General features: G+C 33.8%; 9 protein-coding genes, 3 long non-coding RNA genes, 1 other non-coding gene and 5 pseudogenes across 16 annotated transcripts; 4 read left to right on the top strand and 14 right to left on the bottom strand.

The window, feature by feature from the left end:
* Positions 1–13,126: 13,126 nt before the first annotated feature.
* LOC148760229 (putative 7-methylxanthine methyltransferase 5) lies at positions 13,127–14,776 on the bottom strand. The gene is made up of 4 exons (XM_088802728.1): positions 14,664–14,776; positions 14,145–14,543; positions 13,790–14,059; positions 13,127–13,696 (listed from the first exon to the last, which is right to left on the bottom strand). Exons 1-4 carry the CDS (start codon positions 14,739–14,741, stop codon positions 13,349–13,351), a joined length of 1,095 nt encoding a protein of 364 aa, XP_088658854.1. The 5' UTR covers positions 14,742–14,776; the 3' UTR covers positions 13,127–13,348.
* A 3,175-nt stretch (positions 14,777–17,951) lies between these two features.
* On the bottom strand, positions 17,952–19,013 carry LOC148760230 (7-methylxanthine methyltransferase 1 pseudogene; annotated as a pseudogene).
* A 924-nt stretch (positions 19,014–19,937) lies between these two features.
* Positions 19,938–22,310, bottom strand: LOC148760231 (uncharacterized). Its single transcript, XR_016023161.1, has 3 exons — positions 21,678–22,310; positions 21,324–21,602; positions 19,938–20,149 (listed from the first exon to the last, which is right to left on the bottom strand). It is a non-coding gene; the product is annotated as an uncharacterized LOC148760231 (long non-coding RNA).
* Positions 22,311–25,303: 2,993 nt separating this feature from the next.
* LOC18585928 (7-methylxanthine methyltransferase 1-like) lies at positions 25,304–27,404 on the bottom strand (annotated as a pseudogene).
* A 1,297-nt stretch (positions 27,405–28,701) lies between these two features.
* LOC108663908 (putative 7-methylxanthine methyltransferase 4) lies at positions 28,702–30,546 on the bottom strand. Its single transcript, XM_018129798.2, has 4 exons — positions 30,384–30,546; positions 29,899–30,294; positions 29,544–29,813; positions 28,702–29,148 (listed from the first exon to the last, which is right to left on the bottom strand). The coding sequence occupies exons 1-4, from the start codon at positions 30,456–30,458 to the stop codon at positions 28,792–28,794; spliced, it is 1,098 nt and encodes a 365-aa protein (XP_017985287.2). The 5' UTR covers positions 30,459–30,546; the 3' UTR covers positions 28,702–28,791.
* Positions 30,547–40,634: 10,088 nt separating this feature from the next.
* LOC148760232 (U2 spliceosomal RNA) lies at positions 40,635–40,835 on the top strand. The gene has a single exon (XR_016023284.1). It is a non-coding gene; the product is annotated as a U2 spliceosomal RNA (small nuclear RNA).
* A 4,966-nt stretch (positions 40,836–45,801) lies between these two features.
* On the bottom strand, positions 45,802–47,463 carry LOC148760233 (putative 7-methylxanthine methyltransferase 5). The gene is made up of 4 exons (XM_088810610.1): positions 47,327–47,463; positions 46,802–47,200; positions 46,447–46,716; positions 45,802–46,354 (listed from the first exon to the last, which is right to left on the bottom strand). Exons 1-4 carry the CDS (start codon positions 47,402–47,404, stop codon positions 46,007–46,009), a joined length of 1,095 nt encoding a protein of 364 aa, XP_088666736.1. The 5' UTR covers positions 47,405–47,463; the 3' UTR covers positions 45,802–46,006.
* A 2,192-nt stretch (positions 47,464–49,655) lies between these two features.
* LOC148760234 (putative 7-methylxanthine methyltransferase 2) lies at positions 49,656–51,332 on the bottom strand (annotated as a pseudogene). Its single transcript, XR_016023131.1, has 4 exons — positions 51,258–51,332; positions 50,771–51,164; positions 50,416–50,685; positions 49,656–50,020 (listed from the first exon to the last, which is right to left on the bottom strand). The product of XR_016023131.1 is annotated as a putative 7-methylxanthine methyltransferase 2 (transcript).
* Positions 51,333–56,214: 4,882 nt separating this feature from the next.
* On the bottom strand, positions 56,215–57,021 carry LOC148760235 (7-methylxanthine methyltransferase 1 pseudogene; annotated as a pseudogene).
* A 1,239-nt stretch (positions 57,022–58,260) lies between these two features.
* Positions 58,261–60,583, bottom strand: LOC148760236 (uncharacterized). Of its 2 annotated transcripts, XR_016023169.1 has the most exons (4): positions 60,439–60,583; positions 59,929–60,319; positions 59,575–59,853; positions 58,261–58,412 (listed from the first exon to the last, which is right to left on the bottom strand). It is a non-coding gene; the product is annotated as an uncharacterized LOC148760236 (long non-coding RNA). The 2 variants fall into 2 exon arrangements; XR_016023168.1 differs by having other exon boundaries at positions 58,263–58,412; positions 59,929–60,581.
* A 2,830-nt stretch (positions 60,584–63,413) lies between these two features.
* LOC148760237 (7-methylxanthine methyltransferase 1-like) lies at positions 63,414–65,769 on the bottom strand (annotated as a pseudogene). Its single transcript, XR_016023192.1, has 4 exons — positions 65,226–65,769; positions 64,743–65,145; positions 63,993–64,262; positions 63,414–63,827 (listed from the first exon to the last, which is right to left on the bottom strand). The product of XR_016023192.1 is annotated as a 7-methylxanthine methyltransferase 1-like (transcript).
* A 1,175-nt stretch (positions 65,770–66,944) lies between these two features.
* LOC18585932 (putative 7-methylxanthine methyltransferase 5) lies at positions 66,945–68,690 on the bottom strand. Its single transcript, XM_007009008.3, has 4 exons — positions 68,490–68,690; positions 67,963–68,361; positions 67,608–67,877; positions 66,945–67,514 (listed from the first exon to the last, which is right to left on the bottom strand). The coding sequence occupies exons 1-4, from the start codon at positions 68,565–68,567 to the stop codon at positions 67,167–67,169; spliced, it is 1,095 nt and encodes a 364-aa protein (XP_007009070.3). The 5' UTR covers positions 68,568–68,690; the 3' UTR covers positions 66,945–67,166.
* A 5,340-nt stretch (positions 68,691–74,030) lies between these two features.
* LOC18585933 (uncharacterized) lies at positions 74,031–75,554 on the bottom strand. Its single transcript, XR_001929704.2, has 3 exons — positions 75,413–75,554; positions 75,272–75,340; positions 74,031–74,326 (listed from the first exon to the last, which is right to left on the bottom strand). It is a non-coding gene; the product is annotated as an uncharacterized LOC18585933 (long non-coding RNA).
* A 569-nt stretch (positions 75,555–76,123) lies between these two features.
* On the top strand, positions 76,124–78,814 carry EIF2 (eukaryotic translation initiation factor 2). The gene is made up of 6 exons (XM_007009018.3): positions 76,124–76,439; positions 76,889–76,968; positions 77,224–77,453; positions 77,901–78,022; positions 78,096–78,209; positions 78,458–78,814. The coding sequence occupies exons 1-6, from the start codon at positions 76,215–76,217 to the stop codon at positions 78,545–78,547; spliced, it is 861 nt and encodes a 286-aa protein (XP_007009080.3). The 5' UTR covers positions 76,124–76,214; the 3' UTR covers positions 78,548–78,814.
* A 3,404-nt stretch (positions 78,815–82,218) lies between these two features.
* Positions 82,219–83,329, top strand: LOC18585935 (WUSCHEL-related homeobox 5). The gene is made up of 2 exons (XM_007009020.3): positions 82,219–82,846; positions 82,935–83,329. Exons 1-2 carry the CDS (start codon positions 82,492–82,494, stop codon positions 83,171–83,173), a joined length of 594 nt encoding a protein of 197 aa, XP_007009082.1. The 5' UTR covers positions 82,219–82,491; the 3' UTR covers positions 83,174–83,329.
* Positions 83,330–84,898: 1,569 nt separating this feature from the next.
* LOC18585936 (26S proteasome non-ATPase regulatory subunit 7 homolog A) lies at positions 84,899–87,978 on the top strand. Its single transcript, XM_007009021.3, has 9 exons — positions 84,899–85,163; positions 85,960–86,052; positions 86,136–86,217; positions 86,303–86,399; positions 86,505–86,580; positions 86,706–86,887; positions 87,064–87,121; positions 87,240–87,325; positions 87,625–87,978. Exons 1-9 carry the CDS (start codon positions 84,977–84,979, stop codon positions 87,694–87,696), a joined length of 933 nt encoding a protein of 310 aa, XP_007009083.3. The 5' UTR covers positions 84,899–84,976; the 3' UTR covers positions 87,697–87,978.
* A 688-nt stretch (positions 87,979–88,666) lies between these two features.
* On the bottom strand, positions 88,667–90,402 carry LOC18585937 (putative acetyltransferase At3g50280). The gene has a single exon (XM_007009022.3). The coding sequence runs from the start codon at positions 90,350–90,352 to the stop codon at positions 88,913–88,915; it is 1,440 nt and encodes a 479-aa protein (XP_007009084.3). The 5' UTR covers positions 90,353–90,402; the 3' UTR covers positions 88,667–88,912.
* Positions 90,403–98,033: 7,631 nt separating this feature from the next.
* On the bottom strand, positions 98,034–99,930 carry LOC18585938 (putative acetyltransferase At3g50280). Its single transcript, XM_018129391.2, has one exon. It carries the CDS (start codon positions 99,692–99,694, stop codon positions 98,234–98,236), a length of 1,461 nt encoding a protein of 486 aa, XP_017984880.2. The 5' UTR covers positions 99,695–99,930; the 3' UTR covers positions 98,034–98,233.
* Positions 99,931–105,578: the final 5,648 nt, after the last annotated feature.

Genomic DNA, 105,578 nt, shown 5'->3' on the forward strand with positions numbered 1-105,578 from the left:
AACATACTTTATTTTGTTTCTGTCTGCAAATCTAAATTGATTGTGTAATATCCTGACATTTCTCAATAGACTTCCTTGGTGAAGACATTTGTCAAAAAGGAAAGATGATGTTAAGCCCAGGTTGTGGAATTGTTTTGCATGATGAGCTGGGAGGATTGAAAAAAATACAATTAAAAATCATGATTGAAACCAACACCATTTCTAAAGAGAAAAACCATGATTGAAAGATGGAAGGATGAAAAAAAAATAAGTTTTTAATTTTATTATTATTATTTATTAATAGTATTTAATTTATTCTTTATTTAATTACAGGATATGTACAGGTTTATACTTATGAAACTCATGCTTTTTAAAAAATAAATTACAAGATAACATGTTTTACACTATAGGCATTAATTAGACAATTAAAATTCATATGTAAGACAGGGAACGAGGGGAAAGATTTTTGTCCTATAATAAAATTCATATATAATTAAAATTCCTATATAAGTATTTCCTTCACGGCCTCCGATGTTTTTCTCTGTATTGATGGTGTGAAAGACCAACACCGGCACGCCTTTTGATATGGCCGTCCTTGCTGCAGACGTCTTTCAATGCTTCCAGCTCATCAAGCAAAATAATTTCACCACGTGGGCTTAACGTCATCTGTCCTTTTTTTGTACGGCTTGTCCCATCGTTTTCTTTGGGAAACTTTATCTCCTGACATCATCGTACTGGTATGAGTAGAATTTGGACAAAGGTTGAATTAATCTATAAATTCGGTTAATTTTGTTATATGTTAATTTGGTTAAGTCAATTAAATCGAACAAAAGGTTCGATTAAGTGGGTTTTATCAATTCATGGGATTAAGAGTTTTTTTAATTTTAATTTTTTACATAATAGTATTTAATTTAATTTTTATTTGATTATAAGGATAACATATTTTATGTTACAAACATCAAATGGGCAACTGACAAAAATTTATATATATGGATACATCTAATTTGTTTCTTAGCAAGAATATCCATGTCATCTTAGCAAAAATTTTTGTCAACTTAAAAATTATTATACTACAAACATCAAATGGGCAACTGACAAAAAGTTATATATATGGGTTTTTGGTGTATCATGATTGTTCCTGTCTTATTATGGGTTAATTGGTTTTTTAGATTTTTAGCGTGTCTTGGCTGTTCTTGGCGTGTTATCTATTAACTAAATTTTTGAGTTTTTGGCGTGTTACGGTTGTACCTGGCGTGTTGTGGGTTAATTGATTTTTTGGGTTTGTAGCGTGTCACAACTGTTCCTGACGTGTAGTTGATTAACTGGATTTTTTGATTTTTGGCGTGTCACGGCTATTCCTGGTGTGTTGTGGGTTAACTGATTTTTTAGGTTTTTAGCGTGTCACGGCTATTCCTGGAGTGTTGTGGGTTAACTGGATTTTTGGATTTTTAGCGTGTCACAACTGTTCCTAGCGTGTTGTGAGTTAACTGATTTTTTATGGTTTTATCGTGTCAAGGCTGTTAGTGTAACGAGTCAGTAATTACAGTGATTGACGTGTCACGACACTAATATGCATGGCGTGTCACAACATTTGACTTGATATGTTTGGCGTGTTACAATATTTTACTTGATATGCATGGTGTGTAACAACTTTTATTTCTTTCTTCAGTATACCTTGTTTCCACATTATGGGTTAACTCACTCGTGCATGTGTGCCATGTTTTACAGGTGCAGCCCAGTCAGTATGAGGATCTTGATAGTTTGCTTCTTGTGCCGAGGGAAAAGTGGGCATTCAATGTCGCTATCAACACCCACTGTAAGTGGTCGCAACTGCATTACATCAACAAGACACTTTAAGAGAAAGGAGAGTACGATGCAGTGAAGCGTACATGTTTCGAAAAATTGCTGGACGTATATCTACAAGGCTACTTCAACGCTAGTCTCTGGCATAACATCATGATTCATCGAATCAATGAGACAGAGGCAATGGAGCATGAGCTATGGTTTGCCATTGGCAAGAGTAAGGGGCGGATATCAAAGCAGGAGTTTTGCCTTATCACAAGACTGAAGTTTGGTCTAATGCTCGATGTGTTCAGACAACCATACGAGATTGTTACGGATTGAATTCATGCCAGATACTGGAATGGGTAGTAGAGCATTAAGTTGCAGGCGTTGCCTGATACTTTTAGCGGAGGCAACTTTCAGCGACCAGGCGACTCAACCAAGATGGCATTTGTCTTGGTCGCGAATAACATTTTATTTGGTCAAGACTACTGTAGACGGGTGATGCCTTGGCTATTGTCATTGGTGGAGGACATCGACGCTTGGAATGCCTTCCCATGGAGTCACTATGTTTGGAGGCTGATCGAGGACTACCTTTTGAAGGGGTTCGAAGTGCCTGCCTCAAACTCGCAGAAGGCTACTCGTTTACGGTACAACATTTACAAATTCGCGTGGGTGATACAAGTAGTGTCACTAAACATTTATCCTTTTCGTTTTGACATAAAAATTTATGGTTACACTCGTTTATCATGTACGGTCTGATAAGGTTACATTTGACTTGCAGTTTTGGACAATTGAGGTAATTTTGGCCTTTCAAAAAATAGTTGCCCCTGTGTTCCGAAGGACGTCTACCCACGTATGTGCAGACGACAATGCATTTAGAAGCCGAATGACTTCTACAAAACAGTAGAAAAGTTGGAGTCATCTGAGCAGGTGAGTGAACAGCTACTAATTTCTGTTGTGCATTTGTATAATAATTTTGCCTAAAATTTAATCACAATCCCTATTTTGCAGTTATGAGCAGTCGAGACCTTGGAGCCCACCCCAAATGAGGCCAGTCAGGAGTATTTTGTGGACATTGATGTCCCGTTTTCTGAGGGCCACCAGTATGTGCCAATAGGGTACTTGGAGGATCGACCAGACTAGGGCTTAGAAGCTTTGGAAAATAGGAGAAATTTAAAAGAAAATAGAGCCACTAGTGGCATGAAGTGGAAGCGCACCGTCGTTGCTTTAGTGGATGAGCTGTCGGGCCCTGAGTTAATGGAAGAAGGGGACGACCATGGCAATGGCCGTGAACAGCCGATAAGAACGGTTGTAACAATTTGTGTTCAACATTTCTGTATATGTTTATCGAGTAACACATTAATTTTTATCATTGACGATATTTTGTAATCAAAAAATATCATAGTTAAGCAGACTATGATTGCAAATATGAGTCGTAATACGCTCTAAAATTTTTTTCCAACAGTTGTGAGAGCGAACCCTGAACATATCGACCTTGTATGTACATAATTTTTTTTGTATATCTAATTAATTTTATTAATTTTAATATTCGTACATTTTATACATTACTTTCCCATTATTTCTTCTTTATCAATTCAAACACAGTGCCTATAAATATTAGAAGCAAATGTAAATTTAAAAATTAATACTGCAACCACGTGGCGTGTCACCCTAGTGGGCATGGCGTGTCACCTCACAAGACTGTAATAAGTCAGCGTGTCACACCAGAAGTCTGCATGCACTCAGCATGTCACCACAATTGGCCTTTGCCGTGTCACCCCACAAGACTGCAACAAGTTAGTGTGTCACGCCATAAGTTTGCATTCACTCAGCGTGTCACCACAATTGGTCGTGCCGTGTCACCCCACAAGACTGCAACAAGTCAGCGTGTCATGCCAGAAGTCTGCAAGCACTCAGCGTGCCACCCCAATTTGCCCATGCCGTGTCACCCCACAAGACTGCAACAAGTCAGCGTGTCACGCCATAAGTTTCCATTCAGTTAGTGTGTCACCACAATTGGCCCGTGCCGTGTCACCCAAGACTACTACAAGTCAGCATGTCATGCCATAAGTCTGCATGCACTTAGTGTGTCACCACAAGCATCTGCTCCCACTCAGCGTGTCACCACAAGATGTCATTCACATCTACCAATTACAGCCTAATCTCAACCCCCACACCAGATTATCAAAACTACCACGTGGCATTTTTTTTATTAGCTTAGAATAATTTAGATGAATTAATTTAATTTTATATCTCTTAGGAGATTTGAGTGTAAGAACATAAAAGGTTAAATCAAATGAAATAGAAAGGAATTAAATCAAATCATTAATTGTTTAATACAAGTGCTAATAAAATATGAGAAATGGGGTAACAGTATAGGGACTTTGCAAGTCTGTTCAATGTTCAAAACTACGAACAAAATGAAATGAATACTTAAATAATATATCTACAAAATTAATTAAAAAAAATAAAGACTCATCTACAAGAGGAAACTAACAAACACTAAAAAATATGAATGAATGTAAGATACTATAAGAGAAAATTGTGAGAAAGGTATTGCACATGGGTTACACATTTAGTTAGGCAGACAAGTTGTCTTCATCCACAACACACCCTACATTTTCAAACATTGTCTTTCGTATTTGATAGTTATTGCATGTGTGATCGGTTTGTTTACAACTTGAACATGTTTTGGGTTGGCACACTCGTGGAGGCACTGATTGACTTGGAGATGGTGCCGAATTTGTGGATAGGACTGCAAATAGGGATGGGTAATTTTGTTTATTATGCCCATACATATTGAATTACGAATATCTTCGTGCTCGACTGCCTTCACCAGCAGATGGAATCCTTCTCCTCCTAGGTCTTCCAGCTTGGCCTCACCAAGGTGGTGGCAAGACGACAATTTGTTTCACATGATGGGGGATGTCCCACTCACTAGGATGCCCTACCGGGTGAACGGATCCCGAATAACCCTCTACCAAAACGGTTGTCTTGTAGTAGTCAGCGTAGAATTTAATGGCTTCACGTTTGCATTTACTGAAAAATACAATAAACTCAATCTTCAGGCACAATATAAATGCTATGTTAATTAGGGTTCAAATAAGAAATAAAGATTTTCTGACCTTATTGCTGCAATGGCATGGCTGCATGGCAGTAAATCTGTTTGAAACTCACAACATGAACACGTTTTTTTGGACAAGTTTACAAGTTTGTCCATCTTCCCGTCTTTAACTTCGAACTCTACTCAATTGATAGGCTTAACTACAAAGCGATGTGCATAATTGAACCGTTTGCTCAACTACCTGGCAACCCAAAGGCTAAGGGCGTGGTCACCTTTACGACCTCCTCGTACCAGTCATGGAATCAACGCTGGAACATGTCTCTGATGAACTCGATCAAAATAGTGATTGGCATTTGTCTTGCATGCTTCAAGCATGAGTTAACACATTCTGCAATGTTAAATGTCATCATTTGGTATCGCCTTGCCGGTGAACACGCACGTGCCCATCTCTCAGGCCCTATTCTTATAAAGTCAGCATGGGCTCCCACGTGAATCTGCTTGAGCTGGTTCATATGTCTGTTGAAATCGAAAACCTTATAGTAATCTCGAGTAAGGTGAAAAACATAGAAAGGTCATCGTGCTTGAACTTGTTTTTAAAGTTTTTTTTCAAGTGGTAACCACATAAACCATGGTGCGCTTCTGGGTAAGCATTTTGGATTGTTTTCTTAATGTCGAGATGCTGATCAGAAATGAACATAGTGTTTTCAGGACAACCAACCGCATCACATAGCTTGCTAAGAAACCACGTCCACGAGTCTTCGTCCTCAACATGGCCGATGCTAAATGCAACTAGATATACGTACTCGTTCGTATCTTTGCATACAACGATAAACAAAAGTACCTTTGAATTTGCCTTTTAGATGTGTCGCATCAATTACAATCGTAGGACGCATTACATCCCTAAACCCTCAAATATAAGCCCCGTATGACCAGAAATAATATTTGAATCTTTCTTCCTCATTAGTAGCCACTGTAGTCACTGTGCTAGGATTTTCTTGTTCCAACATATAAAAATATGAGGGCAGTAGTTGAAATGACTCCTCCGGGGGACCGAAAACAAGCCTCTCCGCATACTCTTTCGCTTGCCAAGCCTTACCATATAAGCATTCCAATCCCCACTGAACTCTCATCTCACAAATTATGTCCTTAGGTCTCAATGCTACTTTATTAACCCGAAGCTTGTGTGACATAAGTTCACAAATTATCTTCGCACTCGTAGTTGGAAATCGCCCTTGCAAACCATCAACAGTACAGGTGTGTACTTTGTGGAATGTCTGAACTTGCCAATATTCTCCTCTGTCAGGTAACTTCGTTGCACGCACACTGAACTTGTATGCCTTGTCCTTGCAACCAACCTCATAACAACTTTTAAATGACCTTTTTACTCTTATCGCAAACTTTTCTTTTAGAACCAACATGCTCAAAGTTCGTTTCAACTCGACCTTCGACGAAAACATTCTTCCTTTGTATAAGCGATTATCGGCACATGTCGACTCCTCAATGGTAATTGTTTGGAAGGAGAACCTTTCTACACCTGTAGTTAGCCATGTACGAGATATCCCTGCATTTCTCCTTTCCTGATAATTGTCATCGAGCAATGTATCAAGGGAACGAATCTCGCTCTCACCAGTGATGGGGTTATTATATATGGGGTCATCACACTAAACATCTCCTACATCACCATCTCCAACAAGTTCCGTTTCACTTTCAACATTATTGCAAATTGGAATGCCACTGTCATAAAGCCAGTTATCGTCTGAACTGTCATCATGCCATTGTTCAAGCACATCATCTGAATTGTCATCAAATCTATTTTCACCGACAGCGAACAAATCCTCATTTCCCTCATTAGATGCAATATTATCCTCCAGTGTCACAGTGTCACCCTCCAACCTCATAGTGTTGTCCTCAAGTATCGTATTCTCATTTGACAATGGCATTACACACTTTACAGTTTTACCCGATCGTTGCATTTGTTGAACAAAAGCAAGTAATTGGTTTGATGCACATCCTGATCGGAATTGTGCAGCCAACTGTTCTATAAATGTCGTCTATTTACCAGACTGCACAAATTCTTGTGCATACCTCAATTTCCACTGTTGTGGGTTACGGATCAAATGTTGTGGTATATGTGAAGCATTGTAAATCTCATTTTGATTGACCTAATTATCATGTTGTTAAACTTCTTCATGTGACATAACATTTGTTTGACGTCCTTTAATGCTGACATAGACAGCCGAAACATTTATCTGTTTTAGAAGAATTAATGCAACATCCTCATCGTCCTTGATAATTGGTCGTGATAGCTCTCCGGGTGTACTGATCAATGCATGTAACTCAATCTCGTCAATTTCTGAGTTTACCCCAACAACATCTTCAACCAGCTTCATCAAGCCCGCAAACGACAAATCACTCATAACCCCCAGCATTCGTGACTTACCACCCTTGTAAATGTCATCCACCTACTAACCACCCTGTCTTATTACAAGTCGCACAACTGGAACCTAACTGAAATTTTGAAAAAAAAAATTGTCAATCATTTTACACAATAGATGCTGTGTTCAAAAATTTGTCAGTTATGTTGTTACACGCCATGCATATAATATAAAATGTTATAACACACCATGCATATAACGTAAAATGTGGTAACACGCCATGCATATAACGTAAAGTGTTGTAACACGTCAGCGTTGACACCTAAAATAACCAATGTCATGACATGCTAAAATAACGCTAACACATGTTATAGATGCATGGCGTGTAATAACTCTGGGCAATGTTTCTAATCCATGTTCTAATTTACACCAAATGTTTCAGAAATTTAAGTGTGTTGCCGGAATAAATCCAATATCAGGTACCTTGATGTCATCTCTCCTATAGGGTCTGTTAATCTACGATAATATGGTCAAATGCCGAGAGATAGACTCCAGCTCGATGACGATAGTGCTCAACAGAGAGTTGACAAAGCTGATACAATTCAGAGATTTGAGAGAGCGGACGACAATGATGCTTAACAGAGAGTTAGCAGAGTTGAGACAGTTCAGAGAGTTGAAAGAGAAAGATGACCGAGCTCAAACAGTTGAACACTTATTTATTTCTATTTTCTCTCTGGCGAGAGGGAGATATCGAGACTCTAATTTGAAACTATGTTTTTAAGAGTATTTTGGTCTACTCATGTTTCTTTTTGACTAAAAACAGATAATTTTATATAGGTGATTATTTTTTAAATCACTTTATCATGAGGTCTTTTTTTCATAATTTTTTAAAAATAAAATCAAGTATCTAATCACGAAATTTTAAATTTCAAATACTAAATTGAAAATTTGATCATTGTTCGGATACCGAATGTGTAGTTAATTCTAATCAAAACATTTCATCCCCTTTTGATACTTAATTATATATATATCTGTAATTATAATGAAAGAACTTAATTAGCCATAGATTATGTAAAAATTTTAATATTTCACCTCTGAAACCAAGTAGGATAAGGCCTCAGCTAGAAGATCCCAAAGGCAGCAACACTGGCATGCCTTTTAATATGGCCTTCCTTGCTTGAGACATCTTTCAATCCTCCCAGCTCATCATGCAAAACAATTCCACCACGTGGGCTTAACGTCATCTGTCCTTTTTTTGTACGGCTTGTCCCATCATTTTCTTTGGGACACGTTTCTGATGAGCTAGGATATGTAACCGAGTTGTACCACATCCTTCTGATTCGTTCACATGCAAGTTAGCCCCTTTAGCACAAACCAACTGGCCATTGCTTTATTTTCTCTGGGTTAATTATCTGACATCCTGACACTGGCAGGTGTTTCAATAAAGCCTTCCTTTATTAGACATTTTTCAATCGTGATAGCTCATCATGAAAAACGACACAAACAATTACAACATCTGGACTTAATATCGTCCCTACTTTTATAGTATCATTTGTTCCATCCTTTTCTTTGGAGACCTTATCTGCATACATCGATCGTACTGGTGTGAGCAGAATTTGGACAAAGGTCCAATTAATTTATAAATTCGATTAATTCAGTTATATGCTAATTTGGTTAATTCAGTTAAATCGAACAGAAAGTTCAATTAAGTGAGTTTTTTCAATTCATGGAATTAAGAGTTTTTTTAATTTTTTTAAATAATAATATTTAATTTAATTTTTATTTGATTATAAAAATAATATATTTTACACTACAAGCATCAAATGAGCAATTGATAAAAATTTATATATATGGATACATCTTATTTGTTTCTTAGCAAGAATATCCATGTCATCTTAGTAAAAAATTTTGTCATCTTAAAAATTATTATACTTAAAAATAAACCCAGAAATTTGGACAAAGGTCGAATTAATCTATAAATTCGGTTAATTCTGTTATATGCTAATTTGGTTAAGTTAATTAAATCGAACAAAAGGTTCGATTAAGTGGGTTTTATCAATTCATGGGATTAAGAGTTTTTTTAATTTTATTTTTTTACGTAATAGTATTTAATTTAATTTTTATTTGATGATAAGGATAACATATTTTATGCTACAAATATCAAATGGGCAACTGACAAAAATTTATATATATGGATACATCTGATTTGTTTCTTAGCAAGAATATCCATGTCATCTTAGCAAAAATTTTTGTCAACTTAAAAATTATTATACTTAAAAATAAAGCAACAGGCCATTTCTTTATGAGATTAAAAATTTCTATCATCTTAAAAACAAAATATTTTGAATCGTCGTTTTCTATGAGATTTGATAAAAACAAAACGTTTTGAATCATCATTTTCTATTAGATTTGATGAAAACAAAACATTTTGAGTTGTCATTTTCTGTTAGATTTGATAAAAACAAAACATTTTGAGTCATCGTTTTCTATGAGATTTGATAGCCCCCTTTAGCCATATATGACGACACTAGTCTGGGAGGATCCATGTGATGTTTCCCACCAAATTAACAAAAACTTATACATGGTGCAAAAGATTTTTGTCCCAAGTTAGTGCGGTCCACCATTCAATTGATGGTTTCTATTTGTTTTTCTGTGACTGCATATCTAAATTGATTGTGCAATATCTTTAAAAGATTTACATTTGTCGATATCTTATGTGTTCATAGTTTAAAGGCGTTTTTTATAATAAAATTTTAAACGAGTTAAAGATCAATATATATTAAAAAGATTGATCAAAGAAATGAAGATTAGAGTTATGATAAATTATTTTGTATCTATTAGATTAAATGATCCTAGATGTAAGTACTCAATACAAAATTTTACTTAGATAGTATTCTAATTTAGCATCAAGAGCTACAATGAGTGAGCAATCATTTAATATGATTATAAGTGATGGAGAAAAGACATTAAGCAAAGTTGAGATAGTTTTGAAACAATTATCAATTGAAGAGTCTCAAAACTCTATGGATGGAAAACAAGCTTCTCAATTTGACGAAGTGGGCATGGTGATAAAGAAAACAAAAAAATAAAGAAAATCAAATGTAAACTTAAAAGTAAAGGAGATAAATGATATTGTCAACCAAAAAATGCTTTGAAAATAGCTAAAAGAAAGAGGAGATGCCAAATTGACAAATTGGTAAAGACTCCACTAGTTCAAGAGATAAGGGTAATAAATTTTTAGTATCGTTATATATTATGTTTAGATTTTATTTTATAATTATAATTTCCTTCTAATCTATATAACTATGTATTTATTCTAATAATTTCATAGGAATCAAGCCAAATTGCTTATACTTTGTATCATAGTGCTGCTAGTAGATTCAATCAACATACTCAACCATTTCAATTTGTCTAGGTAATTAAAAATATTATAATAATAAAATTAAATTTTATATTTTATATATCACTTACATAATTGAATATTTGACAGCAAACTCATGTTGACATCCATCAGTCTACTATCACAAGCATGGTGGATTTATTACAAGTAAATTTTATATATTTTATAAACAAATGTATTTTTTATTTTAGATTATAATACTTAATCAATTTTTTATTTATATATATATAAGCTCAAATGCCACAAATTCCTATTTTACAAAGAGAACCTTTGACAAGAAATGAGATGAAAGATATGACTTCAGTTGCATGTCTTAAACATTATTGATAATGTTTAATTATTGAAAAATTAAAATTAAAATTACAAATCATGATTGAAACTGACACCATTTCCAAAAGAGGAAAACCATTATTGAAAGATGGAAGAATGAAAAAATAAGTGATGCGATGAAGTGTTTTTAATTTTATTAATTTTTTATTAATTGTATTTAATTTACTCTTTATTTAATTGCAGGGATAACATATTTTACGCTGCAAGCATCAAGTAAAGAGCTAGTTAAAAAATATATACGAGGATAAGAAAAGAGGGGGCGGCAAATTTTTGTTAGGGATGTCAACGGGTCGGGTACCCTATAATTTTGAGATACCCGAACTCTAACCCTATAAAAAATCAACTACCCTAACCCTATTAACTACTCGAATAATTTTAAAATTACTATCTTAACCCTAATCCTATTACATTTTTATTACCCCATAATTACCCTAACTCATTTAAAAACTCAATTAAATTAAAAAATTATTAAAATCTTCTTCCTAGGTAATCTAACAATTTTTTTATTTATATATATTAATGTCATCACATTAATAATTTAACTAACTATATTTTTAATATATTTGTTAACATTTAACAAAAGAAATTGTTGGTCAAGATGATATATACTTTGGTTATCTTTTTTCCTTACCTGGGTTCAAATCCAATCAGCATCAATTTTATTCAATTATTTAAATAATAACAAAATATAAACGGGTAGTTGTAAACGGGTTTGGGGTGGGTACCCACCAAACCCGAATATAACATAATCGGGTTAGGGTAACGGGTACCCTAAGAGTGATACCCGAACCCCACTCGAACCTATTTATTGGATACCCTAATCCGATTTAATCAGGTCGGGTACCCAAGGGTACCCTATAATAGGGTACCTGTTGACATCCCTAACCTTTGCCCTGCTTCGTACTCCTTCCAATAGCTCATTCTCTTTGAATAGCACAAGCTGCAACGGTCCACACCCTTCAACACTTGCTCCATTTAAGCTTGCAGTCCATGATAATAACCATTAACATAATAACATCATAGGTCAATACATGTACTTTGCCTGATCAAAATATGTAAGTCAAGTCAAGCTCAATTGGCATTTTCATTTTATTTCTTAGCATAATAAAACTACTACTTCCATGAATGACACATAAATTTCAAGGTCATATGTCTTTTTTTTTCATCATAGCAACAACACTAACATTCATGGTTGTTTGTTTCCCTAGCTTGTAAGCCTCGACAAGAACCTATGCCACCTTATCATATAACTTGTCCATTACTTCTTAAATCAACCAATAATAAGCATATCTTAAATGTATAAATTCGCTTGTGAAATTAAAAAATAGTACTCTCGATGTATAAAATAATAATTAAAAAATAGGTAAAATTTGATAAGATTTCACCTTTGAAATCATGTAAAATATGGCCTTGAATAGAACTTCAAAGTGGTGGATGTTTTCCTTGCCTGTTGGATCCCCAAGTTTCCTTCCATTAATTATGAAGAGGATATGCCCGTTAGGTACCACCTTTGGAGATTGACATTTCAAGAACAAAAGGAAGTCCTCTTGAAACTAAGAAAGGTATGCCTTTGTGATTGGTTGGTTTCTGACACGCGAAAAATACTTATTTATTGATTCACGTAAATACTAATATTTTTATGATGATTTATATTTATTAATATTGAATTTTATTATATTTGATAAATATTATCATGTTTATAATTTTTTTTGTTGTAAATTTAAATAATAGAACTATAATTTACTTGTAAATATTTTAATTTAATCATATCAATCGTATCAATTGTGTACACAAGTTATAAATTATATATATTTTAATCATATTAATTGTGTCTTATAAAATTTAACTCAGCACACCTAATAAACGTGTTAGTCGTGTCGTATCGTATTACATATTTATCAAACATATCCGTGTATATCTTTAAGATCTTGATACAATTAATTAATCATATCATGTTTATCTTTACTCGTATAATTGTTAATATCTCATGTTTACACAACACAATTAAGAAACAAAAATACGAATTATCAGGTCTAGTTCTATAATGTCATGAGATAAATCTCTACCAAACCTAATTTTCTCAATAAGCCACTTTCAATTTATTTATAGAAAGTAGATATATAATTATATATGTAGATTAAAAAATGTAACTTGACATCTTAATACCGAGAAAAAGAAAGTTTCACAAGATCATACCATTATTTTTTTTTCTCAATCAAAGATAAAGATTTTATTATCAAGAATTTGATACAAAATCTTGGCATAACCAAGAAACAGCGAAGACTTAGTACAAATCGTCTAACCAGCACACTGCATAAATCCAAATAAACACCATAATTCATACCATTATTTATGCCATTGATTCTGATTCTTTGGTCAAATTCTTTCCTGAATGACCCAGAAATCAGCTCCAGGTCAGAGTTTTTTCTTTTTCAGCACAACAGCAATGCCAATGTTCTTGGTTGCTTCTTTTCCATGCTTGTAATCCTCCACCAGAATCTGTGTGGCCTTGTCGTATAGCTTGTCCATCAGCCGTTCCCCGAACTGGTGTGACAAAAGGGGCTCCGTAAAGCATCTGTGGCCTCTAATTCTTGATTCTGGGCTCGACCAATATCCATTTGGACCCCCAATCTCCAGTTCAATTGTGTCTATGAACTCGATTGTCAAAGAACCTTCCTTGTCTACCAAGTACTTAATTTCTTCTTGGGAGGGATTGTAGTAGGGTACGTTGAAGGAATCTAATTTTCCTTCATCAACCAGTCCCTACAAAATGGACCAACAATGAGAACAACCAAGCGTAGCTGAGTGAACAATCAAAAGTCAGATTAAAAAAGAGTTGAAAATTTGGCATTTTGCCTGTGAAACCAGGTAGGATAAGGCCTCAGCAAGAAGATCCCATGTGTAGCAGGTATCTTTGTTAGTGGGATCTGCAGTTTGACGTCCATTGAAAATCAAGACCACACGGCCATTAGGTGCCAGCTCTTGAGACCGGAATTTCAAGAGAGAAGAGAAGTCTTCTTGGAACTGAGAAAGATATGCCTTTGTCACCGCAGGAGGGCTGGTTTTAGACATGTAGATCTTCCCCTTGTTTAATGGTAACCCTGCTTCGTTTGTGATTTTTGGTGCCTTGAAAATTCGTCCAAAGTCGTTAATCATATAGGTTGATGTATTTTGCGAGAAGTAGTAATAAATTAAAGAAAAAGTGGCACACCTCAGAGAGCCAGTGTACGCTATAACAGGAATATACAAGATGCATGGAGTTCCGAGGGAAAAGCCGGCCATGGAAGGAACCAGGAGCACCCATAGCAAACCATGAAACCTTCTTATATTTTTCTTGAACCACGGACAACCCTTTGAACAGTGTGTTGAAATCGTTTCCGACTAAATCATTCAAGAAAAACTGGATTTCTGGCATTTCGCGTCCCATTTCCCCGCATTTTTTCAAGATGCTCTCTATCACTGTTGACATGAATTCAAGAGGTTGGGGACCTACAGCACACCCCAGGTCAGCTACGTTAACAACTTGAAGTGGGATTGAATGATCAGTTTCTGTGAAGAGAGATTGAACAGCCTTTGGAACTATCGGCTTGGTTATGGCCATCACTTTTATCTGCAATAAAAGAAAAATCTGTAAAATGATTAGAAACTCAAGGTTTCCATAACCAAAACAAACAAGTAAAAAGATATATATAGAGAGAGAGAGAGAGAGGGCATAAGATCATATCGAGACCGTCAGTGCTTCAGCCTTAACATAGCTATTTTCGCCTACTCCGTTGTTCATGCAGAGTACGTCCTTCACGGCCTCCATCGTTTTTCTCTGTATTGATCGTGTGATATCATAACACTGGCACGCTTTCAAATATAGCCTTCCTTGCTTGAGACATTATTATTATTTTTAATTTTATTATTATTATTTTTTAATAGTATTTAATTTATTCTTTATTTAATTGCAGGATATGTACATGTTTATACTTATGAAATTCATGCTTTTTAAAGAATAAATTACAAGATAACATGTTTACACTATAGGCATTAATTAGACAATTAAAATTCATATATAAAACAGGAAACGAGGGGAAAGATTTTTGTCCTGTAATAAAATTCATATATAATTAAAATTCCTATATAAGTATTTCCTTCACGGCCTCCAATGTTTTTCTCTGTATTGATGGTGTGAAAGACCAACACCGGCACGCCTTTTGATAGGGCCTTCCTTGCTTCAGACATCTTTCAATGCATCCAGCTCATCGTGCAAAACAATTTCACCACGTGGGCTTAACGTCATCTGTTTTTTTTTTGTACGGCTTGTCCCATCGTTTTCTTTGGAAAACTTCGTCTCCCGACATCATCGTACTGGTGTGAGCAAAATTTGGACAAAGGTTGAATTAATCTATAAATTCGGTTAATTCTCTTATATGTTAATTTCATTAAGTCAATTAAATCGAACAAAAGGTTTGATTAAGTGGGTTTTATCAATTCATGGAATTAAGAGTTTTTTTAATTTTATTTTTTGAAGTAATAGTATTTAATTTAATTTTTATTTGATTATAAAGGTAACATATTTTATACTACAAACATCAAATGGGCAATTGACAAAAATTTATATACATGGATACATCTGTTTTGTTTCTTAAGAAGAATATCCATGTCATCTTAGCAAAACTTTTTGTCATCTTAAAAATTATTATACTTAAAAATAAAGCAACTAGCCATTTCTCCACGAGATTAAAAATTTTTGTCATCTTAAAAACAAAATATTTTGAGTAGTCATTTTCTATAAAATTTCATAAAACCAAAATATTTTGAATGTCATTTTTTATTAGATTTAATGAAAACAAAACATTTTGAATTGTCATTTTCTATTAGATTTGATAAAAACAAAACATTTTGAGTCATCGTTTTTTATAAGATTTTGTCATCTTAAAAATTATTATACTTAAAAATAAAACCTCTTGGCATCTTAGTATCAAGAAAAAGTAAGTCTCAAGATACATTCATGTCATACTATTATTTATGCCATTGGTTCTGATTCTTTGGCCAAATTCTTTCCTGAATGACCCAGATATTAAGTTCAGATCAGAGTTCTTTCTTTTTCAGCACAATAGCAATGCTAATGTTCTTGGTTGCTTCTTTTCCACGCTTGTAATCCTCCACCAGAATCTGTGTGGCCCTGTCGTATAGCTTGTCCATCAGCTGTTTCCCGAACTGGTGTGACAAAAGGGGCTCCGTAAAGCATCTGTGGCCTTTAATTCTTGAGTCTGGGCTCGACCAATATCCAGTGCAATTGTGTCAATGGACTCGGTTGTCAAATAACCTTCCTTGTCTACCAAGCACTGAACTTCGTTTTGGGAGGGATTGTAGTAGGGTACATTGAAGGAATCTAATTTTCCTTCATCAATCAGTCCCTACAAAATGGACCAACAATGAGAACAAACAAGCTGAATTGAGTAAACAACGATAAGCTTAATGGATCATATGGCATGAGTTTAATGAGATAGACACACTTCGAGTTGCTCTTGGAGGAGTGATTTTTTAGCATTCTCTACGGGAAAAGATTTCTTTTGCAGACATGCTAGCTAATAATGGTGTGGAGTGTGAGACTACGTTCTTAGCTTCGTGGTAGCTTTGTCATTAGTTCTCTTTTTCATATATGTTTCGTTGTTCTATTATAGCTTAGCCTATTAAATGTGATTTCATGCCCATACTTATAATATATTGTTTTGCGACCCCCCTTGACAGTGTGATGGACATGTATATAGCTAATCTGTCACCATCTCTCGCTATGTCACTCCCATGGGCAAAAGCAACTTTCGAAGTCCTGGCCAAATGGTTGCTAGTGCGACAAGCCAAATGAAGCAAAGTTTGTAAAATGATTAATAAACAAGTAAAGAGAGAGTGAGAGAGAGAGATAGAGAGGGGTAGGATCATGTGGAGACCGACCGTCAATCCTGCACTCTTGACATAGCTGTTTTCTCCATCTCCTTTGTTCATGAACACTATATCCTTCACCTTCATTGCCATTTTTTTTTCTCTGTTGGAATCTGAAGTAACTGTATTTCTTTGGAATTCTCCCAAGCACTTGAAAACTATCTTGCTTTGTGTGGTTTATATAATTACTAGCACAAAGCAACTCGCCATTGCTTTTGCTGGTCTCTGTATTGATTATATATGTGATATCCTGACTCTGGCACGCTTTTTAATATTGCTAGATACGTTTCTCTTTTTCAATCGTCCTATAGCTTATCATCATGTAAAACAATTCCACCACGTGGGCTTAATATCATCATGCCAAATAATTGAACGGTGGACGGCACTAATCTGCAACACGAATCTTCATCCCATCACGTATTCAGCCTTATTTAGTTACAGGGATAACATACTTTATTTTGTTCCTCTGTCTGCAAATCTAAATTGATTGTGTAATATCCTGACATCTTGCAATAGGTGAAGGCATTTTTTTCAATCCTCCCAGCTCATCCGAAACGGTTCCCAAAGAAAAAGATGGGACAACGCATTCCAAAACAGGAAAGATGATATTAAGCCCACGATCTGGAATTGTTTTGCATGATGAGCTGGGAGGATTGAAGAAAATAACATTAAAAATCATGATTGAAACCGACACCATTTACAAAGAGAAAGATGGAAGCATGAAAAAAATGAGTGATGGGCTGAAGAGTTTTTAATTTTATTATTATTTTATTATTAATATTGTTTAATTTACTTTTTATTTAGTTACAGAATAACATATTTTACTCTACAGGCATCAAGTAAACACTTGGTTAACATTTATATATGGGACAATAAAGGAGGGGGCAGGAGATTTTTGTCCTGCTTTGTACTCCTACCAGTAGCTCCTTCACTTCGAATAGCACAGGCTACAACTGTCCACACCCTTCAACACTTGCTCCATTTAAGCTTGCAGTCCATGATAATAACCACTAACATAACAACATCATAGGTTAGTACATGTGTTTTGCCTGATCAAAATATGTAACCAAGCCAGGCTCAACTTGGCAGTTTCACCTTATTCCTTAGCAAACTAAAACTACTATCTAATTCCCTGAATGACACAAGTTTCAGGGTCGAATGTCTTTCTCTTTTAGCACAGCAACAATACTTACATTCATGGTTGCTTGTTTTCCCAGCTTGTAATCCTCGACTAGAATCTTTGTCACCTTATCATGTAACTCGTCCATTACTTTTTCTCCAAATTGGTATGAGATCGATGGCTCAGAAAATGCTCTCACGTTTTTAGCTCTCACTTCTAGACTAGCCCATGCACCTCCAAGCTCCAATTCGATTGTGTCTATGAACTCAACTGTGAAAGAACCCTCTTTCTCCACTAAATCCTAATCTTCTTCTTGGGATGGAGTGATGGTTGGCATTGAAGGAATCTAATTTCTCCCCATCAATCAGTCCTTACTGATTCTATTCACTAGGATTTAGTTTATGTCAAATTAAGTAACTCGATCAATAAATAAGCATATCTTAGTTGTATAAATCCATTTGTGAAATTAAAAAATTCAAGTCTCGATGTATAGAATAATAATTAAAAGAAAAGATAAAATTTAGTAAGATTTCACCTTTGAAATCAGGTAAGGTATGTTCTTGGATAGGACTTCAAAGTGGTAGATGCTTTCTTTGCCTATGGGATCCCAAGTTTCCTTCCATTAATTATGAAGAGGATGCATCCGTTAGGTACCATCTCTGCAGATCAACATTTCAAGAACAAAAGGAAGTCCACTTGAAACTGGGAAAGGTATGCCTTAGAGACTGCACGAGGGTTGATTTCTGATATGTGGTTAATACTTATTTATTGATTCATATAAATATTAATATTTTTATGATGATTTATATTTATTGATATTGAAATTTATTATATTTAATAAATATTATGATATTTATAATTTTTAATTGTAAATATTATGATATTTATGATATTATAATTTTTTTATGTAAATCAAGATTTCTTCACATTGATATGCCTTTTTCTCTCAAAGGGATGGAAAAGGGGTGAAATCACATTTACAATATTGTCAAAAGCTGTCTTTGTTGGCTCTAAGTAAATAATGGCATTCATTATTATTTGATTTTGAAAGGGTTTGGTTATGGAATGGCATTTTTTAAAGTTAATTATATTATTATTTATAATAATAATTTTTTTCTCAACAATTCAATAAATTTTATTGATAATGAGATAATTACAAAAAGAACTGCAGCCCAAAGGGAGGGAGCTGGGACAAAAGACTTAAGACCTCCTGACTATTAACAATTCCACATAAAGATCATAAGAACAAGAAGTGAGAACTTAACAAAGAAAACGAAGATCTCACAACAGTGATTTTAATCTTCAGTGGAAAATTTATAATAATATTATTATATCAATTATATTGATTCACAATTATATATTTTAATACGTTGACAAAATATATTACGTAATATAAAATTTTTTAAAATATTCGTGAACAATAACTCATATATATATATATATATATATATACTATTTACCTTACCTTTTCACATTTACAAATCTCTATCAAATAGTGACATTCATTAATTATCAATATTGAAAGGTAAAAAGTATAAAATAGGAAAGATAATTGCTTGGATTGGTGGATTCCAAATTCCATGAAAGGTTCTTTTTGCATAAAGTTTATTCATTTTTTAAAAGTCAATAAGGCCATAGAAAGGCTAACCTAAAGCATCTAATTACGGGTGGTTTGCCCAATTAAGCATCAAATACCACAAAATTAATGGAACCAATAAAAAGAACTCACGTTTAGCCCAATTCATTTTGGTGCAGGCCAATTTACAGCAAGCATATGCCAAAATTAAATAGTTTTAGGTTCTGCTATATCACAATACAAATTTCTACAAAACCCAATTTCCCCAACTAATCATTTTCAATTTATTTATAAAAAATTGATGATTATAATTATATATATATATATATATTAAAAATGCCACTTGGCATCTTAGTATCAAGAAAAACAAAGTTTCAAGATTCTTTCATGTCATAGCTCTACTTAATCTAAAGACTTATACATGGTCAATTGACATTTCTCCTTATTCCTTACAGCAAATTCATACTATTATTTATGCCATTGGTTCTGATTCTTTGCCAGCTTCAAGTCAGAGTTCTTTCTTTTTCAGCACAACAGCAATGCTAATAGTCTTGGTTGCTTCTTTTCCATGCGAGAAATCCTCCACAAGAATCTATGTGGTTAGAGACAGAGTTAGCCAACTTTTATTGGGAGGTTAAAAATGAGAAAGGTTTAAGGATTAAAAATTTTTAAAACTAATATGTTGAACTTAAAAAATAATCAAAAGATTCATAATAAATAATAATTTTATATAACATATAAATCAAAGAAATAAGAAAAGAAAAACTTACAGCAGTTTTACAAGTATCAAATTTTACTTGAAAAGCATCTATTTCTTCAAGATTGAACCTAAGACACTTTGATTCATATTACTCTTTTTCATAATTTGAAGTATTGAGGCTTGATGACTCAAGTGTAGGAAAATTATTTAGAACTTACTCGTACTTTAATCAAATCTTTTTTTTTTTGTGAAAAGTGTTTTTATTGAATCTCTTATTGACCAAAGACTCCTAAACTACTCGAAAACTTATACAATTACATGAAAAAAACACTCGAAAAACTTGATAGCGGCTCAAAGAGAACAAAAACACCCAACGACCAAAAGAAGTGCAAGACATGAGACCACTAACATCAAAAAACCTAAGATCAGATACTAATCAATGTATAGCCAACATCCAATATTCTAATTTTATTTCTATCTAAATTTAGAATACTAAATATAAAACTATAATGTATAAAATATAAATAGTTAAATACGATATATAAGATTTTACACAATGGTTAAATATATAAATAATTAAATAATATAAGTAAAAAAAGAGATAAAAGAAAATTTTACCACTTCTTAATTTCACACAATGATGGTGAGTGGTTTCCATCATTCTTTATCTACACTCAGAAGCTCATAAATTTCTTTTGAATAATGAAATGTGTTTTAATGGTGAGTTACAGAGAATAGATTAAAATAAAAATAAAATGACAAAAGAGAAAAAGAAAGAGGGAAAAAGAGGTGTGAAGAAACTTAAATTAGGGTAAAGTTAAGTAAGGTTTATGAGGTCATTTTATTATTTTTTATTTATATTAATAATAAAATAAAATATTATTTTGAGAGAACCATTAAAAATATATAGTAAATAAATAATTCCATAAGTTTTTGAAGGGACCATTAAAACATATATATAAATAAATAATTCTAAAAATTTTTGGAGAAGCCATTTATATATATATATATATATAATAATAATAATAATTTTTAAAATATTTGGGGAGCCTTTTTGTTGCATTACCCTCCGCCCTTGTGTGTGGCCTTGTCGTATAGCTTGTCCATCACCTCCTCCCCGAACTGATGTGACAAAATGGGCTCCGAAAAGCATCTGTGGCCTTTGATTCTTGATTCTAGGCTCGACCATCCATTTTGACACCCAATCCCCAGTGCAATTGTGTCAATGAACTCGGTTGTCAAAGAACCTTCCTTGCCTGCCAAGTACTCAACTTCTTCTTGGGAGGGATTGTAGTAGGGTATATTGAAGGAACCCTAATTTTTCTTCATCAATCAATCCCTACAACTACAAATGGCCAGGTAATTGAGTAAACAATCAAACGTTATTGACTGAAAAAGAAGTGAAAATTTGGCATTTTACCTGTGAAACCAGGGAGGATAAGGCCTCGGCATGGAAGAAGATCCCATTTGTAGCAGCTATCTTTGTTTGCGGGATCGGCAGTTTGCCGTCCATTAAACATCAAGACCATACGGCCACTAGGAGCGAGCTCTTGACATAGCTATTTAAAGAAATAAACAAAAAATATATATTTTAAGTATAATTTAACAGAATCCCATCTCATTTTGGATTGCAAACAGAGAAAAAAAAGAATATCAATTTAGGTGAAGGAAATACTCTGAACAAAGGAGAGGAGAAAATTGCTATGTTAAGAATGCAGGATTGACGGTCTCGACATGATCCTACCCTCTCTCTTTTGGACATGTTTACAAGTAATTTACTTGTTTGTTTTGGTTATGGCTGCCACTTTTAGCTGCAATTTAAAGATAAATTTGTGAACTGAGTAGAATCTCAAGCTTTCCATAGCAAAAGTAAACAAGTAAATTACTTGTAAACATATCCAAAAGAGAGAGGGTAAGATCATGTCGAGACCATCAATCCTGCACGATCTTGACATAGCTGTTTTTCTCCATCTCCTTTGTTCATGAAGACCATATCCTTCACCTCCATTGATAATTTCTTTTTTCTCTCATTTGGAATCTAAAGTAACTGTATTTCTTGGAATGCTCCCAAGTACTTAAAAACCATCTTGCTTCGTGTGGTTTATATAATAACTAGCACAAAGCAACTCGCCATTGCTTTGCTTTTCTCTCTAGTGATTATGTGATATCCTGACACTGGCACGATTTTTAATATTGGTGGAAACATTTTTCAATTCTCCCAACTTATCATGCAAAACGACACAAACAATTTCACTACGTGGGGCTTAATATCATCTCTCCTTTTGTTGTATGGCTTGTGCCATCCTTTTCTTTGGGGACATGCTTCATACTCCTTATTTTACTTGATATTTATAATTTTTTATTATAAATTTAAATAATAGAATTATATTTTACTTGTACATATTTTAATTTAATCATTTTAATTGTGTTAATCGAATCAATTGTATAAATAAATTATAAATTATATAAATTTTAATTATATTAATCGTGTTGTACCGTATAATATTTAACTTGACATATTTAATAAACGTGTTAATTGTATCGTGTCATACTATACGTTTATTAAACATATTCGTATATGTGTTTAAGATCTTGATACGATTAATTAATTATGTCATCTTCGTATTTACTCGTATAATTATTCATATATCATATTTACACAAAACAGTTTAAGATACCAAAACACGAATTATCAAATTTAATTCTGTCATATGAAGACAAATCTCTACCAAACCCAATTTTCTCAATAAGTCACTTTCAATTTATTTGTAGCAAATATATATATAAATTAAAAAATATCACTTGACATCTTAGTTCCGAGAAAACAAAGTTTCACAAGATACTTTCGTGTCATTGCTCCACCTCTCACATATTGGCAGAGCCCAGAAATGATGTGTATGCTGATGATAATATTGATGAAGTACCTATCAGAGGTACACTATCCATTCAGGAAATATATCATAGGTTCTTGACTGCTGTAGCTGAACCTGCTTCATATAGTGAAGCTGCTAAGCATCCAGAATGGATATTTGTAATGAAGGAAGAGCTTCAAATGATTAAAAAGAGTGGAACCTGGTCATTGGTTGATTGACCACTTGATCAAAACATAATTGGAGTTAAGTATATCTTTAAAAAGAAGCTTAATCTAAATGGGAGCCTCAACAAATACAAAGCTCCACTGGTTGTGAAGGGATACAATCAGCTTCCTAGTGTTGATTACTTGGAGACCCATGCTCTAGTGGCTAGATATGATACATTACGTCTGTTGCTTGCACTTTCAGCTGCTATGGGTTGGAATGTATGTCATCTGGACATTAAATCTGCATTTCTCAAAGGAATGCTTGAGGAAGAGATCTATGTTCAACCACCTGAAGGTTTTGAATTAGCTTCTGATCAGAATAAAGTTTACAAACTGCATAAGGCCTTATATGGCTTGAAGCAAGCCCCCGGATCATGGTACAACAAGATCGACACTTATTTGACACAGTAAGGCTTTGTTAAGAGTTGTAATGAAGCTACACTCTATGTAGTAAGTCTTGAAGGTAAATCTCCTTTGATTATCTCACTTTATGTGGATGACTTGTTGGTTACAGGAGGAGATGTTGCTGTCATGAATGAGTTTAAGCAGAAAATGTTTAAGGAATTTGACATGACTGACATAGGGGCTATAAATTACTTCTTGGAACTCAAAATTAAGCAGAATGTTGATGGTATAATATTATCATAAAAGAGTTACATCATGGAAGTCTTGAAAAGATTTCACATGGATCAATGTAAGCCATCTGCAACTCCACTTGCTGTTAATGAGAGGTTCTCTGCTAAGAGTGGTAGCAGACTTAATGATCTTTCTCATCTCGTCCTGACATCATGTTTCTAATCAGCTTGTTATTGAGGTTTATGAAGGAGCCTACCAATTTTCACCTTGCTGCAGCAAACCAAATCCTGTTTTTCATGGTAAGACAAAGCATATCCAAGTTAAGCACCATGCAATTAGGGATGCTGAACAACAGGGAAATGTCAATGTGCGGTACTGTCCATCTAAAGACCAGTTAGTAGATATAATGACAAAGATACTGCCTAAGCGAAGACTTGAATTCCTCATAAGCAATCTGAATGTGCTAGATACAAGTCTTAAAGAGGAGTGTTATGAAGTTAAGACTTGTATGTATTCAGCACGTGGACAGCATTTTAATTAAGTTTGCTTTTGTATATTATATCCGTTTGCTTCATTGTACTGGTCATGAAAAATGCTTGTGTTACCCCTGTTCCTTACGTGTTCAGGTGCATGTAATTAGGCTAAACACTTGTTTTGCTGTTTTACAAGTGTCCTTCATGCATGTTTTGTATATAAGCTTTATGTTTATCATTAATGAATCAAATCAGTATACAACCTTGTTATCATACTCGACTTTCTCTTGCTCTTTGTTAGCTTCTATTTTTCATGTACTTAACAGAACTTTTAGCCTAAGTTCATCTCAAGAAACCATAACAGTATTTCCTTCACCTCCATTGTTTTTCTCTGTATTGATTGTGTGATATCTTGACACTAGCGGGCTTTTTAACATAGCCTTCCTTCGTCAGACATTTTTCAACCCTCCCAGCTCATCATGCAAAACGACACAAACAATTTCACCTTGTGGGCTTAATATCATCTCTCCTTTTCTAGTATTATATGTCCCATCCAGTTTGATTAATTTAATTGATTTAGTTAAATTCGTTAAAAGGTTTGATTAAGTCGATCTTATCTATTTACTTTGGTTAAAAAATTTTTAAATTGGTTAACTAACTTAATTGACTTTGAAATTAGTATATTTTTAAGGGTTTATATTACATATATGCACTCACATAATTTTTTTATACATATATATAAATGAAGGGTTAGATTTAATCATCAAAAGGGATTTCCTTATCTATATTCACTCTCACATTTATTCTATACTTCTATTTGAATAAATTATTTCTATTTAATCATCAAGCATCAAAGAATAAAAAAATAAAATTCACTTTATTTAAACATTAATATTATTGATATAAATATAATAAAATTCAATTGGTATTTTCACCTTATTCCTTGGCAAATCAATATACTATCAAATACCCTGAATGACACAAGTTTCAGGGTCAGATGTCTTTCTTTTTCAGCACAGCAACAATATTGACAACCATGGTTGTTTGTTTTCCCAACTTGTAATCTTCAACCACAATTTGTGTCACCTTCTCATATAACTTGTCCATTATTTCCTCTCCAAACTGGTGTGAGATCCATGGTTCAGAAAATGCTCTCACGTTTTTGGCTCTCGATTCTGCACTCGCCCATGCTTCCCCAACCTCCACTTTGATTGTGTCTATGAACTCAACGGTGAAAGAACCCTCTTTCTCCACTAAATCCTCAACTTCTTCTTGGGATGGAGTGAAGGTTGGTGCATTGAAGGAATCTAATTTGTCTTTATCAATCAATCCCTGTTTGATTATATTCACTTGGAATTATATTATGTCAAGTTAAGTAACTCGATCAATGAATAAACACATCTTAAATGTATAAATTTACTTGTGAAATTAAAAAGTTCTACTTTCAATGTATAGAATAATAATTAAAAAAAAGGATAAAATTTGATAATATTTCACCTTCGAAACCATGTAAGATATGGCCCTGGATAGGAGTTCAAAGTGGTACAGACTTTCTTTGCCTATGGGATCCCCAGATTTCCTTCCATTAATTGTGAAGAGGATGCGTCCGTTAGGTACCATCTCTGGTGATCGACATTTCAAGAACAAAAGGAAATCTTCTTGAAATTGAGAAAGGTATGCCTTTCTTACTTTAAGAGGGCTGGTTTCTGATATGTGGATACTCCCCTTGTTTAGTGGTAACCCTCTTTCACATGTGATTTTTGGTGCCTTTATCATGGGTTCCAAATGATTAGTCAAAATGCATTCCATGAATTATACCCAAATTTCTATTTGTATTAAGTTAAAAGTATATATTTAGGGTAATTCATGAATATATAATGCTGTAAATAACCTTTTTAACAAACAAATTAAGTTGATAATTGTAAAATTCAACATATATATGATAGTTATAAGTATAGAAGTCTGACCCTTAAATATATAAAATAAATTAGATAATCGTATGGTGATACTCATTCTGAATCAAATTAGTTTAAAATAATAACTATGTTGTTAGTGATTTTTTTTATCTTTTGAAATACTTATATTTATATGTAAATAATAGTTATAAGTATGAATTTTCTGATCCCTCTAAATATAGAAAGAATTCAAACAAAAATATTCGTGTTAAAAATATGAATGTATCCGACGCTCATCAAATCTCATTAAACCTAAAGATGCTTTTATCAGAAAAACTATAAAAAATCTCACCTTAGAGAGCCAATGTATCCCATAAGACGAATGCACAAGATGCATGGAGTTCCGAGGGAAAAGCCTGTCATAAAAGGAACCAGGAGCACCCATGGCAAACCGTGGAACATCCTTATATTTTTTCTTGAATGACAGACAACCCTTTGAACAGTGTGTTAAAATCATTCCCCACCAAATCATTCAGGTAAAACTGGATTTCCGACATCTGGCATTCCGATCCACCGCAATTCTTCGCCACGCTCTCTAACACCGTCGACATCACCGTGAAAGTGTTGGGACCCGAAGAACAACCCAAGTCAGCCACGTTGAAAAGTACTTCGCCGGGGCTCGAACAGAACTTTTCTTTCAACACAGACTCGACTACCTTGTAAACCATCGGCTGTGCCACGGCTGCCAGCTTGTCCTGCATTTAACAAATATAAAACTTGAAAACATATAAAAAAGAAGAAAAAGAAGAAGAAGAAGAAGGAAAGGGAAAAGACCGTCAATCCTGCACTCTGGACATAGCTGTTTTCTCCATCTCCTTTGTTCATGAACACCATATCCTTCACCTCCATTGTTAATTTTTTTTTTCCTCTCTGTTGGAATCTAAAGAACTGTATTTCTCTGGAATTCTCTCAAGTGCTTGAAAACTATCTTGCTTTGTGTGGTTACATAATTACTAGCACAAAGCAACTCGCCATTGCTTTGCTTGTCTCTGTATTGATTACGTGATATCCTGACACTGGTACGCTTTTTAATATTGCTTGTCTCTGTATTGTTAAGCCCAGGTTGTGGAATTGTTTTGCATGATGAGCTGGGAGGATTGAAAAAAATAAAATTAAAAATCATGATTGAAACCAACACCATTTCTAAAGAGAAATTTATTATTATTATTATTATTATTTATACATAGTATTTAATTTATTCTTTATTTAATTGCAGGATATGTACACGTTTATACTTATGAAATTCATGCTTTTTAAAGAATAAATTACAAGATAACATGTTTACACTATAGGCATTAATTAGACAATTAAAATTCATATGTAAGACAGGAACGAGGGGAAAGATTTTTGTCCTGTAAAAAAATTCATATATAATTAAAATTCCTATATAAGTATTTCCTTCATGGCATTGGATGTTTTTCTCTGTATTGATGGTGTGGAAGACCAACACCGGCACGCCTTTTGATATGGCCGTCCTTGCTTCAGACATCTTTCAATGCTTCCAGCTGATCATGCAAAACAATTTCACCACGTGGGCTTAACGTCATCTGTCCTTTTTTTTGTACGGCTTGTCCCGTCGTTTTCTTTGGGAAACTTTATCTGCCGACATCATCGTACTGGTGTGAGCAGAATTTGGACAAAGGTCGAATTAATCTAAAAATTCGGTTAATTCTGTTATATGCTAATTTGGTTAAGTCAATTAAATCGAACAAAAGGTTCGATTAAGTGAGTATTTTTAAGGATTCAAGCCCAACCACTGACCCAGCATTTATTTGACTTAAACCACATGACTCTCAAAAATTTAAGCTCAAATTGTTAGTAATGGTGGGCTTAGATTGTTATATAAGTTTTAACAATCACATTCACATTAGATGTGTGATGTTAGGTATCATAATTTTATCAATTCATGAGATTAAGAGTTTTTCTAATTTTATTTTTTTAAGTAATAGTATTTAATTTAATTTTTATTTGATTATATAGATAACATATTTTATACTATAAACATCAAATGGGCAATTGACAAAAATTTATATATATGGATACATTTGATTTTTTTTAGCAAGAATATCCATGTTATCTTAGCAAAAATTTTTGTCATCTTAAAAATTATTATACTTGAAAATAAAGCAATTGGCCATTTTTCTATGAAATTAAAAATTTTTGTCATCTTAAAAACAAAATATTTTGAGTCATCGTTTTCTATAAAATTTGATGAAAACAAAACATTTTGAGTTGTTATTTTCTATTAGATTTAATAAAAATAAAACATTTTGAGCCATCGATTTTTATGAGATTTTTGTCATCTTAAAAATTATTATACTTAAAAATAAAGCCTCTTGGCATCTTAGTATGAAGAAAAACTAAGTCTCAAGATACATTCATGTCATACTATTATTTCTCCCATTACTTTTTATTCTTTTCTGCAATGTAATTTGCTGAATGACCCAGAAATTAAGTCCAAGTCTGATTTGTTTTCTTTTTCAGCACAACAACAATGCTAATGTTCTTGGTTGCTTCTTTTCCCTGCTTGTAATCTTCAGCTAGAATCTCTTCGGCCTTATCAAATAGCTTATCCATCACTTCTTCTCCGAACTGGTGAGACAAAACGGGCTCTGAAAAGCATCTGTAGCCTTTAATTCTTAATCCTGGGTCGGACCATGCATTCTTACCTCCAATCTCCAGCACAACCGTGTCACTAAACTCAGTTGTGAAGGAACCTTCCTTGTCTATCACACGCTCAACTTCTTCTTGAGAGGGATTGTAGTAGGGTACATTGAAGGAGTCTAATTTCTCTTCATCAATCAATCCCTATATGTATGGACCAAAACTGAAATCAAAATTAAGTAAATATAATAATCATGAAGGTTAATTACATTTTTGCTATCCGAATTACATTTCGTTAAGTAGATTATATATTGGACGTGTTCTTATTAACTAGTATTTTTTTATCACAATATTTATTTAACTAACAAGATTAATTTTAATTAAAAATTATTTAACGAAAATAAAATCAAGCATCTAATCACGAAATTTTAAATTTCAAATACTAAATTAAATATTTGATCATTGTTCGGATATCAAATGTGTAGTTAATCCTAATCAAAACATTTGACCCTCTTTTGATACTTAATTATATATATCTCTGCAATTATAATGAAAGAACTTAATTAGCCATAGATTAGGTGAAAATTTTGGTATTTCACCTCTGAAACCAAGTAGGATAAGGCCTCAGCTAGAAGATCCCAAAGGTAGCAGATGTCTTTCTCTGTGGGATCTGCAGATTGCCGTCCATTCAGAATCAAGACCATACGGCCGTCAGGTGCCAGCTCTGGAGATCGAAATCTCAAGACTGAAGAGAAGTCTTCTTCAAACTGGGAAAGATATGCCTCTTTTACAGCAGGAGGGCTGGTTTTAGACATGTAGATCTTCCCCTTGTTCAATGGTAACCCTTCTTCGCTTGTGATTTTTGGTGCCTTGGAAATTCGTCCGAAGTCAATCATACAAGGTTGATGTATTATGCGAAAAGTATACTAATAAATTAAAGAAAAAATGGCACACCTTGGAGAGCCAGTGTACGCTGTAACAGGAATGCACAAGATGCATGGAGTTTCGAGGGAAAAGCCGGCCATGGAAGGAACCAGGAGCACCCATAGCAAACCATGAAACATTCTTATATTTCTCTTGAACGACGGATAACCCTTTGAACAGTGTGTTGAAATCGTTGCCGGCTAAATCATTCAAGTGAAACTGGATTTCTGGCATTTCGCATCCCAATTCACCGCATTTTTCCACGATGCTCTCTATCACTATTGACATGGATTCAAGAGGTTGGGGACCTAAAGCACACCCCAGGTCAGCCACGTTAACAACTTGAAGTGGGGCTGAATGAGTTCCTTTGAAGAGAGATTGAACTGCCTTTTGCACCATCAGCTGGGTTTTGGCTATCACTTTTAGCTGCATTGAAGCAAAGTTCGTAAAATGATTAATAAACAAGTAAAGAGAGAGTGAGAGAGAGATAGAGAGGGGTAGGATCATGTGGAGACCGTCAATCCTGCACTCTTGACATAGCTGTTTTCTCCATCTCCTTTGTTCATGAATACTATATCCTTCACCTCCATTGCTATTTTTTTTTTCTCTGTTGGAATCTAAAGTAACTTTATTTCTTTGGAATTCTCCCAAGCACTTGAAAACTATCTTGCTTTGTGTGGTTTATATAACTAAATAAAAGTATGTTATCACTGTAACTAAATAAAAGTTGTGATTAATTTTTTTTTTGTTTAAGTGTGATTGACAATTTAATTAAATTCATATTTTCTAATATAATTTTAAACTTGACTTAGTTTCTTTCAATAGGATGAATTATAATTTACGAAAACAAATTAAGGTTTAAAAATACACTTATGTGTAAAAGAGGTGAAGGGAATATTCTTTGCAAAAATAATTAACATTAGGACAGTGTTGGATGAGTACAGCCAGTGTTTGGGCTGCCTTGCAGAGGGGTGGCAAGAGAGATCCTATGTGTTGCATCGATATGATCCGAGAAGAAATTGGAGCAGACTAATGGCTTCAATAGATTCGTCATATGTTGTGGTACTTTATACTGTGTTGATGTGTGGTTATCTCTATCTGTGGATAGGTGTTGTTAAGGTATATGTAAGACTTACATTAATGGGCATATGTAATGCTTACAACATGGGCAGATTTAGGTTGATTGATTGTGTAATAGCCTGTCACTTACTTTTATTTAGTAACAGGGATAACATACTTTATTTTGTTTCTGTCTGCAAATCTAAATTGATTGTGTAATATCCTGACATTTCTCAATAGACTTCCTTGGTGAAGACATTTGTCAAAAAGGAAAGATGATGTTAAGCCCAGGTTGTGGAATTGTTTTGCATGATGAGCTGGGAGGATTGAAAAAAATACAATTAAAAATCATGATTGAAACCAACACCATTTCTAAAGAGAAAAACCATGATTGAAAGATGGAACGATGAAAAAAAAAATAAGTTTTTAATTTTATTATTATTATTTATTAATAGTATTTAATTTATTCTTTATTTAATTGCAGGATATGTACATGTTTATACTTATGAAATTCATGCTTTTTAAAAAATAAATTACAAGATAACATGTTTTACACTATAGGCATTAATTAGACAATTAAAATTCATATGTAAGACAGGAACGAGGGGAAAGATTTTTGTCCTATAATAAAATTCATATATAATTAAAATTCCTATATAAGTATTTCCTTCGCGGCCTCCGATGTTTTTCTCTGTATTGATGGTGTGAAAGACCAACACCGGCACGCCTTTTGATATGGCCGTCCTTGCTTCAGACATCTTTCAATGCTTCCAGCTCATCATGCAAAACAATTTCACCACGTGGGCTTAACGTCATCTGTTCTTTTTTTGTACGGCTTGTCCCATCGTTTTCTTTGGGAAACTTTATCTCCAGACATCATCGTACCGGTATGAGAAAAATTTGGACAAAAGTTGAATTACTCTATAAATTCGGTTAATTCTGTTATATGTTAATTTGATTAAGTCAATTAAATTGAACAAAAAATTTGATTAAGTGGGTTTTATCAATTCATGGGATTAAGAGTTTTTTTAATTTTATTTTTTATGTAATAGTATTTAATTTAATTTTATTTGATTATAAGGATAACATATTTTACACTACAAACATCAAATGGGCAATTGACAAAAATTTATATATATAGATACATTTGATTTGTTTCTTACCAAGAATATCCATATCATCTTAGCAAAAATTTTTGTTAACTTAAAAATTATTATACTACAAACATCAAATGGGCAACTGACAAAAATTTATATATATATACATATATATATATATATATGGGTTTTTGATGTGTCATGACTGTTCCTGTCTTATTATGGGTTAACTGGTTTTTTGAATTTTTAGCGTGTCACGGCTGTTCCTAGCGTGTCACGGCTGTTCCTGGTGTGTTGTCAGTTAACTAAATTTTTGGGTTTTTTGCGTGTCACGGCTGTACCTGGCGTGTTGTGGGTTAATTGATTTTTTGGGTTTTTAGCGTGTCACAACTGTTCCTGACGTGTAGTTAATTAACTGGATTTTTTGGTTTTTGGCGTGTCACGGCTATTCCTGGTGTGTTGTGGGTTAACTGGTTTTTTAGGTTTTTAGCGTGTCACGGCTATTCTTGGAGTGTTGTGGGTTAACTGGATTTTTGGATTTTTAGCGTGTCACGGCTGTTCTTGGCGTGTTGTGAGTTAACTGATTTTTTATGGTTTTACCGTGTCACGGCTATTAGTGTAACGAGTCAGTAATTACAGTGATTGACGTGTCACAACATTTGACTTGATATGTTTGACGTGTTATGACATTTTACTTGATATGCATGGTGTGTAACAACATTTATTTCTTTCTTCAGTATACCTTGTTTCCACATTATGTGTTAACTCACTCGTGCATGTGTGCCATATTTTACAAGTGCAGCCCAGTCAATATGAGGATCTTGATAGTTTGCTTCTTGTGTCGAGGGAAAAGTGGGCATTCAATGTCGCTATCAACACCCACTGTAAGTGGTCGCAACTGCATTACATCAACAAGACTCTCTAAGAGAAAGGGGAGTACGATGCAGTGAAGCGTACATGTTTCGAAAAGATGCTGGACGTATATCTACAAGGCTACTTCAGCGCTAGTCTCTGGCATAACATCATGATTCGTCGAATCAATGAGACAGAGGCAATGGAGCATGAGCTATGGTTTGCCATTGGCAAGAGCAAGGGGTGGATATCAAAGCAAGAGTTCTGCCTTATCACCGGATTGAAGTTTGGTCCAATGCTCGATGTGTTCAGATGACCATACGAGATTGTTGCGGATTGAATTCATGCCAGATACTGGAATGGGTAGCAGAGCATTAAGTTGCAGGCGTTGCTTGATACTTTTAACGAAGGCAACTTTCTGCGACCAAGCGACTCAACCAAGATGGCACTTGTCTTGGTCGCGAATAACATTTTATTTGGTCAAGACTACCGTAGACGGGGTGACGCCTTGGCTATTGTCATTGGTGGAGGACATCGACGCTTGGATTGCCTTTCCATGGGGTCACTATGTTTGGAGGCTGATCGAGGACTACCTTTTGAAGGGGTTCGAAGTGCCTACCTCAAACTCGCAGAAGGCTACTCGTTTACGGTACAACATTTACAAATTCGCGTGGGTGATATAAGTAGTGTCACTAAACATTTATCCTTTTCGTTTTGACATAAAAATTTGTGGTTGCACTCGTTTATCATTTACGATGTGATAATGTTACATTTGACTTGCAGTTTTGGGCAATGGAGGTAATTTCGGCATTTCAAAAAATAGTTGCCCCCTCTGTTCCGAAGGACGTCTACCAACGTATGTGCAGACGACAATGCATTCGGAAGCCGAAAGACTTCTACAAAACAGTAGAGAAGTTGAAGTCATCTGAGCAGGTGAGTGAACAGCTACTAATTTCTGTTATGCATTTGTATAATAATTATGCCTAAAATTTAATCACAATCCCTATTTTGCAGTTATGGGCAGTTGAGACTTTTGAGCCCACCCCAGATGAGGCCAGTCGGGAGTATTTTGTGGACACTGATGTCCCGTTTTCTGAGGGCCACGAGTACATGCCAATAGGGTACTTGGAGGATCGACCAGACTAGGGCTTAGAAGCTTGGGAAAATAGGAAAAATTTAAAAGAAAATAGAGACACTAGTGGCATGAAGTGGAGGCGCACCGTCGTTGCTTTAATGGATGAGCTGTCGGGCCCTGAGTTGATAGAAGAAGGGGACGACCATGGCAATGGCCGTGAACGGCCAATAAGAACGGTTGTAACGATTTGTGTTCAACATTTATGTATATGTTTATTGAGTAACACTTTAATTTCTATCATTGACGATATTTTGTAATCAAAAAATATCATAGTTAAGCAGACTATGATTGCAAATATGCGTCGCAATACGCTCTAGAAATTTTTTTCAACAGTTGTGAGAGCGAACCCTAAACATATCGGCCTTGTATGTACATAATTTTTTTGTATATCTAATTAATTTTATTCATTTTAATATTCGTACATTTTATACATTACTTTCCCATTACTTCTTCTTTATCAATTCAAACACAGTGCCTATAAATATCAGAAGCAAATGTAAATTTTAAAATTAATACTGCAACCACGTGGCGTGTCACCCTAGTGGGGCATGGCGTGTCACCCCACAAGACTGTAATAAGTCAGCGTGTCACACCAGAAGTTTGCATGCACTCAGCATGTCACCACAATTGGCCCGTGCTGTGTCACCCCACAAGACTGCAACAAGTTAGTGTGTCACGCCATAAGTTTGCATTCACTCAGCGTGTCACCACAATTGGCCGTGCCGTGTCACCCCACAAGACTGCAACAAGTCAGCGTGTCACGCCATAAGTTTGCATGCACTCAGCATGTCACCCCAATTTGCCCATGCCGTGTCACCCCACAAGACTGCAACAAGTCAGTGTGTCACACCATAAGTTTCCATTCAGTCAGTGTGTCACCACAATTGGCCCGTGCCGTGTCACCCAAGACTACTACAAGTCAGCATGTCATGCCATAAGTCTGCATGCACTTAGTGTGTCACCACAAGCATCTGCTCTCACTCAGCGTGTCACCACAAGATGTCATTCACATCTACCAATTACAGCCTAATCTCAACCCCCACACCAGATGATCAAAACTGCCACGTGGCATTTTTTTATTAGCTTAAAATAATTTAGATGAATTAATTTAATTTTATATCTCTTAGGAGATTTGAGTGTAAGAACATAAAAGGTTAAATCAAATGAAATAGAAAGGAATTAAATCAAATCATTAATTGTTTAATACAAGTGCTAATAAAATATGAGAAATGGGGTAACAGTATAGGGACTTTGCAAGTCTGTTCAATGTTCAAAACTACGAACAAAATGAAATGAATACTTAAATAATATATCTATAAAATTAATTAAAAAAAATAAAGACTCATCTACAAGAGGAAACTAACAAACACTAAAAAATATGAATGAATGTAAGATACTACAAGAGAAAATTATGAGAAAGGTATTGCACATGGGTTACACATTTAGTTAGGAAGACAAGCTGTCTTCATCCACAACGCACCCTACATTTTCAAACATTGTCTTTCGTATTTGATAGTTATTGTGTGTGTGATCTGTTTGTCTGCAACTTGAACATGTTTTGGGTCGGCGCACTCGTGGAGGCACCGATTGACTTGGAGATGGTGCCGAATTTGTGGATGGAACTGCAAATAGGGATGGGCAATTTTGTTTATTATGCCCATACATATTGAATTGCGAATATCTTCGTGCTCGACTGCCTTCACCAACCGATGGAATCCTTCTCCTCCTAGGTCTTTCAGCTTGGCCTCACCAAGGTGGTGGCAAGACGATAATTTGTTTCACATGAGGGGGGATGTCCCACTCACTAGGATGCCCTATCGGGTGAATGGATCCTGAATAACCCTCTACCAAAATGGTTGTCTTGTAGTAGTCAACGTAGAATTCAATGGCTTCACGTTTGCATTTACTGAAAAATACAATAAACTCAATCTTCAGGCACAATATAAATGTTATGTCAATTAGGGTTCAAATAAGAAATAAAGATCTTCTAACCTTATTGCTACAATGGCATGGCTGCATGGCAGTAAATCTGTTTGAAACTCACAACATGAACACGTTTTTTTGGACAAGTTTACAAGTTTGTCCATCTTCCCGTCTTTAACTTCGAACTCCACTCGATTGATAGGCTTAACTACAAAGCGATGTGCATAATTGAACCGTTTGCTCAACTACCTGGCAACCCAAAGGCTAAGGGCGTGGTCACCTTTACGACCTCCTCGTACCAGTCATGGAACCAACGCTGGAACATGTCTCTGATGAACTCGATCAAAATAATGATTGGCATTTGTCTTGCATGCTTCAAGCATGAGTTAATACATTCTGCAATGTTGAATGTCATCATTTGGTATCGCCTTACCGGTGAACATGCACGTGCCCATCTCTCAGACCCTATTCTTATAAGGTCAGCATGGGCTCCCACGTGAATCTGCTTGAGCTGGTTCATATGTCTGTTGAAATCGAAAACCTTATAGCAATCTCGAGCAAGGTGAAAAGCATAGAAAGGTCATCGCGCTTGAACTTGTTTTTAAAGTTTTTTTTCAAGTGGTAACCACATAAACCGTGGTGCGCTTCTGGGTAAGCATTTTGGATTGCTTTTTTAATGTCGAGATGCTGATCAGAAATGAACATAGTATTTTCAAGACAACCAACCGCATCACGTAGCTTGCTAAGAAACCACGTCCATGAGTCTTCGTCCTCAACATGGCCGATGCTAAGTGCAACTAGATATACGTACTCGTTCGTATCTTTGCATACAACGACAAACAAAGCACCTTTGAATCTGCCTTTCAGATGTGTTGCATCAATTACAATCGTAGGACGCATTATATCCCTAAACCCCCAAATACAAGCCCCGTATGACCATAAATAATATTTGAATCTTTTTTTCTCATTAGTAGCCACTGTAGTCATTGTGCTAGGATTTTCTTGTTCCAACATATAAAAATATGAGGGTAGTAGTTGAAATGACTCATCCGAGGGACCGAAAACAAGCCTTTCCGCATACTCTTTCGCTTGCCAAGCCTTACCATATAAGCATTCCAATCCCCACTGAACTCTCATCTCACAAATTATATCCTTAGATCTCAATGCTACTCTATGAGCCCGAAGCTTGTGTGACATAAGTTCACAAATTATCTTCACACTCGTAGTTAGAAATCGCCCTTGCAAGCCATCAACAGTACATGTGTGTACTTTGTGGAATGTCTGAACTTGTCAATATTCTCCTCTGTCAAGTAACTTCGTTGCACGCACACTGAACTTGCATGCCTTGTCCTTGCAACAAACCTCATAACAACCTTTATATGACCTTTTTACTCTTATCGTAAATTTTTCTTTTAGAACCAACATGCTCAAAGCTCGTTTCAACTCGACCTTCGACGAAAACATTCTTCATTTGTACAAGCGATTATCAGCACATGTCGACTCCTCAGTGGTAATTGTTTGGAAGGAGAACCTTTCTACACCTGCAGTTAGTCATGTACGAGATATCCCTGCATTTCTCCTTTCCTGATAACTGTCATCGAGTAATGTATCAAGGGAACGAATCTCGTTCTCACCAGTGATGGGGTTATTGTATATGGGGTTATCACACTAAACATCTCCTACATCACCATCTCCAACAGGTTCCGTTTCACCTTCAACATTATTGCAAATTGGAATGCCACTGTCATAAAGCCATTTATCGTCTGAACTGTCATCATACCATTGTTCAAGCACATCATCTGAATTGTCATAAAATCTATTTTCACTGACAGCGAACAAATCCTCATTTCCCTCATTAAATGCAGTATTATCCTCCAGTGTCACAGTGTCACCCTCCAATCTCATAGTGTTGTCCTCAAGTATCGTATTCTCATTTGACAATGGCATTACACACTCTACAGTTTTACCCAATCGTTGCATTTGTTGAACAAAAGCAAGTAATTGGTTTGATGCACATCCTGATCGGAATTGTGCAGCCAACTGTTCTATAAATGTCGTCTGTTTATCAGACTGCACAAACTCTTGTGCATACCTCAATTTCCACTGTTGTGGGTTACGGATCAAATGCTGTGGTATATGTGAAGTATTGTAAATCTCATTTTGATTGACCTGATTATCATGTTGTTAAGCTTCTTCATGTGACATAACATTTGTTTGACGTCCCTTAATGCTGACATACACAGCCGAAACATTTCTCTGTTCTAGAAGAATTAATGCAACATCCTCATCGTCCTTGATAATTGGCCGTGATAGCTCTCCGGGTGTACTGATCAATGCATGTAACTCAATCTCGTCAATTTTTGAGTTTACCCCAACAACATCTTCAACCAGCTTCATCAAGCCTGCAAACGACAAATCACTCCTAACCCCCAGCATTCGTGACTCACCACCCTTGTAAATGTCATCCACCTACTGACCACCGTGTCTTATCACAAGTCGCACAACTGGAACCTAACTGAAATTTTGAAAAAAAAATTTGTCAATCATTTTACACAATAGATGTCGTGTTCAAAAATTTGTCAGTTATGTTGTTACACGCCATGCATATAATATAAAATGTTATAACACACCATGCATATAACGTAAAATATGGTAACACGTCATGCATATAACGTAAAATGTTGTAACACGCCATGCATATAACGTAAAGTGTTGTAACACGCCAGCGTTGACAGCTAAAATAACCAATGTCATGACATGCTAAAATAATGTTAACACATGTTATAGATGCATGGCGTGTAACAACTTTGGGCAATGTTTCTAATTCATGTTCTAATTTACACCAAATATTTTAGAAATTTAAGTGTGTTGCAGCAATAAATCCAATAACAGGTACCTTGATGTCATCTCTCCTATAGGGTCTGTTAATCTACGACAATATGGTCAAATGCCGAGAAATAAACTCCAGCTCGATGACGATAGTGCTCAACAGAGAGTTGACAAAGCTCATACAATTCAGAGATTTGAGAGAGCGGACGATGATGATGCTTAACAGAGAGTTAGCAGAGTTGAGACAGTTCAGAGAGTTGAGAGAGAAAGATGACCGAGCTCAAACAGTTGAACACTTATTTATTTCTATTTTCTCTCTGACGGGAGGGAGATATCGGGACTCTAATTTGAAACTATGTTTTTAAGAGTATTTTGGTCTACTCATGTTTCTTTTTAACTAAAAACAGATAATTTTATATAGGTGATTATTTTTAAAATCACTTTATCATGAGGTCTTTTTTTCATAATTTTTTAAAAATAAAATCAAATATCTAATTACGAAATTTTAAATTTCAAATACTAAATTGAAAATTTGATCATTGTTCGGATACCGAATATGTAGTTAATTCTAATCAAAACATTTTATCCCCTTTTGATACTTAATTATATATATCTTTGTAATTATAATGAAAGAACTTAATTAACCATAGATTAGGTGAAAATTTTGATATTTCCCCTCTGAAACCAAGTAGGATAAGGCCTCAGCTATAAGATCCCAAATGGAGCAACACTGGCACGCCTTTTAATATGGCCTTCCTTGCTTGAGACATCTTTCAATCCTCCCAGCGCATCATGCAAAACAATTCCACCACGTGGGCTTAACGTCATCTGTCCTTTTTTTGTACGGCTTGTCCCATCATTTTCTTTGGGACACACGTTTCTGATGAGCTAGGATATGTGACCGAGTTGTACCACATCCTTCTGATTCGTTCACATGCAAGTTAGCCCCTTTAGCACAAACCAACTGGCCATTGCTTTATTTTTCTCTGGGTTAGTTATCTGACATCCTGTCACTGGCAGGTGTTTCAATAAACCCTTCCTTTATTAGACATTTTTCAATCGTGACAGCTCATCATGCAAAACGACACAAACAATTACAGCATCTGGACTTAATATCGTCCCTACTTTTATAGTATCATTTGTCCCATCCTTTTCTTTGGAGACCTTATCTGCATACATCGATCGTACTGGTGTGAGCAGAATTTGGACAAAGGTCAAATTAATTTATAAATTCGATTAATTCAGTTATATATGCTAATTTGGTTAATTCAGTTAAATCGAACAGAAAGTTCAATTAAGTGAGTTTTTTCAATTCATGAAATTAAGAGTTTTTTTAATTTTTTTTAAATAATAATATTTAATTTAATTTTTATTTGATTATAAAAATAATATATTTTACACTACAAGCATCAAATGAGCAATTGATAAAAATTTATATATATGGATACATCTTATTTGTTTCTTAGCAAGAATATCCATGTCATCTTAGTAAAAACTTTTGTCATCTTAAAAATTATTATACTTAAAAATAAAGCCTCTTGGCATCTTAGTATCAAGAAAAACTAAGTCTCAAGGTACATTCATGTCATACTATTATTTATCCCATTACTTTTGATTCTTTTCTGCAATGTAATTTGCTGAATGACCCAGAAATTAAGTCCAAGTCTGATTTGTTTTCTTTTTCAGCACAACAACAATGCTAATGTTCTTGGTTGCTTCTTTTCCCTGCTTGTAATCTTCAGCTAGAATCTATTCGGCCTTATCAAATAGCTTATCCATCACTTCTTCTCCGAACTGGTGAGACAAAACGGGCTCTGAAAAGCATCTGCAGCCTTTAATTCTTAATCCTGGGTTGGACCATGCATTCTTACCTCCAATCTCCAGCACAACCGTTAAGCTAAGACCAAGTGTAGTATCTGTTCTTATCAGTTTAATATCTGATACGTGGGCCATTGATCCACATGATATTAAATTAATTTTTTAAGGTGGAGAGCCCATGCAAGTAGCTTGCTGCTGGGGTTCTCGCGCGTCGCCCAAGCGTTGCACTGCAGCTTAGGCCTGGCGCACCCACCTTGAAAGAAGAAAAAAAAAAAAAATATATATATATATATATAATAATCATGAAAGTTAATTACATTTTTGCTATCCGAATTATATTTCGTTAAGTAGATTATATATTGGACGTGTTCTTATTAATTAGTATTTTTTTAATCACAATATTTATTTAACTAATAAGATTAATTTTAATTAAAAATTATTTAACGAAAATAAAATCAAGTATCTAATTACGAAATTTTAAATTTCAAATACTGAATTGAATATTTGATCATTGTTCGGATGCCAAATGTGTAGTTAATCTTAATCACAACATTTCACCCCCTTTTGATACTTAATTATATATATCTCTGCAATTATAATGAAAGAACTTAATTAGCCATAGATTCGATGAAAATTTTGGTATTTCACCTCTGAAACCAAGTAGGATAAGGCCTCAACTAGAAGATCCAAAAGGTAGCAGATGTCTTTCTCTGTGGGATCTGCAGATTGCCGCCCATTAAGAATCAAGATCATACTAAATTTTTAAATGACATTTTTATTAATAATATTTAATTTATTTTTTATTTAATTGCAGGATATGTACATGTTTATACTTATGAAATTCATGCTTTTTAAAGAATAAATTACAAGATAACATGTTTTACACTATAGGCATTAATTAGACAATTAAAATTCATATGTAAGACAGGAACGAGGGGAAAGATTTTTGTCCTGCAATAAAATTCATATATAATTAAAATTCCTATAGAAGTATTTCCTTCACGGCCTCTAATGTTTTTCTCTGTATTGATGTGTGAAAGACCAACACCGGCACGCCTCTTGATATGGCCGTCCTTGCTTGAGACAGCTTTCAATGCTTCCGGCTCATCATGCAAAATAATTTCACCACGTGGGCTTAAGGGCATCTGTCCTTTTTCTGTACGGCTTGTCCCGTCGTTTTCTTTGGGAAACTTTATCTGCCGACATCATCGTACTGGTGTGAGCAGAATTTGGACAAAGGTCGAATTAATCTATAAATTCGGTTTAATTCTGTTATATGCTAATTTGGTTAAGTTAATTAAATCGAACAAAAGGTTCGATTAAGTGGGTTTTATCAATTCATGGGATTAAGAGTTTTTTTAATTTTTTTTTTTTACGTAATAGTATTTAATTTAATTTTTATTTGATTATAAAGATAACATATTTTACGCTACAAATATCAAATGGGCAACTGACAAAAATTTATATATATGGATACATCTGATTTGTTTCTTAGCAAGAATATCCATGTCATCTTAGCAAAAATTTTTGTCAACTTAAAAATTATTATACTTAAAAATAAAGCAACAGCCATTTCTTTATGAGATTAAAAATTTCTGTCATCTTAAAAACAAAATATTTTGAATCGTCGTTTTCTATGAGATTTGATAAAAACAAAACGTTTTGAATCATCATTTTCTATTAGATTTGATGAAAACAAAACATTTTGAGTTGTCATTTTCTGTTAGATTTGATAAAAACAAAACATTTTGAGTCATCGTTTTCTATGAGATTTGATAGCCCCCTTTAGCCATATATGACGACACTAGTCTGGGAGGATCCATGTGATGTTTCCCACCAAATTAACAAAAACTTATACATGGTGCAAAAGATTTTTGTCCCAAGTTAGTGCGGTCCACCATTCAATTGATGGTTTCTATTTGTTTTTCTGTGACTGCATATCTAAATTGATTGTGTAATATCTTTAAAAGATTTATATTTGTCGATATCTTATGTGTTCATAGTTTAAAGGTGTTTTTTATAATAAAATTTTAAACGAGTTAAAGATCAATATATATTAAAAAGATTGATCAAAGAAATGAAGATTAGAGTTATGATAAATTATTTTGTATCTATTAGATTAAATGATCCTAGATGTAAGTACTCAATACAAAGTTTTACTTAGATAGTATTCTAATTTAGCATCAAGAGCTACAATGAGTGAGCAATCATTTAATATGATTATAAGTGATGGAGAAAAGACATTAAGCAAAGTTGAGATAGTTTTGAAACAATTATCAATTGAAGAGTCTCAAAACTCTATGGATGGAAAACAAGCTTCTCAATTTGATGAAGTGGGCATGGTGATAAAGAAAACAAAAAAATAAAGAAAATCAAATGTAAACTTAAAAGTAAAGGAGATAAATGATATTGTCAACCAAAAAATGCTTTGAAAATAGCTAAAAGAAAGAGGAGATGCCAAATTGACAAATTGGTAAAGACTCCACTAGTTCAAGAGATAAGGGTAATAAATTTTTAGTATCGTTATATATTATGTTTAGATTTTATTTTATAATTATAATTTCCTTCTAATCTATATAACTATGTATTTATTCTAATAATTTCATAGGAATCAAGCCAAATTGCTTATACTTGGTATCATAGTGCTGCTAGTAGATTCAATCAACATACTCAACCATTTCAATTTGTCTAGGTAATTAAAAATATTATAATAATAAAATTAAATTTTATATTTTATATATCACTTACATAATTGAATATTTGACAGCAAACTCATGTTGACATCCATCAGTCTACTATCACAAGCATGGTGGATTTATTACAAGTAAATTTTATATATTTTATAAACAAATGTATTTTTTATTTTAGATTATAATACTTAATCAATTTTTTATTTGTATATATATAAGCTCAAATGCCACAAATTCCTATTTTACAAAGAGAACCTTTGACAAGAAATGAGATGAAAGATATGACTTCAGTTGCATGTCTTAAACATTATTGATAATGTTTAATTATTGAAAAATTAAAATTAAAATTACAAATCATGATTGAAACTGACACCATTTCCAAAAGAGGAAAACCATTATTGAAAGATGGAAGAATGAAAAAATAAGTGATGCGATGAAGTGTTTTTAATTTTATTAATTTTTTATTAATTGTATTTAATTTACTCTTTATTTAATTACAGGGATAACATATTTTACGCTGCAAGCATCAAGTAAAGAGCTAGTTAAAAAATATATACGAGGATAAGAAAAGAGGGGGCGGCAAATTTTTGTTAGGGATGTCAACGGGTCGGGTACCCTATAATTTTGAGGTACCCGAACTCTAACCCTATAAAAAATCAACTACCCTAACCCTATTAACTACTCGAATAATTTTAAAATTACTACCTTAACCCTAATCCTATTACATTTTTATTACCCCATAATTACCCTAACTCATTTAAAAACTCAATTAAATTAAAAAATTATTAAAATCTTCTTCTTAGGTAATCTAACAATTTTTTTATTTATATATATTAATGTCATCACATTAATAATTTAACTAACTATATTTTTAATATATTTGTTAACATTTAACAAAAGAAATTGTTGGTCAAGATGGTATATACTTTGGTTATCTTTTTTCCTTACCTGGGTTCAAATCCAATCAGCATCAATTTTATTCAATTATTTAAATAATAAAAAAATATAAACGGGTAGTTGTAAACGGGTTTGGGGTGGGTACCCACCAAACCCGAATATAACATAATCGGGTTCGAGTAACGGGTACCCTAAGAGTGATACCCGAACCCTACTCGAACCTGTTTATTGGATACCCTAATCCGATTTAATCAGGTCGGGTACCCGAGGGTACCCTATAATAGGGTACCTATTGACATCCCTAACCTTTGCCCTGCTTCGTACTCCTTCCAATAGCTCATTCTCTTTGAATAGCACAAGCTGCAACAGTCCACACCCTTCAACACTTGCTCCATTTAAGCTTGCAGTCCATGATAATAACCATTAACATAATAACATCATAGGTCAATACATGTACTTTGCCTGATCAAAATATGTAAGTCAAGTCAAGCTCAATTGGCACTTTCATTTTATTTCTTAGCATAATAAAACTACTACTTCCATGAATGACACATAAATTTCAAGGTCATATGTCTTTTTTTTTCATCATAGCAACAACACTAACATTCATGGTTGTTTGTTTCCCTAGCTTGTAAGCCTCGACAAGAACCTATGCCACCTTATCATATAACTTGTCCATTACTTCTTAAATCAACCAATAATAAGCATATCTTAAATGTATAAATTCGCTTGTGAAATTAAAAAATAGTACTCTCGATGTATAAAATAATAATTAAAAAATAGGTAAAATTTGATAAGATTTCACCTTTGAAATCATGTAAAATATGGCCTTGAATAGAACTTCAAAGTGGTGGATGTTTTCCTTGCCTGTTGGATCCCCAAGTTTCCTTCCATTAATTATGAAGAGGATATGCCCGTTAGGTACCACCTTTGGAGATTGACATTTCAAGAACAAAAGGAAGTCCTCTTGAAACTAAGAAAGGTATGCCTTTGTGATTGGTTTGTTTCTGACACGCGAAAAATACTTATTTATTGATTCACGTAAATACTAATATTTTTATGATGATTTATATTTATTAATATTGAATTTTATTATATTTGATAAATATTATCATGTTTATAATTTTTTTTTGTTGTAAATTTAAATAATAGAACTATAATTTACTTGTAAATATTTTAATTTAATCATATCAATCGTATCAATTGTGTAAACAAGTTATAAATTGCATAAATTTTAATCATATTAATTGTGTCGTATAAATTTTAACTTGACACACTTAATAAATGTGTTAGTCGTGTCATATGGTATTACATATTTATTAAACATATCCGTGTATATCTTTAAGATATTGATACAATTAATTAATCATATTGTGTTTATCTTTACTCATATAATTGTTAAAATCATATGTTAACACAACACAGTTAAAAAACAAAAATACGAATTATCAGATCTAGTTTTGTAATATCATTAGACAAATCTCTACCAAACCCAATTTTCTCAATAAGTCACTTTCAATTTATTTATAGAAAATAGATATATAATTATATATATATAGATTAAAAATGTCACTTGACATCTTAATACCAAGAAAAAGAAAGTTTCACAAGATTATACCATTATTTTTTTTTTTTCAATCAAAGATAAAGATTTTATTATCAAGAATTTGATACAAAATCTTGGCATAACCAAGAAACAGCGAAGACTTAGTACAAATCGTCTAACCAGCACACTGCATAAATCCAAATAAACACCATAATTCATACCATTATTTATGACATTGATTCTGATTCTTTGGTCAAATTCTTTCCTGAATGACCCAGAAATCAGCTCCAGGTCAGAGTTTTTTCTTTTTCAGCACAACAGCAATGCCAATGTTCTTGGTTGCTTCTTTTCCATGCTTGTAATCCTCCACCAGAATCTGTGTGGCCTTGTCGTATAGCTTGTCCATCAGCCGTTCCCCGAACTGGTGTGACAAAAGGGGCTCCGTAAAGCATCTGTGGCCTTTAATTCTTGATTCTGGGCTCGACCAATATCCATTTGGACCCCCAATCTCCAGTTCAATTGTGTCTATGAACTCGATTGTCAAAGAACCTTCCTTGTCTACCAAGTACTTAATTTCTTCTTGGGAGGGATTGTAGTAGGGTACGTTGAAGGAATCTAATTTTCCTTCATCGACCAGTCCCTACAAAAAGGACCAACAATTAGAACAACCAGCCCAGTTGAGTAAACAATCAAAAGTCAGATTAAAAAAGAGTTGAAAATTTGGCATTTTGCCTGTGAAACCAGGTAGGATAAGGCCTCAGCAAGAAGATCCCATGTGTAGCAGGTATCTTTGTTAGTGGGATCTGCAGTTTGACGTCCATTGAAAATCAAGACCACACGGCCATTAGGTGCCAGCTCTTGAGACCGGAATTTCAAGAGAGAAGAGAAGTCTTCTTGGAACTGAGAAAGATATGCCTTCGTCACCGCAGGAGGGCTGGTTTTAGACATGTAGATCTTCCCCTTGTTTAATGGTAACCCTGCTTCGTTTGTGATTTTTGGTGCCTTGAAAATTCGTCCAAAGTCGTTAATCATATAGGTTGATGTATTTTGCGAGAAGTAGTAATAAATTAAAGAAAAAGTGGCACACCTCAGAGAGCCAGTGTACGCTATAACAGGAATATACAAGATGCATGGAGTTCCGAGGGAAAAGCCGGCCATGGAAGGAACCAGGAGCACCCATAGCAAACCATGAAACCTTCTTATATTTTTCTTGAACCACAGACAACCCTTTGAACAGTGTGTTGAAATCGTTTCCGACTAAATCATTCAAGAAAAACTGGATTTCTGGCATTTCGCGTCCCATTTCCCCGCATTTTTTCAAGATGCTCTCTATCACTGTTGACATGAATTCAAGAGGTTGGGGACCTACAGCACACCCCAGGTCAGCTACGTTAACAACTTGAAGTGGGATTGAATGATCAGTTTCTGTGAAGAGAGATTGAACAGCCTTTGGAACTATCGGCTTGGTTATGGCCATCACTTTTATCTGCAATAAAAGAAAAATCTGTAAAATGATTAGAAACTCAAGGTTTCCATAACCAAAACAAACAAGTAAAAAGATATATATATAGAGAGAGAGAGAGAGAGAGAGGGCATAAGATCATATCGAGACCGTCAGTGCTTCAGCCTTAACATAGCTATTTTCGCCTACTCCGTTGTTCATGCAGAGTACGTCCTTCACGGCCTCCATCGTTTTTCTCTGTATTGATCGTGTAATATCATAACACTGGCACGCTTTCAAATATAGCCTTCCTTGCTTGAGACATTATTATTATTTTTAATTTTATTATTATTATTTATTAATAGTATTTAATTTATTCTTTATTTAATTGCAGGATATGTACATGTTTATACTTATGAAATTCATGCTTTTTAAAGAATAAATTACAAATTTTTATTTAATTTATTCCTTCACGGCCTCCAATGTTTTTCTCTGTATTGATGGTGTGAAAGACCAACACCGGCACGCCTTTTGATATGGCCTTCCTTGCTTCAGACATCTTTCAATGCATCCAGCTCATCGTGCAAAACAATTTCACCACGTGGGCTTAACGTCATCTGTCCTTTTTTTGTACGGCTTGTCCCATCGTTTTCTTTGGAAAACTTCGTCTCCCGACATCATCGTACTGGTGTGAGCAAAATTTGGACAAAGGTTGAATTAATCTATAAATTCGGTTAATTCTCTTATATGTTAATTTTATTAAGTCAATTAAATCGAACAAAAGGTTCGATTAAGTGGGTTTTATCAATTCATGAGATTAAGAGTTTTTTTAATTTTATTTTTTGAAGTAATAGTATTTAATTTAATTTTTATTTGATTATAAAGGTAACATATTTTATACTACAAATATCAAATGGGCAATTGACAAAAATTTATATACATGGATATATCTGTTTTGTTTCTTAAGAAGAATATCCATATCATCTTAGCAAAACTTTTTGTCATCTTCAAAATTATTATACTTAAAAATAAAGCAACTAGCCATTTCTCTACGAGATTAAAAATTTTTGTCATTTTAAAAACAAAATATTTTGAGTAGTCATTTTCTATAAAATTTCATAAAACCAAAATATTTTGAATGTCATTTTTTATTAGATTTAATGAAAACAAAACATTTTGAATTGTCATTTTTTATTAGATTTGATAAAAACAAAACATTTTGAGTCATCGTTTTTTTATAAGATTTTATCATCTTAAAAATTATTATACTTAAAAATAAAACCTCTTGGCATCTTAGTATCAAGAAAAAGTAAGTCTCAAGATACATTCATGTCATACTATTATTTATGCCATTGGTTCTGATTCTTTGGCCAAATTCTTTCCTGAATGACCCAGATATTAAGTTCAGATCAGAGTTCTTTCTTTTTCAGCACAATAGCAATGCTAATGTTCTTGGTTGCTTCTTTTCCACGCTTGTAATCCTCCACCAGAATCTGTGTGGCCCTGTCGTATAGCTTGTCCATCAGCTGTTCCCCGAACTGGTGTGACAAAAGGGGCTCCGTAAAGCATCTGTGGCCTTTAATTCTTGAGTCTGGGCTCGACCAATATCCAGTGCAATTGTGTCAATGGACTCGGTTGTCAAATAACCTTCCTTGTCTACCAAGCACTGAACTTCGTTTTGGGAGGGATTGTAGTAGGGTACATTGAAGGAATCTAATTTTCCTTCATCAATCAGTCCCTACAAAATGGACCAACAATGAGAACAAACAAGCTGAATTGAGTAAACAACGATAAGCTTAATGGATCATATGGCATGAGTTTAATGAGATAGACACACTTCGAGTTGCTCTTGGAGGAGGTATTTTTTAGCATTCTCTACGGGAAAAGATTTCTTTTGCAGACATGCTAGCTAATAATGGTGTGGAGTGTGAGACTACGTTCTTAGCTTCGTGGTAGCTTTGTCATTAGTTCTCTTTTTCAATATGTTTCGTTGTTCTATTATAGCTTAGCCTATTAAATGTGATTTCATGCCCATACTTATAATATATTGTTTTGCGACCCCCCTTGACAGTGTGATGGACATGTATATAGCTAATCTGTCACCATCTCTCGCTATGTCACTCCCATGGGCAAAAGCAACTTTCGAAGTCCTGGCCAAATGGTTGCTAGTGCGACAAGCCAATCCTTTCTAATTTCAGCAATCTCTGAACCAATCTCTGACTGAACTCGTCACACAGATTGTACAATATTTCTTCTCCAGGATAATGTGAGCTCATGTACGTACTCTTTTCAAGCACCTGATACTCCTGATAGCCATATCTCCTCCTGTGACCCTCCAGATCCTTCTCTCCAATCTCTATAATTACAAACAGATGGCCAAAAGAGGAAAAGAAAGAAAACCCCATGAAAAAGTTCTTTTACTGTCACTGAATATCAGGTGTAGGTTATGGTTACATCATTGTACTTTTTATTCTTTTCTGCAATGTAATTTCCTGGATGACCCAGAAATTAAGTCCAAGTCTGATTTGTTTTCTCTTTCAGCACAACAACAATGCTGATGTTCTTGGTTGCTTCTTTTCCCTGATTGTAATCTTCAGCTAGAATCTCTTCGGCCTTATCAAATAGCTTATCCATCACTTCTTCTCCGAACTGGTGAGACAAAATGGGCTCTGAAAAGCATCTGTAGCCTTTAATTCTTAATCCTGGGTCGGACCATGCATTCTTACCTCCAATCTCCAGCACAACCGTGTCACTAAACTCAGTTGTGAAGGAACCTTCCTTGTCTATCACACGCTCAACTTCTTCTTGGGAGGGATTGTAGTAAGGTACATTGAAGGAGTCTAATTTCTCTTCATCAATCAATCCCTATATGTATGGACCAAAACTGAGATCAAAATTAAGTAAATATAATAATCATGAAGGTTAATTACATTTTTGCTATCCGAATTACATTTCGTTAAGTAGATTATATATTGGACATGTTCTTATTAATTAATATTTTTTTATCACAATATTTATTTAAATAATAAGATTAATTTTAATTAAAAATTATATAACGAAAATAAAATCAAGTATCTAATCACGAAATTTTAAATTTCAAATACTGAATTGAATATTTGATCATTGTTCGGATACCAAATGTGTAGTTAATCCTAATCACAACATTTCACCCCCTTTTGAGACTTAATTATATATATCTCTGCAATTATAATGAAAGAACTTAATTAGGCATAGATTAGGTGAAAATTTTGGTATTTCACCTCTGAAACCAAGTAGGATAAGGCCTCAGCTAGAAGATCCCAAAGGTAGCAGATGTCTTTCTCTGTGGGATCTGCAGATTGCCGCCCATTAAGAATCAAGACCATACGGCCGTCAGGTGCCAGCTCTGGAGATCGGAATCTCAAGACTGAAGAGAAGTCTTCTTCAAACTGGGAAAGATATGCCTCTCTCACAGCAGGAGGGCTGGTTTTAGACATGTAGATCTTCCCCTTGTTCAATGGTGACCCTGCTTCGCTTGTGATTTTTGGTGCCTTGGAAATTCGTCCGAAGTCAATCATACAAGGTTGATGTATTATGCGAAAAGTATACTAATAAATTAAAGAAAAAATGGCACACCTTGGAGAGCCAGTGTATGCTGTAACAGGAATACGCAAGATGCATGGAGTTTCGAGTGAAAAGCCGGCCATGGAAGGAACCAGGAGCACCCATAGCAAACCATGAAACATTCTTATATTTCTCTTGAACGACGGATAACCCTTTGAACAGTGTGTTGAAATCGTTGCCGGCTAAACCATTCAAGTGAAACTGGATTTCTGGCATTTCGCATCCCAATTCACCGCATTTTTCCACGATGCTCTCTCACTATTGACATGGATTCAAGAGGTTGGGGACCTAAAGCACACCCCAGGTCAGCCACGTTAACAACTTGAAGTGGGGTTGAATGAGTTCCTGTGAAGAGAGATTGAACTACTTTTTGCTCTATCGGCTGGGTTTTGGCTATCACTTTTAGCTGCATTGAAGCAAAGTTTGTAAAATGATTAATAAACAAGTAAAGAGAGAGTGAGAGAGAGATAGAGAGGGGTAGGATCATGTGGAGACCGACCGTCAATCCTGCACTCTTGACATAGCTGTTTTCTCCATCTCCTTTGTTCATGAACACTATATCCTTCACCTCCATTGCTATTGTTAGGATAATCTTGAATTGTGATTTAATTAGGATTGTTTAATTCTAATTAAATTAGTATACCTTACAAAATAGTCTTTAAATCTAGTTAGATTAGAATAAGAATTCCTAATTCTATTAGGATAAGATTCTAAATTATATTAGGATAAGGTTATTGTATTTGATACTATAAAAGGACCCTATGGGTTAAAGAATAATTATCACCTAGATTTAAAGAGAGTGATTTAGGTGTACGTGAGATAAGGGTTATAAGTTTGAGACTGTTCTTGTAATCTCCTGATTTTTCTCTTAGTGAATTTTTCTCTGTTGCTGTGCCCGTGGACGTAGGTCATCAAAAGACCGAACCACGTAAATTCTTGTGTTCTTGTGGGTGTGTTTGATTTCTTTCTTTCTTTATTCTATTGATTGGGTTAGATCTTGGGCAATTCTTTAGAGACAATTTCGTAATTTCCCAACAAATTGGTATCAGAGCTTCAAGGTCTTGGGTCAATCTGAATCTCGCTATGACAGAATCTCGCTATGACAACTTCGTCGACCAAGTATGAGATTGAAAAGTTTAATGGAAAAAACGATTTCAGCCTGTGGCGTGTTAAGATGCGCGCATTGCTAGTGCAACAAGGACTGTTGAAGGCACTAAAGGGAAAAGAGCATCTTCCCTCGAATTTATCTGATAGTGAGAAAGATGACCTTATGGAAAAAGCACATAGTGCTATTCTCCTTGCTTTGTCTGATGAGGTGCTAAGAGAAGTCACAGATGAAGAATCTGCTGCTGCAGTGTGGTTTAAACTCGAAATTATTTATATGACCAAGTCCTTGACGAATCGGCTTTATATGAAGCAACGATTGTATACTCTCAAAATGAGTGAAGGTACGTCCGTTAATACCCACATTGATGAATTTAATAGAGTTATTCTTGATTTAAAGAATATCGATGTTAAAATTGAGGATGAAGACTTAGCCTTAATTCTTTTATGTTCTTTGCCTCCATCGTATGAAAACTTCGTGGATACTATGCTATACGGCCGAGACACTCTCACTTTCGAGGATGTAAGGGCATCTTTAAATTCCAAGGAATTAAAGAAGAAAGTTGGTGGTATTCGGAATGAAAATCAAGCAGAAGGTTTGGTTGTAAATAGAGGTAGAGGTAAAGATAAAGGCTTAGACAGAAAAGGTAAATCTAGAGCAAAAGGGAAAACTTGCTGGAATTGTGGTCAGAAAGGGCATTTTCGTCAAGACTGTACCAAATTCAAGGATGATGAAAAATTCAATAAGTCTGAGAATACTGCAAACGTGGTTGGAGATGACTTTGATACTTTTGAGAAAACTGATAATGTTCTTGCAATTACTAATTGTAACTTGATGGATACATGGATCTTGGATTCGGCTTGTTGCTTTCATATATGTCCTAGGCGTGATTGGTTTACTACTTATCAATCTGTTAATATGGGCACTGTACAATTAGGAGATGATTTCTCTCTCTCAGTTGTTGGAATTGGCACAATTCGAATCAGGATGTTTGATGGTATGGTAAGAACACTTGAGGTAAAACATGTCCCTGACATGAAAAAGAATTTAATATCCTTGAGTTTGTTAGATAAGAAGGGCTACAAATATAGTGGCCATGATGGTATCTTGAATGTATCTAAAGGAGCCTTAACTATCATGAAGGGCAAGTTATCCGGTGACCTTTATTGTCTAGTGGGAAACACGGTCATTGAAACTGTTTCTGTGGTCTCATCTAATGATCCTGAAGATGATGTAACACGTTTATGGAATATGAGATTTGGTCATATGAGCGAGAGAGGGATTAGAAAACTAAGTAAGCGTAGTTTGCTGTGTGGTCAAAAGAGTGAAAAGCTAGATTTTTGTGAGCAACATAGAGTGAAATTTAGCACTAAAACTCATCAAACCAGGAGTACAGTAAACTACATCTATTTAGATTTGTGGGATCCTTATCCTGTGGCATCAAAAGGTGGATCATTATACATGTGGATTTTTGTTGATGATTTTTCAAGAAAGGTGTGGACGTATCTTCTAAAGGCTATGAGTGAAGTGTTAACCACCTTTTTGCATTGGAAGGTATTGATCGAGAAACAGACTAAGAAAAAGATCGAGAGCTTTCGAACAAACAAAGGTTTGGAATTTTGCAAAGGTGAGTTTGGTCTATTCTACAATAATGAAAAAATCATTAAACATTACACTGTCGTCAAAACACCACATCAAAACGGTATTGTAGAATGGATGAAGAAAACACTTCTGGAGAGAGCAAAATACGTGTTCTCTAATGTTGGCCTAACCAAAGTATTATGGACAAAAGCTATCAACAAGGCTTGTTACTTGGTAAATCGGTCTCCATCAACTGCAATTGAATTTAAGACTCCCAAGGAAGGTTGGTCTGGTAAGCCCGCTGATTACTCTATATTGAGAGTGTTTGGTTGTCCTGTTCATGCTCATGTGAGTGATGGTAAACTTGAGTTGAGGGCGACGGAGTGTATATTCCTAGGCTATGCATATGGGGTGAAGGGTTATCGATTGTGGTGTACTGATTGTAAGTTCCCCAAGTTTATGGTGAGTCGGGATGTTACCTTTGACAAGTCTGCATTATTTTGTGGGATAAAATCTAGAATTGCAAACACATTAAACCAAGAAGTTGGCAAGCAGGTGGAGCTTGAAATCAATGCTCTTGTGACAGTGCGAGATGATAGTGAAATCCAGAAAGAATTGCAAGAGGTACAAGAATTGGTATCTCAACGAAGAATTACTTGTATTGATGGTGATTTTGATTCTTATGTTTTATTTGTGGAAGTAGAGATTGATGAGCCTTACTTTTATCATGAGAAAATTATATATGTCGAGTCTTCTAAGAAGATTGAGTCTCTACACTGGGATCAAACATGGGAGCTTGTGAAAACACCTAAAGTTACTATTGAAGTTGGCTTAGTGTGTGAAGGAGGTGCAAACATTAGTCGTAATGTGGTTGGCTTCTCCAAATCAGATTTTGCTGGTGATCTAGATAGTAAAAGATCTCGAATGGGGTATGTGTTCACTCTCTCAAGGTCTGCGATCAGTTGGAAAGTAGTAGCTGCTTTGTTTACAACTGAAGTTAAATATATGACTATGACCGAGACTGTGAAGGAGGCCTTATGGCTTCGAGACTTGGTTAGTGATCTTTGTTTCGGACAAGAATCTAGATGTGAGATTGTAGTAAAGAAAATAGCTACAGATGAAAATCCGACAGATATGCTAACTAAGTCAGTTTCTGGGATAAAGTTCAAGCATTGCTTGAACTTAATCGATGTTCGTAGTGCTTGAGGCCCTTTGGGGCAGTGGCGGTGTCGACAGAGATTGGTTCGTAAGGTGGAGCTTGGTGAATTCAAGCCTAAGGTGGAGATTTGTTAGGATAATCTTGAATTGTGATTTAATTAGGATTGTTTAATTCTAATTAAATTAGTATACCTTACAAAATAGTCTTTAAATCTAGTTAGATTAGAATAACAATTCCTAATTCTATTAGGATAAGATTCCTAATTATATTAGGATAAGATTCCTAATTATATTAGGATAAGGTTATTGTATTTGATACTATAAAAGGACCCTATGGGTTAAAGAATAATTATCACCTAGATTTAAAGAGAGTGACTTAGGTGTACGTGGGATAAGGGTTATGAGTTTGAGACTGTTCTTGTAATCTCTTGATTTTTCTCTTAGTGAATTTTTCTCTGTTGCTGTGCCCGTGGACGTAGGTCATCAAAAGACCGAACCACGTAAATTCTTGTGTTCTTATGGGTGTGCTTGATTTCTTTCTTTCTTTATTCTATTGATTGGGTTAGATCTTGAGCAATTCTTTAGAGACAATTCCGCAATTTCTCAACAGCTATTTTTTTTTTTTGTCTGTTTGAATCTAAAGTAACTGTATTTCTTTGGAATTCTCACAAGCACTTGAAAACTATCTTGCTTTGTGTGGTTTATATAATTACTAGCACAGAGCAACTCGCCATTGCTTTTGCAGGTCTCTGTATTGATTATATATGTGATATCCTGACTCTGGCACGCTTTTTAATATTGCTAGATACGTTTCTCTTTTTCAATCGTCCTAGCTTATCATCATGTATAACAATTCCACCACGTGGGCTTAATATCATCATGCCAAATAATTGAACGGTGGACGGCACTAATCTGCAACACGAATCTTCATCCCATCACGTATTCAGCCTTATTTAGTTACAGGGATAACATACTTTATTTTGTTCCTCTGTCTGCAAATCTAAATTGATTGTGTAATATCCTGACATCTTGCAATAGGTGAAGACATTTTTTTCAATCCTCCCAGCTCATCCGAAACGGTTCCCAAAGAAAAAGATGGGACAACGCATTCCAAAACAGGAAAGATGATATTAAGCCCACGATCTGGAATTATTTTGCATGATGAGCTGGGAGGATTGAAAAAAATAACATTAAAAATCATGATTGAAACCGACACCATTTACAAAGAGAAAGATGGAAGCGTGAAAAAAATGAGTGATGGGCTGAAGAGTTTTTAATTTTATTATTATTTTATTATTAATATTGTTTAATTTACTTTTTATTTAGTTACAGAATAACATATTTTACTCTACAGGCATCAAGTAAACACTTGGTTAACATTTATATATGGGACAATAAAGGAGGGGGCAGGAGATTTTTGTCCTGCTTTGTACTCCTACCAGTAGCTCCTTCACTTCGAATAGCACAGGCTACAACTGTCCACACCCTTCAACACTTGCTCCATTTAAGCTTGCAGTCCATGATAATAACCACTAACATAACAACATCATAGGTTAGTACATGTGTTTTGCCTGATCAAAATATGTAACCAAGCCAGGCTCAACTTGGCAGTTTCACCTTATTCCTTAGCAAACTAAAACTACTATCTAATTCCCTGAATGACACAAGTTTCAGGGTCGAATGTCTTTCTCTTTTAGCACAGCAACAATACTTACATTCATGGTTGCTTGTTTTCCCAGCTTGTAATCCTCGACTAGAATCTTTGTCACCTTATCATGTAACTCGTCCATTACTTTTTCTCCAAATTGGTATGAGATCGATGACTCAGAAAATGCTCTCACGTTTTTAGCTCTCACTTCTAGACTAGCCCATACACCTCCAACCTCCAATTCGATTGTGTCTATGAACTCAACTGTGAAAGAACCCTCTTTCTCCACTAAATCCTAATCTTCTTCTTGGGATGGAGTGATGGTTGGCATTGAAGGAATCTAATTTCTCCCCATCAATCAGTCCCTACTAATTCTATTCACTAGGAGTTAGTTTATGTCAAATTAAGTAACTCGATCAATAAATAAGCATATCTTAGTTGTATAAATCCATTTGTGAAATTAAAAAATTCAAGTCTCGATGTATAGAATAATAATTAAAAGAAAAGATAAAATTTAGTAAGATTTCACCTTTGAAATCAGGTAAGGTATGTTCTTGGATAGGACTTCAAAGTGGTAGATGCTTTCTTTGCCTATGGGATCCCAAGTTTCCTTCCATTAATTATGAAGAGGATGCATCCGTTAGGTACCATCTCTGCAGATCAACATTTCAAGAACAAAAGGAAGTCCACTTGAAACTGGGAAAGGTATGCCTTAGAGACTGCACGAGGGTTGATTTTTTATATGTGGTTAATACTTATTTGTTTATTCATATAAATATTAATATTTTTATGATGATTTATATTTATTGATATTGAAATTTATTATATTTAATAAATATTATGATATTTATAATTTTTAATTGTAAATACTATGATATTTATGATATTATAATTTTTTTTATGTAAATCAAGATTTCTTCACATTGATATGCCTTTTTCTCTCAAAGGGATGGAAAAGGGGTGAAATCACATTTACAATATTGTCAAAAGCTGTCTTTGTTGGCTCTAAGTAAATAATGGCATTCATTATTATTTGATTTTGAAAGGGTTTGGTTATGGAATGGCATTTTTTAAAGTTAATTATATTATTATTTATAATAATAATTTTTTTCTCAACAATTCAATAAATTTTATTGATAATGAGATAATTACAAAAAGAACTGCAGCCCAAAGGGAGGGAGCTGGGACAAAAGACTTAAGACCTCCTGACTATTAACAATTCCACATAAAGATTATAAGAACAAGAAGTGAGAACTTAACAAAGAAAACGAAGATCTCACAACAGTGATTTTAATCTTCAGTTGAAAATTTATAATAATATTATTATATCAATTATATTGATTCACATTTATATATTTTAATACGTTGACAAAATATATTACGTAATATAAAATTTTTTAAAATACTCGTAAACAATAACTCATATATATATATATATATATATATACTATTTACCTTTTCACATTTACAAATCTCTATCAAAAAGTGACATTCATTAATTATCAATATTAAAAGGTAAAAAGTATAAAATAGGAAAGATAATTGCTTGGATTGGTGGATTCCAAATTCCATGAAAGGTTCTTTTTGCATAAAGTTTATTCCTTTTTTAAAAGTCAATAAGGCCATAGAAAGGCTAACCTAAAGCATCTAATTACGGGTGGTTTGCCCAATTAAGCATCAATTACCACAAAATTAATGGAACCAATAAACAGAACTCACCTTTAGCCCAATTCATTTTGGTGCAGGCCAATTTACAGCAAGCATATGCCAAAATTAAATAGTTTTAGGTTGTGCTATATCACAACACAAATTTCTACAAAACCCAATTTCCCCAACTAATCATTTTCAATTTATTTATAAAAAATCGATGATTATAATTATATATATATATATATATATATTAAAAATGCCACTTGGCATCTTAGTATCAAGAAAAACAAAGTTTCAAGATTCTTTCATGTCATAGCTCTACTTAATCTAAAGACTTATACATGGTTAATTGATATTTCTCCTTATTCCTTACAGCAAATTCATACTATTATTTATGCCATTGGTTCTGATTCTTTGCCAGCTTCAAGTCAGAGTTCTTTCTTTTTCAGCACAAGAGCAATGCTAATAGTCTTGGTTGCTTCTTTTCCATGCGAGTAATCCTCCACAAGAATCTATGTGGTTAGAGACAGAGTTAGCCAACTTTTATTGGGAGGTTAAAAATGGGAAAGGTCTAAGGATTAAAAATTTTTAAAACTAATACATTGAACTTAAAAAATAATCAAAAGATTCATAATAGATAATAATTTTATATAACATATAAATCAAAGAAATAAGAAAAGAAAAACTTACAGCAATTTTACAAGTATCAAATTTTACTTGAAAAGCATCTATTTCTTCAAGATTGAACCTAAGACGCTTTGATTCATATTACTCTTTTTCATAATTTGAAGTATTGAGGCTTGATGACTCAAGTGTAGAAAAATTATTTAGAACTTACTCGTACTTTAATCAAATCTTTTTTTTTTTGTGAAAAGTGTTTTTATTGAATCTCTTATTGACCAAAGACTCCTAAACTATTCGAAAACTTATACAATTACATGAAAAAAACACTCGAAAAACTTGATGACGGTTCAAAGAGAACAAAAACGCCCAACAACCAAAAGAAGTGCAGCACATGAGACCACTAACATAAAAAAACCTAAGACTAGATACTAATCAATGTACAGCCAACATCTAATATTCTAATTTTATTTGTATCTAAATTTAGAATACTAAATATAAAACTATAATGTATAAAATATAAATAGTTAAATACGATATATAAGATTTTACACAATAATTAAATATATAAATAATTAAATAATATAAGTAAAAAGAAAAAGATAAAAGATATAAATATAAATAATGATGGTGAGTGGTTTCCATCATTCTTTATCCACACTCAGAAGCTCATAAATTTCTTTTGAATAATGAAATGTGTTTTAATGGTGAGTTACAGAGAACAGACCAAAATAAAAATAAAATGACAAAAGAGAAAAAGAAAGAGGGAAAAAGAGGTGTGAAGAAACTTAAATTAGGGTAAAGTTAGGTAAGGTTTATGAGGTCATTTTATTATTTTTTATTTATATTAATAATAAAATAAAATATTATTTTGAGAGAACCATTAAAAATATATAGTAAACAAATAATTCCATAAATTTTTGAAGGGACCATTAAAACATATATATAAATAAATAATTCTAAAAAATTTTGGAGGAGCCATTTATATATATATATATATATATATATAATAATAATTTTTAAAATATTTGGGGAGCCTTTTTGTTGCATTACCCTCCGCCCTTGTGTGTGGCCTTGTCGTATAGCTTGTCCATCACCTCCTCCCCGAACTGATGTGACAAAATGGGCTCCGAAAAGCATCTGTGGCCTTTGATTCTTGATTCTAGGCTCGACCATCCATTTTGACACCCAATCCCCAGTGCAATTGTGTCAATGAACTCGGTTGTCAAAGAACCTTCCTTGCCTGCCAAGTACTCAACTTCTTCTTGGGAGGGATTGTAGTAGGGTATATTGAAGGAACCCTAATTTTTCTTCATCAATCAATCCCTACAACTACAAATGGCCAGGTAATTGAGTAAACAATCAAACGTTATTGACTGAAAAAGAAGTGAAAATTTGGCATTTTACCTGTGAAACCAGGGAGGATAAGGCCTCGGCATGGAAGAAGATCCCATTTGTAGCAGCTATCTTTGTTTGCGGGATCGGCAGTTTGCCGTCCATTAAACATCAAGACCATACGGCCACTAGGAGCGAGCTCTTGACATAGCTATTTAAAGAAATAAACAAAAAATATATATTTTAAGTATAATTTAACAGAATCCCATCTCATTTTGGATTGCAAACAGAGAAAAAAAAGAATATCAATTTAGGTGAAGGAAATACTCTGAACAAAGGAGAGGAGAAAATTGCTATGTTAAGAATGCAGGATTGACGGTCTCGACATGATCCTACCCTCTCTCTTTTGGACATGTTTACAAGTAATTTACTTGTTTGTTTTGGTTATGGCTGCCACTTTTAGCTGCAATTTAAAGATAAATTTGTGAACTGAGTAGAATCTCAAGCTTTCCATAGCAAAAGTAAACAAGTAAATTACTTGTAAACATATCCAAAAGAGAGAGGGTAAGATCATGTCGAGACCATCAATCCTGCACGATCTTGACATAGCTGTTTTTCTCCATCTCCTTTGTTCATGAAGACCATATCCTTCACCTCCATTGATAATTTCTTTTTTCTCTCATTTGGAATCTAAAGTAACTGTATTTCTTGGAATGCTCCCAAGTACTTAAAAACCATCTTGCTTCGTGTGGTTTATATAATTACTAGCACAAAGCAACTCGCCATTGCTTTGCTTTTCTCTCTAGTGATTATGTGATATCCTGACACTGGCACGCTTTTTAATATTGGTGGAAACATTTTTCAATTCTCCCAGCTTATCATGCAAAACGACACAAACAATTTCACTACGTGGGGCTTAATATCATCTCTCCTTTTGTTGTATGGCTTGTGCCATCCTTTTCTTTGGGGACATGCTTCGCACTCCTTATTTTACTTGATATTTATAATTTTTTATTATAAATTTAAATAATAGAATTATATTTTACTTATACATATTTTAATTTAATCATTTTAATTGTGTTAATCGAATCAATTGTATAAATAAATTATAAATTATATAAATTTTAACTATATTAATCGTGTTGTACCGTATAATATTTAACTTGACATATTTAATAAACATGTTAACTGTATCGTGTCATGCTATACGTTTATTAAACATATTCGTATATGTGTTTAAGATCTTGATACGATTAATTAATCATGCTATCTTCGTATTTACTCGTATAATTATTCATATCTCATATTTACACAAAACAGTTTAAGATACCAAAACACGAATTATCAAGTCTAATTCTGTCATATGAAGACAAATCTCTACCAAACCCAATTTTCTCAATAAGTCACTTTCAATTTATTTGTAGCAAATATATATATAAATTAAAAAATATCACTTGACATCTTAGTTCCGAGAAAACAAAGTTTCACAAGATACTTTCGTGAAGGGATACAATCAGCTTCCTAGCGTTGATTACTTGGAGACCTATGCTCTAGTGGCTAGATATGATACATTACGTCTGTTGCTTGCACTTTCAGCTGCTATGGGTTGGAATGTATGTCATCTGGACATTAAATCTGCATTTCTCAAAGGAATGCTTCAGGAAGAGATCTATGTTCAACCACCTGAAGGTTTTGAATTAGCTTCTGATCAGAATAAAGTTTACAAACTGCATAAGGCCTTATATGGCTTGAAGCAAGCCCCCGGATCATGGTACAACAAGATCGACACTTATTTGACACAGTAAGGCTTTGTTAAGAGTTGTAATGAAGCTACACTCTATGTACTAAGTCTTGAAGGTAAATCTCCTTTGATTATCTCACTTTATGTGGATGACTTGTTGGTTACAGGAGGAGATGTTGCTGTCATGAATGAGTTTAAGCAGAAAATGTTTAAGGAATTTGACATGACTGACATAGGGGCTATAAATTACTTCTTGGAACTCAGAATTAAGCAGAATGTTGATGGTATAATATTATCATAAAAGAGTTACATCATGGAAGTCTTGAAAAGATTTCACATGGATCAATGTAAGCCATCTGCAACTCCACTTGCTGTTAATGAGAGGTTCTCTGCTAAGAGTGGTAGCAGACTTAATGATCTTTCTCATCTCGTCCTGACATCATGTTTCTAATCAGCTTGTTATTGAGGTTTATGAAGGAGCCTACCAATTTTCACCTTGCTGCAGCAAACCAAATCCTGTTTTTCATGGTAAGACAAAGCATATCCAAGTTAAGCACCATGCAATTAGGGATGCTGAACAACAAGGAAATGTCAATGTGCGGTACTGTCCATCTAAAGACCAGTTAGTAGATATAATGACAAAGATACTGCCTAAGCGAAGACTTGAATTCCTCATAAGCAATCTGAATGTGCTAGATACAAGTCTTAAAGAGGAGTGTTATGAAGTTAAGACTTGTATGTAGTCAGCACGTGGACAGCATCTTAATTAAGTTTGCTTTTGTATATTATATCCGTTTGCTTCATTGTACTGGTCATGAAAAATGCTTGTGTTACCCCTGTTCCTTACGTGTTCAGGTGCATGTAATTAGGCTAAACACTTGTTTTGCTGTTTTACAAGTGTCCTTCATGCATGTTTTGTATATAAGCTTTATGTTTATCATTAATGAATCAAATCAGTATACAACCTTGTTACCATACTCTACTTTCTCTTGCTCTTTGTTAGCTTCTATTTTTCATGTACTTAACAGAACTTTTAGCCTAATTCATCTCAAGAAACCATAACAGTATTTCCTTCACCTCCATTGTTTTTCTCTGTATTGATTGTGTGATATCTTGACACTAGCGGGCTTTTTAACATAGCCTTCCTTCGTCAGACATTTTTCAACCCTCCCAGCTCATCATGCAAAACGACACAAACAATTTCACCTTGTGGGCTTAATATCATCTCTCCTTTTCTAGTATTATATGTCCCATCCAGTTTGATTAATTTGATTGATTTAGTTAAATTCGTTAAAAGGTTTGATTAAGTCGATCTTATCTATTTACTTTGGTTAAAAAATTTTTAAATTGGTTAACTAACTTAATTGACTTTGAAATTAGTATATTTTTAAGGGTTTATATTACATATATGCACTCACATAATTTTTTTATACATATATATAAATGAAGGGTTAGATTTAATCATCAAAAGGGATTTCCTTATCTATATTCACTCTCACATTTATTCTATACTTCTATTTGAATAAATTATTTCTATTTAATCATCAAGCATCAAAGAATAAAAAAATAAAATTCACTTTATTTAAACATTAATATTATTGATATAAATATAATCATAGATAAAGTTTTATAAAATTAAACATAATACAAAATAGAATGAAAACTGTGCCCTAAACATAGTTCTCAAGCCAGTGCGACCAATATTTTAACACATCTCAATTTAAGCTTACAATCCATGATTTATAAGCACTAACATACTAACATCATGGGTCAATACAGGTACTTTGCCTGACCAAAAGATGTAAGCAAGCCAAGCTCAATTGGTATTTTCACCTTATTCCTTGGCAAATCAATATACTATCAAATACCCTGAATGACACAAGTTTCAGGGTCAGATGTCTTTCTTTTTCAGCACAGCAACAATATTGACAACCATGGTTGTTTGTTTTCCCAACTTGTAATCTTCAACCACAATTTGTGTCACCTTCTCATATAACTTGTCCATTATTTCCTCTCCAAACTGGTGTGAGATCCATGGTTCAGAAAATGCTCTCACGTTTTTGGCTCTCGATTCTGCACTCGCCCATGCATCCCCAACCTCCACTTTGATTGTGTCTATGAACTCAACGGTGAAAGAACCCTCTTTCTCCACTAAATCCTCAACTTCTTCTTGGGATGGAGTGAAGGTTGGTGCATTGAAGGAATCTAATTTGTCTTTATCAATCAATCCCTGTTTGATTATATTCACTTGGAATTATATTATGTCAAGTTAAGTAACTCGATCAATGAATAAACACATCTTAAATGTATAAATTTACTTGTGAAATTAAAAAGTTCTACTTTCAATGTATAGAATAATAATTAAAAAAAAGGATAAAATTTGATAATATTTCACCTTCGAAACCATGTAAGATATGGCCCTGGATAGGAGTTCAAAGTGGTACAGACTTTCTTTGCCTATGGGATCCCCAGATTTCCTTCCATTAATTGTGAAGAGGATGCGTCCGTTAGGTACCATCTCTGGTGATCGACATTTCAAGAACAAAAGGAAATCTTCTTGAAATTGAGAAAGGTATGCCTTTCTTACTTTAAGAGGGCTGGTTTCTGATATGTGGATACTCCCCTTGTTTAGTGGTAACCCTCTTTCACATGTGATTTTTGGTGCCTTTATCATGGGTTCCAAATGATTAGTCAAAATGCATTCCATGAATTATACCCAAATTTCTATTTGTATTAAGTTAAAAGTATATATTTAGGGTAATTCATGAATATATAATGCTGTAAATAACCTTTTTAACAAACAAATTAAGTTGATAATTATAAAATTCAACATATATATGATAGTTATAAGTATAGAAGTATGACCCTTAAATATATAAAATAAATTAGATAATCGTATCGTGATACTCATTCTGAATCAAATTAGTTTAAAATAATAACTATGTTGTTAGTGACTTTTTTTATCTTTTGAAATACTTATATTTATATGTAAATAATAGTTATAACTATGAATTTTCTGATCCCTCCAAATATAGAAAGAATTCAAACAAAAATATTCGTGTTAAAAATATGACTGTATCCGACGCTCATCAAATCTCATTAAACCTAAAGATGCTTTTATCAGAAAAACTATAAAAAATCTCACCTTAGAGAGCCAATGTATCCCATAAGACGAATGCACAAGATGCATGGAGTTCCGAGGGAAAAGCCTGTCATAAAAGGAACCAGGAGCACCCATGGCAAACCGTGGAACATCCTTATATTTTTTCTTGAATGACAGACAACCCTTTGAACAGTGTGTTAAAATCATTCCCCACCAAATCATTCAGGTAAAACTGGATTTCCGACATCTGACATTCCGATCCACCGCAATTCTTCGCCACGCTCTCTAACACCGTCGACATCACCGTGAAAGTGCTGGGACCCGAAGAACAACCCAAGTCAGCCACGTTGAAAAATACTTCGCCGGGGCTCGAACAGAACTTTTCTTTCAACACAGACTCGACTACCTTGTAAACCATCGGCTGTGCCACGGCTGCCAGCTTGTCCTGCATTTAACAAATATAAAACTTGAAAACATATAAAAAAAGAAGAAAAAGAAGAAGAAGAAGAAGGGAAGGGAAAAGACCGTCAATCCTGCACTCTTGACATAGCTGTTTTCTCCATCTCCTTTGTTCATGAACACCATATCCTTCACCTCCATTGTTATTTTTTTTTTCTCTCTGTTGGAATCTAAAGTAACTGTATTTCTTTGGAATTCTCCAAGCACTTAAAAACGTCTTGCTTTGTGTAGTTTATATAATTACTAGCACAAAGCAACTCGCCATTGCTTTGCTTGTCTCTGTATTGATTATGTGATATCCCGGCCCTGGCACGCTTTTTATATAGCTTGAGACAATTTCCAATCCTCCCAGCTCATCATGCAAAACAATTCTGAAAAAGATGTAAATTGATTGTGTAATATCCTGACATTTTTTAATCTCCCCAGCTCATCAGGAACGGTCCCCAAAGAAAAGAGGGGGCGGCAAATTTTTGTCCTGCTTCGCACTCCTTCCAATAGCTCCTTCTCTTCGAATAGCACAAGCCACAATGGTCTACACCCTTCAACACTTTGCTCCATTTAAGCTTGCGGTCCATGATAAAAACCATTAACATAACAACATCATAGGTCAGTACCTGTACTTTGCCTAATCAAAATATGTAAGTCAAGTCAAGCTCAATTGGCATTTTCATTTTATTTCTTAGCAAATTAAAACTACTACTTCCCTGAATGACACATAAATTTCAAGGTCAGATGTCTTTCTTTTTCATCATAGCAACAACACTAACATTCATGGTTGTTTGTTTCCCCAGCTTGTAAGCCTCGACAAGAACTTGTGTCACCTTATTATATAACTTGTCCATTATTTTTTAAATCAATCAATAAATAAGCATATCTTAAATGTATAAATTCGTTTGTGAAATTAAAGGGCTACTCTCGATATATAAAATAATAATTAAAAAATGGGTAAAATTTGGTAGGATTTCACCTTTGAAACCATATAAGATATGGCCTTCAATAGGACTTCAAAGTGGTAGATGTTTTCCTTACCTATGGGATCCCTAAGTTTCCTTCCATTAATTATGAAGAGGATGCTGCCGTTAGGTATCACCTTTGGAGATTGACATTTCAAGAACAAAAGAAAGTCCTCTTGAAACTAATTAAGAAAGGTATGCCTTTGTGATTGCAGGAGGGTTGGTTTCTGACATGCGGATAATACTTATTTGTTGATTCACATAAATACTAATATTGTTATGATGATTTATATTTATTGATATTGAATTTTATTATATTTAATAATTGTTATAATGTTTATAATTTTTTTATTGTAAATTTAAATAATAGAATCATAATTTACTTGTAAATATTTTAATTTAATCATATTAATCGTATCAATTGTGTACACAAGTTATAAATTATATATATTTTAATCATATTAATTGTGTCTTATAAAATTTAACTCAGCACACCTAATAAACGTGTTAGTCGTGTCGTATCGTATTACATATTTATCAAACATATCCGTGTATATCTTTAAGATCTTGATACAATTAATTAATCATATCATGTTTATCTTTACTCGTATAATTGTTAATATCTCATGTTTACACAACACAATTAAGAAACAAAAATACAAATTATCAGGTCTAGTTCTATAATGTCATGAGATAAATCTCTACCAAACCTAATTTTCTCAATAAGCCACTTTCAATTTATTTATAGAAAGTAGATATATAATTATATATGTAGATTAAAAAATGTAACTTGACATCTTAATACCGAGAAAAAGAAAGTTTCACAAGATCATACCATTATTTTTTTTTCTCAATCAAAGATAAAGATTTTATTATCAAGAATTTGATACAAAATCTTGGCATAACCAAGAAACAGCGAAGACTTAGTACAAATCGTCTAACCAGCACACTGCATAAATCCAAATAAACACCATAATTCATACCATTATTTATGCCATTGATTCTGAATCTTTGGTCAAATTCTTTCCTGAATGACCCAGAAATCAGCTCCAGGTCAGAGTTTTTTCTTTTTCAGCACAACAGCAATGCCAATGTTCTTGGTTGCTTCTTTTCCATGCTTGTAATCCTCCACCAGAATCTGTGTGGCCTTGTCGTATAGCTTGTCCATCAGCCGTTCCCCGAACTGGTGTGACAAAAGGGGCTCCGTAAAGCATCTGTGGCCTCTAATTCTTGATTCTGGGCTCGACCAATATCCATTTGGACCCCCAATCTCCAGTTCAATTGTGTCTATGAACTCGATTGTCAAAGAACCTTCCTTGTCTACCAAGTACTTAATTTCTTCTTGGGAGGGATTGTAGTAGGGTACGTTGAAGGAATCTAATTTTCCTTCATCAACCAGTCCCTACAAAATGGACCAACAATGAGAACAACCAAGCGTAGCTGAGTGAACAATCAAAAGTCAGATTAAAAAAGAGTTGAAAATTTGGCATTTTGCCTGTGAAACCAGGTAGGATAAGGCCTCAGCAAGAAGATCCCATGTGTAGCAGGTATCTTTGTTAGTGGGATCTGCAGTTTGACGTCCATTGAAAATCAAGACCACACGGCCATTAGGTGCCAGCTCTTGAGACCGGAATTTCAAGAGAGAAGAGAAGTCTTCTTGGAACTGAGAAAGATATGCCTTTGTCACCGCAGGAGGGCTGGTTTTAGACATGTAGATCTTCCCCTTGTTTAATGGTAACCCTGCTTCGTTTGTGATTTTTGGTGCCTTGAAAATTCGTCCAAAGTCGTTAATCATATAGGTTGATGTATTTTGCGAGAAGTAGTAATAAATTAAAGAAAAAGTGGCACACCTCAGAGAGCCAGTGTACGCTATAACAGGAATATACAAGATGCATGGAGTTCCGAGGGAAAAGCCGGCCATGGAAGGAACCAGGAGCACCCATAGCAAACCATGAAACCTTCTTATATTTTTCTTGAACCACAGACAACCCTTTGAACAGTGTGTTGAAATCGTTTCCGACTAAATCATTCAAGAAAAACTGGATTTCTGGCATTTCGCGTCCCATTTCCCCGCATTTTTTCAAGATGCTCTCTATCACTGTTGACATGAATTCAAGAGGTTGGGGACCTACAGCACACCCCAGGTCAGCTACGTTAACAACTTGAAGTGGGATTGAATGATCAGTTTCTGTGAAGAGAGATTGAACAGCCTTTGGAACTATCGGCTTGGTTATGGCCATCACTTTTATCTGCAATAAAAGAAAAATCTGTAAAATGATTAGAAACTCAAGGTTTCCATAACCAAAACAAACAAGTAAAAAGATATATATATATATAGAGAGAGAGAGAGAGAGAGGGCATAAGATCATATCGAGACCGTCAGTGCTTCAGCCTTAACATAGCTATTTTCGCCTACTCCGTTGTTCATGCAGAGTACGTCCTTCACGGCCTCCATCGTTTTTCTCTGTATTGATCGTGTGATATCCTAACACTGGCACGCTTTCAAATATAGCCTTCCTTGCTTGAGACATTTTTCAACCGTCCCAGCTTATCATCATGTAAAACAATTCCTCCACGTGGGAACACGAATCTTCATCCCATCACGTATTCTTATTTAGTTACAGGGATAACATACTTTATTTTGTTTCTGTCTACAAATCTAAATTAATTGTGTAATATCCCGACATTTGTCAATAGCCTTCCTTGGTGAAGACATTTTTCAATCCTCCCAGCTCATTCGAAACGGTTCCCAAAGACAAAGATGGGGCAAACCATACCAAAAAAGGAAAGATGATGTCAAGCCCACGTTGTGGAACTGTTTTGCATGATGAGCTGGGAGGATTGGAAAAAATAAAATTAAAAATCATGACTGAAACCAACACCATTTCCAAAGAGAAAAACCATGATTGAAAGATGGAAGGATGAAAAAAATAAGTTTTTAATTTTATTATTATTTTTCATTAATAGTTTTTAATTTACTCGTTATTTATTACCGGATATGTACAGGTTTATACTAATGAAATTCATGCTTTTCAAAAAATAAATTACAAGATAACATATTTTACACTATAGGCATTAATTAGACAATTAAAATTCATATATAAGACAGGGAAGGAGGGGAAAAATTTTTGTCCTGCTTTGTACTCCTTCCAATACCTCCTTCATTTTGAATAGCACAGGCTACAACGGTCCACACACCCTTCAACACTTGCTCCATTTAAGCTTGCAGTCCATGACAATAACCATTAATATAATGACGTCATATATAGGTTAGTACATGTACTTTGCCTGATAAAAATATGTAAGCAAGCCAAGCTCCATTGGCATTTTCACCTTATTCCTTAGCAAATTAAAACAGCTAGCTAATTCCTTGAATGACACATGAATTTTAGAGTCAGATGTCTTTCTTTTTCAGCACAGCAACAACACTAACATTCATGGTTGCTTCATCATATCATATAACTCGTCCATTACTTCTTCTCCAAACAAGTCAAAAGATATAGAGAGAGAGAGAGAGAGAGAGGGTATAAGATCATATCGAGACCGTCATTACTGCAGCCTTTACGTAGCTATTTTCTCCTTCTCTTTTGTTCACGCAGAGTATTTCCTTCACGGCCTCCATTGTTTTTCTCTGTACTGATCATGTGATATCCTGACACTGGCACGCTTTTCAATGTTGCCTTCCTTCTTGAGACATCTTTCAATCCTCCCAGCTCATCATGCAAAACAATTCCACCACGTGGACTTAACATCATCTTTGCTTTTTTGGGAGAGCTTGTCCCTTCTTTTTCTTTGGAAACACGTTTCTGATGAGCTGGGATGTGATACCGATATGGGGAAAAAATTAAAAAATGATGTTCACACCCTTCTCAAGTTGCTCCACATCCTTCTGATTCGTTCACATGCAAGTTAAAAACAAAACGTTTGAGTCGGTTTCTATGAGATTTGGTAGCCCCCTTTAGCCATATCTGATGAAGCTAGTCTAGAAGGATCCATGTGATGTGAACCTACCAAATTAACAAAAACTTATACATGCGGCAGAAGATTTTTGTTCCAGGTTTAGTGCGGTCCACCATTCAATTGATGGTTTCTATTTTTTTCTCTGCAGATCTAAATTGATTGTGAAATACCCTGCAAGCTTTTAGGAAATTTGAATTTGTTAATATTTTATATATTCATATTTCAAAGATATATTTTTAAAAATTTTAAACTAGTTTTAAATCAATATATATTAAAAGATAGATAAAAAGACAAAGAATTTTAAACGAGTTCCAGCTCTATTTATTCTCTGCTAACAAGATGCGAATTTCATCATGGAACTTGCGTGGTGCAAGTTGTTCATTAAAAACTCAAAAAGTTTGTCAATATGTCTGACCCAATAAGGTTAGTATGCTACACTTGCAAGAACGGCAAGTTGTGGAGGAGTTCTTAGGAATTTCGCAGGGTTTGTTGTTGGTATTTTCTTTGGTTCTATTAGCTGCCAGAATTCTTTTATTCCATACAATTATCTCAGCCAAAGAAGTCATGCATAGTGCCAAACTTGATCTAGTTGAGTAGGTTGAGTGAAAGGCTTTTCTTGTTTATGTTCTGGCGTTGTGTTTTTCAGCAATCATGTACAAGTCATGGGTTGAGATAAGATAATAAGGAGACTTGGGATCTTTTACAGGTGACAAGGTTGACATAGTAACTGTTGATTCCGCCATTGATTCAACAAATTTCACACAATACAGAGTAACTTTCTACTATATTTGAAAACAACTAGAAACAAAATTCGCAACAAATTCAAGATCAGATGAAAAATTCAGAACCCTAACCTATAGTTACTCTGATACCATGATTGAAGATGCTCTGAAGTTTAATGAATCGAAAGGAAAGCCAGAGAAAAAAAACTGCGTATATTTCTTATCAATGCTCAGTTATTACAACAGTTTTTATACAAGCAATTGACCAATAAGAAACCAGCTAGAAAACTAACTAATTTACTAACAATATTAACCTAGGTAAAATAACCACGATAAACTACAAAGCAGTAAAAGTAAAATTGTACAATTAATATAAATAAAACATGTCATTCTTCTTTCCTTAGTCTTTAGTCTTCTTCAATCTTAAGCTACAATCTTCATCAACAACAACAGCTTCAACTTATCTTCTGCTACTTTATGGCTTAATATATTGTTCTTTATGGATGTCAACGAGTAAAGTACCCGCTAATTTTGAGGTGTCCGACCCTAAATCTTATAAAAAATAAACTACTCAAATATTTTTTAAAATTACTACCCTAACCCTAACATATCCCCACTACTCTATAATTACCTTAACTCGTTTAAAAACCCGATTATGTAAAAAAATAATTAAAATACTATTCATGGATACCTAATTACCCGAATCCGAATCCATATCTATGTACAATAATATTTTTCTTACATATTCTATATAATTTACAAAAAATTCAATTAATTAAAACACACAAATGATAAAATTTAAGTTTAAATAATCTAAAAAAAATATTTCAAATATAATTAATAAATTTATTAGTTATAATTTTGGTAATGTTAACACAAAATAGAAAGCAAATATATTTATATTTAAAGTGTATATATACTAAAAGTATTTTAATATATATATATAATGGTAATTATATTTCTTATAAATGAATCCAATGTATATAAAGTATATATATTAAAAGACATTACAATTAATAATCATAGTTTCATTAATTAATTTAATTAACTATATAAGTTGATCCTTAATTACAAGAAATTAAAAAAAATAATTAAGTTTTTAAACTATTCTAATTTCACAACTTCTCTTGAGATTTATATGTTATAAGTTTATACAAACAAATATATATATAATGTAATTAATAATTTTATGAGTTATAATTTTTATAATGTTAACACAAAGTAAAAAGTAAATATGTTTATATTTAAAGTACAAATATACATATACACACACACACTCATATATATATATATATATATATATATATATAATAATTATATTCTTTATAAATGAACTTAACATATATAAAATATATATATTAAAGGACATTACAAGTTAATTAATAATTAAAGTTCATGAATTAATTTAATTAACTACACGAGTTTGTTCTTAATTACATGAAATTAAAAAAATAACTAGATTTCAAAAGTATTATAATCTCACAACTTCTCTTTAAGTTTATATATTATAAGTTTATATAAATAAAGTTATATATATTATAATTAATAATTTTGCAATGTTAACACAAAATAAAAAGTAAATATATTTATATTTAAAGTATATATATACTAAAAATATTTTAGTATATATATAATAGTAATTATATTTCTTATAAATTAACACAATATATAAACTATATATATTAAAAAACATTACAAGTTAATTAATTTTTTTTGAAAGGCCATTACAAGTTAATGAATAATAATAGTTTCACGAATTAATTTAATTAACTATATGTATTTGTCCTTAATTACATGAAATTAAAAAAAATAGTTAGGTTCCAAAACTATTCTAATCTCAAAAGCTCTATTTAAGTATATATGTTATAAGTTTATATAAATAATGGTATATATATTATAATTAATAATTTTATAAGTCATAATTTTTATAATGTTAAAACACAATATAGAAAGTAAATATATTTATGCTAAAAGTATATATATATATATATAATAGTAATTATATTCTTTTATAATATGATATGATATTCATATTATTTAAACATGATTAACAATCTAATAATTTTTTAATTTAAGTATATTAATGTCACCATTTTAATAATTACAGTAATCATACTTTTCATATATTTGTTAGTTTTTAACAAAAAAAATTACTTGTAAAGTTGGTAAAAATTGTATATTTTTAATTAATTATTAAAATAATAATAAAATATTTATAAATAGTAATCAGATTCGGTCAACGGGTATCCAATGGGTGATACCCAAATCCTACCCGAACTTGATACGGATAGTGAAATCACTACCCAAACCCGATTATAGGATATCCTAACCATATATAACCGGATCCGATATCTACGAGTACCCTGTAATAAGATATCCATTACCATCTCTATTGTTCTGCAAACCCTCTTGCTATAAAAGGTGAATCACGTGAAAGTGATAGTAAACGAACTTGCTATATTTGGGCCAAATTAATGCAACCTTTTTGTTGCATACATCATTTTTTAAACATGGAATACTTCAAATCAGAGTACCCCTTATGACTTTAATTCCATTGACAAATATAGCTATTCATTAAGAACACTTTCTCTTCTTCTTTCTTCTTTTTTTTATATGGAAATCAAGATTTCTTCCCATTGATATATCTTTTTCTCTCAAAAGAGATGGAAAAGAGGTGAAATTACATTTTACAAACGTTTGAGTTGGCATTCATTATTATTTGATTTTGAAACCTTTTTATAGAATGGGTTTTGTTATCACATGGCACTTTTCAAAGATAATGATATTATTATTTTATAATAATAATAATATATTAAATACATTGATTCACGATAATGTATTCTGATCGATACGTTAACAAAAAATATTACGTGATATGAAAATTTCTAAAATACTTATGAGTAAAAACTTTTATATATATACACACACGTGTAAGTTGAGATTTTGCAATAGGTACATTTATAATTTACCTTATCACATTTACGAATCTCTATGGCTTGAAAGTATTGAAATTCATTAATTATCAATATTGAAAGGTAAAAAGTACAAAAATAATTTTTTTGAAAGAAAAAATATAAAAATATGAATGTTAATAATAATAATAATAATTAGTTATCAACCCGTGCTACGCTGCGGGAGTTATTAATCTATATATAATTTGAGAAGATTATTTTATTTGTAGATTATTTTGAATAGTTAATAATAATATATTTTATTATGAAAAACATAAAATGGTCTTTGCAGATAAAACCATTTGATTAGGAAGTAACATGAAACTTTTTACATGACATAATGAAAAAGGCACCCAGAGTCTCAGCTTTAGCATTTCTTGTAAAATAACATAATGTATTTTGGTCTGGTGGTGCTTCTTAAAATGAAGAAATAATGCCCTAGATACAGCTTTTGAGTCATATGAAGCAGCCAAATTACTCACAGCTGGATCGTCTAGTCTGATCATTCAATGTTATATCCCTCTCTTCATATGATGGGAAAGAAAGAGTGCGGCTCTTCTCTTCAATGGACCAATCATCATCTTTGCATAGATAAAAAAGGAAAGAAGTCAAAATCAAAATGTAGAGAACAATCTCAGCACCTCAATCACCATAATTTCTTCATAAAGTTAAATTCGTTTTGAATGTATTTATTGTATCAGATAGGATCATTTATCAAATAACTTAATTACTAAATTCTTTTACTTGAAATCCTAAATGTCAATATTATACGTAAGTCATGAGTATCCCATCACCATACTTAACCACTGATATTTAATCTAAGCTATACAATTGTAATGATGTTGTTTCATGTTAAAGTTGAAAAATGAACTTATTGATTAATATATCAAAGAACTGCTAAACACACAACCAGTTGTAAGACATGTAGGTTTTAGCGTAAAAAAAACTAAGACTAATTTTTCTATTGATGGACAAACAAAACTAAGACTTGGAAGAAACTACAATGAAAAATAACTTGGAAAATGACTCATCCTCAACCTTGTTGCTTCCTATGGTGTCATATACCTTCATAATCAAAATGGTATATCATATGCTTTAGTCACCATCTTGCATGTACTGTTAAAAACAATTTCAACTCAACTTTATGCATTGGTGGAAGTGATAGAGCCTTGAATCACAAATATAAACCTAAGAATACTGTGTGTTCCAATATATCAAAATATATTGCCTTGTCCTATAAATAATCCATGGTAGTTGATGTAGTTGGAATGTCCTTTTTAATGAAAGTCAACTATTAGATTTTCTATTTTGGAACAGAATGGATGTTCGGGTAGCATTCGTACTCCCAATGTAGTCTAACATTCAACAACCATATACTTATCAATATTCATACCTCAATTCTCTATTTCATAACTAATTCTAGCTTTCAACTTATTTCCAACCTTATCAAAATAGCTCAATCTATGGCAAATCAACATATAATGCTCAAATCCTTTAAATTCTTCAACATTAAGCGAAATCTTTACCTTAGATGTTAGTTTGGCGCTTTCAAATCTCAAATCCCCAGCCACATTCAAGCACCAACAGCCACCAAGCTACAACATTAAATTTCTCATGAATAAACGGTTCAATTTAAAAATCAAATCGGTAAAAAGCTTTAAATTTACCTTAGGATTCATTTTTCAGCCTCCAAATGCCTTCTTTCAACCTCAAATTGGAGTAGGGGACAAGTCTTTTAAGAGAGGTAATGAAAAATGTAAGGAGTGACACGAACCAGACCTACCCAGACGTCAACATAGCCACATATGCCTTCAGCTGCTTCAAGGCCACCGCTTGTCTAGTTTGCGCATGAACATTCCTGGAAACATCGCTGCTTTTATTTGATATTTCTTTGCTCTCGATTAGAGAGAGTTGAAACCAAGCTGTGCTTGGCTTTTTTGGTAATGACATTTTATAATTTGATTTTTCAATAGGCGGAAGAGACGAGGTGGGGACGAAAAGAGCCAAAAAAAAATTGAAAAGTCGAAAATAACCTCCAAACATATTAAAATACCAAAGACAGATGTTAGGTGCAGACAAATGTAGGTGGGATTCATTATACTTTAGATAATAAAATAATCGAATCTTGTCACAATAGATCAAATCCGGCTTGGCCTTGGCCGAATCCAACCATATAGGACCGGGTCTGTATAGTTCATGATCGATCCTTGTTTTTATGATTAAATTAATTAAAATTTTAAATACATAATGAAAACATATATATATATATATATATATAAAAGGCCCACTTACCTCAAACTTGGCCCAAATATGTTAAAAATGGACCGACGTTAAGCTCTGGGATATATAAACTCGGCCCAGATAAATCAACTCTCAAAATTCCTATCATCTCCCCCCCCCAAAAACCCTAGCTTTCTCTCCGTCACTTCCTTCACTTTCTCAGACCGAAAGGAGATCGGGGGAGACAAGATGGCGGCCAGCGAGCACACCGTTTTGCAGTTCAATGCGCCGTCAACAGCGAGTCTGTCGGCGAAGGTTCACCCTCTCGTCATATTCAACATCTGTGATTGCTACGTGAGGCGTCCCGACCAAGCCGAACGCGTCATCGGCACTCTCCTCGGCTCCGTCCTCCCTGACGGCACTGTCGATATCCGTAACTCCTACGCCGTTCCTCATACCGAATCCTCGGAACAGGTCTGTTAATCTCTTATCTTCGAAAATTTTGTAGTTTTTGGCTCGAGATCTGTTTTAGTTTGGATTGAAACAGTTTCCTCAACATGAAGATTTCTCAAAAAGAGAATTAAATCATGTTATTTGGTCTTGAAATTGCCAGTGAGGTTTGCGTTCTAGCTATAGTTAGGGATTCTGGTTTTGCCGTTTGCGAATTGGAATTGGTGATTCTTGTGCTAAATTTCAAGAACATTTAATTGAGTGACTAAGTGATGAAGATGAAATCTTTTACATTCAAGTGCTTTGCGTATTTGATTCATATGCACGTTGGCCTTTTAAGTGATGCAGTAGTTATCTTTACTCTGAAGTTTGCTAAGTAATACTAAAGAAGACAATGTTTTCATAGGCTTGAGCAGTTGAGACTTCCTTTTTTTTATTGCTTTTGTAATTTTTTCAATATGGTACGGCTGCAGGTTGCTTTGGATATAGAATACCATCATAATATGTTAGTCTCCCACCAAAAAGTGAATCCGAAAGAAGTCATTGTCGGATGGTAATTCTCAATACTCCTACCAAGTTTTTATTTATTTATTTTTTTTGTTTGAAGAAGAAGAAAGATATAGCTGTTGTAGCACTTCAGTTCCATTAGGGTATTATGCAAATATAAGACTGTTCATATTAAAAGTGTCTCTTCAATATGTTTTTCTTTTTTCCTACTGTCACAATCTAACTGATTGATTGCCAAATGCGAGTTTGTACATTTCTGTAATAGTGCAAACTAAGCCATTAATTCGATGTAACTTTGCAGGTATTCCACTGGGCTTGGAGTCACAGGTGGTAGTGCATTAATCCATGATTTTTATTCTAGGGAAGTACCTAACCCTGTTCATCTGACGGTGGATACGGGATTTAGGAATGGAGAGGGTACAATAAAGGCTTCTGTTTCTGTCAATTTATCTCTTGGAGACCTACAACTTGCTGCTCAATTCCAAGAAATTCCTCTTGATACACGTATGGTTGAAGCTGAGCGACTTGGATGTATGTATACACTTAAACTATCTTAGATAACATCTTGATTTCATTAAGATATTGTCTACTCTCTCTCTCTCTCTCTTTCTCTAAAACACTTACACTTGTATGCATGCACACTTGAACACATATTCTCATACCTAGCTCTATGCTTGTGTGAGAGGTTTCTAGCTGCAATAGGCAGAGGAGTACACTTGATCTTTTTTTAGGGTGTTTAGAATGATAACTAAACTCCTGTCGTGGTAGTAGAAGCTCGACATCCTCCCTCCTACATTTATCCTAGAGTGTTTCTGGTGAAGAGGAATGTTTATATGTTAGTTATTAAGTAGTTCTGCCCAGCATGTTTTTATCGTCTTTCTTTCACCCATGACCACATATAAGAAATCTTTTACGCAATGCGATTGAGAAGATTCTGCTGTGATACAATCTAATTAAAGAAATTTGTTGTAAAAATAGTCGACATCCTCAAGACGACAGCAGTTGACAAACTGCCAAATGATTTGGAAGGAATGGAAGTCACAATGGAAAGACTATTGGCTTTGATAGATGACGTCTACAAATATGTTGATGATGTTGTGGTAGGTAATTTTGCTCGTATCTTTATTTTATTCTCAACTGCTGCCTTGTATAACATTTTGTTTTCATTCTCAGGAAGGGCGGGTTGCAGCTGATAACAGCATAGGTAGATTTATAGCAGATACAGTAGCATCCTTACCTAAACTATCTCCTCCAGCCTTTGATAAGCTTGTGAATGACAGTCTGCAGGTAAGATAAAGTTTAATTTATTTCCGAGTATCATAACAATTGTTTGAACTTAGCATTGAAACAAAGTTTTGGTGCTTTGGCGGTAAAAACCTTTGGTCCTAATTCAACAAAGCAAATTTCTTAGTTCGGCCAATGGTCTTCTAGGATATTAATTCATGGAGTATTTGTTTAAGTTTTAAGATCCTATCTGTCGTGGACATCTGCTTCTAATTGCACCTACAATTTCTCGTGGTTCTTGCCTCTTGCAGGATGAGTTGCTGTTACTATACTTGTCAAGCATCACCAGGACACAACTCGGCTTAGCAGAAAAGTTGAACACAGCTGCTCAGGTCCTGTAACTTCTGTCCAAGCGATAAGTTTCTGTACCAAGGCAATCATACTTTGTGGGTTGTGGCCATTATTTTCCGAGAAGGTCGTGTAATACTTATTTGTGGTTTTGAGTCTGAAAAATCGCCCTGTAGTTGCCCAGTGGCTTATCATAAACACTACCCTCCTCCAGTGAGGTTGAATTAAATTTTGTTTTTAATTTGTTTTCGTTTCTTTAGAAATCGCACTTATCTCATAATCTAAAAGTCTTATTTATGAATGGAAACATCCTTGGATGACCCTCCTTGCCCTGTCCGGCTATGGTGATTGAAGTGAGGATCGGCTTCTAACTTTGGAAGTTTATTCTGTTATTTCAGTTTCTGACAATTGAGATTGTGCTTTTTTTGAGAATGATGATATGTAGGCATTGTCATGTATTTCAATATGTAAATAACAGAATATGGAGATGTTTCCTTTTTGGGCCTCGATCTTACCAATTACCGAGGGTTGTCCTTGGGCCCAAAAGACGTGGGGTAGCTGACTTTGGGCCCAATGTGCATTCAAGTCATGGGTTGATAACGGGAATCCAATCTAATCTTTCTCTCACTTTCTACAGCTTAGGGCGGTGTGGTGTTCAAATTAATTATCAATAGCTCAGTAATTTAGTGGTCATTTACTCAATTATAAGTCGTAGCTTCAAAACTAAGGGTATTGTTTAAGATTAATCTCGAAATTCATTGCATTAAATATCAATTTTTACATTTAATACAAAAATATTATCCACACAAGTCATTAAATCTAAACAAAAAATTAGTAACCATCACATTCAATACTAGTTGATATTTAGTAGACATTAAATTTCACTGTTATTAATTTTTCGTTATAATTAAGAACTAGTGTGGGTAAAAATTGAAATAATGACTTCTTTCAATATAACAAAAATAATAGAAATTTTTTTTCGCATTAAATATAATAGTTTAAAGATTACTTTATCATTTAAGTTAAATTATTTCTATAAACAAACTTATTAACTAACCTCATAAAATAATACACTTAAAAAGCACTCAATACCAAAATTTTACTCAAAACACTAGAGGGATTGACGCTGCTAACTGATTAGTCACAGGTTCTAAAAACAAGCCTCGAGCTAATTTAACCCCATGTGTTGTCTTGTGATTGGTCATCATCAACCTAGCTATGTCCATCAGTATCTCTGTCCCCTCCCCCTAACACCCATCTGTCATGTCCACCATTTAAGCTGTCCATTTCCTCTTCCTATGATTGGGTCTCAAGAATGTTTTCTGCTCCCCCCCTCCCCCCCCCCCTGATTACGCTGCCTGTTATCAGATCATCACCCACCCTTCCTAGTTAATTAATACAGCATTCATGGATTTACCGACAAAAAGTGGTGGAAACAAACAACAAAAAGAGAAAAGACCAGACAAAAAGGAGGAGAGGAAGTCGTCGGGAAACTTGGGGCGGGCCTAGATTTCACGCGTGCCCTATATTTTCTCTCCCTTGTTCTCTCTCTCTCTCTCTCTCTCTCTCTTTATATATATATATATATATATAAAAACCCAATTAGGGTTTGCTTTCTTTTCTTCCTCGTTAGTTTCTCAGTGATTATAACATCTTTTTTTGGTGCCTTTTTTGTCCTTGCATGGTGGGATTTATATGGTCCTAGGATCTACGTGGACAACACATATCAGAAACCCGACAATCATACCCAGACACACAATCTTTGTTGGCTCTTTCTCCAATCTCACCAGTACCCTCCCTTTGGCCCCTCATTGCACTTTGAAAGTTAGAGATCTTTAGGGTTTAAATTATATGTTTGGTGACATAGTGACGGCAGTGCTCAAAGCAAAGAAAGGATTAGGTTTCTTTCCAATTCCAAATCTATATATGATTATTATACAATGTTTGCCTAGAAGTTAGAACGCACTGCCAAGTGCTAAGAGACAATTTCTTCTCCTAATTTTTTTTAGTTTGTTTATATATGAAATTCTTTGGGAATTGTAGACCCAATACAACATTTTTTACCCCTTCTTTAGTACTTACTTCTTGACCTAACCTAGCTAGAATTCTATCGAGTTTAATTTTGATGAACATAACGAGGCAAAGGATGAATATGAACAAACGGAAAAGGATCATTATTGTTTCATTAGGATCTTATTAGTTCATGTCAAATATATTTTCGATCCAAATTTTCATTGAGTTCTTTAGGAATTGCGATGGGTAGAATTATTCATTAATTTTGAGATATCTGTATTTAAATCTGATTACAAAATCTAATATCCGTATCCTACTAAAAACCGGGTTTACATACTACTTATTGTCATCCTTAAGTTTACTCACAAAATAACCATGATTTGATGTTTATTTAGAAATTGAGTTTATTTAAAAATGATAATGAGTAATGTATTCATTTAATTTTGATGTACCTGTAATTCAAACTTGATTATAAAATTTAATGCCCATGTAAATACTCGTTACAAGAGCCGGTCTTACCCAAAAACAAGTTTACATGCTATCCTTTGTCATCCCTAAGTTCACTTACAAAATAACCATAATTTTAGCAACCATATCGCTTTATCTGGAACCAAAATTTCAATTCCCCATCCTTCAAAACTGGGTGATGAGTATTCAAAATATGTTCTTGGAGAAGCAGAAGGCCTGAACTACAAAGCAGACACTTTAGTTACCTAAGAGACCAAACTGAACTACTTTATATATTTTTTTTAAATTGCCCTAAATTTGAAGAAGGGGGGAGAAGATGTAGTGGCCCTGGTAAGATAGGAGGCACATGATATAAGAAAATCCAAGTTGCTTTTTTCCCCTTCTTTGGCTGGTCATGAGTTGTCTCTCCCGAGTCTCAATTTGGTGGCTTTCTTGTCTTCTACTTTGTGTTCCCACACCCTTAAAAGAAGGTTTTTCTCCTCCCGCCCCCCAACCCCCTAACTTCTTTTGACTGACATATCTACTCCTGGTCAACCTAACTCAGTCTCTCTGTCAGTATAGTTTTCGATCATCACAACCCTCCAAAGGAAGATCCAAACAATGTGAACCTTTGACTTTCACTTGCATCAATCTTTCGTCCCCTCACTCATCCAATAAACAGTCCCATGACTATTCTTTTGAAATTTGATGCTTCAATAAGTTAAAATGACACAATTTTTTGTCAGAAATGAATTATATTAATCGATCGATTCTTAAAATTTGAATTAAATATATCTCCATCTTATCAGATGAACTCGTGGAAAATAAATCGATTATTTTAGGGTTTCATGCGAGAGGGGAGCCTCCTATGCCTTTGAACAATGTCATGCTAGCTAGTGATCACCAAGTTAAAAATAACAAATATAATTAAAAAATCAAAGATTGAAACATTATTGGCATTCTTTAGCATAGTTGTGGTAATTAATTTAGAAGCAAATCTTGGATTATTCACATGTCGTGGTGGTGTTGGACTATACTAGATGGAAAAGTGCACACCTTTACTGAAAAACACAATACCCCTCCTTTCTATACGTGCAGAGAGATCAAAGAAAACTCAAAAATTTTAATACATCACGTAATTAAAATATAAAAATATTTATTAATGAAACTTACTTCTTGTCTGCTCGCCGACCAAAACGTTGAACAGTGGCAGCTTTTACGCATGTCTCTCTCTCTCTCTCACTCTCTGTCTTTGCACAAAAAACCAGACGATCAAACCCCTTTAAAACCAATCTTCATGAACCCTAAAATCAAAGCAAAAACTCATATAAATTAAAGGGTTTGATTCTACTTTTGCTTTCGATCACTAATCAGATACAAACAAAAGATAACTACAAAGAAAAGTTCATTCATATATATATAACACACACGAGCTCGTGTCTTTTCAGTTCAGAAGTGAGAGGAAAAAAGAAGGGGAGAAAGTTCTTATAGGTTCAGATTTGGATTTGGGGTTTGTTCTGAAAGCTTTTTGGGAAACATGGATGATGGGTTGTCAGGGTTTTGCATTAAAGCTGGAAGTGTTCGGGGAAATGGGAATAATGGAAGCGGTGGTGGCGGTGGTGGTGGTGGGGGAACTAAGTGCGGGAGATGGAATCCCACGACGGAACAGGTTAAGGTTCTGACCGACTTGTTCCGGTCGGGACTTCGAACCCCGAGCACCGATCAAATCCAGAAGATTTCGACTCAGCTTAGCTTTTATGGGAAGATCGAGAGCAAGAATGTTTTTTACTGGTTTCAGAACCATAAAGCTAGGGAAAGACAGAAGCGTCGGAAGGTCTCCATGGATGAAAACGACTTCATTTGCAGAGACAACAGGATTTCTTCTTCAAAACGTAACCTTCTGGAAAAATCTTTTTCTTGGGGTTCCTTTATTCTTTTCGTTTGGTTCTGATGGAAATCATTTTTCTTGGGTTTTTGCAGGGTTTTTTGAGGTTAACCATCATCATGATCAGGTTAAGGGATGTCAGCCTGAAAGGGTTATCGAGACTCTACAGCTTTTTCCTTTGAATTCCTTTGAAGAATCCGATCATCAGCAGGAGAAGCATCTGAGATTCCATGCAAGTGATCAATGCAGGGAAACAGCAACATTTCCTTACAAAATCAGTACCCCAGAAACTGATCATCACCCACCATTGGATCTTCGCTTAAGTTTCCTGTGAAAACACAAAATCCCTTTCTTCTTTACTAATATTGTTGTTAGAATCTTAGCCATGATGGACAAAATAGGATAGGATTATTGCGTCGTAATATTGAAAATCAATGCTTCGGACATTCCTCCTCTACATGCTCATAAAAACTCTTTGCTCTCCATGTTTACTCTGTCGGATTTGGTTTTTCCAATGAAATTAATTGCTTGGAAATTGGGATGTGCTTCCTCTCATGAGAAAATGTCTTCCTTGAAGTGCATAAAAATGGATTCTTTGCCTTGGGGTTTGCTTCCCATCTTTGAATTATTCTTCATTTTGGTTTAGACCATTAAGGCAATAATTATCTCCAAGGATATTCCTTTTTTAACCTAAACTTCTTTTACTTCATGAATATTAAAAAGACAAGTAGCAGCCAAATTTTATGTTTTTTTTTAACATAAAAAAATAAATGTGTAAGTTGCCAACATCTTTTGATAATCACATGCATTAGTCTCTTAATGTGCATAAAAACAATCTTAATAATATATATATATATATATATATATATATATATATAAATATAATCGGCCTCACACGGTGACCTCCGCTCTAAGAGTCATTTTCAAAATGCAGTTAGTTGAGTGGTAAATTTTCGACGTATGAATCCGTTGAAGCTTAGGAATTATATTTTACAAGTTAATTCTTTAACAACTCAATTAGAGGGGTGATAAATCTATTATATTCCTCGGGCGGTCAATGATTTAATTGACAAATTTGCAAAAACGGGTGTTATTCACAATATTCAAGATACGTTACCGGTGTTTAGTTAATTAGTTCATGATGGCATCAAATGGGTGTTTTTTTGTAACAATGGGATCTTGTATTGTTCTTGCGGATAATTTTTTGATAATATGATTTTGCTTTTCAAAAATAATATTGAAGTCCAATAATTAAATTATTTTTAAACAAAAACTTTTAAAATAAGTTTTCTCATAAAGATCTTAATTTACATGTTTCCAATCCTCTTTATATCAAGCCAATGCGTAGATTCTTAGGGTAGACAAATAAAGTTCGAGCCAAAGAAGATTTATACATTTCGAGGAGGGTTTATATTTGATTCCTGTTAGTATATAGTACTTATATACTATCACTTAATCACAAATTTTGACCTCATAGATATATATATAAGTAAAAATTCAAAAATCCATCAAAATAAATATCTTTAAAAAATATTTGAGGGTTCCCAACTTCTAAATTTATTTATTACCGAGATAACAATATTTGGCTCACTGATAATATATCAAATATAAACACTTCAAACAAAATGTCCGATCTAATCAAATCTCGGGCCGAAATGGCCTACCTTATTTATGCACTTGGTCCAAAGTGTAGCCCAATTTTATTTAGGCCCAATAAGATGGACTGATTTAAGCAGGCCAATGGGGTCCAAATCGTTGCTTTCCACGGCCAGTGAGGCCTAATATCTTATGTCCATAGTCCACTTCAGTCTACCCCAATTGGGTTTGAGCTTATAAGGGCCATACTTTACCCACTAACTGGGCCAACTGCCCATTTTTTTAAATGAATAGGTCCACAAAGCAATGAAAATTGGGCTCTAAGCAGACTTATTTATGAGTCAAATTGGCCCAATTTAAATATAAATTGGGCCTATTAGCCCAATTATTTTGGGCCGACTAGGCCCATACGAGATCCATAAGCTAGCTCAAGAGTTTAAACAAGTAACAAGCTTTCCTGGAGAAGAAGCAACGAACAAAGGAAGAAAGAAAAGAAACAGAAATTCAAAAAGAAGGCTCTCGAAGAGAAAATCGAAGGAGGATGGATGTGATAACAACGCAGGAGATCTCATCGAGACCGATAGAGAAGGTGATCGTACACCCTCTGGTTCTCCTAAGCATAGTCGACAACTACAACAGAGTCGCCAAAGACACTCGCAAGCGAGTCGTCGGCGTCTTGCTTGGATCCTCTTTCAAAGGTTCCGTCGATGTCACCAACAGCTACGCAGGTAATCTGCTCCTTCTTTCTAACTTAAATCACTAATTTTCTTTTCTTTTTTTTCTCAGAAATGGAAGATCGATCTAGGATTCTGGAGCGAAACTGAGAGAGAGCTTTGATTTTGAATTTTGTTATTTTTCTATGAACTAATTGATAAATGTAGTATATTTTCATTGAGGAAGCTACTTTTTCTGTTGTGATGTCAATTATGTTTCTGTGGTTTGCTCGATTTTCACTGCCCCAAGCAATGATCTTTTTTGGTTTGAGCTGCCTTAACAGAGAAAGATATTAGTGTAAACTTGTTGGAACGTTGTGTATGGTATCAAAGTGGAAAACTTTAGCTTCGTTACTTGATTGGAATACTTGTACATTTGGAGATGTATTAGTTGTGCTACAGGTGTGGTACCATGCATTGGAGAGAGCCTTTGAATTTGCATTATTGCATGTACGGGACAGCCAGTGAGATTTAAACCAATTATAGGACTAGTTCTTACCTGCAAACAAGTGTTGTTACTGGCATGTTTTGAATTTGAAGTAATGCTGTATTTAGATTCCAATAAACCAGCTTTTACAAATTGGTCTGAATTTTTTTATGTAGATTCTATGTTGTTTTGATTTAATGCTTTTTACTACTTGCGTTTCAGTAGCATGCTCATTGAGATTGTGCTTTACCTTGTTTAGCATGGTTTTATTAGGTTTTTGCCGTGAGGTACTTTTGAAAAAGCTTCTATGCGTCTGAAAGCTCTTTTGCTTCTAGATTAAAAGCATCACTCATTCCATTTGATATTTGAAATGTTAATTTGCAGTGCCATTTGAAGAAGATGAGAAGGACCCAAGCATTTGGTTTCTTGATCACAACTACCATGAGTCCATGTTTGCCATGTTTAAGAGAATAAATGGTATTATTTTGAACATGGTCTCTTGTTTCACGTAAACTATGTGGTGGAACTGATGTTATTAGATTGACATTGTACGTTTTCAGCCAAGGAACACGTTGTTGGGTGGTACAGTACTGGCCCTAAACTACGGGAGAATGATCTGGATATTCATGGATTGTTCAATGAGTAAGCTTGTCATCTCAAATTCCATTTGTAATGCCTTTTTCTTCTATTATCCTTTATCCGTTAAGTTGTAGTCCTGATATTGCAGCTATGTATCAAATCCTGTCTTGGTCATCATTGATGTTCAACCTAAAGAGCTGGGAATACCCACAAAAGCTTACTGTGCTGTTGAAGAGGTGAAAGAGGTAATGAAATAAGTTTGTATTGGTTGAGTTTTCTTAGAACTTCCTATAAACAGTCTCCATGTGTGGTCTGAGTAGAATCCTAACTGGTGTCCTATGTGGTCTCAGAATGCCACTCAGAAAAGCCAAAAAGTGTTTGTGCATGTGCCATCTGAAATTGCAGCTCATGAAGTTGAGGAAATTGGTATGCGGAATGCCTATGTGTTGAATGTGAATCCATTTTTTGTTTTAAATTGCAAGCTAGGTGCAGCAGACATAATATGCTTCATTTATTTGGTTTTGATTTTTATTTGTTGCCCTGTTTAACAGGTGTGGAGCACTTGCTCAGGGATGTGAAGGATACAAACATTAGCACCCTTGCTACAGAGGTGACGGGTAAACTCACAGCCTTGAAAGGATTGGATGGTCGACTTCAAGAAATAAGAAGTTACCTTGATCTTGTAATTGAAGGAAAACTTCTACTAAATCATGAAATTCTGTATCATTTGCAGGTTGGTTTGGGATAATAATATATTGTAGCTCTTTTCAGCACCCACTTTTACCGCTTTAATATTTTCTGGCATATATATATTTAATTTCATGGGGCAAAGCCTGTTAGTTTTGCATGTTAGCGCCATATCATGCGGTCATTCTGATTTTGTGCTGATATCTCTTCAAAATTTTGTAGGATGTTTTTAACCTACTTCCTAATCTCAATGTGGGAGAGTTGATCAAGGCTTTTGCAGGTGAGATACACATATAAAATTTACACTGCCCTATCTTTACATCTTGCTTCGACTTTAACTTATTTTTTCAATAAATGTTCTGATTTCTTGGATTGTTCTTGTATTGTATCTTTGACAGTGAAAACAAATGATATGATGTTGGTGATCTATCTTTCTTCTCTCATCAGAAGTGTAATTGCTCTTCACAATGTGATCAACAACAAGGTGAGTTAACTGTTAACATATTTTTGCATAATCCTTTTAAATCATAACTTATTGACTTGGTCATTGGTTATAACCTGAACTGAGGGTTGCTGATACTATCAGAAGTTGTTAATGCTAATATTCATCTTCTTATGCTCAAGGGCCACAATTTTCCAGACATGGCTTCATGTTAAAGATTGTTTTATCCTAGTTGACGTCATCATTTCATTATGTGGAAAAATATGAACATTCAACAGTTGGCTAAATGGTTTATGGTTGTTGCATAACCTGGTTTAATTAATTTTGGGAATCTTTTTCAGATACTTAACAACGAGCATGAGAAAGCAGAGGACTCAAAGCCTGTTGCTCTATCTGCCTCAGCTGGAACCTAAACATAAGGATCCGAACCGCATCAGATATTCTAAGAAAGGAGGCCCATCCCTTCTAACAGTTTGGTGGTTAGTCCTTTTCGGTTCTGTAAGTCTTTGAGAATCTTCTTCTTTCTGAACAAGAAGAACAAAAAGACGGCGAGAGAGGGTGAGGGGGTAGCTGGCGGGGCCTTTTTAGAAAACATGGCTCCCGAAATGTCTTTCCTTGCGTTTAGCATTGCTATGACACATTTTATGATAAATACATTTCCCATTGGTTTTAATACAAGATGTGCTCTTTTCTTTCGTCTGATGAAAACCCTTTTGAAAAATCACCTGTGGGGTTAATGAATTGAAGAGAATAGCATCAAGCAGGATTATCACTAAAAGCTTTTGGTGATTTGCCATGTAGTGGGCCTAAGCAATAAATCATCCATGTGCCTCTGGTTAGACACTTGTTAATTCCTTTGGAGGAAAGCACAAAATCTTTTCTTCTTTGATTGAACACCATGAAGCATGTGCCAATTCTTTCCCAGATACCGAGCATATGGCAACCCCTTCTTGTCTTTTTCTGAATTACCGAATGACCTTCCATTTCAGATTGAGATTCAATGAATACACCCAGAGAAAATTTTACCATTCAGATGAAAATCTTAAGATTGACCAACTCCCCTCATTTCTTTCTTTTTATCAAAATAATATAGAATTTGCCACCTCTATAGTAATTAATTAATTTTCTCCACTTTTGGAAGGGAACCAACCTTGTATTAGGTTAGAAAATTGTCCCTAAAAAAGTTATTTTCTCCTATATTAGTGAAAAGTTGTGTAAGTCTTATTATAGCGTATAACGTTTACTAAGTTTTTTTATAATCATTTACCTATTGGTGTGAATGTGAGGACAAAAACTACATTGTTGTTATTTTTTTTCCTGAAAAAGTAAGTTTATTACCAACTACTTTTGTTGTCTTTTTTCCCAATTTAGAAAACTGTTAAATTCCAAAAAGCCTCATTTAATTCTTCCTTATCCTTAGATTCTTCTTCAACAAACAACAAAGGCGGTACTTTTAAGAAAACAAACTTCAAATTTTCTGATCAAAACAAAAGACTACCAAAAAAACAACAAGGACACCTATCCTGGTTAGACCCCACCCTAAAGTCCGGTCCCACCATCTCAAGCACTGGCAACGGTCCTGATTCAGTACACGTAACCCTCAGATCACCATCAGGAACCGTTGAAAGGTTAATTCGTTACATACTGCATGAACTCGTGATCAGATTCAATCCCAGCCATGGTTTCGGGCGCCAAAACAACTTCCAGGTCAACGCTCCCGTTACCTTCCCGCCCAGGGAAAGCGGAGATCTTCCCGTCGAATTTATTGGCGCCGCCGCTCCTGACAGCCAACGGCCGGCCCCACCCGAAATCGTTGTCGTACATCGGGAACCGCGGGGAACTCCCCATCGTCATCGATGCGCCGTCGAAGTTCCCCAACGGGAAACACCGCGGATCTTTCTCCCACTCCTTCACAAAACGACGCACCGTTTCGTCGTCGTGGGACCTCACGCTCTGGTTTAACTGCTCCGCGCACCAGCGCAGTTCACGTGAAGTCACGTCACCCGCTGACGCGTACGTTGGAATGCTTTGAATCGCGTTCCCGAAGTACAAAGGGTCCAGCTTCGGGTTCAGCCTGTGGCGACAATTCACCGCCATTCTGAACGTCGTCTTTTGGAAAGACGGAAGCTTCCTCGCACGTGTCACCGCTCGCCAAAGCAGAGCGCAGAGTGATTGAAACGACGAAATCTCCGCCGTATTTGAAACCGGAGCGGTTCTGAACAACCGACTCTTGCTTTTCTCGTTATGGTACTTGTCGTTACTCTGTTTGCCGAGAATCTCAACGGCGTTGAAGTTTCCGTTAACGAGAAGCTCTTCCTCGTTGTTGTTAACTCTGGCTTTGAGTTCCAAAATAGCTTCTCTGCTGAAACTGAAGATTCTCTCCCGTAACCGCTCTTTTTCGTTGAATGTAACTTTGGGGCCACCTTCGGGGACTTTCAGAACCGCCGGCGAAACCAAAACAGAATTCCGGGAAAAATCTGGCTGCCTTGCGATTTTCTCAAAGTTCTGATTATTACTACTAATTTTCTTGCAAAGCTCGGCGAATGTGTTGAAGAAATTCCAAAACGACGTACCGTCAGTCACCGCATGGTTAACGGAGCATCCGATGAAGACCCCGTCACCGAGCTCGGTAACTTGGACGGCCATGATCGGTTTAAAATGCCCCTGGTAACTAACCGTCTTGTCGAAACAGAAAAACTTCTTAACGAACTCGGGAACGTCGAGAGGACCAATGACGTCCCGAATCGACAGACCCTTACAAGTGGCATGGTAGAATTCAACGCCGCCGTCGTTGCAAGTCACGTAGATGTAACCATTCGGGTCGGTGTGAAGCCGGCCAGCAAGGGGAGGGAAGAACGACAGCGTCTTGGACAGTGATTGTTTGAGAAGGGAGACGAGGGAGTCGATGGGAATGGGAGAGCGGGTGAAAAGACAACCTTTCTGGATGTAATGGCAAGACAGCATTGGGAGATCTGAAACTGAGAGCTTCAGTTCTCCTAGCTTCGATTTCTGGTCTGGGAAAACATTGGATTTTGAGACCAAAGCAATACATGGAGCTGAAGAAGGCATTTTTCACTCTCAGTTTGCTTGGGAAATGTCTGGTAGTGGGAGTAAGTGATGGAGAGGGATAGGGGAGGGGTTTCCTTCAGAGAAGGTATTTATAGGAGTTTGGGTGCATGCATTTAGTACAGGTGCGGTAGTAGTTTGCCACCTTTTTATTATTTTATTAAAGTGATTTAATGGATTTTTGTCTTATTTTATTCCTAAGTCTCAAAGATTCAATTCTTATATAGTTCTTTGTTCTTGTCTCATTAGGCTCAAGGTTTTTTTTTTCTTTTTAATTTTGAGGTTTTTGTAGTTAAATTCAATTATTAAATTTAATATATATTATACAAACTCAATTACAATTTGAACCGGTTTATTTAGTTTTTTTATTATAATTGAGAGAAAATGATTTGAATCATACTCTTTAAGTAAGAAATCATGTACCAAGTAATGAACTAAATGTTAAAGTGCTCGAATCCGTTTATTTAGTTAAAAATGATATGAACACCGTTACAAAATACAATCGAATTCAAATTCAATAACAAAACAATTCATTATTTATAATAGGATTTAAAGAACCAATATTTTAAGATTATTACTCATACCCATTTACATAACTACCCATTGTCTGTTCCGGCTATTGAAATTATGGTCTAATTTGATATATGTACAATTTGTAAGTTAAGATTTTTATATGTATGATTTGTTCAAATGTTCAAGTTTGACAAGGCATGAAACAAGCGCAAGTGGTGCTAGTGGTAATGAACAAATAGCAATACATATATATGTAGGAGCAATTATATATGGCAGAATTCTGCCAAGTGAAGTAAGCCTATATATTTGAGGAAATAAAAAAGGGAGTTAATTGAAATCTGATATGGACATATCATGAAGAATCCAAAGGGGAGAGATTTTTGCTTCATATCTCAGGAATATATCAAAGGTAGGGGACTTAGCTATATATCTTGGATTAATACATGGAAAAGCCCACATATGCGAGATATGCATGGCTCACACCCATCCATCCAATCCACAGACCAAATCTCTCATAATTTTGCCTTTTGAGTTCTTACAAATTTTGATTGAAATTGATGTGTGTGTTCGTCATAGTCTAGTGACAAATGTCTGGCATGCAATAGAATTTATTGTCTTTTAACTGTGGCCAAACTCTTGAATTGATTAATTAATGAAAGTTGCTTCTATGTGGACAAAACCTTCTGATACAAATCTTATATTGTAACCAAGTAAAAGATTTTGTCTTAATACTAGACATGAAACATTGGGTTAATATTGTTTTTTTCAATATGTTCGGGTTTGAGTGATTATTGAGCGATCTTTCGTGTACAAGTTAATTTTTTGTTGTACGACCCACTCTGCAGGTATAAAATAATAAGATTCAAATTAGGGTTAAGCTTAGACTTGAAAAATAAGGTGACTATCGTTTTTCGAATATATTCATGTTCAAGCGATTATTAAACTATCTTTCGTATATAGGTTAATTTTTGTTATATGATCTGCTCTGCAAGCATATAATAATAAGGTCCGAGTTCGAGTTAGGATCAAGTTTAAACTTAGTGATCATTTTGAGTTTGGATTGTTTATATTTCGAGTAAGTCATGATTTAATAATGTTGGATCAAATTGACTAGATAGCTAGCTAGTGGATCAACTGTTGTCAATTATTTTTGGTTTATTGGCTAAGGTCTTAAAATATTGTGAAGATTTTGGCTCCACAGTTTGACTTAAACCCTAACAGCCTGAGGGATTCCATGAAAAAATCAAAATTTTCATGCAAAAAATATTAAGAATCCCACAGCTGACTTACATTCTGTATCTGTCTGGTTGTCACTACGTACCAATCCCAAGAACAAAAGGTCGGCCCAGAAAGAATCTCAACTGTTTTTAGCTAATCTGGAACTGTCTCATGATTATAATTTCAATATTAACTCTTAGCTACTTTAATTTATTTTTTTAATAAAATCAAATTTTTTATCTTAATTTTCATAAAAATAAAAAAAACAGAACAAGTATTATAATAATGACAATAATAATTTTATCTTTTATTTTTATATATATCTCGTACCATATGATCTTATACTCTAATCATTAGAACTTATTATTATTCTTATTGTTATTTGATTCACTGTTGAAAGTCGGTTTATTAAGTTAAAAAAATCATCAAAAACCGTCAATTTTTATTTGTCGGCGTTTGGAATTATTTTAATTTTCTAATTATTGAGAAGAATATTTAAATAAGTACTAACATTAATTTTAAAATAATATTTTGGTTTAATAATAATCCTGTGGAAATACCCATGCATGTTTGTAGCTTACTTAGTTGTTTGACTTAGAGTATAATATATTATTTAATTTAATTTTTTATAAGATTGGAAAGAGCTTGGTGCATGTCCAAATTAAGAGAGATTAATTAATATTATTTCGGTTGAGCCCCCCTTGACATTTGCCACGTGTATGACAGTTCAATACCGACCATATATGAAAGAATTTCATATGATTTTTTTCTATTTTATCTTTTGTTTCTGTTTTTATCCTTTTAATTAATTGGTTTATATATATAGCTTCAAATATACCCCTTCCATGGCTATATTTTTGTGATCCTTTTACGGAGATTAAGAAAAAAAATTTCGACTTTGACATATTTTATATTAAAAATTTTAAATATTAACTGTTGTAAGAAAAATATAAATAAAAAAAGAGACAGAAGGAGTGAATTATTATTATTTTGTTGGAATTATCAAGGTTCTTGTAAGAAAAATGCTTCTCTCCTGCATTGTACAATTTTCACGTGTAATAATGAAACACAAGACCTTTCTCATTATATTACTATGTACTCATGTTTAATGAGGGAAGAAAAAATAGAACTAATCATATATGGGGTGAAATTATATATACTAGGATGGTGTCTGTAGCTACGTTACGAAAAAAATCATAGGAAATATTGATTATGCTAGAGTAGATTTCAATTTGGTACCTTCAAAAGAGTTTGTAGAGAAAGCAATATTGTATTAGTGAACTGCATGAATGTCCGGTTTTTACTGATAGAGGAAAAAATAAACTGGTATTAATTGAAAATAATTATTTACTCTGATTTCAATTACCGAAAACTTGTACCTACATATATGATTATAAAATAGTAAAATATTAAGAAATGAGAGAGTATATAACATGTACTATTGGCAGATTAAGATAAACAGTTGTGGAATATAAAACAACCATATAATATAAAGATCTTATCAATATAAAATAATTACTAATTTCTAATAATATATTTTTAATATATAAAATGAATGACTAAATATTGTCAAATTTAGTTGATTTATTTGTTCAATGATGACTATGTGCTATGTATATTAAGAAATGAATAAACCTTTTCAACTTTTTTATTTTGTTCAATGAATTGGATAAATATTTATTGAAATTTAAACATTCATGTATAAAAGAGATGTCTAAATACTATGGATTCAAGTTCATACAGAATTAGAGGATATAAATAGAAAATAATATTAAATTACAATTGATAAATATTAAATGAATCTATATTCTAAACATTAAAAATTAAAAATTATTATTTTCAAGTATTTTTTTACTGAAATAAATAAAAATAAAAAAACCCTTCAAATGTCAAAAAAATAATGCAGCTTTGACATAAGGTGTAAGAAAAATTAATTCAATAGAGAATGACAACCAATTGACCCAATTAGTTATTCTATTTAAAACAGAATTTATCCAAAAAAGACGATAATTATTAGATATATAATAAACTATTAAGAAATGAAAAAGTATATAACATATACTATTAACAGATTAAAATAAACAGTTGTAAAATATAAGGTAACAGTAAAATATAAATATTAATAAATGATTATCGAAAACTTGTACCTACTTATATGATTATAAAATAGTAAAATATTAATAAATGAGAGAGTATATAATATGTACTATTGTCAGATTAAGATAAACAATTGTACAATATAAGGCAACCATATAATATAAAGATTTTATCAATATAAAATAGTTATTAATTTCTAATAATATATCTTTTATATATAAAATGAATGGCTAAAGGTTGTCAAATTTAGTTGATTTATTTGTTCAATGATGACTATGTGTTATGTATATTAAGAAATGAATAAACATTTTCGACTTTTTTATTTTGTTCAATGAATTGGATAAATATTTATTGAAATTTAAACATTCATGTATAAAAGAGATGTCTAAATATTATGGATTCAGGTTCATACAGAATAAGAGGATATAAACAGAAAATAATATTAAATTACAATTGATAAATATTAAATGAATCTATATTCTAAACATTAAAAATTAAAAATTATTATTTTCAAGTATTTTTTTACTAAAATAAATAAAAATAAAAAAACCCTTCAAATGTAAAAAAAAAACAATGCAGCTTTGACATAAGGTGTAAGAAAAATTAATTCAGTAGAGAATGACAACCAATTGACCCAATTAGTTATCCTATTTAAAACATAATTTATCCAAAAAAGACGATAATCCTATCAAAGATTATTAGATATATAATAAACTATTAAGATATGAAAATGTATATAACATATACTATTAACAGATTAAAATAAACAGTTGTAAAATATAAAGCAACAGTAAAATATAAAGATCCTATCAATATAAAATGGTTAATAATTTCTAGTATTATATGTCTTTTATATATAAAATGAATGGCTAAAGGTTATCAAATTCAATTGATTTATTTATTAAATGATGACTATGTGCCATGTATATTGAAAAATGAGTAGGCTTTTTTGACTTTTTTATTTTGTTCAATGAATTGGATGGATGTTTATTAGAATTTAAACATTCATTTACAAAAGAGATGTCTATATACTATAAATTCAGGTTGATGCAGAATAAAAGAATATAGATAAAAAATAATATTAAATGAATCTATCTTATAAGTATTAAAAGTTAAAAATTATTGTTTTCAATATTTTTTACTAAAATAAATAAAAGTAAAAAAGAAAAAAAAGCCTTCAAATGTCAAAAACAATGTAGTTTTGACATAGGTGTAAAAAAATTAATTTAATTAAGAATGACAAATGTCAATCAATTGACCCAATCAATTATCCTACTTTTATATAATGAATTGGATGGATATTTATTGAAATTTAAACATTTATGTATAAAAAAGGTATCTATATACTATAGATTCAGGTTTACGTAGAATAAGAGAATATAGATAAAAAATAATATTAAATTATAATTGATAAATATTAAATAAATCTATCTTGTAAGCATTAAAAGTTAAAAATTATTATTTTCAAGTATTTTTTATTAAAATAAATAAAAGTTAAAAAAACAAAAAAAAAACCCTTCAAATGTCAAAAACAACTTATTTTTAGCATAAGGTGTAAAAAAAATTAATTCAATAGAAAACGAAAGGTCAAAAAAATAAAAGAGGGTTCTAATTGAATGACACTTGTCATTCAATTAAAGACTCAATTGAAAAAAATTAAAAGAAATTAAAACATCTTACCTTTATATATATTATAGATATATATATATATATATATATGTGGATGAATTCAATCATCTTAATCATATTTTGATGGAAAGATGCTATGAATATCAATACCATTGAAAGAATAAAGTAAGTCTAATACCTCCTCCCCTTTGTAATAATACAGTATAAAATCCTATCAACATAGAAAATTTTGCTCCTTGAGAAGATTACAGGAATTAGGAAGGAGCCGATGAACTCTTCCCATACAACAAAATCAGCCTCTTGTTCATGGTACCTACTGTTACATGTAATCCGACGTTGACATCTTACATTATTGCAAAAATTTCTTCACTTAACATTATCATTATCTAAGTCAAACGTTTTACGTGTGAACCTTATCCAAAACGTATTCATTTTCTTTAAACAATTAATCACTGATGGAGCTAAAATTTCGCATTTGGAGGACGAACAAGAGATGGGTTAGTCGTGGGGTCTTGGCAGTAGGGTTTAGGGAATAGTTCTACAATAATAAGTTTTATTGTAATCTATTAAATCTATTAAAATTAATTATTGATTAATTATTACGGAGACTTTGCCTTACTTGTCCCTCTCCTTCCTTTCGCCATCTTACTTAATTATTTTAATTTTCGTAAAAGAAGAAAAACAGACAAATATTTAGAGAGTGAGGGAGTACATATTAAGGTACGTTTTTGATGACTGAACAATAATGAAGGGTTATTAGTAAATTGTATTTGTTCATGCATGTAGGTGATGAATTTGAACTCTTTTTTGCATGGATTCCGCACTTGACTTTCTTTGGACTCTATTGATAGGCCGGCTACCAAACTCGTTCTGGAATCAAAATGTACTAATGTTGTCTAATCTCCTTAAGTGACACTATAGCCAAATAATGAACAAACACTTTTCTTTTTCTCTTCTTTTCTTTTTTTTTTTGTCTTCTTTTGCCTTCCTTAGCACATGAGAAAAATGGGTTTCTTTTATTTAATTTTTTTTTGTTATTATAATTTACCAAAAATTTATGGGGGATAAGGGTTGAAGAAAGAAAGGGTCGATCGATAGGGCAAAAAATTAAATGACAAAAACATGAGTCAAAATGGGGTGTCTGTCGGTAAAAATTAAAGTGTTGTATTATTCAAAACCCAAAGGTTTCTTTGACTTTGTCTTAAGCTACCATATTGATCAAATGGACTAAGCCGTCTTTTTGGAGAAGAAAGATTCCGTCATTTTTGCATGGCAATTTTTTGTCCATCTATCATCAGACAAACTACGTATCCAATGTGCAAACAAAGTGCAAATGGGTAAAGATAAGATCAAGTTCAATTTCTAAATGGAAAGGCCGAATCGACTATTTATTTTGGATCCCGAATTCAGCATCCCGCCAGTTATCGCAATCAACCGTCCAAGGGTTTGCAGGTGGAAGACTTGATCTTGGTGAGGTCGCCATTGGCCGCAATTGAACGAATCAAATGGCTTGAACATGGTCGAAATTCCGTCACCAATCGACTAGGGTAATAGCATGGCTAGCCCTACTGGGAGAATATGGTTAAGCTACCACACGACCAGCTTGCTTCCAAAAGATGAAGATGGAGACAAATTAGGCGCTCTGTAGCCAAAAAGGGGGTTTGGTTGGATCCGTTGGAGATTAGCCATATTAAATGCTATAATCACGTTTACTTATTGACTAATTCAGCTTAATCATTCATGAATTTCAACGGCTAAAAGATCATCTAACTTTACCTAAAAAAAATTATTGAGAATCCCATCAATTACACTTTTTTTTAAGCTATTTGAGTACCACCATACTATTTGTAGTAGCTGGATTCTACTTTTAATTTGAGAGTACTTTTACAATTAAGTTGGTTGAACTAAAGTGCTTTAATTGTTTCATTGCTTATAAATAAATGTATAAGTGCATATCTTTGTACTTAAAACATTAAATTTGAATCTCATTTTTTAAATAAAATAATAATAATAAAAATATATGTTTATATCATTAGAACTCTTCGAATCAATGAATGTATAAAGGAAAAATTCAAAATTTATTTGAAACTACAAGCACTTATTTTTTGGAGATTTTTAATTATTAAATTCATTTATTATGAGATAATAACATTTAATTTACTAATAATGTATAAAATTTATAAATTAAAGACGTATTAGATTTAATAAAAAAGAGGAAACAAAAAAATTAAGCCAAGATAGTTATTTAATTTACTAATGATCATGTCAGAAACAGACAAAACATCCTTATCCCCTTAGAACATCACGACCGTTATAAGACCCCCAATCGCGGACCCACCAATCTTAGCAAAGATCATCCAACGGTCGGAAATGATACACATGATAATATAAAAATACATCTGCGCCGTTAAATCCCCCCACACGGATTTAATTCGTTACAAATTGCATGAACTCGTGATCAGACTCGATCCCGGCCATCGTTTCTGGCGCCAAAACCACCTCCAGATCAACGCTCCCATTCCCTTCCCGCCCAGGAAACGCGGAGATCTTCCCGTCGAACTTATTGGCGCCACCGCTCCTAACCGCCAAAGGTCGGCCCCACCCGAAATTGTTGTCGTACATAGGGAACCTAGGCGAACTCCCCATCGTCATCGACGCGCCGTCGAAGTTCCCCAAAGGAAAACACCTCGGATCCTTCTCCCAGTTTCCGATGAAACGACGCACCGTTTCGTCGTCATGAGCTTTCACGCTCTCGTTCAATTGCTCAGCACACCAGCGCAGGCCACGTGACGTGACCTCACCTGCTGTCGCGTACGTTGGAATGCTTTGAATCGCGTTCCCGAAGTACAGAGGGTCCAGCTTCGGGTTCAGCCTGTGACGGCAATTCACCGCCATTCTGAACGTCGTCGTTTTGGAATATGGAAGCTTTCTCGCACGTGTCACGGCTCGCCAAAGAAGCGCGCAGAGCGATTGAAACGACGAAATCTCCACCGAATCGGAAATGGCGGTAGTTTTAAATAACCACTTTTCAAAAATTCCCGTCAAGTTTTTGCCGTTATCGTTATGGTACTTGTCGTTACTTTGCTTCCCGAGAATCTCAACGGCGTTGAAGTTTCCGTTAACAAGAAGATCCTCCTTCGTGTTGTTAACTTTGGCTTTGAGTTCCAAAATGGCTTCTCTGCTGAAACTGAAGATTCTCTCCCGTAACGGCTCGTTTTCGTTAAACGTAACTCTGGGCCCACCTTCCGGAACTCTTAAAATCGCCGATGAAATCAGTGCCGAGTCCCGGGAAAAATCCGGTTGCCTCGCGATTTTTTCAACGCTCCGATCATCATTCGCAGTACTAATCTTTCTGCAAATTTCGGCGAAAGTGTTGAAGAAATTCCAAAACGACGTGCCGTCAACGGCGGCATGGTTAACGGAACACCCGATGAAGAACCCATCAGCAAGCTCGGTGACTTGGACGGCCATGATCGGCTTGTAATGCCCCTGATAACTAACCGTCTTGTCGAAGCAGAAAAACTCCTTAACCAACTCCGGGACATGGATGGGACCAATGACGTCACGGACGAACCGCGTGGCGCATTTCGAATGGTGGAACTCCACGCCAGCGTCGTTGCAACTTACGTAAATGTACCCGTTCTGGTCGGTGTGAAGCCGACCGGCGAGAGGAGAGAAAAACGACAGCGTCTTGGACAGGGATTGTTTGAGGAGGGAGACGAGTGAGTCTATGGGAACGGGAGGGAGCGTGAAGAGGCAACCCTTTTGTATGTAATGACACGACAGCATTGGGAGGTCTGAAACTGAAAGCTTCAGTTCTCCTAGATTCGACTTCCGGTCTGGGAAGACTGTCGATTTTGAGACAAGAACCAAAGGAGAAGAAGGCATTTTTGTTTCTGGGTTTTCTTCTTCACTTCACTGTACCCTCTCACTCTTAGTATGGGTTCTGGCAATGGGGGGTTGGGGAGGTATTTATAAGGATTTGGGTGCATGAATATGGCAGCTTTGAGTTAACTTCTAACATTTTTTTTAGTGGAGGAGCAAAAACAAATCAATGGTTGACAATTTGACAGGGCAATGGAAAGGATTGTAATGGTGAGTTGGAGCAAGTTGGTATCTTTTCCCAAGCCATAAGTCCATTGAATAATTGAAAAGTCCACATCAATTTTCTCTTCTTTTTCTCTACAGGAATATCTTTCACTTATCTCTTGCAATTCTGGGTCACAAGATTTTGATCTCAAATATATATATATATATCTTCACTTCAAATCAGTCTCTTGCAAGAATTTATGCCCACCTGATTGTACATTGTCTCAATCTTTTATCACCAAAGAAAGAAAACGTTCATCACTAAAGAATTTTATTTCATTTCATCGATCTTTAAATATTTGTCTCTCTTTAATCTTTACGAAAGTTAAAGATAAAAATTTTGATTCGGACTTATACATTCAAAGCTTTTTAATATGTACTATAAAAGACGTAAGAGTATTAGGTGGCTGAAAATGAATTCACATTTTCAAAAGGAAACCAGATAAAAACGGAGAGGAAAAGAGTATTTATACCTCTTTTCTCACTTACTCTTTTATATGCAATTAGTTCCTGTACTTGTAAATAGATTTAATTTTTATGCTTTTCGAAATTAACCGTGTCGGTTCAATCATTAATGGATATAATCTATGATTATACAAAAGTTAATATGGATAATGGGATGTGTTGTATCTAAATTTAAGATAGATTCCATGGCTAATCCATTTCTTTTGCATGCATAAATAAATAAAAATGGGGGAAGAATCCCACTGTCCCGTTTGAACTTCTGTAAGTAGGCTGTCATTCCCAAATCCCCAAGCAAAGTCGGCTGAGAATCTCAACTGTTTTTAGCTAATCTTGAACTGTATATCATCAGATTTAATTTGGCTCTTTTTAATTATTAAATCCCATTCTTCCCCTTCTTCTTCTTCTTCCTAGTATCTTAATTATAAATAATTTCACTTACTGAAAGTCGGTTAAATTAATCCCATTTTTTTTTATTTGTCGGCTGTGGGACTTGTGGGTACTTTCCATTTTGTTTGTGGGTTACTTAATTGTTTGACCTAATTATGAATAATTTAAAGATTTGGAGGACCTTTGACAGATCAAGACCAACCATGAAGGATATTATATTTGCTAAAACAGATTAAAATAATGGTTTATAAGTTTTTTAATTAATATTTGATTCCTATGTCCAAGAGCTGGGGATTGGGGAGCTGGAGAGATGTGTTGCTGTGAACCTTGGCATCTGCAAATTACCAGCTGATGACAGTTCAAGTGTACCATCAAAATGGATTCAAAGTGCATTAATTTGGCTAACATTCAGTTCCTCTTGCATGTCTTTGGCTCCTTCCAAGAAAATGGTGCTAGCTTGGGGTGGCTTCTTTTCTTTTTCAGTACAATTTGATCAAAGTGAATGGTCAAGAAGCAAATATATATATATATATATATATATATATATATATATATATATTGTATTTTCAACCTTTCTCATACAACGTCTTATAATTTTTTTTTATTAATATCTTGCAGATAATTGTTATTTTAAAAGAGTAAAACAGTTTAAAATATAATTTAAAAAAACTTGATGGTGTTATGAATTTCTTCTAGGCACAATATTGGGATTCAATATATTTCTAAATTCTTCAACAATAATAATCTTAATTAATTAACAACTAAATTAACCAGCATAATAGTCGATTAATCTTAACTATACTTGTAATTTCATATGGGATACATTATTTTTCAATCCTTGTTCTTCATATTTTCTTCCCCTCGGCCTCCATTTGTCTCTCCTACTAATTATATGATAATTGAAACAAGTCAACAAATGATTAAGTATATGATTAAGGTGAAAGAAAAAAAATTAGCTTATAATTCTTGATCAGTTTACCCCTTGAAAGGATGACAAGCAGGAAGGGGAGCGAACAACAAATTAGCCTCTTTGTTCAGGGTAGCTACTGCTTACTCGATGTTGATAGCTTAGACAATAATCCCCACTTCTTGCAGACGTCATTGCACGAGTCAAAGTTTGGATTACAACCAAACCATTACTTCTCAAGTTAGTTATCATTAATAATGAGGGTTTATACATAGTAACCCTTCGTGCATGTACCTAATCTTTGAACTTTGCATGGATCATTCGAATTACGAATAAGTCGGTCCACCCTTTTTTGTTCAAAAGACAGTGACGATTCGAATTTTAAATTTTATTTTTTAATTAAAAATAATAATAATATTAGTCAAATAAATACAATTTTTGAAAATTACGTCTAAAATACCTCCTTCATTGAAACTTCTCACTTTGACTCAAAAGAGCTAAATTTCCAAATTTTAAGTGTTGGGGTCATGTAGGTTAGAGCTCTGAAAACCAAAGGGGAGAGAGAGAGATAGTGATAACCAGTCGCAAAAGGCTCTTTTTTGACGAAGTCCAACTGTCAAACAATTAATGTTTGGGGACTAATTTGGAAACTCAGGAATAAGACAAGACATCAAACTGTGTACTCCAATGGAAAGGATGTAAACAATTTCCAGTCCTAACTTGATTGCGGCGGTCCCCAGTTGCAATTCAAACAGTGTTGCAGTTTAAACGTGAAACACAACAGTGTTTGAATTATATGCGGTTATCATGTATGTAATTGGGTTTGGTATTAGCTAAGATACACATCGACAGATAGATAATTTTTTCTATCTCATGTATCGCATTTCAGGTCTCAATATTTGAATTCATGAATCTTAAATTGAAATTTCAAGTTCTAACCGTTAAAATGTTCTTTGAAATCGATTATCGAATCCTAATCATGTATCATGTATCATGTATGTAATTGGGTTAGGTCTTAACTAGGTTAAGTAATGAGAGATAGATTACTCTTTTTGTCTCATAAATCCCATCTCCGATGTCTCAATATTTGAATTTGAAAATCTTATTAAATTAAAGTTTCAAGTTCTAACCGGTAGAATGTTCTTTGAAATTAATTATCCAATCTTAACCACGGTTATAATACCTGATTTATATACAAAAATATAAAATTTAGGGCAATAATTCAATCATTATTCAGTGTAAACAATCACATAATAACCTATAAATTATGCTCCTAAATGAATATTGGAGGAGTTTGCACCCATGACAATGATGGACAAATTCGAGCCAATGAACCTTTCATGGTATACCTACTGCATGCTATTGCTATATGATATTGATAGCTTTCATACTAATTAAATTCGCAACGACGACTGCACCTAGTCAATGGTTCCCATAAACTACAAGTTGAAATTTGTTTAATAAAAAAGGAAAGGATCATCAAGAGTTTTTATAGTAAGGCTTTTAGGGTTCATGTACCTAAAAATGAAAACTATCAATATGTTGAACTTCTAGCATGGATTCCCATTGATGTTCTTTGAACACAGCCCACCTACAAGCTGCTTCAAACCAACCAAAACTCATCCTGGAATCAACATAATTTTGCCTTCCAATCACTCACCTTTTCGGCTTTGGAGATACGTCCTTCTTTCTCTATCTTAATACATATTTAAGTAGCCCGCGTCTAATTGTCTTTTCTTTTAATAAAACGTTTAGATTAGGGGAAAAATTAATATTCAATTACGAGTATATGATGACGGATTTAGAATTTTGCATGATGAATGATTAAAAGGTAATTATACAAAGTCATGAATTTATATATATTAAATTTTATACATATAATAATAATAAATTAAAAATTAATGGGTGACGGCCATCACCTCCCACCACCATCTTCGGTCCATCCTACGACTACATAGTTTTTGCACATATGAAGAAGTGCTTTGAGAAAAAGATGAGATTTAAACCCTAGACGTACGTCTTTATCCTTTTTTTTAAGCAAAAACCAACATATATGTATATATCAATTCATACAATTTTCATTGTTTATACCCGATCTTATTGTATGTTGAAAACGTTATTTAGCGAAGGAAACTAACTAAATATACATGTTCCAATATAATTGTATAATTACCAATAATTATAATTACTAGGTATATATTACAAGCTATATCACTGAAAATTTTGTTATGAAAGATGCAAAGCAAATACCAAAAACGTGCCCTAGTTTTGTTTGACTAGGGTTAATGATAACATTTTGGGTTTATTAGTTTTCAGTGTTGAAAAATCTTTCTTGACTACGAATTGATCAAATGAACAAAGACGTGTACCTTTGATTTTTGGAATCGAAGAAGAAGATGAAGATAATGACATGTGCATGGACGGTTCTTGTCCATCTCCAACAGAGAAAATAAATCCTTTCACAAAATAATTTTTAAAAAAAAAAATATTTTTGAGGCCCCTTTCTGATCAGTTGTACAAAAGATTTTGATGGGGTGAACATGGTCGATTCCTGTTACATTATCTCAACATGTTGGGTTGAAGACCTTGGTATAAGTTTGCTTGCCTTAAAAAAATACGGCTAAGGCAAACAAATAACAAATTTATTAAGCAATCAAGAGATTACAATAATAAAATTTTATGTTGATTTTAAAAATAAATTCATATATATATATATATATATATATACACACGTGATGTAAAATAAAAAAATATCATTACTTGTCTTCTTTAAACTATTAGTAAATAAAAAAATTAATTAATTAATAATTTTTTCTCGTGTTAAGTGAGATAAATGATTTAGTGGACGAATGTATTTTTGAAAATAAATAAAATATTTTAAAAGTTTTGCTTTATTGTCTTCTTCTTTTTTTTTCAACCTTTCATTTTCCGAAACACCTTTATCCCATCGATTCTTTGGTAGAATAAAAAATAAAATTATTTGAATGGTAATAGTAGAGCTAAATGATTGAGCATATTTCGTCTTGTTGGAAATATGAGACAAAAGGTCTAATCAAATCCTGGAAATTAAATTAGGTCCTATTTACCTTCGAAAGGTAAATAAAAGGTCTAATCTTCTTTAATTCTTTCATGATTTTCAGCCCATGGATTCTTTTATAGGGTAAGATTATGAGAAGAATATATACTCTCCTCCATCCACCACATTCGGTAATACAGGGTTTGGCCCGTTGTGTAGGATGATTATGAATACTTTATAATTAGGTATTTTGTATTATTCAAACCGATTACGTAGAATTAAGATATTTTATAATTGAGTTTGAATAATATTTGGATGTTAAATTTATTATCTATCACGAGTCAAGTACCAGTCATAAGATATCAATTATCCAAACTCGATTATAATAAAAAAATATTATTAAGTTATAATTTTATATTTTTAAAATATTAATTTTTAATTGGTCAAAATAAAATATAAATAATTAAATTTTAATCAAATTCGGATTCGAGTATTTCAAAATTAACAGATAACCTATCTGCGTTTACATTAAATAAAGGTGTGAAATGAATTTAGCAAAAGAAGAATTTTAACTATAAAACTGCCCAAATGCATGAATGTTTCTGATTGAGAAATGAAGGTACAAATCATGGACGCTGCAGGCAAGGCTTTTGAACAATTTTGGTGTATATTTATAGAATCTAACCCTTTGCTCAAATTTAAAGTAGGCTTAGCAGCTACTAAATAAGTGCCATGGTGCTATGCACAAAGCTAGCTACAATATTGAGGGATATTAATTAATCAATTAATCAACAATAAATTTTGTCGATATCGACCATCAACTAATTCATTTACGATTCGAGAGATATATTGAATTTTATCTACTATTTAATTGAGATTTTAAATTTTAACGTGCATAATACAAAACG

Source organism: Theobroma cacao, chromosome 10 (genome assembly GCF_053813885.1).
Source record: "Theobroma cacao isolate CCN51 chromosome 10, ASM5381388v1, whole genome shotgun sequence".
Classification (NCBI taxonomy): domain Eukaryota; kingdom Viridiplantae; phylum Streptophyta; class Magnoliopsida; order Malvales; family Malvaceae; genus Theobroma; species Theobroma cacao.

Coding starts and splice junctions, on each gene's coding strand:
- LOC148760229 (XM_088802728.1), bottom strand. CDS start 14,741: ATGGAGGCCGTGAAGGACGTACTCTGCATGAACAACGGAGTAGGCGAA. Junction 14,544..14,663: donor TTAAGGCTGAAGCACTGACG/GTCTCGATATGA, acceptor CTTTTATTGCAG/ATAAAAGTGATGGCCATAAC. Junction 13,697..13,789: donor TATCCTACCTGGTTTCACAG/GCAAAATGCCAA, acceptor TCCATTTTGTAG/GGACTGGTTGATGAAGGAAA.
- LOC108663908 (XM_018129798.2), bottom strand. CDS start 30,458: ATGGAGGTGAAGGATATAGTATTCATGAACAAAGGAGATGGAGAAAAC. Junction 30,295..30,383: donor TCAAGAGTGCAGGATTGACG/GTCTCCACATGA, acceptor GCTTCAATGCAG/CTAAAAGTGATAGCCAAAAC. Junction 29,149..29,543: donor TATCCTACTTGGTTTCAGAG/GTGAAATACCAA, acceptor CCATACATATAG/GGATTGATTGATGAAGAGAA.
- LOC148760233 (XM_088810610.1), bottom strand. CDS start 47,404: ATGGAGGCCGTGAAGGACGTACTCTGCATGAACAACGGAGTAGGCGAA. Junction 46,717..46,801: donor GCGTACACTGGCTCTCTGAG/GTGTGCCACTTT, acceptor CGAATTTTCAAG/GCACCAAAAATCACAAACGA. Junction 46,355..46,446: donor TATCCTACCTGGTTTCACAG/GCAAAATGCCAA, acceptor TCCTTTTTGTAG/GGACTGGTCGATGAAGGAAA.
- LOC18585932 (XM_007009008.3), bottom strand. CDS start 68,567: ATGGAGGCCGTGAAGGACGTACTCTGCATGAACAACGGAGTAGGCGAA. Junction 67,878..67,962: donor GCGTACACTGGCTCTCTGAG/GTGTGCCACTTT, acceptor CGAATTTTCAAG/GCACCAAAAATCACAAACGA. Junction 67,515..67,607: donor TATCCTACCTGGTTTCACAG/GCAAAATGCCAA, acceptor TCCATTTTGTAG/GGACTGGTTGATGAAGGAAA.
- EIF2 (XM_007009018.3), top strand. CDS start 76,215: ATGGCGGCCAGCGAGCACACCGTTTTGCAGTTCAATGCGCCGTCAACA. Junction 76,969..77,223: donor AAAGAAGTCATTGTCGGATG/GTAATTCTCAAT, acceptor GTAACTTTGCAG/GTATTCCACTGGGCTTGGAG. Junction 78,023..78,095: donor AATATGTTGATGATGTTGTG/GTAGGTAATTTT, acceptor TTTCATTCTCAG/GAAGGGCGGGTTGCAGCTGA.
- LOC18585935 (XM_007009020.3), top strand. CDS start 82,492: ATGGATGATGGGTTGTCAGGGTTTTGCATTAAAGCTGGAAGTGTTCGG. Junction 82,847..82,934: donor CAGGATTTCTTCTTCAAAAC/GTAACCTTCTGG, acceptor GGGTTTTTGCAG/GGTTTTTTGAGGTTAACCAT.
- LOC18585936 (XM_007009021.3), top strand. CDS start 84,977: ATGGATGTGATAACAACGCAGGAGATCTCATCGAGACCGATAGAGAAG. Junction 86,053..86,135: donor CATGTTTAAGAGAATAAATG/GTATTATTTTGA, acceptor GTACGTTTTCAG/CCAAGGAACACGTTGTTGGG. Junction 86,888..87,063: donor AAATTCTGTATCATTTGCAG/GTTGGTTTGGGA, acceptor AAAATTTTGTAG/GATGTTTTTAACCTACTTCC.
- LOC18585937 (XM_007009022.3), bottom strand. CDS start 90,352: ATGCCTTCTTCAGCTCCATGTATTGCTTTGGTCTCAAAATCCAATGTT.
- LOC18585938 (XM_018129391.2), bottom strand. CDS start 99,694: ATGCCTTCTTCTCCTTTGGTTCTTGTCTCAAAATCGACAGTCTTCCCA.